Source organism: Nyctereutes procyonoides, unplaced genomic scaffold (genome assembly GCF_905146905.1).
Source record: "Nyctereutes procyonoides isolate TBG_1078 unplaced genomic scaffold, NYPRO_anot_genome, whole genome shotgun sequence".
Classification (NCBI taxonomy): Eukaryota; Metazoa; Chordata; class Mammalia; order Carnivora; family Canidae; genus Nyctereutes; species Nyctereutes procyonoides.
The window spans coordinates 69,891,472-70,031,272 of record NW_026575049.1 but is presented as its reverse complement, the minus strand read 5'-3'; the positions used below and the strand labels follow the sequence as shown (position 1 = coordinate 70,031,272).

At 57.1% G+C, this 139,801-nt stretch overlaps 2 protein-coding genes and 1 long non-coding RNA gene across 3 annotated transcripts; 1 reads left to right on the top strand and 2 right to left on the bottom strand.

Annotated features, from left to right (window-relative positions):
• Positions 1-20,232: 20,232 nt before the first annotated feature.
• Positions 20,233-22,229, bottom strand: LOC129511505 (uncharacterized). Its single transcript, XR_008664842.1, has 2 exons — positions 21,419-22,229; positions 20,233-20,980 (listed from the first exon to the last, which is right to left on the bottom strand). It is a non-coding gene; the product is annotated as an uncharacterized LOC129511505 (long non-coding RNA).
• A 1,346-nt stretch (positions 22,230-23,575) lies between these two features.
• TGFA (transforming growth factor alpha) lies at positions 23,576-105,598 on the top strand. The gene is made up of 6 exons (XM_055328272.1): positions 23,576-23,826; positions 49,480-49,533; positions 89,369-89,489; positions 99,731-99,880; positions 101,568-101,677; positions 102,823-105,598. The coding sequence occupies exons 1-6, from the start codon at positions 23,787-23,789 to the stop codon at positions 102,828-102,830; spliced, it is 483 nt and encodes a 160-aa protein (XP_055184247.1). The 5' UTR covers positions 23,576-23,786; the 3' UTR covers positions 102,831-105,598.
• On the bottom strand, positions 104,168-108,633 carry LOC129512206 (basic salivary proline-rich protein 1-like). Its single transcript, XM_055329459.1, has 3 exons — positions 108,525-108,633; positions 108,137-108,333; positions 104,168-104,833 (listed from the first exon to the last, which is right to left on the bottom strand). The coding sequence occupies exons 1-3, from the start codon at positions 108,631-108,633 to the stop codon at positions 104,168-104,170; spliced, it is 972 nt and encodes a 323-aa protein (XP_055185434.1).
• Between the last annotated feature and the right edge of the window lie 31,168 nt (positions 108,634-139,801).

The following is a 139,801-nucleotide window of genomic DNA, read 5'->3' as shown; positions in this document are numbered from 1 at the left end:
AGTTGAAGTAGATGCTGTAAGCAGCACAATGCGGGCAGGTCGGCCGAGGCCTCATCAGGATACAAGTTCTCGGTGGCCCCTGATGTCCTGTCGCGGCATCTCCGAGAATCAGCTCCCAAACTGGAAAGTGACTTCATGGTTCAAAAGTAGCGATCATTTTGCTTCTCTCTCTTAGCACCTGGTGGTCAAACTGACACTTTGGTGCAGAACTAATTCCGCTGGAGAGCCCAGCATCCATCCCTTCTGCTGTGGGTCGAAGGTGCGCCTTGCCGATGTCTCTTACCCCCTTCGAGCTAGTAGCAAACAGTCGACAACAACCTAGGGAGCTTCTACAGAAGACTGGGCTTATCTATTAATTCGTGTATGACCTTCCCTAAAATGTGGCATGGGGTGCAGTCACAACAGTTTTAGTGACCTCCAGGGGGACAGTAACTGCCCTCAGCGAGCCCGTGGGGCCCATAGGAAGCCGCGCCGCGTCACGTGGACTCTGCGTGGTGAAGGCTGGATTATTTTTACAGCTACTGGACAAGGACAGCCACCACTCCGAGCAAGCACGTGGGGCTTGTGAGGGTTTGCTATTAGCTGCTTAAGAAATACCTACACTTGGGTGATGGCAAGGGTGTCACAAGGGTGTCATGGGCTTGCTTAAAATAGCTTGTTATTTCCCACAGGAATCTTGAGTTTAGCAGCATTTATAACCTCCAGAGGCCCTACTAGTTACTCCCTCATCACCCAGCCCTGCGTGCACCCACCACGTCCAAATGCGTAGAAGGTGTAAGAAGGTGTGCAGAGAACGAGTTGGGCATTTTGGTTTTAGGCATTTGCTCTTAAATGCTGTGCGGAATCCAAACGGTGGAAGTTGGGAAGGCTAAAGGGGGTTGTGCGGGTACATGCTGTCTTGGGGCCATTCAGAGACGGATATGACCACGGATATCTTGTTTGGGTTCCACCAACCCCACAAGTGGAGCACATGCATAATATCAGAGGAGACTGCAATGAAATCTCCAGATGGCCATGCGTAGGGTTGACAAATTAGCTTGTTTAAAACATCAGGACACGAGGACTGCAACCAGCAGAAGTGAAATAAAATATTCTTAAAAAGGTGCTAAAGGTCATATTCAGAGACTATTTATAACGGGAAGCTCTCACAGAGCAGACAAATTCAATCCATGGTCTACGAGCAACAAAACCCACGGGCTATGCGTGTCAGGAATTACGGCTGAAGTGACAGGACATGAAGGAGAAACAGGAACCGCCAGTGAGGGCACCTGGGGGGCTCAGCCGCGTAGGCTTCCGACTCTTCGTTTCAGCTCAGGGCATAATCTCGGGCACGTGAGATCTGCCCACATCAGGCTCGTGCTCAGAGGAGAGTCTGCTTGGGATTCTCTCCCTCTCTCTCTCTCTCTAAAAAAAAAAAAAAAAAGGAACTGCCAATGACTATATTAAGAAATGATCAACCTCACTAATATCTGAAGAAATGCAAAGTAAGGGACGTCTGGGTGGGTCAGCGGTTGAGCACCTGCTTTCGGCCCGGGGCCTCATCCTGGAGTCCCGGGGTTGGGTCCCGCATCAGGCTCCCTGCATGGAGCCTACTTGTCCCTCTGCCTCTGTCTCTGCCTCTCTCTGTGTCTCTCATGAATAAATAAAAATAAATAAAATCTTTTTTAAAAAAAGAAATGCAAAGTCAAATTGGCAAAGGTAAAGAAATAATGAAAAAGTTGCTTACAGAGTGCTCATGACAACATGGAAGGTGATTATTCATAATTTTCAGGTGGAAACGTAACCTCCATGGTGGCCAAACTGTCATTTGGGTCGCCCTTAATTAGAAGCCACGGGCCTACTCAGGAAACCCGAGTGTTGCCCTTGGTACCCAGGCCAGGCTTCCAAAGCCGGAGACAGCGAGGCTGAGACTGGACACCCGCCCACAGCATACCCACTGTGACCACCGCAGGCTGCTGAGGTCCCCTGACCTTGACCTTGACCATCGTGTTTTTTCTTAAAAGGGAAATAGTCTGAGAAAGGCACAGAAACGATTTTAAAATAGACTGATAACGTGTTTGTCCCAGTCTGTTGATTTGATGACCCCAGGTCCTATGCAAGGGGCTGGGGCATCTATGGGCGAGTTCCCGAATGCTCTGATCTTGAGGCCATTTTTCAACATTTCAACCACTCGGACTTAGTTCACCACTACCACATTAGTTAAAAACTGGATACTGATGTTTTTCTAGATCACATTTCGACGCGCAGCAGAGCACTAGAGCAATTCCTGCGGAGGTTGAGGTTAACACAGTTGTGGTCTGAAGCATGGGTGGGTCGCCAGATGGATGCAATCTATTATTTACGGCTGTGTGATTGAGACGAAACCACCTAATCCTAAAAGCTTTAATTACAGAAATGATAATTTGCCTTTTCCTGCTGGTTTTCAGTACGGGTAGGACACAATCTCAGCTAATAAGCAGGCCTCTGGCTTCATGCGGGCTTAAAATGCGTGCTCCTGCCCGACTGCTATCTCCAGCTGCTTACTTGACATCTTTGCTTAGCTACCTCCTCTTAGACTCAGCTTGTCCAAAACTGACATTCTCCCCACAAAACAATCATGCTCTAGTTCCTAAGCAACTAGAACAACGCCTGGTACATGGTTGTCGTTGTGTTCCCCGTGTCAGTGAAATGGCTTTTCCAAACTCCCAGTGGCCCGCGCCAAAAATCTCTCTCTCTCACGTACCCGTCAGTTAATCTCGTTCCAATCCACCAGCAGTGTTTTTCCACCATCCGAGCACTCCCCCCGACTCCACAGGAATCACCGTGTTCCGAGTCACCTCTTTCCTCCACCTGCAGCATTGCGGGAGCCTTGTGCCCGACCCTACTGTGTGTACTCCTGCACCCTCGTCCTGTGCTCGACGTCACGGCCAAGGTGGTCCTTGTCAAACATAACTCAGGCCACGTCACGCCTCTGCCTAACGCCGCTAGTGGCTCCCATCGACTCGAACAATGAGCAAAGTCCTTCAAATGGCCCACGGGGCCCTGCACAGCCTGCCCGGTTTCCAATTCTGTCTCCACTACTCCCCCTGCCTCCCTTGCCCTCCTGTTATTCCCCCTCAAGGCCACATTCTCCTGCATCAGGGCCTTTGCACTGACTTTCCCTCACCCCAGATCACTCTATCCCAAATGTCTGCAATGCTCACTCCCTCCCCTCCTTTAGACCTTTGCTCAAATGTCATCTCTTAGTGAAATCTTCCCTGAATACCCCTTTAAAAAGAGCTACTTGCCCACCTTGTTCCCTCTCCCTCTCCCGTTTTATTTTACTCCATAGTACTTATCACCATCACACAGTTTATCTTTTATTAGTTTATCATCTATTTACTAGAATGTGAGCCACACGAGGGCAAGAGCTTTTTGGAGGTTATTTTCCACCACCGTAGCGTGAGCGCCTAGAATGGTGCCTGGTGTATAAGCGCTCGGTGTTGATGAATAAATGAATGAATGCACTTTGATAGCCTCTCAACTGTATTTACATCAAACAGTGTGAAGGCTCTGGGTGCTATTAGCATGTTTTCTAGTAAAGAACACAGCCACATTTTGCTGTGGGAGTCAAAAATGGCCAAACATCTTTATGTTTTTACCTCTAAACATCAAGATGTCCCCAGTGCAAAGGCTGAGTCCTTATGGATGTGATTACTGTCGTTCTACTTAAGGACATAACCTCAAAACTGCTGTGGGTGTTTTTCCAGAAGTATTGGTCACCAACAACTTGAAAGGCATATGACTCAATGTTCTACTATTGCTTCCACTGCAGCCCTGGGGGGATAGCTGGTTGAAACTGTCTCTTTGTTTGCCACAGTCCTGTGGGACCACAAATGCACGTCCTGCTGACCATAAGGGCCAGGTGATCAATGGGTGTGTCCCCATGGCAGCGACCACAAAAGCCAGGGCATGTGCCCAAACCTTTTCCAGGAAGACACCGATGACCTGGAGCAGGCCAGCAGGAGAAGGTAGAGATGGTCCCTGCCAGCCTCCTCGGCCTCCCCCATCTCCAGGAGGGCCACAGGCAGCCCCTAGATGTGTGATACATGGAAGCCTGGCCCTGGGCAGCAGCTTTTGAAGTGGGCACATAGGTTTTATTCAGGGGGCGACTGGGAGATGGGTGCCTCTGTCTGCTTCCCCTTTGCTGAGCCCTGGGGCGTAGCCATAGCAGGTCCTCATGAGTCCCTTAGGACTCTCTCTCTTTTTTTGCAATAGTCTTGTGGGTCTCGTGGATGCTTTTAGGGATAGGTGTCTGGGCCCATCCCTTGGGTGGAGGTCGTAAGAGTTGTGGTACTGGATGCTGAGTCCAAACCCCTTGCTCATCATGGAGAATCTGGGAGTTGTGCGTTCCCTCCCAACTGTATGGAACTGTGCCTAGAGTGAAGGTTATGACGGGAGGGTTCCAGCCTTGTCTGCCCATTGTGATGTGGGTGTTTTCTCACTTTCCCAACGTGTAGGAATCATGCAGCTAGTTTCTAGATTTCTCTCAGAGGAAATTGAGGGAATTGATCCATGTGTAGCTAGAGATGTGGGGTGTCCGTGGGAGGAGGTGAGTTCAGGAGCCTCTTAGGTTGCCATCTTGAACTGGAACCTCCAGGAAAAAACCTTCTTGACATGTGTCTCGGCAATGGTTTTTTGCATATGACACCAAAATCATAGGCAACAAAAGCAAAATAAAGAGTTGGGACAATACAGAAAAAAAAAATCTGTGCAGCAAAGGAAATCACAGCAAAATGATAAGGCACCTAAAGAAAATATTTGCAACTACATATCTGAGAAGAGGTTAACATCCAAAATATGTAACAAACTCCTAAACTCAATAGCAAAAAAGAACAAATAATCAGATTTAAAAATGGGCAATGGATCTGAATAGACATTTCTCCAAGGAAGACATACAAATGGCCAACGGGCATATAAAAAGGTGCTCAGCATCACTAATCATCAGAGGAACACAAATCAAAACCATAATGACACATCACCTCATTCCTGCCAGGATGCCTCTTATTAATTAAAAAAAAAGAAAATCAGTGTGTGTGACAATGTGGAGAAAGGGGAACAAGGGTACACGGAGGTGGAAATGTAAATTGGAATACAGCATAGAGGTCCCCAAAGAATTAAAAATAGAGCTGCCGTGTGATCCAGCAATCTCACTTCTGGGATATTCATCCCCAGGAATAGAAACTGGGATCTTGAAGAGATATCCGCACTCCTGTGCTCGCTGCAGCAGCACCCACAATAGCTAAGGTGTGGAAACAACCTGAAGTCTAGTGACAGATAAATAGGAAAGAAAACCTGGTCTACACATATGGCTATTGACCTGAGGTTTGTGCCCACCCCACCATAGATTCCTAGGTTGAGATCCTAACCCCCAAGACGATAGCGTTAGGACTGGAGTCTTCCAGCGGTGGTGAGGGCATGAAGGTGGAGCTCTCCTACGAGGGATTAGTGCGCTCTGCAAGAGGCCTGAGAGAGCCCACCTCTCCCTCCCACCGCGTGAGGACACGGTGAAAACACACCAACTATGAACCAGGAAATGGATCGGACACGGGATCTGTCAGTACCTTGGTCACGGACTTCCCAGCCTCCACAATGTGGAACTTATTTATGAGCTATCCCGTCTCTTCCATTATAGCAGCCTAAGCAGACGGAGCCACAGGCAATGGAGTACATTCAGCCTTAAAAACGAAGAAAATTCTGCCTTCTGTGACAACATGGATGGACCTGGAGGCGCTAAGTGCAGTAAGCCAAACACAGAGACGTATCCTGTATGACTTCACTCGTATACGAGGCAAAGTCACTGAAGCAGGGAGTAGAGTGGTGATTTCCAGAGCTGGGGAGGGGGGATGCAATGGGGAGGGGATCGCCCAAGAGCACAAAGCTTCAGTTCATAAGAGCAATAAGGTTAATAAGAGATTTACTACACAGCATTGTACCTATGATAACAATACTGCATTTTGGGACACCTGGGCGGCTCAGTGGATGGGCGTCTGCCTTCGGCCCAGGGCGTGACCCTGGAGACCCGGGATCGAGTCCCATGTCGGGTTCCCTGCATGGAGCCTGCTTCTCCCTCTGTGTGTGTCTCTGCCTCTCTGTGTGTCTCTCATGAATAAATAAATAAAATCTTAAAAAAATACTGCATTTTATACTTAAAATTTGCCAAGAAAGTAGATCTTATGTTAAGTGGTCCTACTACACATGCACACTTTTATATAATAATATAAATACTAAATACTAATACTAATAATAATAACAGACATGGAAGAAAACTTTGGGAGGTGATGGATATGTCTATGGCTCTGATGATGGTGATGGTTTCACTTATGCCCCAAGTTGTATACTTTGAATATGCACAACTTTTTACATGTCAATCATAACTCAATAAAATTCAAAAAAACACAATGTAGTGACATACAACAATAATTATTTTACTATATCCTTTTGTTCCTGTGGGTCAGGAATGCAGGCAGGACTTAGCTCTATGCTCCTGGGGTCTCATGCAGTCGTAGTTGGATGATGGCTGGAGCTCGGACGCCGGGGAACTGGAGCCTCTGGGGCCTTTTCTCTCTTTTTATGAGAGATACTGCCCTGTAACTGATATAATCATGAATAGCCCTCCACTTTCACCCTAAATAGGATAAATTAAATTATCACCCTAGGAAATACCACGTCTTCTTGCATTTTATTGAAGTGCTAACCTTCCTGAATTTTGCTTCTAGTTCTACCATAGGTTGTTCCCAAGAATCTTCAGAATTCTATTGATCCGTAGGATTGTTTACATATGCCCCATTTTCAGGTGTAAACAGTAGGATTTGGGGTTTTTTCCCCTTCATCTTGAACGAAGATGGTCTTTCCAGATAGATGTTGGTCATCAGGGAGCAAAAGTGTGTTGCCCTCGGCCACATTCTCAGTCCACCGTGTGATGAGCGTCTCCTCTTCAGCCCTGGAGTACAAGCTGGCACGCAGAGCGTCCAGATCAAATTTCAGTTTCTGGCAGGCACGCACCTGCCGTGCTCCATTCTCCTGAGGCAGCACGTTCCCGCATCTAATTCTCCAGTCCTCTCACCCGAGGAGTCACCTGCTAACCCACAGTGGATAGTGTATACTGCCATTAGTGAGCCTCCTGCCCCCACCCCTGCCTGTTGTGCTTAACTTGTGAATAAATAGTGCACCTCCCAGGATATAATACAAAATTGCTGGTTCTCCTTCCTCCCATCCCTCCCCCATGTGTCCACACACTTCCTGACCAGTTATTTCCTGGGAGGAGCTGCCTCCAAATAGATGCCGCATCAGCATCCTCAAAGAGCAGCACTTCCATGGCATGAATATCCGCCTCGTGTTCTAGTAGGTACAGACCTTGAATCTCCGGGTCTCTGACAAAATGTAGGGCAACTGGCTTCCTCTTGACCTCTATTGTGTGAGATTTTACCTGCATTGCTTTGCGCCAATCCCACGTGTCCCACTTCAGAATTCATGGAAATGCTTTCTAAATTTACTTAAACCATTGATTGGGTTGAAGTTTCTAGTATTTTTTGAGTTCTTGTCTTCCTCTTCATTTTCATAAATATCATTAAAAAAAAGTTGGGCTGGCTAAATAGCATTTAAAGCTAGAAGTCACTTCTCGGTGGCTACCTATTTTTATATGTGTGTCATTAGGGAGAGAGGCAAGTTGCCAGAAATCTGTGAAATAGGACTGTTTGGTTTGGGTTGGGCAAGGATGGCGTAAGGAAACAGAGTCCAGGCCACAGAGAGGGCTATTGTCTCATCACGTATCATGAGCTATTTCTACAGGACCTGATTTTGTCCACACACCTCAGATGTCACTCGCTGATTTCATCACGAAAAGACCCCCCCTTCCTACCTCCCCTCCCTCAGGAGACACTTTTCTAACCACCGAACCACCACTTTTCCCACCAGTTGAAACCCCAGAGAGTGGAGGCCTCCCTGCAGCACGTTCTCCGCGAGGTGAGAGCTGCAGTGCCCGCTGCTTGCTTCCCAAGCCTGCTTCCTGGGTTTATTCTTTTGCAAGCATTTGACCAGGTGGTTAAAGTTGGGAAAACACAAGAGAAAAGGGTGGTCTGGGGGGACCCTCAGAGGTAGAGGGTGAGCTTCATCAACATATCTAATGAAGAGGGGCTGGGGCTCACCCTTAGCAAAAGGGTCTCTATTCTTCTTACCTTTAAAAAAATCCCAAACACCAAAACACCTTTTTTTTTTTTTTTCAAAATTTGTGATTTTAGACTTGCAGGGCTGAGGTAGACTTCTCAAAAACATGTTGAGTGGCGGTAGTTTTATGATTTTGCTTTGGTAAAAGCTTCCAACAAGGGAGTTTGTGTTATCGGAAGATCAAGGAATTTTTCAAAGATTCACTCATTTACCCGTGCAGTGAACGTTGGTTGAGAATCGGCCACATTGTAGGCTGTGCTAGGTATGCAAGCTTCCAACAGCGGAAGGTGGATGTAAAACTGACAATTTTGGAAGTCCTTGTGTAATTGTAATTGTGGTGTGAGTATAATGGTCATGAATTTAGCTAAAAGACCCCTCTACTTCTCCTACGTCAAATTAAATATTGCTTAAGAATCCACGTGCCCAGGTTGTTGAGGTTCACCCTGGTGGTTCCTGCTACCCTGGAGCTGATGCCATCCAGGAAAACAGGGTAGGGCCCATAGCTCAGGCCGGATGGCTCCCACTTTGGCGGCCCCGTATCCTGACCCGCGTGCCCCTGCAGTGGCAGTCCATTCTTCTGGACGTTCCATTCTCTCCTGACCATGAAAGGCCACCGAAGAGCCCACGTTGGGAGACGGAGCGCCTTCAGCCCCAATCCCTCATGGTTCCAAAGTCCACTTTGGCTTCTCCTCACATCCAGGAGGGCGAAGGCCTCCACATCCTTCTGGGGATCCTTCTACTTAACACCCTGGGACATACTTGGGAGCCCAAGACACCTAGTGAGGGGTGGGGAAGCATGGAAGGGCGTCGGTATCTGCAGTTCGGGGTCAGATAAAACACCCTGAGATGGGAACAAAGGAAATGCTAGGAGCGCCCTTGAGAAGCCGGCAGGGTACTAGCAGAGTTCACGGGTGGCCTTGACCGTGTCTGAGCAATCAGGAGCCTGCCTGGAGGACATTTAGGCTGAGCCAGGAAAGGGAGTAGGAGTTAACTAGGAAAGTTTTAGACTCAGTAGCATGGAAGGGCGCGGGGGCGGGGGGTGGGTTGGGGGGAGAGTCTGTGTGTTCTGAGAATGTTGTTGCGGGTGAGACGTCTATTAATGAATTGGAGGGATGAACTTTTGATTAGGATCAAGGCTTGGCGAGTTGGGCCACTTCAACTAAATCTCGTGTTGAGATATTTCTTACCTTCCTGGAACTTTTGGAGACATTCCCAAGGAAACAGGTGTTGGCTCTTGCTTCCTAGCTGAGTTGTGTAAGCGGCAAGGCACCCAGAGAGGTCTCCCAAATTTTAGGTTGTTCAGAATGATCTACAGGTAAATCATTAAACGTGTTCCAGGCTCTCCTTTGTTCTGCCTTCAATTTCTTTCAGATCATTCACCACCATCATACGTGTGAGAACGTGTCTGCGGGTGAGATTCCTGTGTGCGAAGAGCCGCGCAGGTGGAGCCCCTCCCAGAGGAAGGCATGCTCGTCATTCCTCGCGCCCTGAGTCACTTGCTGCTCCAGCTAGCTGCTCGTGGCTGTCATGTTCTAAGGTTGTTGTTTTTTTTTTTTTTAATTGTTCCTTTCCCTCTCTCGTTTTTAAAATAAGTTTTTAGGAATAAAAAATGGGCAAAGCCAGCTTTCTTTTCAGAATCAAAATGCCAAACAAATGGAAAAATTATGGTATTTAACCTTTCCCAGTTTGAGCCCCCACAAATAATGCAGCCAAGTCTTACATTTTCTATTTTTTTTTCTCCTAGTTTCACATTTTCATCAGCCCTTTTACATACGATCCATCTTCTCTAATTTGGTTCCAAGTTTCAACTTCATTGCCAATTTTGCCAATCCCGCTGTTATTTGGAAAGAAAAAGCTTTCTCTGTTACCCAGAAAACTATAGAAAGGACAAAGTGGAATATGAGAGTCAGTGTGACTCATGGGGGCCACTTAGTCCTCATGTGAATCCGGTTGCTAACATTTCTATTATTTTGTGACAATGATGCCCAACTGTCATTTCTGTGAAAAACGGGGGGAATTCCTTTCTTTTTCATGCAGGTATTACATAAAACAGCAGTCTCATCAGCTGAGCTGGCAGGGAAAATCCAAAGAGGCCAAGAAAGTTCTGAGATCTGAATAATTAAGGTCACAAGAGGACCATGTCTTTAATTCCTCTTTGCCGAGGGTCCTGGTGGTGGTCACGCCCTCGCCTGGAGGGAGGGACGGCCTTGTAAGAGAGAAGCAGTGACTTTCATTTAGCTTGTGGAGGGTATGGGAGGAGGGCAAATGTGTACCGAGCCCACTCTGGGCCACGCCCTGGACTTGGAACTCAGGGGCCAAGATTCCGATGCTCGCCTCGTCACCTCCTGGCTGCGTGACCCCCGACAAACCCCCCAGTCCCCCGGGGTCTCAGTACGTACGTCTATGAGACAGGGCTACACCCGCAGCTCACCACACAAGGTGGAGGTAAGGATCAAGTGAGATAATTATTCGGAGGCTCTGTGTAAGCAGTAGCACGAGCGCGAGATGTTGGTTATCTTACTCGGTGTGATCCAACAGTGATACCGCAGAACCTGTCCCTCCTAGGAGGTCCCGTCCGGGGGAATTCCAAGGTCTCGCCCAACTGGAGAAGCAGGTCACTTGGCAGATTCCTGTCTGGCATCAGGAAGCCCGTGCTAGCCAGCCGGCCAGATCGTCGTGATACCGAAGTCAAGGATCGGGCAAGAGCTACCGGAGGCAGACACACTTGTTCTTCGATCCAGGATGCGGTCTCAAGACGCAGGTGAAGGCTGGGTCACCGGCAGGAACCCGGTTATGCTGAGCTCTTTCCTACTGTATTTGTGAACGTGTATTAAAATTAAATTAAATCTATTAAAAACCAGAGATCCAGCCACATGAGAGTAAGAAGTAGAACGGCAGCACAGAGTACCCTTTAGGCCAGGAGAGCGGTCACAGGACTCCTGTTACCGTCGTTAATGGAGAAGGACATGCGCGCTCCCAGGGGAAAAAATGAAGTGAATCCCGTGTGCACAAAGGCCAACTAAATGTAGATTAAAACCAGTAAATAAAATGTTGACATACTGTCCTAAGACCAAGGGCAGCATCCAAGACCTCACCTGTCGGAACTACGAATGCAGTCACCGGAAAGCTCCCCGCGTCCCGTTGCCGGTGGCCGGCGGGAGGCGGCGGGACAAGGCTGAGTGAGGGCAAAGGGCGAGAGCAGAGGCCGGTGCCTTGGGGCGCGGGCGGCCAGAGGGGCAGGGCAGAGGCAGGGCCGGGAGGACCCATAGAAGGTTCTGGAGCTGGTCTACAGCCAGAGAAACGGCCGTGGTGACGTGACGCGCGGACCTCCAAACCACCTGTTACTGACCGTGGCCTTCCGGTTATTTCTCAGAGGAGTCACTTCTGTTCTAGAAATAGCTCATCTCCCCGTCGTAGGGAGAAATGCTCCGTCTCCACTGGATCGCTGAGAAGTTCGTGACGTGTGGCGGAATGGCTCAGTGCGATCTCAGCTACGTCTCAAAACCCACTGGCTTGCTTTCCTTCTCCGCTCCCGCGGGGGCCGCTGACAGCTTGGCGGCCCCGGAGCAGTGGGCACCGGCCCTGCTGGGGGTCGGAGGGCCCAGGCTCCAGAGAGCATCCCTGCAGGAGCTGATTGAGGAATTCTCCGGATCTGGCGCGTGACAAGCACGTGTCACTTGAGATATGATGTCAGTGGCAGGCAGGGGACGATTACACGGGTATGAGCTAGCCTCACCTTTCTCACCTTTCCCTCCGCACCTACCGCTCGTTGGCACACCGCGGACGAGGTGGTGGGGTCACCTGCCATCACGGTGGCCCTTCTCGGTCTCACACGTCCAGAGGGCCCGTCAGACTCTGAGGGCAGGACGGGTGTGCGGTGCAGAAGCCCCTCCGGTGGGGCTCTCTGTCCCCCTTTGTTGCTGATACTGCGGTGGCTTCTCGAGAACAAGCCAGCGTCAGGCCGGACACCTCGGTCCCCCGAAGCGGGGCTTCGCCAGGGCAAGGCGTGCCGGGTGCCGCGCCACCATCCCGAGCCAGGCGTCAGGCTCTGAGTACCCCTCGTCTGGCTCCGGCTGCATCAAGGGCTCTGCGCCGAGGGGCAGGGGAACCCCGGGGTACGGTGAGAGAGTCAACACGTGGGAAGGCTCGGGAAGCTTTGGCTCGGTAGTGCCAGGACTGGGATCCGAACCCAGAAACTACACAAGCCCGCGCCGCTCGAGCCGTGTGACCGCGGCCTTCGGGGCCCAGGCCCCACGGTCTCGCAGCCTTTAGATGCAGAAGCACCTTGGCCTTTACGGTTTAAAGAGTCCGTTGCCCGAGAAGCCGTCCACCCTTCCGCAGGCCTCCCTGAGAGACGGGGACTTGGACGAGGAGCTGAAGGGAAGAGGAGTGTTCCAGTGTGCGGGACGAGGGGCGGAAGGGAAGGAGGCCGGCCGCGGCCCTGAGTCTGTGGGTGCTCCCAGCCTATGCTGGGCTTGTTGCAAAAGGTCAAAGGTCACTTGTTCCAGCTGACCAAGGCACTGGGAATGCCCCATTTCCTGGGAAATGAATGGACGATTGAGGCGCCTACTCGGTCACTGCCACTTCTTAGCTTTTAAGCCCCATAAATCGAAAATAAATAAATAAATAAACAAACAAGGAAGCTCTTTACGACTCCCCTCAGCCATCCAGCGTGATTGATTTTTATTCAGGGAAGATGCCAAAAAGTCCCCGATTCACTACAATTTGCTTTTTTTTGTAAGAAGCTGAGAAGTGGGAAAACTCAAATGTTTTTGCTGTCCTTCATCTGAACGCTCCTAATCCAAAGTAAACAGGGGACCTCTGTCCTTTGTGTCGGACGGTGGCAGACACAGGGCCCTTGTTCGCGGAGCGCGGACGGGCCCATCACAGGCCCGGCGCACACTGGGGCCCTGTGTCCCCGGAGCCATGGGGCCCGATTCCTGCCACCGCGGCTGCGGCGCCCGCAGTTGGTGTTCACTCTTCAGCCGCTGCCACCCCGCGATCGTCTCCACCGTGACAAGAAAGGAGAGACCCCCTGGCTTTCCCCGCCACCCCAAACCCCCCAAACCGCCTTCACTGCCTTCCTCTCTGAAAGAAACCAGGGCTGCGACCCCACGGCCTGGTCTGCTTCTCCTCGTGCGGATCCCGCCGTGTTCGGGGCCGGCCGGCACGTGGCTCCTGCGCACCGGCTAGGGATGGGTTGTGAAGAATCCCCCCGGACGTGGCAACTGGATGAAAGACTCCAGTGTGAGACGTGGTGCAGTGAACGTCGATGAATGCTCGTTCCAGCTGCTGCTAACCCGGGGTCCTTGCGTAGCCTCAGGAAGCCTGTCCACTCGAGGAACACGCACAACTCGGTCTGTGAACGTAGGCAGACGTAGGTGTGGACATAGTGCAGCAGAGCTGTGCGGGAGCGCGGGGAAGACGCCTCACAGTTTACAGCAGAGTCTCTGCAAAACGTACATGTGACCCCAGAACCGATGATTTCTACCGACTTGGCTGGGGAAATACCGAATAGGGGAACCCGCTTCCCACGCAACTGGTGGGAGTGTTCAGTTGTTGAACTTTTCTATAGGGCAGTTGGGGTCCTATCTCGTGTGTGCGTGGTGGTGGGGGGGAGGGTTAAAATACACGTAAGAACCTACAACGAAGCTAAAATAATGCAAAGCAGTTGGGGGACAGAGAGAGACAGATTAGTGACAGAGAGTATAAAGCCTGGGGCGGGCAGGGGGGGCCCAAGAATAGAGCAGATCTGTGGTGCGGTGAAGGGGTTAGTGCAAACCCGCAGAAACAATGGGGAAGGGGTGCAGGCGGCGGGGGGGGGGGGGCTCAGCGGTTGAGCATCTGCCTTTGGCCCAGACCATGACCCCGGGGTCTTGGGATCGAATCCCGCGTCGGGCTCCCTGCAGGGAGCCTGCTTCTCCCTCTGCCTGCGTCTCTGCCTCTGTGTCTCTCATGAATAAATAAATAAATAAAATCTTCAGAAAGAAAAAAAGAAAGAATGTGGAAAGTTAATGAGTACCAAAAACCTTAAAGTCCTCCACCACCAAACCGAATTGTACCAAGAACATTCATTTGCATCGTTGGTTGCTTCCTGCCTGCTAACAGGAATGCTTCTAAAGCTGCAAATTAAGGATTTTATCGGTGCCCATTTGACACAGGTATTCCTTATGCTAGTGAAGTAGCCTATTTCTAGTTAACTAAGAAATTTTCCCATAACTATAGAGATAACTATATTTTATCTTTGATTTTAAAATGTGAAAAAGATGTCTAATTACACATGGGATGTGTGTTAACTAGACACCTTGTGGTGATCATTTTGCACCATATACAAATATTGAATCATTACGTCATGTAGCTAAAATTAACGTGTTCTATGTCCATTATATCTCAATTTAAAAGGTAATTATTTACATTGACAAAATATTGCCTTTATTACCAGAATAAATTCTGCTTGGTCACAGGAAATTGTGTATTTTGGTTTGTTCGTTCGTTTCTTTGCTAAGTAAGCTCCATGCTCCAAAACAGGGCTCGAACTCACAACCCCGAGATCAAGACCTGAGCTGAGATCGAGAGTCGGCTGCTTCCTCCGCTGACCCACCCAGGTGCTCGGGTCATAGTAATTGGTTTAAATAATGTTGTGAATCTGACGTGCTAGCATTTTATCTACCTTTTTTCATCTGTGCTCTCAAGTCAGATGGGTCTGTAGTTTGGTTTTTTGCCCTCTTTTTGTTTATTTTTACTACTTTTGTTAGTCTGAGATACCAGGGTTACTTTAATTTGAAATACTGAACCGGGTCGGGTGCCCGAGTGGCGCAGGCCGTTATAGCACCCCCTTCTTAGTGGGGCTCAAGTGCCGATCCCAGGGTCTTGAGATCCAGCCACAGGTCGGCTGGGTCAGCCAGAGACTGTCTCTCCCTCGCCCTCGGCCCCTCCCCCTTCTTCCTCTCTAAAATAAATAAATCAATCTTACAAAAAAATAGAAAGAAAGACTGAATTGGGACGCTTTCTACCCACTTTTATGTTCTGGGCCGTTTTAAACAGCAAGGACATTAAATTCCGCAAGGACTAAGAGAAATACGCTTTATGACTGTGGAACAGGCACCTTTCATGGAGTAATTATCTGACAATTTTTCCTTTTCTCCTCTGATTATTAGTCTTTTCCAGTTTCTACTTCTTAAGCCAATTTGGCATTTACATCTGTGTAGAAAAGTGAATCATGTCAGTGAGATTTTTCAAATTCATTGAGTCACACATACTATATTCTCATAAATAAGCAATCTCTTCTGCGTATGTTCTATCCTCCTTCTCATCCGCAACACCGAACGTTTTTCCTCTTCACTCTTCACGACTGGTCTTGCCATGCTTTTACTATTCTTCCCAAAAATGCTCTTGCATTTATTCTCTGGTATTCGCTTTTCCTAATTCATTAATTTGCGCCTTAATTGTGACCCTGTATTTCTGCCTTCCTTAGACTTCCCTTTTTTTAAAAAATCTCTCTTTCAGTTAAATTGTTATTTCATTTAGTTTATTATTTCTTAATAATAATAAAATAAAATTTGTGGCTACAGATTTTTCTTTGCATAGCTTTGGCTGAATCCCAACTGTTTTCGTCACTTACTTTGTAGCACGATTTTAATTCTCTCTTCGATCCTACAGTAACTTAGGAAAAAAAATTTTTCATTTCCAAGTGACTGTATGTAAGTTGCCCTTTTGTTATTAAGTTCTAACCTAATTGTATTACAGTTACTGACTGTAGCCTAAACAGTTTTTTCTTCTTGGAATTTATCAAGGTCTCATTGGAGGGTCGGCATACAACGGATCCTTAAATGTCTTCTAAGGATACTGGAAAGGAATGTATTCGTGTTTGCAGAACAGGACACCTTGATCTGTATGTATTAGATTAACTGTATTAGATAAACTATTCGAATTCATCCTGACTTCACCTAACGTTTACTGTTTTCGGGTACCACAGGCAGAAAGAAACGTTCAGGCTTCATAAAACGCCGCTGCGTAACAAGCCAGCCCAAAATTCATGGTTTAAAACAGTGACATTTTATTCTTTGTCAGGATTCTGTGAGTTGCCTCGTTCCGCTGTCACAGCGAATGCGGCTGGCGGACCAGACGGCGCTGGGCCAAGGAACGGCGGCTTGGTCCTGCTGCGTGGGGCCTCCCGTCCTCCGGTAACGCGTTGCGCTGCCTCTCCCACGAGGGCAGAAGCGTTCCAGGAGAGCGAGCTCCAACGCACGGGAGCGTTTCTAAGCCTCTGCCGATACCACCCTGTTGACTAAAGTCCCACTGAACTGAGCAACCACGTGGCCCAGGGTGGGAGGCGACGGTGCGGAGCCACGGGTAACCGGAAATACGCTTCCACGGGAGCCACTAAGGGGACCTCGGCCACACAAATGGGTCATAATTTGTCCTGTAGTTCTCCTATACCTCTAACAGTTTTTGCCAAAATAATCCTGTGTATATACTCCTTTTTTTTTTTTTTTTTGGTGCAGACTTCCATTTTCTCGTAATGATATAATCTCATCGGATTTCTTTTACTTTGCATTGGCAGGCCGTTGTGTGTGCGTGTGTGTGCGCTTAAGACTTTTATTTATTTATTCCTGAGAGACCCCGAGAGAGAGGCAGAGACCGGGCAGCGGGAGAAGCAGGGCCCAGACACCTCCAAGCTCACTCGCCCGTCGCCGGCGTCCGGACTTCACGTTTCTGGCTAACCCGGTCGCCCGCTGCCCGTCTCCTCCCTTTTCCCCTCTAACATGTAGACGTGACACGTTCTGCCCTTGTCCTACCACCACTTACCTTTAAGATCACTGCGAGCGAGCGGCGGCCGAGGAGAACCGCCGGTAGCTCCTCAGTGGAAACGGGCCCAGTGGGGGCCGCCGGGGAGCTGCGGCCCCGCTGTCCTCCCGGCTCCACAGGAACCTGGGCCTCGAGGTGAGGGCGAGGCCGGGCCCCCGCGCGGGTCTCCCCTCAGGCGTCGTCTCCGGGCGCCCGGCCGCGGGGGGGGGGGGGGGGGGGGGGGGCGGGTTGGGGGCGCCTCAGGCCCAGGCCGTGACCCCGGGTGACCCCGGGTCGCGGGATCGAGGCCGGCGTCGGGCTCCCGCGTGGGCCCGCTGCTCCCTCGGCCCGGGTCTCTCTCTCTCTCTCTCTCTCTCTCTCTCTCTCTCTGACCCTCGTGAATAAATCAAACTTTAAAAAAAAAAAATCTCGGCGGGCGCGGGTCGCGGTCTGGGCGCCGCCGGGCTCCCCTCGGGGTCCCCCGGTGCAGGACGGGTGTCCCGGCACCTCGGCCCTGACGGCGCGGCTCCCGGGGAAGAAGGGCGCGGCCCGGCGTCTTCCCGGGGAGCAGTTCCTCCCCCAGAGGCCTGACCGGGGACCCCCCCCCCCGACATTGCTCTTACCGGGCGGGGGCAGGAGAGCCGGGCAGGCCACGCCACCGGGGCACGGCGGGGGCACGGCGGGGGGCACCGCGGAGGTCACGGCAGAAGTCACACGGAGGTCACCGCGGAGGTCACCACAGAGGCCACGGCAGAGGTCACGGCGGAGGTCACGGCAGCCACGTGTCCCGGTGTCCAGAGGTCAGTGGGCTTCTGCGGGCCCGCGGGGCGGTCGATGCTCCTTGCAGGCGCAGCCCCTGCGGCCGCGGGGGGGTGGGGGGGTCGGGGGGAGGCCTTCAGGGGCCACGGCCCTGGGAGGACAACCGCCTGCCCGCGAGCCTCCCCCCTACCCCATCCCCTCCCCCTTGCGGTTCCCCCTCCCCCTCCCCTCCCCTTCCGCCCTGCCCCGCGGTCCCCCTCCCCACCCCCATCCCCTCCCCCTTGCGGTTCCCCCTCCCCCTCCCCCATCCCCTCCCCCCACCCGCGGTCCCCCTCCCCCCTCCCCGTCCCCTTCCCCCGTCCCCCTCCCCCCTTCCTCCCCACTCCCTGCCCTCCCCCTTCCCTCCCCCCCCCCCCCCCCCGCCAGCCCTGCCCGCAGCCCCCGCCCCTCGGGGCGCCCCGGGGAGCCCTGCCGGCAGCTGCGTCCTTCCGGCTCCCAGGTCTCATCCCCGCAAGTCCGTGTGTCCTTCCCTCGAGCTCGAGGCGAATTCCCGGTTCTTCCGTCCGACTGGGCGCCCCGGGGGAGGCGTGACCCGGTCCCGGATGGGCCTGCGCGCTCCCGAGGTGCAGGGAGAGGCCGCGACGCGGGCGGAGGGAGCCGCGGGCTCCCGGGGCCGCCGCGGGCTCGACCTGGGACCCGGGGTCACGGCCTGGCCCCTCCCCCGGGCGAGCGGTGGGTGCGTGTGTGCATCGGGGTGCGGCGCCCGGAGCCCCCGCGGGTGGGGACCGCGGACGAGGACGAGGCCCCGATATCCTGTTGGTTAGAGGCAAGCGCTAGACTGACGGCGGAGGCCGCAGACGCCTCCGGGCATTGCCTTGTGCTCCTGGACCCCCTGACACAGCAGACCTCCCCCTGCAAGCACAGTTCTCCAGACTTGGTCACCACGGGCCGGTGCCCCCGACCGCTGCTGCCACCCCGGGAGGTCCCAAGCGCCGAAGCCAGCTCGGGCCTTGCTCCGGGCATTGCTCCGGGCAGCGTGTCTGCAGGAATCGCCCCCAAGGGCGCTGTGGCCCCGCAGCCGAGCTTCCGCCCTCTGAACGTCCAGGCCCAAGCAGCGCCGAGGGTCCTCAAGAGGCTGGACGGAGGGCTGCCTCCCACCCGGCCACTGCCCTGCGGGGCATTCACCCCAAAGACACAGATGCAATGAAACGCGGGGGACACCCGCCCCCGGTGTTGGCAGCGGCAGTGTCCTCGGGAGCCACACTGCGGAGGAGCCTGGGTGTCCTGGGAGGGTGAGCGGATGCAGAAGCTGTGGTCTGTACACACAGTGCAACATGAGGGGGCCTCAGAAAGGACGAACACCCGCCAGGTGCTGCGCCGTGGGCGGAACTGGAGGTCAATGAGTGACCTAAGTCAGGTAGAGAAGGACAATCATCCTAGGGTCTCACTCATGGTGGAATATAGGAAATAGTGAAAGGGACCATACGGTAAGGAGGGGAACTGAGTGGGAAAAATTAGAGAGGAAGGCAAATCTTGAGAGACTCTGGACTCTGGGAAACAAAGGGTTGCAGAAGGGGAGGCGGGCGGGAGGATGGGGTGACGGGGTGACTGGGTGATGGGCGCAGAGGAGGGCACGTGATGGGGTGAGCACTGGTGTTATACTATATGTTGGCAAATTGAATGCCCATAATTTTTTTGTAAAGGAATCAAATGCTAAAAAAAAAAAAAAAAAAAAGGAACGTCCAGGCCATTTACTCACCAGCACGTTGGGTAACTGCCGAGCTCCACAGTAAGCTCAGCTGGCTTGAATCATTCAGGAAAGACTCCAAGGCTTGCGGCCCCAGTCACTTCCCAGATGAGTCAGGAAAGAGGGAGAGGCTCATTACAGGCAAGAGGGGGGACTCCTTAAACACAGGCTCCGTAACACGTATGTAGACGGAAAGAAAGGGAAAACGGGCAGTGGGATGTTACCAGCCTGAGAACACGACCAGCTCTCCTGTTCGCACAGGGAGGAGAGGCTGACGTTGGCTTGGCACAGGAGGCGCCGGGCTCGAGCTCGCGGCCCAGGCGTACTCCTAGAGCGAAGGCCACGTGTTCCTCGGGTACCACAGGCACCTTCAGGGCCCGGCGAGACAGCTGCCACGCCGCGAGGCGCAGAGCGCTAGGACTCCACTCAGCTCAGCCGGAGTCGTAGTCCACGCTGCTGACACACGGAAACATCACGCCGTCCTTGGCGGAAAAGGATTTCTTGACTTTAAATGGCATCCTGAAATCCCCTCCCCCATCATTCCTTTTACGGGCTGAGAAACTAAATTCATCGTTCCTGAGGAAGCTGTGAAACGACCCCATAGGAAGGCACGCTCGCACTCACACATACGCACACGCTCACAGCAGGCGCGAGCAAAGGCACGATAAGGAAATGATAAAATAAGGGTAATGCCAGCAAATTGAGAGAGGGGAACGGTATTTCCACTGAGAGAGATTTTCTTTAAACAACAGCTGTAACTTTTTAAAAAAAAGATTTTATTTATTCATTACAGACACAGAGAGAGGCAGAGACACAGGCCAAGGGAGAAGCAGGCTCCCTGCGGGGAGCCCGACGCGGGACTCGATCCCGGGACCCCGGGGTCACGGCCTGAGCCAAAGGCCGACTCTCAACCGCTGAGCCACCCGGGCGCCCCGATGACTATAACTTTCGATAAGGGCTACTGCGCTAAGCATGCAGGTGAATGCTTGCACCTAGTCCCCACATCAACCCAATGAGTCCAATATCATCCTTCTTAAAAGTGTGGAAACTGAGGCAGCTTAGCAAAGAAGCCAGCACATCGGCCTTGGAACCAGCTCCTCGTGCTTTCTAGGTCAGGCTCTGCCACTTGCCGGCCTTGCAACTCCAGGTTGCTAAACGCTCTCGGTCTAATTTTCAAATAAAAGTAAGATAAGGACGATGGACTCCATCTTGTTGTTGAGGATTGTTGTTGTGAGGATTGAATGAGATCTAGAAGATGCCCAAGGCAGGGTGTTCGCATGTCAGGATATCAGGATTCCTCCTAGCTCTATAAATAAATGTTCAAAAATTATCTCAGTTCAGTTCACCAAAAAAGTCATAGATGTTTTGTAAGAAAATGCTGATGATCTGTTCGACATGAGTGAGCTGGAAGGTTCATAAAACCGTGGACGCGGACTGGCTCTTGAACACGTTGGCGGAGAATTAAGGATTTCAAAGCCCTGGATGTACTTTGATTGGAGTACTCTGTAGTTTACAAGATACCAAATTATCTCTTGATTAAAAAGATTTTATAGTCCCGAAGGGGACAAGCTCATGGGTTTGATTGTGCTGCTACTTCCCCCCACCCACGACGTTGCGCGCGGGCAGCGGCCAGAGAAGGCGAGGCTGCTGAGCCTTCCTCTTGCCGGGCTGGGCAGCAAGCTGGCAGCCAGAGTGGACTTGAGCGCGTCCCGGCAGGGAGCAGGCCTCGCTGGGTGGCCCGGAGAACAGGACAAGGGCAGTGAGGACTGATGTCCCCCCTCCTGGAACCGGGCCGGCTAGCCTGGGAAGGAGGCAGAAGAGCCCCCCAACAGGGCAGCAGCAGCCAGGAGGTGGGCGCTGCAGGCGTTGGGGGGCGGGGGGTGCTCCCTGGGCCGGCGGTGTGGACGCTGGAAAAGACGTGCCGCAGGACTCCCCACACACCTCTCGCTGCAGACCATCAAGGGCGGGAGGGACAGCAAGGTGTCCTCTGACGGAGACCTGGAAAGCAGTCGTTTCCGAAGGCCTCTTCCGGCACCGCTGTTCCGGCCCAAATGTTGAGGCCGATGGCCCGATGTGTCCTTTTTGAAACGAGGCCCCTCTGCTCCTATGAAACAAACTTAACAAGACTCAACCGTGAGAGTCTGAGTTTTAGGCCAGGAAAACAGCAAGGGATTCCCTCAGCCCCCAAAGAAAGTGGGTCCACCCTAAGCAGCCAGGCTGGAGGCGGCGAGAGAGGAGAGGTGGTCCCTCAGCTTGGGGCATCCGAGAAGATGGGTCACTTCCTGGGGGCATAGTGTCCCCTATGGCCCGTCCTCAGGGAACCTAGGGCTAGTCCCCAAGAAACCGATGGGTCTTCCATTCTCTACCCAGACTGCGTCCACTTGCCCAGATTTCAAGCCACAAATCCCCAAAGGGCCACCCAGGCGGCTGCCACCCCAGCAGCCCCCGTCTGGGCCCCCTTGCTGCGCTGCCCTGTTCTCCACCGGCGGGCTGGGCTGGGTGCACTGGGGCAGCAGTCATGATGTGGGACCAGGGACCCCTGAGGGACCCCTCCTCAGGACGGAGCCCAGGCCCTATAGGCGACAGCCGGCTGCCCTTAACACTGTGCTGTGGCCGCGCGTCCCTGAGGTCACGACTTCCCCACGGGGATGGGGGGAGCTGGGAGACCTGCTGGCACAAATTCTCTGCTGGGCTCTGGGGAGCCCCGCCTCCCTCCCGCCTAGTGTGAGCAGGCTACGGCCAAGCTCGTGGGTCCCGCCGTGGGTCCTGCTCCCCACCCCTGCCCACAGCACCCCTGCCCGCAGACCCCCTGCACCGTCCCCGCCCGCAGCGCCCCTGCCCGCAAAGCGCCCCGCAGCGCCCCTGTCCGCAGACCCCCCCCCGCAGCTCCCCACCCGCAGCGCCCCTGCCCAGAGAGCCCCTGCCCACAGACCCCTCGCAGCGCCCACCCGAGCACCCCCACCCGCAGCACCCCTGCCCGCAGAGCCCCCTGCAACGCCCCCTGCAGCGCCCCTGCCCGCAAAGTGCCCCGCAGCGCCCCTGTCCGCAGACCCCCCGCAGCTCCCCACCCGCAGCGCCCCTGCCCAGAGAGCCCCTGCCCACAGACCCCTCGCAGCGCCCGCCCGAGCGCCCCCACCCGCAGCACCCCTGCCCGCAGAGCCCCCTGCAACGCCCCCTGCAGCGCCCCTGCCCGCAAAGCGCCCCGCAGCGCCCCTGTCCGCAGACCCCCCCCGCAGCTCCCCACCCGCAGCACCCCTGCCCGCAGAGCCCCCTGCAACGCCCCCTGCAGCGCCCCTGCCCGCAAAGCGCCCCGCAGCGCCCCTGTCCGCAGACCCCCCCCCGCAGCTCCCCACCCGCAGCGCCCCTGCCCAGAGAGCCCCTGCCCAGAGACCTCTCGCAGCGCCCCCCAAGCGCCCCCGCCCGCAGCACCCCTGCCCGCAGACCCCCGCAGCGCCCCCTGCAGCGCCCCTGCCCAGAGCCCCTGCCCACAGACCTCTCGCAGCGCCCCCCTAAGCGCCCCCGCCCGCAGCACCCCTGCCCACAGAACCCCCGCAGCTCCCCACCTGCAGCGCCCCTGCCCAGAGAGCCCCTGCCCACAGACCTCTCGCAGCGCCCCAAGCGCCCCCGCCCACAGCACCCCTGCCCGCAGCGCCCCCTGCAACGCCCCCTGCAGCGCCCCTGCCCGCAGCGCCCCCGCCCCCCCAGCGCCCCGCCGGCAGCACCCCTGCCCGCAGAGCCCCCAGCAGCGCCCCCGCCCGCAGAGCCCCTGCCCACAGACCCCTCGCAGAGCCCCCCGCGCCCCCGCAGTGCCCCCAGGCCCTGCCGCAGAGCCCCGCAGCCCCCGCCCCCAGCACCCCTGCCCGCAGACCCCCTCCCCGCAGCGCCCCCCGCACCGCGCGGCGGCTCCGAGGCGGGGTCTGAGGTCGACGCTTCCTGCTCCCGCCGCGGGGCTCCCACGTCCCGCTCGCCCCGCCCCGCCCCGCCCCGCCCGGCGCGCCCCCGCCCCCGCCCCGCCCCGCCCCGCCCCCGCCCCGGGCCCGTGGGGGCGCCCAGGCGGGCGGGAGGGGGTCCGCGCGGCCGGGTCGCGGGGGGCGGGGAGCCGACGGCAACCGCCGCCCCATTTCCGCCCGGCCGGCCGCGCGGCAGGGCAGGGGAGCGGCGCGGAGAGCGCCCGGTCCTGCCTCCGCCCGCCCGCGCCGGGGGCCGGCCTTGCCTCGCCGGCGCCTTTTTCCCCGCAGCGCGGCGCCGCTCCGCCACTCGGGCCGGCACCGCAGGTGGGGCGGGAGGCCGGGCGCTGCAGCCGCGGAAGATGGTGCCCTCGGCCGGACGGCTCGCCCTGCTCGCGCTGGGTACGTAGCTGCCCGCCCGCCCGCCCGCACCTGCCGCCCCCCGCCCCCCCCTCCGCCCGGCCGGGTCGCGGGGGCCCGAGGGCCGGGCTGGGCCGCGCGGAGCAGGGAGGCGGCGGGGAGGCGGCGGGGCCCGGGCCGGTGCACCCGCCTGAACTTTAATCCGCGGCGGGGCGGGCACCGAGCCCTCGCCGCCCCGCCGCCCCGCCGCCCCCGCCGCCCTGGCCCGCGCCCCCGGCCGCGCACCTGGCCGCCCCCGCACCTGCCCCCCGCGCGCACCTGCCCCCCCCGCGCACCTGCCCCCCCCGCACCTGGCCGCCCCCCGACCGCGCACCTGGCCGCCCCCCCCCCGGCCCGCTCACCGCCTACCCCCCCACGCACCTGCCCCCCCGCACCTGGCCGCCCCCGACCGCGCACCTGGCCGCCCCCCCCCGGCCCGCTCACCGCCTACCCCCCCACGCACCTGTCCCCCCCGCGCACCTGGCCGCCCCCCCGCGCACCTGGCCGCCCCCGCGGGTCCCCCGCTGCCCACGGCGGGTGCAGCGAGCGCCGGCGCCCTCCGCCCCTGAGTCCGGGGCCCCGGGACTCCCCTCGCCGCGGGCCGGCGTCCGGGGCTGCGCGGGCGGGGAAGGGCGAACTTCCCGGAGCCGCGGCGGAGCGGTGCGGCCGCCCTCGGAGCTCGCCCTCGGCGGCAGCGAGGGCCCGGGGCAGGCGGGACGCCGGACGCTCCGCTGCGCCCCCCGTGGGGCCGGGGCGGGGCGGGGCCGGGGCCGGGGCCGGGGTCGTGGGCGCGGCTTGGGCGCCGGGGCTCGCTCGGCGCAGGTGCCCGGGACTCAGCCCCGCAGAGCCAGTTGCCAGACCCGCGTCCGCGGGAGCCTGAGCGGCCGCGCCCCCCGCGCCCCCGCGCCCACCCGTGCGACCCCGGTGCCCCCCGCGCCCCCGGTGCCCCCCGCCCCCCAGCGCGCAGACAGAGCCGCGGCCTCCCGGTGACGCGGGCCGCAGCCGGGGCGGGGGCGGCGGGGATCCCGGCCTGGGAAGCCGCCGAGCACCGAGCACCGAGCACCGGGTGGGGAGCCGGGAGCCGGGAGCCGGGAGCCGGGAGCCGGGATCCGGGCGCCGCCGCCCGCGCCGACACTCGCCGACAGGTGGCAGGATCGGGGCGCCCCCAGCCTCCCTTCCCCGAAGCCCTTCTAAGTTTCTGTTCCGAGGGAGGCTCGGATCCGAGACCCTGGGAAGGCGGCAGGACCCCGCCGCCCACCTGAGGCCCCGCGCCGCCCTCCTACCCGCGCCTCCCGGCCAGCCCAGCCCACGACCAGGGCAGCTGTGCCCCGGGCCAAGCGCGCACCCGCCTGAGGTCCTCGCCGACGGGTGCCGGAGGCCTTACCATGCCCATTTCACAGACGGGAAAGTGAAGCACAGAGGCCCGCAGTAGGAAGTACCGGCCGGGGTTATTGGAGTGTGGGAGACTGGACGGTTTGAAATGTCAGCTGACTGCGGTCGGTGGAGCCCCCCTCTCTCAGCTTTGGCACTTTTCTTCTTCTTTTTTTTTTAAAGATTTTATTTATTCATGAAACCCAGAGAAAGAGAGAGAGAGACAGAGGCAGAGACCCAGGCAGAGGGAGAAGCAGGCTCCATGCAGGGAGCCCGTTGCAGGACTCCATCCCAGGTCTCCAGGATCAGGCCCTGGGCCAAAGGTGGTGCCAAACGGCGGAGCCACCCAGGGATCCCCGGAAGGAGAGGTTGCATGCAGTTGTATACCCCAGAACTTGCTGTTGACTTGGGTCTTCCATGGACTCCTAGGATCTCAAGGTGGCCTGAGGCTATTCAGTGAAAATTAGAAGCAGGAAATGATGAAGCTGTGCAGATTGGAGGGCACCTTTGAAAGCTGCCCCGCCTCCCCCATCCTACTACCTGCACTCATCATGTTATTTTGCCTTTTTGCCCAAGAGCTGAACCTGACCCTTGTTTCCTCCATTGAGAAACAAATGTGTAACGTAAGCCTAAAAAGATTGGCCAATATGTAAAAGCTGGTTCGCACGACTCCAAAAGATGAGCAGTTGGGGCGGGGGGAGTGGGGGGGAAAGCAGAGGAAAAGAAGGCAGGAGTGCCGGTATTTTATTTTATATTTCTTTTTTTTTTTTAAAGCCATCCGTTCCGATGGTTGACTCCAGCTCCTGCCCCCACCTCGCTTTCTGCTAGATTACTAAGTAGCGCTCAGCGACGCCACATGCATCCTTAATTTGCACATTTCCTCCAGGGCCGCTTTCCTCTCTGATTTTTCTCAAATTAGTTGAAGGCAGTTACGGGCAAATCAGCAAATCTGGAAAACTGAGATCGCTCCCCTCCTTCCTAACCCCCGGAGGGACAGTCTGAGAGGGCCCCGGTTGTCTGGAGTCGCAGCCGATGCTCCGGATTACGGATTCCGTGGAGTGTGAGCCTTGACTGATGTTTTGGCGGAGAGCGAGCGGAGACGGTGCCTTAAATGGCAGCGCGGGAAACGTCATCCGGGTCCCTGTGGCGCTGCCCTCCTTGGCAGGTTTCCGTCCTTGGCCGGGCACACCTCTCGGGGGCTTGGCCGCTCCTGCCGCACGTCCTCCTCCGTGAGCGGCGAGCAGCGTGTGTGATCCGGGGCAGGTGACTCCGCTTTTCTGTGCTTTGTGTGTCTCCTCTGTGACCCGGTGCCGCTCACAGGCAGGGCGGTTGAATATATTCCGTGAGCATAGAACGGTGTGTGTCTTGTCATAAGAGCTGCAGTCACCTCAATGCCGTCATCATCATCATCATCATCGTTGTCACGACTTTGAGCCCCACAGAATTCCAGATGTCCTAGCAGGTTGTGTCCGTTCTGTAGCTGGGACAGGTTGTTTTATCTCCGCCCTTCCTAAGCCGGGAATTATCAGCTAACCTAAAAACCTACTTAATGATTTTACGGAGTCTCGTTTGCCAGGAGCGAATGAGATTCAAGCAAAGTTTGGAATTGTTTTCTTGGGCATCACGGGTTCTTTAATTTTTGATGCAAAACATTTGTATTTCCTCCTTAACGTTCGATGGTCAGTTTATTGAAGTCACACTATGCTCCAGTTTTCTTAGTGGGAACAAAAAAAACTGCATCCAGGGACGCCTGGGTGGCTCAGCGGTTTGGCGCCTGCCTTTGGCCCAGGGCGCGATCCTGGAGACCCGGGATCGAATCCCACGTCGGGCTCCCGGTGCGTGGAGCCTGCTTCTCCCTCTGCCTGTGTCTCTGCCTCTCTCTCTGTGTGTGACTATCATAAATAAATAAAAATTTAAAAAAAATTAAAAAAAAAAAAACCTGCACCCACCTCACAGGTTGTAATGAGCATCAGATAAGGTGGTGAATACAGAAGCTGTTTCTAAACTATACAGAGAGAGAACTACACACAGGATGAAATAGGTTTTGTAACCCAGAAGTAAACATGGTTACGTTCCTGGCAGCTCCCAGAAGTGGGGCTGGGTGTAGCCCACGGAAGGGTCCTATTAGGACCCTGAGTGTCGTGAGGATGGTAGAGATGAAGCAGGTGGGCGGCCCTGTGCGTTGGGGACTGAGGGCCGAGTAGGGGGCATGAACCAAGATGGTCATCTTCGCCCGTACGTGGAAGTGACGTGTTGCAGAGCCAACGGGGGAGGTGGGGTCTGCCCAGGACACGTGTTGTCCTCGGTGGGCAGCCGCAAGTGGGGAGAGTTAGAACGTGGGCCGTAGGTGCATCTGGAAGCCTCCGAGGCTGAGTCTCCCGTATTTGCTTTTCCAAAACTTGGTTTCCTAGGATAAAGAGATCTTTCTGTAAATATTCAGTGTCCCCTGCAAAGGGGACCTTTCTTGCAGGAGCAAGTGATGCTTTGTTACTATGGTAACGTAGGAAAACGAGCTGACTTTTCCATTAGGCCTATCTCTGAGGGCCTTTTGAAAGTGTGTTTGAACAAAGTCCTACTCTGTAGGCTGAAAGGGATGGGCGGCGGGACGTGGAGGTTGGGTCAGCCGACACGGGGCGAGACCCACGCGCCGGAGTGGGCACCCTGTGCTCGGCTTCACCCGGGAAAGCTCTGAGGACCTTGCAGAGCAGCGCCCTGAGTCCCGGCCACCTGCGGGCTCGGTGCACCAGGCTGTCCAGCGGGAGGGGGGAGGGTTTGCACGCGTGCCACGCGTCCAGGTGGGGCTCGTGCTGCCGGCGGGCAGGAGAGACGGACGCTTGGAGAACCGCGGTAGCCGTGAGGCCATCTCCTGGCTTAGCCAGCCGCCTTTTATCCAGAGTCCGGGGGCCCGAGCGACAGCCGTGGTTGAGGAGCCATTGCCGAAGCCCGTCTTGCCGGGCGGAGCAGGGCTGGGACTCTCGACCAGGTCTCTCAATTGTCGGGAGCGTTCTGGGCCTTTGCCCCCGCAACTGTGCTAGTCCTTGGTTAGTAGACGGAAGCTGACTGACCCGAAGCGTGTCGCACTTTCTTTTTTTGGGAGGTTGCCCAAAATTGACCATTGTCTTGCTACCGTTTCAAATACTTTCAATCCCTTCATTTTAAAGTATGAACTTAATTCTGTGCTAAAGGCTCACGTGCTTACGGTTGCGTCTAGGGGTGCCTGTGGCTCAGTGGGGTCGGCGTCAGACTCTTGATTTTTGGTTTCGGTCCTGATCTTGGGGTCCTGAGATGAGGCCCTGCGACGGGCTCCATGCTCGGCACAGAGTCTGCTTGAGATTCTCTCTCTCTCCCTCTCCCTCTGCCTCTGCCCCTCCTCCTGCTGCTGCTTGTTCTCTCTCGCTAAATAAATAAATAAATTCTAAAAATTGCATCTAGATAGAGAATTTGAGTACTCTCATGGTGACTTCTGGTTTTGTTTTGCTTTTTCCCCCCTTGTGAAATGTCAAGTATAAAAATCTTCCATAGAATCAGGAAAACCTAAAATCTAGGCCAGCAGAAGCATCTCTGAGGAGCTCTCCAAGTACAAGGCACAGTCCTTCAGACCAGCTCTAAAATCTGGGTAGTGTTGGGGCACCTGGGTGGCTCAGCTGGTTAAAAGCAAAGGGTCCTGGGGTCGAGCCCCACATCCAGGCAGGCCCCACCTCCCGCTCGGTGCTCAGTGCGGAGTCTGAGTGAGATCTCTTCCCTCTGCAACCCCCCCCACCCGCCGCCCCCGCCACCCTCCACCGCTCACAAGCTTGTGTGCACGTGCATGCTCTCACTCGTAAATTAAAAAAAAAATTTTTTTTTGAAATACAAATCTGGGTTGTCTTTTGAAACATCATGAATTGGTTGTATTAAATATGACTTAGAAAAAGTTGGGAGTTTGTTGAAATGGAATTTTATGTATTTGCTAGTGCAATATTGTAAGGTCTTGAGAGAGGTTGTGGGAGGACCTGTTTTACTGCACTCTAGCATGTTCTTCCTTAAACCTTTGGCAATCGTTTGATTCCCCTCCCCCCGCCCCGCACCCAATTCTCATATGTTTAAATTTGAGGTTGTTAGCCATGGAATTGATTTGATTTTTGCTTTCTTTTATTTTGTTTCGTTTAATTTTCTATGCTCATTAGCGTTTCACATCACTCTTTTTCCCCCCTTAAATCAGAGGAAACACCGTTCCACATGGAGTCTCTCCCCTAGTCGAGTGAATTCTATGCACAGCACTTTTGCTTTTCATGCTTTCTTGTCCCCTTTCTTACACTGAAGAGCTCTCACTTTCCCCCACCTTGTTGTTTGCGTTTCTCAAGTACTTGCGGAGAGATGGTTAGGGCTTCCTCAAGAAAGGATGGACACACAACCCCCTTGTGTAACCGGCTTGTATGACTTTTTTTTTTAATTTTTATTTATTTATGATAGTCACACAGAGAGAGAGAGAGAGAGAGGCAGAGACATAGGCAGAGGGAGAAGCAGGCTCCATGCACCGGGAGCCCGATGTGGGATTCGATCCCGGGTCTCCAGGATCGCGCCCTGGGCCAAAGGCAGGCGCTAAACCGCGGCACCACCCAGGGATCCCCGGCTTGTATGACTTACGGAACACCAGCCTGCCAATGCCTTGCCTTTCCTGGTTTTAATCTTTGAATATGTTGACTTTCCTGGCTGGGAACCCTAGCAGCAGAGTTCTGGTCCCTCCGTGTCCTGCCGCGGACCAATCCTGGCCGGTGCTTGTCCTCTTTGGTGGCGTGCGGGTGCTTTGGAGGCGGAGATCCGAGGTCTCCATCTCTGCCCTTAGCCCACGGAGCTAAGCTAACCCCGTTGGGGTGCCCAGTACTGGATTCTCCAGGGGATAGACTCAGTCGGCAAATACTTGGCCACAGAGTTAACATCCATACTGAGAAACTCTTCGTTGTAATAATCAAACGGGGTCACATATGAAGTCTAGCAACACAGATGCAGTTAGTCTTCAGAATCCCCGTGTTACGGTTATTTTTTAAAAATAGATTAGGATTTAGTGTCTTTAATGATCGCAGAATCATTCTTTCCCTCTAGATCATTTAGAAGATTCTGGAAAACATGAGAGAAACAGTGTTTCCGTGACCTGTAGTCCCACCCCCCCGCAGCAATAACCACGTTTTGTTCTATATGGCTGAGCGTATAGGGAGATACTGTTTGAAAGCGTCTGTGTTTCTGATGGACTTGTGCTGTTTTAACTTCTTGTTTTTGCAACTTAACAACCCTTATGATAAACATTTTTTTTAATGTCATTAAACACTCATTCTTAGCGTCATTACATCATTCTTAGTGGCCCGGAAGTAATCTGTTCACTATATTTACTATAATTTAACCCGTTCTGAAACCCTTTTGGCCCTATAGATTTTCCCCATTTTTCACTGTTATGAAGAATCCACGCGCTGTTGTTGGGAACGTAAGTCGATGCGACTTTTCGGGAAGGCAGTGTGGCAGTGGCCGTCACTCTTTTTTTTTTTAATTTTTTTAAAATTTTTATTTATTTATGATAGTCACAGAGGAAGAGAGAGAGAGAGGCGCAGAGACATAGGCAGAGGGAGAAGCAGGCTCCATGCACCGGGAGCCTGACGTGGGATTCGATCCTGGGTCTCTAGGATCACGCCCTGGGCCAAAGGCAGGCGCCAAACCGCTGTGCCACCCAGGGATCCCAGTGGCCGTCACTCTTAAGGGGGCATAACTCGGGTCATTAGTTCTACCTTTTGATACGATCCTACGTAAATACTTGCCTAAATGTGCAAAGACAAAATGTAAAGGATGGCGACTGTTGATTCAGTTTATAATAGTAGCAAGTTGCCGGTACCTACTGCTGTAATTATTTAAGGAGACTCCTAAGTCATGTGACGTACAATGATTTACCATGTATCTATTTAAAAGAATAAAGGTTCATGACATCTTACGTTGAGAAAGGCATAGAACCCTATGCATGATGCCCTGCCTTGGTTTGAATTGGTTAGATTTTTTGTAACAAGCTGATATTAAATCCATAATGCCTAAAAAAAAAATCCATAATGCCTGAGGTCCCAGAAGGTAAAGGATACAACAGATGTTTTTGTACGTAAGTGTTTGGCCCATCTTTATTTAGGATAAATTCCTAGCAATTGGCCTTTTCTCCCACAAGCAGAGTATAAATGCCATTTTCTTGAATCTTCCCTAACACAAGAAGTTAGTTTTAACACTTGCCAAGTTGATTGGAAAAAAAAAAAAAAAAAGACCTCTGCCCAATCTTCATAGTATTTGTTAGTGTGACTCAGTTTATTCGTTGGCCATGTCCTCTTGTTCACACCTTAACCTTTTCAGTGTTTTTTCTTATGGATTGATTATCCTTTTCTTAGAGCTTTATAACACTTTATATAAAAAGGATCTTGATACTTTGCAATATCCTTTTTATTGTATGTCTTTTACTGATTATGGTGTTTTTGATTTTTATCAAAAGGTTATTTTTATGTAGCAGGAACTAGAAAAATAAGCCTTCCCCATAAGGTTTCTACTTTCACTTACACATTTAGGAAAACCTCCCTGGCCTAAGATACAGCAAATATTTGCTTATTTTTCTCTCCTAAGTCTCTCTTATATTATGTTGACCTATTGTACCCAGAATTTATTCTCATGTATGGTGTAAGGTACAACTTAACATCTCATTAAAAAAAAAAATAGCCAAACACTTACTAGTCCCAATTGCTATTTATGGAATAATCTATCTTGTCTACTGTGGTTTGAAATTCCATTTATATCACGTGCTAAATTCTTAGAAGTACTTGAATCTGTAGAATTTTATTTTGGTTCTGCTATTTTGCATTTTTGCACTTACTGTGAACTTGTTCATTCATGTGTTCTGCAAACATGTATTGAGCACTTGTTGTTTGCCGAAGGCGCTCCTAGAGGCTAGGGAATCCGCTTAGAATAAGACCCAGAGCTTGTGTTTTAGTGAGTTGGACACTTCCCACTGCTCTCTATTGTAACTGGCTGTTGCTAGTATTTAAAGCTTAAAAAATATATTTATTTATTTATTTATTTATTTATTTATTTATATTTATATAGTAATGGGTTTTGTTGATTCTAGTAGTCCTTCAATTTATTCCCTTAGGTTTGCAGGCACATGATCATATAATCTGGAATAGTGACATCTTTGCCTCCTTCCTTTTAATATTTTTATCTTTTATTACTTAGCGCGCCGACTGGAACTTCAAGAACATTTTTTTAAAAGTCAGTAGATGTGCTTGTGTTTTTTCTTGACTCACTGCTAGGTTTGCATCATTTAACAGTTAAGTATGAGGATGACTTTGTTGTGAGAACGTCTCTATACGTGCATATATATGGAAATGTGTGTGTGTCTGCTTACGAACCCACTGTATCGCATTAGTAAAATGTACTTCTCTTCACAACTTAATAAAATATTTGGCATTTTGCTTTGTTTTTTAAACAAGAGATAATATGAGCTGTGGGTTTTGGGTTTTCTTCAGATGTTTTGAGGACTTTTATTGATTCGCTTATGTTAGAGGCATCCTTGAATTCCCAGGATGCACCCTCCGTGGTATTATTCTCTGGGCTTACCTCTAGATTTGATCTGTTCTGAAGTATTTGGGGACCTTGGTTTTCTTTTTTCTTTTCTTTTTTTTTTTAAGGTTTTGATAGCAACAATGTATCAGCTTTATAAAATACATTTTTTAAAGATTTTATTTCTTTATTTGACAGAGAGGGAGGGAGAGAGAGAGCTAGAGCTGGGGGAGAGGCGGAGGAAGAAGCAGGCTCCCTGCGGGGAGCCCGACGCGGGACTCGATCCCGGGACCCTGGGGTCACGCCCTGAGCCGAAGGCGGATGCTCAACCGCTGAGCCTCCCCCCCGGGCGTCCCTATAAAATACACTTTAAAACCTTCCATCTGTGTTATGCTCTCGAATAGGTGAAATATCATGGATGTAAGTGGCTTTGTGAAGGCTTGAAAGAAATTGCTAGCGGTCAGTTTAAGTTCTCCTCCCTGTGAGTCATTGGTAATTCTCTTCCTCACAATCTCTTCAATTCGGATTCCTAAATTTTGGGCATAGATTTTATAAATAATCTCCTTTTAACTTGAAGTCTTCTTGTGCATCTGTGGCCCATGTGACTTTACCAAACAGCAAAATTAAATAAAAGCACCTAGGCCCCCCAAATAAAATACATTTTCAAGTTTGTATTTCTGGATATAACACTTTAGGGGGGAGGGAACCTTTCTTTTTAATCTTAAACCAAATTCACGTGAGGGCTTCATTTTAATAGTGTGCCCAGGAGCCCGGGGAAGGAACCCGTTCATCTGCCTAACCGCAGGCAGTGCCATTTCTGAGTCGGACGCTGCGCGGCCTTGTACTTCGTAGCAAAGGCCGCTGACTCCTTTCTGTTGGTTCCTTCAGCTTGAAAAAGTTTCAAAACCTCCAGGTTCGCTGGTGTGTCCATTAGATGCTACTCGGGCGTTTGAAACAAGACAACCAGTGCTCCTGTGGGAGATTTTTGCTGCTGTTGGCTCATTTCCTCTGGGGTTATTTTTTAAGATCGGAACGTCTAGGTGAAAACTGGATTCTTACAAAGACACCATATCTCCATCTTGGGTTCTTTTAGGGCCTTTGATCCAAGTTTGAATGAGGTCAGTAAACAATTCTCCTGGGCACTTAAAGGACAGACGCACCTCTCCTCCTTCGTCATCTCCTGCCAGGTCAGAGGCATTCTCCGGGTAATTACTGCACTTCCGAGAGGCGCAGGAGATTAACTGGCTAAATGGTGCACGAAATGTGGTGACACAAAAGCGGCTGAAGCTGATAAATGGGAGGTTTGCAATTACACACTCTGCTCCCTCCCCCTGCCAGGCACTGGGAACCAACCCGGCAGAAACACACCCAACGTACGTCTCTTGGTAGAAAGAAAAAGCCTAAGACCTGTAAATTTTACCAGGGCCGTGGCTCCGAGGCGCGGGCGTATAAGCCAGGGTCCAGCCTGTTCACCCTCCAAGTCCCTGAGCTCAGGTGGCAACTCCGGGCTGGAGCACTTCTCACCTGGAACAGTTTCTGGATTATTATTTTTGCACTGGGGGAGCATGTCATCAGGCCGGTTTGCATGCTGTTCACGCTCCCTGCCAGCAAATTTGAACAATGACAGATGTTTTTTGCACATAGCAGACCTTGAGTGTTATAATTAGTGTTTCAGGGGATGACTCATAGGCCCCTGAACCGGAATGAAAGCAAGCTTGGGGCCTGAGCATTATTTAGGGAGGTGAGGTAAACTCCTAGGCCACACAGATGGGAACTCCTCCTGGATCTAGACTCTCTCTGAGCCCCATCAGCCACTCCCCAGCCATGCAGAGAACACCCCAAAACACACACACTTCTGGGGCAGGCCACTTACCGTTCAGAGAACCTGCACCCGCTCTGGCCAGCACCTCCCTACCTGGGCCTTCGTGAAGTCTCACGTGCTCCTCTTCCAAAGCGATATCAAAATCAGAATCTACAAAGAGAAGAATCAAGAAGCGCCCCCAAATCGGACTCCCCAGAGACCTCCTCTTACTAGGTTCAACTAGCGACTATCCTATCAGATCTCTTTCTCTCCATGGGTAGAGATTTTCATATACTCACCTTTTCCTTTTTTTTTTTTTTTAAGATTTTATTTATTTATTCACGAGAGACACAGAGAGAGAGAGGTAGAGACACAGACAGAGGGAGAAGCAGGCTCCTTGAAGGGAGCCCAATGTGGGACTCGATCCCGGGACCCCGGGGTCACGCCCTGGGCTGAAGGCAGGTGCTAAACCGCTGAGCCACCCAGGAATCCCCTCACCTTTTCCTTTAAAGAAAAAAAAAGGCATTTGGTATTTTTTCAATTTGCTTTTTATTTACAGTACGTAGGGAAAATCTTTCTGTGGCAAAAATACAAATATATCTATCGACCTCTCCTTTTTTTGATGACTGCACACATTCCGTTGTTGAACTCTGCCGTTGTGTATTTACCCGTCCCTTGTGGATAGAGATGTGGATTATCTCAAACTCAAATCCTCAAACCCCAAGTGAAAACTCTTACAGCTACATCATTACCAGTATCTTTTATGGCCAGATCCCTAGAAATGGACTAGGAGGTCAAAAGGGACACGCTTTTTTCAACCCATTTAATACGTTCTGACCATCTGCCCTCCAGAAAAGCTGTACAGATTCATACTTTCGCCTCCTGTTGCGGATGCCTATTTGTTGGCAAACGAGCCCTATGATTAATATCATAATTTTCTAGATTCTGCTCGTTGCGTTGGCAAAATGGTATCTCATCGTTTTAATTTGTATTTGTTAAAAACCAGCGTTTGGTACATTGGCTGCTTTTTCATGTTTGAGCATTTGAATTCATTTTCTTGTGAATCAGACTAGGTTTAGGGCATGTCATTTTCTTACTGATTTGTGAACAGTTTTAAGAAGATATATTGAAAACGTTCCCTTCATTCTGCTGGTCACACTTGGATGTGTTGTGCTTGGGTTGACAGAAAACGACTTTATTCTTGTCTTCCAAGGCCTTAGAATCTGTTCGTTCCTTTATTACCCCTACTTGGGGGCAGGAAGGGATTTGCCGTCCCTCTTTGAAATCTCATTCCCCCTTCTACCTTTTTTTTTTTTAATTCATGATAGACATAGAGAGAGGGGCAGAGACACAGGCAGAGGGAGAAGCAGGCTCCATGCGGGGGGCCCGACACTGGACTCGATCCCGGGACCCTGGGTTCACGTCCTGGGCTGAAGGCGGCGCTCAACCGCTGAGCCCCCCGGGGATCCCCATACCTGTGCTTTAGACCTAATTTGCTTCTCTAAGTTTTAGATCAATGATTTTAGATCATTCTTCTCTTTCTAGAGCATTCATTCGGTGACATCCGTTTGTCTCTAAGCACCATTCTGGCCGCGTCCCACAAATGAGCTGCATTTCCATTTTTACTCGGTCCGCAGCATTATGCTCCTGGGGTGTCCCCCTGAGCCCCGCATTCTGAAGTGTCCCGTTTCATTGCCGGCACTGGGGGATTTTCCGACTGTTTGTGTGGACGGGCTTGCGGCACCTGCGTCCCGGCGGCGAGCGGAGCTGCGGACTGTCCGGCCGCCCCGATGGCTGGCGCCCGTCCTGAGAGGTGGGCGCGGGGCCCGGCGCTGAATGCCGCCCGTGTGTGGCTGTCGGCGCCCTCGGGCTGGCCCAAGGATGGTGCCCGTCCTCTCTGATGCCCGCCGGTGGCTCGGTCCCCTCCGACGGCGGGTGCCGAGTGTGATGGGAGCGGTGGCTGCACCTGTGCCCGGCGCCGTGCCCTCCTTAGTGAGCGGGACGCTGTCTCCAGGTCGCCGGGGCCCGTGGGTCGTCCCTGGTGGAGCCTCAGGCCGCCGGGCGCCCAGCGCACAACCTCCCGTTTGGCCCACGAGTGACCAGTCGGTGCGTCGTGCCCCTTCCCTCCGCACCCGCCGTCACTCCAGGTTCCCAGGCTCGCGCCGTGTGCACCTCGAGATGGTGGATCTTGCACACGGGCCACCGCTTCAAGGTCTTGTTTGGAATCCTCCTTGGGGCGTGAGGTTTTCGGCAGCAGGACCCCCAGCGACCCCTCAGCTGGGGCTTAGGCTTCGGGGCCGGGCGGCCGCTGCGGCGTGGGCTCGCTCGCCTTCCTCCCTGCCATGGCAAACCAGGCGGCCCCGCCTCTGTGGACCTCAGCCACGGGAGCAGGAGGCGCGTGGAGCTCCCAGCCGTGGGCCCTGCGGCTGCGGTCGCTGCTGCCCAAATCGGGACCCGGCTGCCCCAGACCCTGGTCACCGGGCCTGTGCTGCGGAGCCCGGCGCTGGCAAGCACAGTGGGAGCCACCAGCTCCAAATGGGGGGGGGTCTTCAGTTGTCTGGGGGGACCTGGGCTCCACGTGAGTCATGCACAGAGCAGACCGTCATGAGGCGCCTGTGGGCTTGGTACCCCCGAGCCTCACCCCCGGGCGTGGGATCCCAGCCTGTCGCAAGGCTGGCAGGTCTGCGGCTGGACGGGAGGCACGCGGTGGGCGCCATGTGCTGGGCAGCGCGCTGTCGGGGTGCGATGCCAGGCCGCCGGGGAGCGGAGGCTACCACCACACGGCCCTGGCCATGCTTTCCGGGTCTCACGTGGGGCATGAGCCCCCCAAGCCCACGCACCCCCCGGGACATAAGGCGCTTATCCCCTCCACAAGGGGAGCTGAGGCTCCTCAACGGGGCAGGCCGAGGATTTGCACCCGGGGCCCTCGCTGCCCTGGCCGTCCTGCTGCTCTGTGGCGCTCGCGGAGGGCTGTGGGTGCAGGAAGCACCGTTCTGTGGCCGACGTGAGGCCAAATGATTGCACAGCCTCTCCCTGAAGGTTTGCGTTCAGCACAGGGGCAGTGATGGTCCTGCCGCCGTCCCCCCAGCCAGCTCGGCAGGTCGTCCCCGAGGCCTGGGTCGGGCAGGCTGCTCAGCCTCCTCGCCTGCCCAGGCGACACAGCCCGGGCATTAGCAGGAGACGGCAGAGCCTTTGCCACTTCTTGGTTGACACGTTTGGCTGGTCGCCGCCCTGCAGGTGGAAGCCGCGTTGGCACGGTTGCTAGCAGCTGCCACGTTACGGCTCTTCCCCTCGACGTTCCCGGGGACGCCCGCCCCCCTTGTGTGCAGGGACCTCACCCAGGGGGGCATTCGTCTGTGGCCCTTGTGACCCGGAGAGGATCGTGGGGCATCCGGGTCCTCAGGTGTGAGCGGGGCCGTGCGTGACACGTCACCAGCGCCCATTAAAGGCGGGTGTTTTTCCCCGTGAGGCAACGTAAAGGGCCCGTGCCCTGCGTCGGGCCCCCAGGTGCCCTGCGTGGAGTCCGCGGCGGCCGCTTCACTTTCACGGGCGACCTGCCCCAGGGCCTCTTCTTGCTGACCCAGAGACATGCAAACTAGCTTCCAGCGTCTGTTTGGCAGCGAGCCTTTACGGGGGCGCGTGCTCCCCCGAGCGGTGGTGGGGAGGCCCCGCCAAGCTCACTCCCCCAAAGTACACGCCGTGCCTCAGTCCCCAGCGGCCCTGCCCCGGAGCCGCGTCAGAGCATCGGTGCCTTACCTGTTTATTCTGTGCATCCGTGACCAGGGTGCGTCCCCTCGGTACCGGAAACGCCCAAGGGATTATTTTTCGGGGTCTAGGAATGCTCAAAAACGTTTCCATACATTGGGGCGCCTACGTCCATCGAGCGTCCGACTCTTGATTTCGTGATCTCAGGGTCGTGCGATCGAGCCCTGGGTCGGGCTCCCGGCTGGGCGTGCAGCCTGCTTAGGATTCGCTCTCTGTCTCTCTCTTTCTCTCAAGAGAAAAAAATTAAGTTTCCGTATAAATCAGCGGTGATTGCCCGTTGGCGTTGATGGAGACTTTCGCAATGACAGGCCCCTTTCTGAGAAAAAAAAAAAAAAAACCCCGAGATTTTTTAAAATCACCGTTTCATTTAAAGGACCTTGCTTGACGACCCTTCCCTGGACCTCTCTCCAGCTCGAGTCCTCGGCCCCGCCGCCCCCGGGGAGAGTAAGGGGAGGAAAGGCCGAGACTTCGGGTGGCCAGGACACCGGCCGCTCCGGCGCCGGACCCCCAGACAGCACCTCCTCATAGCAGCCCTGTTGCCCCGAGAGCAGGGGGCCTGCGGGCCTTCCGCGGAGCGTGTTGGGCCACGCGGGGCTGCCTGGATCTGTGCTGCTGTCGCCCCGTCCCCACACCCGCTACCTGATCACTCTTCCTGCGAGCGGTGCTCTTTCGGGGTGACGTTCAGCAGCAGAACAAGAAGAAAGGCCCCGTGGGTCCAAGTGCCCCCCGCCCGTTGGCTTGCACCCCAGCCCAAGGCCAAGGCAATAAGGGGGGGACATAGCTGAGATGACCCTGGGATCATCCAGCAGTGACGACAGCCACACCCGACCCTTAGATGGGCCTCCCCTAGTCAGGGGACGGGCTGGCCTGGGGGGGGCGTCTGCAGGCTGAGGATGGAGCCGCTGTGTCTGTGTTCACGGCCGGCGGGCCTGGGGGATGGGGGTGACGGGGTCTGACCTGGGGCATTCCTCACTGGGTAGGCAGGCGCCCAGGGAGGGGACCCGGGAGCAAGGAAGTAGGGCCTGGGCCCTGGGGCATCCCTGCTCGGCAGGACCCGCTTGGGGGCCAGGACGTCACCCCCTGTTCCACCTTCTAGATAAAGTTGTTGACTTTTGCATAAAAGTGCGTGTTGGTTCCCAGTGAGGTCATCGCCCCGTGTCTCCAGCCGCATGTCCCCCGGGGTCAGGGGGTGGCCAAGGGCTGGGCCAAGGTTGCTGCCGAGGCGGAACGTTGAGGGCAGAGACCCAGAGCCCAGAGTAGGCCCGTGGTCTGTCCATTTGCAGCCTGCGTGCTGTGGCGACAGGTGGCTGCAGCCGTCGTGAGCCCGGGAGGCCCCAGTCCAGCCCGCGGGCCGCGTGGGAGGCGCGTGGTAAGCAGGGTGCACCCAGCAAGCTCCCAGGAGGCCGTGAGCCCGTGTCGTCATCCAGGTGCCAGCGCCTCGCAGCTCCTCCTGGACGTGGAACGTGGGTCCTGGCTCCGAGCCTGCAGCTACCTGGACAGGGTTCCGAGGCCCCGGCCAGGGCTGCCCCGGGGCACACACATCACCCGGCGTGGAGACCTCCAGGGGAGCCCGGGGACGCTGCACAGACTGGAAGGGAGCCGTCAGTGAGAGCCCCTCGGGGAAGTGAGAACATCGGGATCAAGAGACCATGGACTCGTGTGGCTTCGACGCCGTGGGTGTTGAGCCTGCCGGCGGGTCTCTCCACCCTGTGCCCTCAGGCAGTTGGTTGTCTTCATGTTTGCTTTTTAGTTTTTCGAGAGGGACGGGGGTCCTCCCTCTGAGGTGGACGGGCAAGGTTTGGGAAGACGTTGACGTTTGAACCAGGCCTTGAAGGTCGCCCTTGGCCTAGGAGGGTGGAGAGGACGCAGGGGCGGGTGTGGACAGCGGGAGAAGGCCAGGGAGTCTTCTTTCCACCCTGTCGTATGGAACCGACCGCATCTCGCGTCCCCACCCCTCTCACCCCTCTCACCCCTCACCTGGACTTCTCGGTGGCCTCATCCCTGCTCTTCCAATTTCCGGTCTTGCCCCCACAAGGCTTCTTCCCGGTGTCCCAGGCGATGCTCCTGACACCTACATCCAGTACCCGTCATCCCTCCACTCAAACGTGTCCAGCGTGGAACCCAGATGCCTGGCTGTCCCCTGGCCTCTCCCCAGCCTTATGTCCCACCACCGTCCTGTTCCACCTTCTTGCTCTTCCTTGAACACGTGGAGTTCACTTCTAGCTCAGCACCTTGGCCTTTGCTGTTCCCTCGGCTTTGGATGCTCTTCCCCCCGACATTTGCAGGACTGGTTCCCTCATTCGTTCAAGTCGCCATTAGATGTCACCGGTTGCGACCCTGCGACTCTATCTCCCCGTCCTCCTCTCCCTCTCATCATCATCCCATGTTGAAGGAAATGCTCCGGTGTCTGGACTATTTCTTGGAGAGCTCCCGCCACAGAAACGTTCTACAGGCGTCTTCTTATTCCAGAATGAAAGAACCTAGATTTTACAGAGTCCGCATTAGCCACTCCTGCTCAGCTAGGACCCCAAGTGTTGGCCTCTGTGGGTCGCACTCCCTGACCACCTCCGGATGGTCCGACGGGTTGAGCTCGGAAAGGAACCGAATTCGTTCAACAGGTGCTGTCGAGAGGTCGCCCCATGTCGGGCGCTGCTCTCGGCGCCCGGGGTTCAGCCAGCTGAGAAAGTCCATCTCCCCCGACTCGTCACTTGTTACCATGGAGACAGGAGATAAGCCCACGTATGACCGTGTTGGAGACAGAGGGGAAGCCGCTTGCTTCAGCACCTTGCTGGGAGGTCTTCCCGGAAGGATGATGTTGGGCAATTCAAAGCCCCCCCCCCCGTGCTCTCTCGTTCTTTCTCTGCCTGAATTACTGTTTGCAAGGACAGGAGGAGGGCCGTGGAGGCGGTCTCCGTGACGGCGGCTTCACTGGGGTCCGATCAAGGCCGAGCCTGGCACCCACCGGGGAGCCCACGCTCAGATGTAGCCAGAGAGCCAAGAAACTGGGTGAAACCACCGTCTAGCAGGTCTTGTTTTCTGCTGCCTCAGCCTCGGAGCTGACAGCCGGTGGACAGCTTTGAAGATTGTGTTCACGGCCCATCCTCAGCTGAGACCGCGTGTCCATGACGTGCTACCTGTCGTACGTTAGGAGTTGCCGGAGCAAGACCAGTGGCCCCGGAACCGCGATACCGGGTTTCCTTGGTTTTCACAAGGCCTCAGGTCCCCGCCACAGCCTTCCCAGGAGGACATTTTCCCTGAACTTAGGGAAGCCCCAGGACGGGACACGTTGGAACGTAGAGTAAATAATCCAGCTTCATAGTGTTAGAATCGTCACCGGCTGTTTTTCTAATGGACTTTTGTTTCTTTATTTTTTAGTAGTTTCAGGTTTAATAGAAAAATTGAGTGTAAAGTACAGAGAATTCCCATAACTTCCCCTACTATCACCCTCTCGCTTGAGACGGTACATGTGCTACAATCGACGAGCCAATGTCAGCACATTGTTATTAGTGAAAGTTAATGTTTTTCTAACCAAACAAACAAGCAAGCAGCAGAATTGGGCCTATAAGTACAGGGAACAAATGGGCGGTTTCCAGGGGGGTGGGTGTGGGCAAAAGGGGCACGGAGGGGTGTCCAGACTCCCAGGCACAGAGTGACTGTGGTCACAGGGCGCCAGGCACAGCAGACGGAGGAGACCCGTGGGATCTGCTGTGTCTCATGGGGATGGCGGAGGCGTGCTGGCGGCGAGCACAGCACGACCTCTAGGAGCGGTCACATCACTGTGCGTGCACCTGAAACTCATGTGACGCTGTGGGCCAGCCGTGCTCAAGAAATAATAATAATAGTCCGGAGAAGAGCATTAAGAAGTACCGATCGGCCCCACGGACTCAACCACGGGGTCATTTGGAGTCATGACTGACGGCCGACAGTCACGGCTGAAGGGCGGACCATCCTGTTCTGCGGTGTGGGCAGTACTCGCGGGAAGAGTTCGGGTCTGAGCCTACAAGAGAAACATTCAGAAGGAGAAACCCCAAACTGCTGAGAAAAGTGGTATCGCGCCCCAAAACCACACACACACACAAAAATGTTCATACTTTTTAACGTTGAATTTAACCTGAAATCCGCAGTCTGCATGCATTCTCTGTGTCGTCCGTTCTGGGACGTGTGGCGGACGAGCCCCCGGCCGTCGTGAGTCCCACGGGGTCGCTGCTCTGGCCGAGGCCCCGTCTTCCCCTGTTGATCTCCATGCCCCTCCTCCTGCACCGCTGGCACCCACGCGTCTTCTCAGTCTCCGTATGTTTCCTTTTCCGGGATGTCCTAGAGTCGGACTCGCAGTTTAGAGCCCCTTTGGATTGGCTTATTTCACGTAATATGATGCGTCCAGTTCTCCAGTGTCTGGATGCACCACGGTCTGTCCTTCTCCCCGAGGGGCCTCCTGGCTCCTTACAAGTGTCGGCGGTCAGGCCGCTGCATGCGTGTGCACAGGTTTCCCTGTGGACCCGAGTTCTCGGTCACTTGGGTCAATACCAAGAAGCTCTGCTGCTGGACCACATGGTCCCACGAGGTTGCACTTTGCCGCGAACCACTCAGCTGTCCCCCGAGCAGCTGTACCGTCTCACCTGCGGGTTTGCTTCTCACATCACCTTCATTTATTGAGTCTGGTTGTTTCCTAGGCAATGCCTCGGGGCACGCCGAGTGTCCGCCGACACCCTCTTTTCACTGCGCTCCCCTCCGGCCCGACGCACAGGGCGGCCCCCACGTAGCTCTCTGGGCACCCTCCTGCTCTTGCCTCAGCTGACCTGTCCCTGTGCAAAGTGTCCTCTTTCCGCTGCTCCCTCTTCTTCCCTTTTCCTTCTCATCCCGACCCTCCCGACCCTCTTGAGCCTCTGCGGAACCCCGAGACCGTGAACCACCGGGATCAGGGGCTGCTTGTGCTCCGCCCATCTCATGACTAGGGGTGGGCTTCCTGCCGTGCAGCCCGGGCACTTCGGGTTCCCACGGGGAGACCGACAGTCGTAAGGATGGAGGGAATCCCTGGGGGGAGCATCCGTTAAAGGAGAGCGAGCCGATGAGCAGGACACGGCTGGAGGCCGTTCACGGGCTCCCACGAGGGCCGCCACCCTGGGTCTGGGCTGAGGCTGCACGCCCTGCGCTTGGAGGGCCGCCCGGCAGGTGCAGAGCCTCCCACCCGCGTGCGCTATGGACCCCGCACGGCGCGGATCCCGTGTGTGGCGGCCCTGCTCTCCCTGCCCCGGTAGCAGCAGTGCCCCAGTCGTGGTGGCGGCGGGATCCACCCCCACAGGTGTCCAGAGCCGCGGGGCGCTGCCAGTGGGGGGGCTGCTCGGGCTGTCCTGGCAGGCCGCCTAGCGCCTCCTCCCCGCGTCCGGGGCCCCGGAGAAGCACTGTGCTGCGGATTGAGAAATGAGGGGTCACAAGAACTGCAGGGTGTTTTCCCCTCAGCTCTTCCAGACTGCAGTTCCCAGAACGCGTTTCCTCTGTTTGCTCTGCTTCCCTCTCGGGCCTCGCGTGCTGCAGCGAGTCCTCCCAACGGCGTTGCCCCAGAGCCCCAGGCTCCGTCCGCCCCCCGTTCCCGGGCCGGAGTCCCCCCATGTCCCGTTGCTCCTGGTCGTGGCCCGGGCGCCATGGTGCGATCTGCAGGTGGCTCTGGGGGTGTCCCAGGAGCGGCAGCGGGGAGGCCGGAGCTGTCACCACGGGCTGCTCCGTGCAGGAATCAAGGATGGCTTATTTTGTCACCTCCTCCCAGCACAGCGCCTGCTCCTGCGCCAGTTGCTGGGGTGGCTGTGCTGGGGCCTGAGGGGCCCAGAGCTCGGCCTGGCTCGACGGGGGCTACGGGGCCGACTGCGCTGTTCCGAGGTCCGGGCAGGGCCTGGCGGGGGACGGAGACGCGGCACGGGGACGGACCTCGTGGACGGGGCAGGGCCCTCGCGTCCTGGTGGACGCTTCCAGAGCTGCCATTCCATTTCTGAGATTCCTGGCCGCTGGGTGCCAACTCCCCGGGCCCACCTGGTCCTTGCAGGTGCAGCCAGCACCCCTGCCGCTCTGGCCTGGCCTGGGCTCCAGCCCGTGCCCGCTCCCGCTTTGCCCTGGGACAGTCCCGCGTAGCCTTGCTGTCCGGGGCTCGGGGTTCCCGCGCCCCGCCTGCCACCGCTTCCTGGCACCTCACCGCTCGGCCCTGGCCCAGCCGTGGCTGACTGAGCAGCCTCGACCCTCCAGCCGGCAGGGAGGGCAAAGGGTGGACCTGCGTGGGGGGCACACGGGGCTGGTCCTGCCCGACGTGATGCGGGGCGCATCCTCAAGAGCCCATTTTTTGGATAAAGACATTTTGCCCTGAAAGCTCCTTGTTTTGGAGGTCGGGTTCTCTTAGAGCAGGTCAGCGCGGCACATTGAGGAGGCGTGACGAGGCCTGAGCTGGGGCATCGGCAGGGGGCGGGTGGGCGGGGGCACTGGGCTCGGATGCGGGGTGGGGGGTGGATGATGCTGTGGGTCCCCAGCCCCCCCGGAAGCCAACAGGAGCAGCAGCTCAGGGATGAGGCGACCTTGCGTTTGAACACGGGGCTTGGGGTTGGGGTCGGGTGCAGGGCAGCGTCCGTGGGAACCTGCGATCGTGGGGCCCATCCCACCCCCTTTGCTCTTGTGTGGGACGGTCTGTTTCTCCATATGCGACATTTCCCCTCGTGGAGCCTTGCAGAGGCCACGTGAGCAGCCGTTGTCCCTATGTAGGACTGAGGATGCCAAGGGCTGGGCAAGGCTGGCGACGGGACGCGGCCAGGGCCTGGCAGCAAAGGCGGCAGTAGTGGGGGGCTTAGTGGGGGGCTGAGTGGGGGGCAGGCGCCCTCCTGCTCTGACCTAACGACTGCGTCAGGAAGGAAAATGGCCCAGGGTCACGCGCGAGCCACCCATCTGGTCATCTCGTCTCCGGGACCCCAAAGGTCCCCCCTCAGTACTTCGGCTATTCCCCATCTGCAGATGCGTAGACAGGGGTGCGGGGAACCCCTAGGAGCACCCGGGCAGCACCGGCTTCCGTGATGTCGTCGTCACGAGGTGCAGCCTTAGGCACGTCCCGTGGCCTCGGCACTGACGCCCCCAGGTCGTCAGGAGGGCAGCCGGGCGCCAGGCCCGCTGACCCGAGCGCATCCCTCGTGGGTCGTGAGCAGGTGCAGGCGGTGCTGAGACGGAGCTGGGGCGAGCTCGTGGAGGACCAGATGAGGGCCTCGCTCCGCGCTGACGTTTGCCGTGAACGTCCTGAAGGACGGTGACGGAGAAGCAAGCTCGCTCGCCGGGTTTGCTCCGTGGGATCCTTGCCCAAGGCAGGGCCCCACCTGCAAGGAGTGCGTGTGCGGTCGTGTGTCCGCCCGCGGCCCCGGCCCCGGCCCTGGACCCTCCCCGGTGCCCGGAGTTCAAGGCCGGCAGGCGTCCGGGCCCAGCTCGGGCATCCACAGACGCAGAGCCCGCGAGGCGGGGCGGGGAAGTGAGCACCAGGGCTCACCCCCCACAGTGACCCCGCGGCTCGGGCTCCCGGCCTCTGTCCCCCGTGTCACGGCGTGTGCCTGTCCCCTCGCGGGAGAGCACACGGGGGGCTGGTGTGCGTCCCCCGTGCTTCACGGAGGAGTGCGAGCCAAGTCGGGCCCCGTGGGCTGAGCCTGCAACACCCGTCCCCCGTGAGCTGGGTGACCTGGGGCACATGCTTCGTCCCCTGCGCCCCGACTTCCTCCAAAATGGGAGCACGGTGGTACCGTCTTCCTGGACTTGCTTTGACCGCGGAGACTCCGCGGGGCACGTGGTCAGTGCCGGAGCTCACACTGCGGCTCGCGGGGACACACGGGCGGGAATCCTGGGACGGAGCCACGTGGGGACAGGGCGGGAGGCCCCTGAGGCACAGGAGACATGTCCCACATCGCAGCTGCGTCTGGGCAAAGGGGTCAGGACCTCACGGGCCCGGGTCTGTAACCGGAAGCCGCCCCTTCCCCACGCACAGTTGGCTTGTTTGCATCGCGACGCGCCACCTGCCGCACGACAGACCTTTCAAATGACTTCCCTGGGGGACACTCTGCTCGGGGGGCGGGTCCCACCTGCCCTGTAAAAGCAGTGACCAGATGCTGGGACGGCGAAAGAAAGGGCGCTCTGTGCCGCAGGCCTGTCTCCCGGGGTGATTCATTCCCACGTCACGTATTTTCTGCGCTCTCCCTGCTGTCCCCAGAGCGTCCCTATCCCGTCCGGCCAGTTCTTCCACAAATCCCTGTGCCGCCGGGCCCGACACCCTCCGAGGTGTCACTGAGGCCTCTGGGCGCCGGGCAAGCGTGAGCCGTGGGCCCCTCCGTGGAGAGGAGCCGTGGGCCGACCTCCGTGCGCCGCGCCAGCCGGGACGTGGGTGGGCAGTTTTGTGGGGACAAGCTCGCTGCCCCCCCCCGTCCCTCCAGCGCCTCCTGGTCCCAACCGCGCTGTGTCCTCTTTCTCTTTCTTCTACTCGGTTCTTACCCTGAAACCAGCGTCGCCACATGAGCCAAAACCTCTTAGGTTTAAGAATCCTGAGGTCAGGCCCCGTCCCAGAGTCCGCTGCACCATTGAAATCGCGCCGCGCTTGCGGGTAAAGCTTGATGTGGGATGAAATTCCTGTCCCCGAGGCCCGGGTGTCGCGTGGCCCCTTCAGGCCCTGCTGTGCCCACACGGTCGCCCCTGCGAGTCCTCAGTAGACCTCAGCCCTGCTGCGGGACCCTCGCTCTCGGTACCCACGGCCTTCTGCGCTGCTGCTGCGCCCCTCATGACCGTCCAGCCCTGGGTACCAGGCCACGGGGGGGGCGGTCCTGGCTGCACCCCCAGCACCCACCCTCCCCCTCTGCACCCCTCTTCCGCCTGCATTGGCTCCTGACCCGCAGGACCCGGGCATCCTCCTCCAGAAGGACCCTCCTTCTGTCCCCCGACACCAGCCTCACCCTCACCCTTTGGCTCGGGCGCCCTGGCTCATGGGATCTTAATATGGAGGAGACGTGCAGCTCTAGACTTCTGGGGGGAACAGCGGACCCCAAGTTGGACTGGGCTGGAGCCTGGGTCGGAGCCTGCCAGACGCCAGGGCGGGGTTCCCGGGGGCCTGAGGTGCTTCTCCCCGACTGGGCGCCAGAGCAGGTGTCACGAGGGTGTCCCGATCCCGCGTGCAGGTGTGGGGCTGCCCCGGGGGCCCAGGGCACGAAGGGCCCAGCACCTCACGACAGCCCGGCCCGTCAGTGCACAGGCTGCGCAGTGGCTCCGGTCTGTGAACCCACAGGACACATGGATGAGCCTCTTTTTTGACTTTCTGTTGGAAACTTTAAGTTCGGAAACAGCTGAGCCCTAAGCACCGCAGTCCTTGCCCCGAGGGCCGGCCTGGGCGTCCACGCTTCTTCGGGTGGGGATCAGCTTTCATGGGTCATTTTTTTTCCCCACTTCACTGCTTCCCCTTTTCTCTTTCCTGAAGTCCGTGATTCAGGGATCCCCCTATTTGCAGCTACTTAGGCAGGAATGATGTAAAGGCAGCCGCCGGGGGGCCTGTGGCAGGCGAGGGGACCCGTGGCCGGGCGGCGGCCTCCATCCGAGCCCTGTGTGGCCGTGAAGCCGCCGTGGTGGCGCCGGTGCCCTCCCCACTCAGGTGCCCCCAAAGGATGCCGTGTGCTTCGGTCGGGCCGCAGGGCCTGCCGGGACACGCGTTCCTGGACGGCCTCCACCCGGCTGCCCGCTTGCCGTGGGGGGATCGGAGGCAGCAGACGCTTCCAGAACAGAGGCATGGACTTGGCTGGGGCCTGCGGGGTCTGCCGTTCGTGCGCCCTGGGGCTGTGGCCGGGACCCGGCGGGTGGCAGGTAGGGCGAGTGCGGTGCTGACTCGGCGCCAGCCGGGGCCTGGGCGGACCTGGACTCGTGCTGACTCCAGGGCCTGGGACAGCCTCACCCCTGCAGGCCTCGCTGCCTCCTGTGAAACCACGTGTTTGCAGGGGGACGGGGGGCGGGTGGCAGGGAGGCCGGGAGACGCGGCATCGAGGGTGACGGTGGGACCAACTGAGGCATGAGCCCGCGGGCCGGGCCTGGAGAGCAGAGGCCTCCCCCTCATCAACACCAGCTGTGGCCGAACCCCCTGGGGGGGCAGCGCGGGGCGGCTGCTGCTGCCCGTGGGATTCCGCGGGTGTGCAAGGGAACCTCCCTGCGGCTCCGATCATGGGGAGAGACCCAGTGGCCCTCTCTGTGGAACGACAGGTGTCACACACTCCGACTGGTTCCCACCGTGCCCCGGGGCTGGCCACGCCGTGGGGAGGATCCACCCGCGTCCCGAGGGTGGGCTGTGATGCTCTGCGGTTGCAGCCTTGGAAATCTTCACGTCTTACCTTTGAATTTGTATTTTGTGCGTGAAATCCTGGGAGACCACGAAGTGTGTCCCTGGGACCTGGAGCCTGGGCTCCCGCGAGCCCCCTGACCGCCACCGCCCTGCCTCCCCGAGGGCTCGCGCCCCCACCGCCGCCCCGGGAGGGCCCAGACCCGAGGTGTGGTGTGAGGGGCTTGCACCCCAGGGCGCCCGCAGTACGGCGCGGCGGCAGGTGCCGTCATCCCCCGCTGGCAGCTCCGTGGCAAGGCCAGTGGGTGACCAGGCAGGGACGAGGCCCCCTCCGGGTCCCCCAGCGTCCTGGCAGGGAGGCTGTGATGCCCTTGCGGTCGCTGTCTGCGGGTCGGGGTCCCCGGGGAGGAGCAGTACTAGAGTGCCCTGCCCCGCGGGTCACAGCGCGTCGCCCGCACGTGCACGCGTGTCCCTGGCCCGTGGGTCCCCCAGGAATCCACGTGCCTCGAGAGAGGCGGTGTAAAGCCCGAAACGGCCATGGCCACGGCCAGCGACACCAATGCACTTAACGCCCCCGAATTGGACACTTAAAATGGTCACAAAGTAAATCTTATGTTTCGAGACAACTTAGAAAGTTACACGGGAGCAAAGAAACAAACCAGAACGCAGGGGACGCGGGACCGGGCAGAGGGAGGCCAGAAGGACGGAATCGCTGGCACTGAGCTGCCCCAGCGGCGGTCCTTGCCCTGGGCCCCCGGTTCCCGGCCAGCCCGGCCGTCGCCCCTCCGGCGCCGCCCCCCAGCCCTGAAGGCTCTGCCAGCGGATGCTCACCTGTCCTCTTCTCCCCGCACAGGTGTCCTGCTGGCCGCGGGCCAGGCCCTGGAGAACAGCACGTCCGCCCTGAGCGGTGAGTCCTGCCTGGGGGTGCGCGACGAGCGGGGGGAGTGGGCAGGCCGGTTCGTGGGGCCTCCCTCTGAGCGTCCCCAGGGGCCCCGGCCTGGGCTCCGCAGGCTGTGCCCCAGGGTCCTGGGTGCAGGGGCAGGGGACTCCCCCCGTGCGGGCAGGGGCGCCATGGAGCTGGGGCCCCGCTGTCCGGCGCCGGCCGTGCCCCTAGAGGGGAGCCGGGGTTCCCGAGCCGCGGTCTGCTCCTGCCCGCTGGTCTCTGTTCGCGGCTCTAGGGGTCACCTCGTGACATTTCGAGGGACCTTGCCCTGGCTTCAGAGACCTGGGCCCACGTCCTGGGTGGCGTGGGAAGAGTGGGAGGCCTCGCTCCCAGGCTCAGAGCGTCCACCGCTGCGCGTGCCTGGCGTTGCGCGGCGCCCGGTGCGCTCGTAGTTTTGTGGGGCCGCCGCGGGGGGAAGCGACGTGACTGCTGCTCTCTGAGCCGCGGCTTTGAGTTGTACGTTTCTCCACGTTGCCGCAAAGCCTTGAGATGCATCTTTTTAAAACGTCACACTCGGGCGCCCGGATGGCGCCGTCGGGGAAGCCACCAGCTCTCGGTCGGGCTCAGGCCGCGGTTGGGGTAGTGGGGCTGCGCCCCGCGTCGGGCTCCTCGCCCAGCGCCTGAGGTCCCCCCGCCCCTCCCGCCAGGCTTGTATGTGCGGGCTTGCTCCCCCCGCCCCGTAACTAATAAGTGGATCTTTCCAAAAACATCGGGATCCACAAAAGCAGACTGTGTGGTTTAGTTCGTCGCTCCCTGCTGGGCCTCACATGGCGTCCAGTTAAATCACGGTGCCCCCTCGCCCCCCGCACGCCCAGGGCCTTTCCCTTCGGTCGGGGGCTTTCCTCGGGGTGCTCCCTGGGACACGAATAAATATCCTTGTGACCCCCGTGGCGAGTCGCCAGCTAGCCCTCAACGTGCAGGGAGCCAAGTTCCTCGCCGGCAGTGCTGAGTCCCAGGCCCCCACTGGATGCCCCCCCCATAGTCACCCGAGGGAAGTGTGCGGCGGGGAGGGGCGGTTCCTGTGCGTTCACGGTCCTCCAACCGGCCACACGGGGCCCCTGTACCCTGCTCGTCTCTTCCACTCCTTGTCCCTCCAAACGCGGGGAGACGACGCTGCCTCTGCAGCCCCTGTACCCTCCCCTCGGAGCTGTCACCCTTGAGGCACTCGAACCCCGAAGGTGTCCAAGCCACTTGGGGGCCCGTGATGGCACGGGAGAGGATGCCTGGCTCCCCCGTGTTCCGCTCGACCAGGGTGGGCGGGCGGGCGTGTCCCAGAGCGGTGCCCCCGAGGCCCGGGGTCGACCAGAGTGTCCACCTTTCCTCCCCAGTCGGTGAGGGCTCAGCTGTGCATCTGTGGGGGGTGCGGTGGGGGCCCCCCCGCTGCCTCCGGGCATCCCGGCTCACGTCCTCGGCCCCATGGTCCTCGCTGTAGGAGCTGGGAGGCCAAGAGCCAGCTCCTGTCCTGAGTCACCTGCGGGTGGTGAGTCGCAGTGATGGCAGACGCTGATGCACCCCAGCGCCGCTGCCTGCTGCCTCCTGCCCCTCTGCAGCCCCTCACGCCGGCGGCGGAGCCCTGGGGCCACCCCAGAGCCTGTCCTCTCAGGCGCGGCTCTTGCCCAGGCCCTGGGGGGCCTCCCGGTCTTTCAGGGACAAGCGTGGGAAGACCTGCCGTGCTCATCCCGGAGCGCCTGTCCTTGCTGCGCTGCTCACCAGCCTCTGTTCCTGTTTCTGAATTTGCTTCTGCGCGAACGTCTCTGTCCCAACGAGTCCCCGATGTTCACTCTTCCTCTTCACGGCGTGTCGCCAGAGAGCCAGTCACGCCCTGTGGGGTTGCACAGCCCCCGTGACGGGCGGAGGGCGCCGTGTGCCGGCTGAGAGCAGGGGCAGTGCCACAGCCCCGAGCACCGGGCGGGCACCGGGCGGCCGCCGGGAGAGCCCCGCGTTGACAGGGGCCTGTGGAGGGGGGACGTGGGCTGCTTGCCCGGCCCCCGCGGGCCCCTCAGCTGTGGGCTTCGGGCCCGGGCAGGTGGATGGAGCAGCTCTCGCGGTTTGTACTCCCGCTCCACCTGCCCCGCGGGACCCAGGACCCAGGCCGGAGTCCGGAGAGGGCTGGGCGAGGGGACAAGTCCAGACGGCGGCGGTGGTGTCACGACCCCCTCTCTGAGGGCTGGGGCTTTGCAACCGCATCAGCTTGTTTGCTTAACTTCCTCTTCCTTGAGGGCGGCCGAACTTCTCTCGGAGACGCCCCAGCCCCGGGAGGCCTCGACCACCCCTGCGCACCCCCACTCTGACCAGATGCAGCCGAAATCCTGTCGCGGGTGCAGCGCAAACGGGGGGGGGGGGACCACCCCACCAGCCACACCCTCCACCCCCGGCGTTGGCGTGTGTGTCGCACTCTTGGCCTCGTCAACAAGCAACGCCGTTTGCGACCGAGCTCGGTGGGAATCTGCGTACGTGCAAGAGAAGTAAGCGTGAAATGAACCCGCACACGCCCGTCGCCCAGCTTCAGCCACGAGCACCGGCTGCCGTTTTTCTTTCCTCGGTTCTCACACCGTTTGGATTTTCTCCCTTGGCGGGGACATGTGAGAGTGGAGCCTGTGTCACTTGTGAATGTTACTGAGAGCCCAGACGAGGACTTGGGAAACAAAGCCAGGTCGCATCACACCCACGAAAGCAAGAGGAGCCCTCTCTTGTCAGATCCTTAAATCTGGAGGGTAGAGGACGCTGCGTTCGGTTCTGGGTTGTACTTCGCTTGATCTGCTTTTCCTTCAATGTCTTCATATCGTGCTCTTTACTTACATTCCCTTCTGGGTGAACACTGCTCGTCGAGTGTGCTCCTTAGTGTCCTGGGAGACTGACTGGCACCTCTGTGTCCCTCCTCCTGACCCCTTTGTGCTCTGGATGTCGGCAGGCACCTTCCTTTTTTTTTTTAATTTTTATTTATTTATGATAGTCACACAGAGAGAGAGAGAGGCAGAGACATAGGCAGAGGGAGAAGCAGGCTCCATGCACCGGGAGCCCGACATGGGATTCGATCCCGGGTCTCCAGGATCGCGCCCTGGGCCAAAGTCAGGCGCTAAACCGCTGCGCCACCCAGGGATCCCCCGGCAGGCACCTTCCTAAGTCTCAGAGCTGTCCACTTAGCTGCAAAGACGGGCTGTTGTAGGACAGACGCTGCAAAGCTCCATCCATGACGTGACCGTGCAAGTCTCTTCGCTCTTAACGGACGACAGGCCTCGGAAACAGTAACGGACATAAAAAGGTTTTCATACACTCTCGAATGCTCACACCGGAGGCCTAATCAGGATTCCGCTCTCACGTTTCGATGGAGCAGCACGGAGAGAGTTGCAGACCCTGAGCGCCAGTCGAGCGTGGCGCATGAACCCCCGGGAACGTGTGGCTTTCTTGTGCTTTCGGGGGCGGGAGGAAGTTCCACGATCTTATCACTTGAAAGTTGCCCTTGGCCTTTCTTGTTGAGGTTTCATTGGTTTCTCCCAATCTTCCTCTCGGATTCCTAAATGTGAGGCGTAAACTACGCCGGACGCATAGGAAGCTGCATTAGTGTGGTCAGGAAGTGCTTTTCAGACATCTCCTGTGGGGGGGACGCTGGGGAGATACACGCCTTGGGCTGGCGGTCAGGAGTCGGGGCGTTGGGCCCAGCCGGTCTGTGTTGCTGAGCCCCCCTGGGCAAGTTGTCCGTCTGTCTCCCGTTTGGATCGGGGTTTCCTCACCTGTTGGACTTGAATCGGGAATAAAGAGCCTGAGAGATGTTTCACGTGACCACTCTGATAAATTGGTAGACATTGCTCGGAAGGCTCTGCTGGGAAGGGTTGGAAGGCTGCCTTCAGGCTCTCCGGAGATACGGCCACGATCCATGCCTGGCACCCGCCATGGACCCACGGCAGGGAGGCAAGAGTGCGACGGCCTTGTATTTCATCCTCTTGGAATCACATGTCCTTTTGCATTTAGGTTCTCAAATTCTAGCTGCTGGGGCCAACGGAGCAGTCCTCCCCGACCCTCATCCTATCGTGTCCCCACCACACGATAGCACGGGAACTCGTAATCCAGCCTCATAATGACCGAAGGCCACCTCAGCTGACCGCTTAGTGGGGGATTTAGGAAACGAATGCTCACTTGACGGGATGAGCACTGGGTGTTATTCTGTATGTTGGTAAATTGAACACCAATAAAAATTAATTTATTAAAAAAATAAAACAGAAAAAAAAAACAAACGAATGCTATGGGAGTGAAGTCAGTAGTCTGGGGTTAAGGCGAAATTTTTATCTGGTTGGTTGTTAATTTGTAAAGCATGCGGAGAAACCTAGCTGGAGGCGGAAAGAGGGTGGCATCACCTGCAGCTTAGAACACCTGTCACACCCTCCCAAGAAAGGAGTTATGACCTATCTTCAAAAGGAACCTTTTAATGCCCCTTAAAAGGGGCAGAACACAGCCGGTGAAGTTGCTGGGTGGCTCCTTGCTTAACCCTCTGAAATACTGCGCATTTCCCAGGCCGCCCGTCTGGTTCTCATGTTTTCGTGAGACTCGCTGTAATGGCCGAGGGGTGTGGCGAGGCCCTTCTCAGACACCTGGCAGCAGGCTCCGAGCTTCCCCCTGCCGTCCGCCTGGCCCGACGTGTGTGCCTCGCGGAACGTCCGAACCTCTGAACGTCCCCTTGCCGTCCCCCGTGTCTAACACCACCCAGCTGGGATGGGGGAGTGTTTGAAGGCTTCCTTAGGGTAGAGTCTCGGAGCTTTTTCAGAGGTGGTGGTGAAAGGACATGGAAGGATCTTATTATGCGGTGGTGGTTTATCATGGGGAAGGTCTCCGGGACCGCCGGCTTGGGGAGGCGGTGGTCAGACTCGGGTGAGGACGTTGGGCTTAACTCTGCAGAGCGGGCGAGCTCCGGCTGGGGGTGCACGGAGGGAGGGAAATCAGATGACAGGAAAAAGCCTCTGAAGGCGTTGCCTGTTTGGGAAACAGGTAGAACACGGGCCGGCCGGCAACCAGGAGATCTGTTTATTGCTCATCTCGCCTAACAAAAGCTTTTCAGAACTGCACACTGCTTCCCCGTTCCATTGTCTGGAGTTTTCCCACGTGGAACTGAAGTCATTCTAAAATTAGAAGGCTCACGTGTTCTACCCAGGTACACAGTTCACTGTTCCAGATATGTGTCTGCAGCGCAGGAGGTGCGGCCTGCCTTGGAAGGGGAAGCGCCTACACCTGCGTGTGCTGGGACTTGCTCGTTTCAGAGAAGGTCTGGAGGATCGTGGGGCCTCCGCAGGGAGCGAGGGACTCTTTGCGTGCCTCTCTAGGGTCTATCTCTGTCGTGCGGTTGCTCATTTCACCTTCTACGTTTTGCAAAGGAAACTATGCTGGATGAGAGGGAGGGTGGCTCAGGGTAGCAGACAGGCCTTAGGATGTGAAATCCATGATTACAGTTCTGACTCCCCAGCTGTGTGGCCTTAGTAGAGCTCCTCAAAACCCAGAACCTCAGTTCCCCATCAATAAAATCGAAGAGCGGCATTAGGCGGTGTCCTTTCAAACCAGAAGTCACAAAATCACTCTCGTGGGTCACGGCCAACATTTATATAAAAAAAAAATGAGATTGGAGGATCCCTGGGTGGCGCAGCGTTTTAGCGCCTGCCTTTGGCTCAGGGCGCGATCCTGGAGACCCGGGATCGAATCCCACGTCGGGCTCCCGGTGCATGGAGCCTGCTTCTCCCTCTGCCTGTGTCTCTGCCTCTCTCTCTCTCTCTGTGACTATCATAAATAAATAAAAATAAAAAAAATGAGATTGGAGAGCTACGAATAGAGAATGTCAAGTACATCGTATGAAGGAAGGACAAGGAATGTCTCATGATATTCTTGTTTTAGTTATGGATGGACTCCTTCTGACGGGCATTCCTCATCATTTACCCGTACAAGCCGACCCTGTATTGCACCCTCCGTGATGTCCAGGCCTGATTTCTTTAGTGTGAGAACTTGGACACTGAAAGTGCCATAAATCCCTCTAGACCAGCACAGTCTCCCCTCCACATACACCTAATTTCTTTATGCTTGTCGTGCTCACCTCTTATTTAAAGCAGTTATTTCCATCTACTCGCCTCTAGCAGGTCTTTCCAAAACACTCAACTTGTAATAGAAACAACAGCTGAGGCACAGGTATTTCATTCGTTTTATGTAATACGTAATTAAGTTACATAAGTACAATGAGTACAACCAAAGTAAACAGGTTTAGGAACAAAACGTAAACGTCCTCTTGATAAATAGCTTAACTGGTAAAAACAGAAATGGACTGGTAAACCAGACTGGCCAACGAGCTAAAATGTTGCATGCGGCGAGCGCTGGTCTTGATATTTCCAGGAAAGTACGGGATTGCATAAATCAAGAGCTTGGTTCAGGTTGAGCCCAGCTAAGAGACCATCTGCCATCGTTGGAAAGAGCAAGGCAAGTGATAAACTTGTGGATTTTTTTAAAAAATCAAGGCCAATAGAAGCTTACTGTTCTCCCACTTTTTTAGTTTCGGGCATTTATTTAGCACACGTTTATTAAATACCACCTCTTCCCAGGGACCCCAGGGTTAGACATGAGAATTAAAGAAGCCCGGGCGTCAGAGGGCATAGGGTCAGACAGATAATGCGGATGACTTTTGTATCTCAAGATAAAGCATAAACATGGACAAAGCCTTGATCTATCAAGGTGGATTTCTCCGAGGAAAACACCTGCTTTGACCGTATTCTGACTTCCAGCCTGTATTTCTCATTCTTTGTCAAGTCGTGTCTTACTCTTTCTTTTGTTCCCGCATCTACTGTGACCCTGAAGACCATAGTCAGAAAACGTGAACGTCTCTCTGAAGGGTCCTGCTGTGAAGGGCTGCAGAGGAGCCTGCAGGGGGCCTTCAGCCACATCGGTGTAGAAGTCTGTCTCCTCGAAAGGAAAAAAAAAAAAAAAGAGGCTCTGGGTCGACAGTGAGGAAACAGAAAGGAACAGGCAACGATTCCTCTACGGTCGCGGACAGAGCAGGATCAAGGGCGCTGTACGGGGCGGGCCCTGCAAGACGGGGTCTGCGTGTGCTCACTTCCCCGCCGAGGTCCTTATTCAAGAGGATGCTTCTCTTGTAGAAATCCGAAATGCGGGGATCCCTGGGTGGCGCAGCAGTTTGGCGCCTGCCTTTGGCCCAGGGCGTGATCCTGGAGACCCAGGATCGAATCCCACGTCGGGCTCCCTGTGCATGGAGCCTGCTTCTCCCTCTGCCTGTGTCTCTGCCCCTCTCTCTCTCACTGTGTGCCTATCATAAATAAATTAAAAAATTAAAAAAAAAAGAAATCTGAAATGCCTTGAGCAAAAAAAAAATACACCCACAGGGTGTAGACAGAGCCAAGAGTCGCTCGTGTAGTATCTCCAGCCTGGAAAGAGGAGTTCATTCTTGAAGGACACAACGCTGAACTTGTATCAGGCTCATTGTTTAGACTCAGCAAAGCCCCAACGGTTAAAAACAAAGAGCAGAGCAAAAAATAAAAATAAAAAAATAAACACAAAGAGCAGAAAACTTTCGGATGAGATCTACGTTTCTGAAAAAGGAACGGCTCAGCAGGCCGATGAATAAGATCTGGGCAGTCTGGCTATGGAAACAACAAGATGCCAGGTGACGCCTCAGACTTACGACGTGTTAAAAGTGCAATAAAAGCTACATATTGATTTGCGGGGGAAACAGTGCGTCTTGCTCGGTTGGGCCGCGGGTGCTGGGCTGCTTTTCCGCGTGATCGGTCCTGCTTCTGACTGTGCCAGGCACCGCATGTCGCAAGAACAGAATCCGGCGACACACCAGCGTAGGTAAAAGGGGATTGATTTTTGAGGAATCCGCCGTTTGCCCAGTGCCTCCCGCGAAGATAATTCTATTCCAACTCATTCCATCTCTGGTCTCTGTGCCTCCTCGCTTGGGGTCTCCAGAGAGAATCCTATGCCTACTGGGTTGTCTCCCTTGATGAGGCACCCGCCAGCTGCTGCGGCGGGTTGGCAGGGGAGTGAGCTCTGGGTAATGGAAATGTAGGTGATTGTAATCCCCTTTGTACTTTCCCATTTTTTTTACCACGTCAGCAACGAGCATATTCTAACGCGACAATCAGGAAGAAAGGGATGGGGCCCTATTTTTAAAAGAGAAGAAGAGGCAGTAGCTGCTGTGTGCCTGCGAGTCTGGCGGCCAGGGTGGGTCATGCCAGGCCCTCCCGCACCATCCTGTGACTGCGGCTGTCCCTACGGCTCAGGTGCGGTTTCTGGGGACCTGCCCTCCCCCGGGGCCCGCAACTTGAGGCCCACCCTGCTCCCCTGCACGGACGGCAGGCCCTCCAGGGACCTTTCTGTGGAGAGATCAGCCCCGATCCAACAGTAACCCGTCCACCTCCCAGTTCTGGGGACGCTTCTCTAGGCTCTTGTCCCATAGCCCCTTTGGCCCCTGGATCTTGATCGACTTTGCAAAAACTCCAAGTGCCTGACACTTCTGGGTTTCAGAAGAGAAGTTGGGCCTCTCCGGGCCATGGGGTCAGTCCCTAGAATGTGAGTATTTGCAACTCCATAGGCGAAGTTCAGATTGCGCCTCTGCCAGCTACCAGCTGTGAGACCTCGAGTAAACGACCTGACCTCTCTGTACCTCGGCTTCCCTGCCTGTAACAGGAATCTAGTAGCACCTGCTCCTGGGGCTCCCCTGAGGAGGGAGAGCTGCTGCACCGGGCACTCGGAGCTGTGCACGTATACAGTGGGTGCCCCAAACGCGAACGGCCGCCACTGCCTTGCTCCTTCTGTTATTGCCGACACGTGTATCGTGAAGGGAGGCCTGCATCTTCATGCTGCTTTTATCACCTCAGTTCCGTCCCAAGGCGGCGTCGGGGGGTGGGGGAGCCGTGCTGATGGTTGCTGAAACTCAGGTTCCCAGCCAGCCTGGCCCCAAAACCCGCACCTCTGTCCTCAGCCACACTGTGCCACAGCCCAGGGGCAAGGAACCAATTGCGCACGACTTTGCAGGCCCAGGTGCCTTCTCCTGAGGGCAGGGACGCCCCTTCCCTGGGACTCTTGCTCCTCCTCAGCCGGACGGTGCTGGTCCTGGGAGTCTATGACATGCTCGTGGTGCAGGCAGAATGGGAGAGGGGGTCAAAAGGTACAAATCTCCAGTCCTAAATAGGTCCCAGGGATGTAACGTGCAGCAGGGGGAGCGCGGTCGATAACGTCGCATTTCACGTTGTGTGGCCGTGTGGTGACGGGGCACTGGGCTCACCACGGTGCGCGGTTCAGGGTTTACATTCAGTCCTAAAGGAAGCCTCTTACAGGTTTCTCTGAAATGACCATTAGTAGGCTAATGAACTGCAGCTTTGCAGGAGGTCGAGGTGACAAGGTCCGTCCGTCCGTGTGGATGAAAGCAGGGCCCCCAGGCTGTGTGCAGTGCTCCCCACCCACCAGCTGCCGGTGGCGTGCATCCAGTCGGGGTGGCTCCTAGGTTAGAAATTCCCACGTTATTCTCAGGGCTTAAGCGGTCCTTGATTTCAGCTTCTCATTAGCAGGGAATTGTGCCTTTTTCATCTGTCTCAGTGCAGCTTGATGGAAAAGTGCTTAAAAATACAGAGGAGGTGAATCCGATGGCACGCCGGGGTCCGGGCCTTACCTGCCCCTTGGGGATGTGAGCTCGGGCGAGTTCCTTCACCACTCTGTGGCTCAGTTTCCCCCCGTAAGTAGAGTCAACAACCTGGCCCGCCTCGCAGCGTCCTTATGAGGACTCAGCAAGGCGGCATACGGGACGGCATGCCAGGGTGTCCGTCACATAAACCTTTCGGTTTAGATTTGCAAAGCTAGACAAGCAGCAGCAGCCACGGAGGAGGTGGTATGTGACGTACCAGGAGGGCCTGAGCCGGCTGGCGGCACACACACGGTCAGGGTCTGAGGGCCGCAGCGGCAAGGGCTCGGGGCCGTGGCCTGGTCACACTCGGCAGGTCGGGTAGCCCACTCAGCCACGGGGAGGTGGTGTCACGGAACCTGCCGCTGCAGCAGATGCCAAAGTGCTCAGTGTCGCTTTTGGAATTACAGTACCCAGCGCAGAGGAAGCAGTGTGGCCCCGGGGACGGGCAGCTGGGAGCGGGGACATCCAGGGGGAACGGAGGGACCCTGGAGGACAGCCACCCGCGGAAAGGCTGGGGGCCAGCCAAGGCTCCAGACGACAGGAAAGGAAGGTCGAGAAGGTCCTGGCTTCCTGGGCCAGGCGCCCGGCACGTGTCCCGGGCCCAGCAGTGAGCACCGTGTGGTCGCTCGCCCGAGGAACCCACAGTCTCCCGCTTGCCACGCCGAAGCCCCCGGACGCCATATGAACCGGCCGCTCGCACCTCGTGGGCGGGGTTCGGGGAGCAGCCGATGCCCACGTGTGGGGACTGTTTAGAGTGGCTTCTCTGAGAACCGTGCGCTCCTAATTCCCCTTTTACTTGTAATGATCTGAGAATCCCAGTGGGAGCACAGGTTAGAGACGCCAAAAGGCAGGGAAATAATTAGACGGTTACGCTGAGGGTACAGCTAATTGAGGAGCCGGAGCTGCTGGGATTCAGTGGCTCTTAGGATTAACATCCCGGTGACAACATGGAAGAAAATCGTATCTTCTCAAAAAAAAAAAAAAAAAGGAAAAATAGTTCTTCGGTCCCCCTGAGAAAGGGGATATGATACTGAAGGGATCTTTGGCCCAATTTGAGCTGAGTCGGTCTTTCTTTCGGTATTTTCACATTAAGAGTGTTTACTAGCCTCACGGTCCAAAGGGAGGGCGTGGTGCAGAGGGCTGTGCGGGCGTCGAGCCAGACGCGGGGCCCGAGTGCGGGGCGACTTGAAATGGGCGAGTGCCCCCCGCGGTGAGTGGAGCAGCGGCGGGAGGGCCGGGCGGGCTGCAGGGCGAGCCTTCAGTCTGCGCTCCCGGCCCAGAGGTCCCCTGCGTCGGGCCTCAGCTCAGCGGCGGCAGGAGGCCAGGGGGTGCGTGTTTGGAGGATCCGGGATCTCTCACCTGTGGACCACGGGAAGGAGTACGGTCTCCAGACCATTCTTCAACAAGTTAAGTTTAGCATCTGTCGAGGATTCTGAAGCAGTGACATGTTTAGGCCCCGATCACCCGCGTGCGCCTCGAGCCACGTCGGCTTCTCTAAAAGGGTGATGGGCGCTCGCGGTCAGGAGAGAGCAGAGGAGGCCCCAGACACCTGTGTTCGCCGAGCTTGAAGGAAGGGGCTCAGCTGAGGGGTCCCGCTCCCCGCTGCTCACCCTGCAAGTTAAACGTCTCCCTCGGTGAAGCGTGTCGGTGCCACAGAGCTGTCCGAGCAGTCGCCCTTGTAGAAAGTCTCCGGAGGTGGCTTCTGCCGTTAATTCTGCAGATTGACTTACGCTGTTACCCTTAGCTTAAGTCGTATAACTAGACAACCAGGATGGTATCCGGGGAATGGGCTTTGCCAGTGACAGGATTTGTAGATGTCGCTGTATTTTTATTGGTGTCCAAAGGCTTAGACAGTTTTTAAAAATCTGGCACAAGGAGGATACTGGGTTCATGTTTTGTTCTTAGGTGATTGAGGGCCCAGTGCTCAGTGTATTTTCCCCGAAGAAAGTTCGACTTTGTTCTTTTAAGTAAGCTCCACCCTCCACGTGAGGCTTGACCATGAGACCCCGGGACCAAGAGCTGCTGCGTGCGCCACTGACCGGGCCCCGGGAGAGGATGTGTCCAGCAGCCCCTGGCAGCCGTCGGAGCGGCACCGTTCAGGACTGCACCCACAAGTGGCCCTGGAGCTCTTGCCAGTGGCTCGTCCCAATTGAGCTGTGCCAAGAATATGTCCTACACACCAGGCTTGGCAGACTGCTCACCCATTCTTCTTTTTAAGAACTCCCTATCAATGTTTGTATTGGTGGTGTATTGAGATGACACTGTCTTGACTATGTCGGGTTAGATATTCAAATCAATCTCACTTCCCACCACCAAAGGTGGCTTCTAGAAAAGTAGAATCACCGATAATGGTGCACATTTATTTTTACCGGACAGCACAGCTCTAGAACCTTGCGGCACCTTGGTTCCCTCTCGCCCCGCTTCCCTCCGTCCTGGGCCTTTCCCTGAATGGCAGCCCCTTGGGCCCTGTCTCTGCGTCACCCCAATTTTCTGCTGTAGCCCAGCTGTCTAATGCTTTCTTGTAAAAGCGTACCTGTGAAAATGCCCTGCTTGGGCAGCGTTGACCTGTCCTTGAAGATCTAGGTCATACCGTGGCTCAGTTGGCGCAGCATTGGACTCTTGGCTTTGGCTCAGGTCATGATCTCAGGGTCATGAGATAAAGGCCCACGCTCAGGCTCAGCACTCAGCAGGGAGTCTGTTTGAGATTCCCTCCCTCCCTCCACACATGCTTGCTCACTTTCTCCCCCTCCTTTCTCCCTCTCTCTCTAAAAATAAATTAATTTAAAAACACACACACACACACAGAGAAAGTTAACACAGCATTGGGCTTACTTCTACAAGTAGAGGCCATAGGCTGGTAGCATAAAAATCACAGAGATGCTTATAAAAATTAATACCCCCAGGGGCACCTGGGTGGCTCAGTGGTTGAGCACCTGCCTTTGGCTCAGGTCGTGATCCCGAGGTCCTGGGATCAAATCCCACATTGGGCTTCTCACAGGGAGCCTGCTTCTCCCTCTGCCTGTGTCTCGGCCTCTCTCTGTGTGTCTCTCATGAATAAATAAATTTCAAAAAATTTAATATCCCCAGACTTCACTCCAGACTGACAGTTTCAGTCAGGAAATGTTAAGTTGTGCTGCAGTGACAAATCTCACTGCCTTAAGAGCAAAAGTCTAATTCTTATTCATAGTCCACCGTGGGCCCTGGGTCACTCTCCAGGGAAACTGACGGCTCAGATCAGCCCTTCGTATCAGTGAGGGAGGTGTAAGGTCTAGTGCCAGCTGTTGACACGCTTACCCAGATATGTGTCACTCTTCAGTGTTGATATCTCATTGTCTGAAGCACTTACTGGCCGTCCCAAACTTCCAGGCGGTGAGGAAGACCAAGACTTCTGTGTGCCTAGAGGAGTAGAGGTAGGTGTACATTGCTACACAAGCTTAATGTGAATCTCAAAGGTAAGGTCCAGGAATCTCCATTTCTAGCTCCCTTGGTGATCTCTGTTGACACTATAATTTAAGGACCATTGAGAAGAACAAGAGTTCTCAGCCTTAGCTGCTCATTAGAATTACCCGGCGAATTTCAAAAACAATGACGCCCTGGACCTACCCCCCAGAGATCCTCATTCACAGGCCCTGGGGGAGAGTCCAAGCATCGGGATTTTCTCAGTCTTCCTAGGGGACTCTAGTATGTGTCCAGGGTAGAAAGCCACAGGCGTAAGAAAAAGAACAAGGGCCTTGGAATCCTGACTGTGATCCTGACTGAGCCTCAGCTTGCGTATCTGCCGATAGTAGTGAAGATCAAACAAGTGTGAAATCTTTGGCAGCTACAGTAGTGAATAAATATTGTCTATTAGTGTACACTGCAGGTGTGGACGTTTATATAAACAGGGGTTATGCACTTGCCATACACTCCCTGCCCCGCCCCCAACAAAGCCAGCAGAAGGAGGAAAGTGTCCTCCACACCTCTGCATCTGCCTCCTCTCACAGTCAGTAAGCAGCCGGGCCCTTCTCCCTCCCTCCTGCAGATCTTAGTGACAAAGGGGAGAAAAGCAGGGGGAAAAAATCTCCTTCCCCGCATCTGCATTACTCTCCCTGGCCTGTGACAAGCCCTTAGTCCCTAGGCGAAGGCTGAGGCTTTTGTTCCACCAGAGCCTTTCCCAAGCCCCTTCCCTTTACTCTCCCTTCGCTCTGAGACTCATAATCCACTACAGCCCTATTTCCAACCTCGTCCTTTTGCTCCTTCCCACTGACACTCCAGTCCTGTGCCAGGGCAGACAGTGAGCACCCCGGCCCTGGGGGAGGCCCCTTCCTGCTCTCCGATGGGTTGAGCAGCAGATGAAACCCATATCCTCAGAAAGTGGGTCTCTAGCGCCTTGTCTTGTGGCAGTGCCATTGGGGCTGGAAGATTCGAGAACACTCAGTTTGAGAGGTAAGGTATGCAGTAGGTCAGACCAGCTTTTGTGAGTTGGTCTAGCATTCTCACCCACTCTTTGTAGTATCTTGTTTCCTACAGTTTAATATTTCCTATTAGCTTAGATCCTGAAATCCACCCAACTGGTTTACAAGCAACTTCTTGAAACGCTGCTGTTCTGGTCACCTGGAGATTGCCTCAGAAGTCGGTTTCCTTTAGTTATCAAAGCACCACGTTGCCTTTTTTTTCCACTGACACAGCTAAGAGTTAATGCCGAAATAAGCTGTTTTTAATTATTTTTCCTCTCATGTACAGCAGTTTTCAAGGCAGAACAATGCAAGAGTCCCTCGCAGGAAATAAATGCAATACCGCTTATAAAAATACAGATTTGTGCATTTGATATGAATCGTGGGCTTATGCAAGGATCGAAAGAAGCCCTCGGCCTACTCAGCTATGATGCAGGTCCTCTGAAAGGTTCTTACTGGTGTGACTCATTCCACCGAGGTCCTCGGCAGCGGAGCCTGGCCGTCCAGCATCGGGTTGTAGGCCCCCCCAGGCTGTCGAGAAGCTGCAGGCCGCTTCCTACCTCCGCCAGCCTGAGCCTCCTCCCCGCCGTGGGCTCTTCGTCAGCGGGGCCGGGATGCCACGTGCCCCAGGGAAAGATGCTCGAGGAGCACCTCGGTGCCCGGGACCCCTGGGGCCCCACGGAGGAGGGGTGGTCGCTGTGGCTTTCATGGGTTGGTGTGCGATGCTGGGTCTAGAAGCAATTCTGAACACTGGCTGGACCCCCCCGGAGGTGCTCCGCAGCTTACCGTGCGCCTCTGTGTCCGGGGCGGCCCGGCGGCACCTGCGGGCACCAGGTTAGAGCAGGGGCGGCAGCAGTGTCCTTGCCTCTGGGGGCTCCCCTCCCTCCGCCCCAGCTCGCCGACCGCCTTTCCCCTCCTGTCTCCAGACTTCTGCACTCGCTGCTCCTTCAGCCCGGTGCTCTGCGCCCAGGCCCCCTCCCAGACCCCCTGGGTCCTTCAGAGCTCACACCTATCTGCTTCCCCTCCGCAGAGAGGTCCTGCTGGGGTGACCTCCTGCAGCGGCCCTGGGTCACGCCTGGGCCCGAGGCCTCCCAGGTGCTCATGCTGTCGTGATGTCATTTCTTCTCTTATCATCTGCGGCCTCCCCCAGGAGACCTAAGTTCCTTGAAGGCGTGATGGTGTGTGGTTCACGCGTGTGTCCCCACTGTCCAGCATGGGCTCAGCATGCAGGAGGCACGTAGGAGTGTGTGAATACCAAGCGCGACCCAGTACTTTGCATCATCGAGTTTTTATGACATTCACTATTGATACACGAGGAACAGCGGCCCGCAGGGTTTCGGTGACTTGCCCAAGGTCAGAATTAGTAAAGAGCTGAGATGTGACTTCCGACCGCCTGCCTACAAAAGTGTGTGCCAGAGTCCGGTCTGAGGTTACGGTTCAGTCTTAAATTTTTGCCTTATTCTGTACCTTTTGTAGATTTATTAGTAGAAAGTATTTGGTTTATTCTTGTGACTCAAAACTTTTTTGTCTAGGGCTTATGAAAACAGATCATCTCCCACAGTTTTATACAAAAGAATTTGGTAGCAACAAGGAAATACTCTGATAGAAGCATATTTTGGAGAGAGTTGTGGATGTGCGCTGGAGCATGGAGATTTCCGATGATCCTAATTTGAGAATAAGGCAAGTCTTAAAGTCTAGTTTTTGGGAAACAGTAAAAATAATTATGGCAGCACATGGAAAGCAGGGCCAAGCTCCAGACAACACCGATGACACTCTGGTAGCAACACTTCCCGCAGCGGAGCGTCAGAGGTGGACACGTGTGGGTGTGGAAGCCGCTCGGCAGTGTTGCTCAGATCTGTGCAGCAGCCAGACTTTTAGACTAGAGGACGGACAAAGGGTGCTCAGTAAACTTGGTTGGAAAGGAAATACATGGCTGCTTTCACAAACTGTATAATTATATACCCAGGAAACACAAACTACCAGAATGCCTATTAGAAATGTTAAGAGTATTTAGTAGGGTGCGAGTAAGAAAATAAATAATCAGTGGTTTTCCTGTAAACCATCAATAACCAATTAAAAATATAGCGGGGGGGAGGATCACCTTCAAAATAGCTGTGAAATATAGGGATAGTGGATGGCTGTGTCAGTTAAGTGCCCAACTCTTGATTTAGGCTCAGGTCGTGATCTCCGGGTCCTGGGACTGAGCCCCGTGTCGGGCTCAACGTTCAGCCGGGAGTCAGCTTGAGATTCTGTCTCTCTCCCTCTCTCTGACCCTCCCCCACTCAAGCTCGCACACTCTCTCTCTTTTTCTCTAAAATAAATCTTTTTTAAAAAGAGTTGTGAAATATGGTTTATGTAGGAATACACTTCAAAAGATGTTGAGGATCTATTTGAAGATTGCCGTAAAACTTTCCTTTTGAGATAATTTGTTTGACTAAATAAAGAGACTTGTGCCTCGATAGGGAAGTGTAATGTTATAAAATTGTCAGTTCTTCCCATTATTACTTTGGAAACTTAAGCGAGTGCTAGTCTTTCAGAATAGGTAAGAGGGAATTTGACTAAAAGTTTTTAAAGCTTACCTTAATAAGGCACAAGAAAATATTGCTTTGAAAGGTAGAAGGATTTGTACTATCAAATATTAATGAATAAAACTGCCCTAATTAAAATTTAGTGACACCAGCACAAAAACAGATCGATTCAAGCTAGTACAGGAAGCCCCTGAAGAGAGCCAGTTGCACAAATGAGGTCTGATGTGGTATAAAGCAGCATTTCACATCCCTCGGGAAAAGAAGGGACGAGGTCACACGTAAGTCTGGGGTCAGAGGCTAAACACTGAAAAAGAAATAAAGTTAAATGGGAAAACCTAATATTCTAAAATAAGTTCTAGTCTATTGGAATATCGCTTAATGGAAGTGTGAAATTTCTCGTAAGAAAATAAGAGTCAATAAATAAATAAGAAATAATAGTCAATAGGTGACTATTCCTATAACTTATTTTTTTTAAAAGAGAACTAATCAGAACATTGAAAACTGAAACCATAAAGGAAAATAGGTAGATAGAAATTACAATTTTGTGACCATCACTCAGGAAAAAAAAAACAAAACACCCATAGAGAAAATCCGTAGGCAATATTTGCCAATATTTAAATCCCTAAAGAGGATTTAATCCTATCTTTCATAACAAAGTACCTTTAACAAACCAGTAAGAGAACAAGCAAATTACTTGAATAGTTAAGTCGGGAAATAACAACTGTGACCGGGATCCCTGGGTGGTGCAGCGGTTTAGCGCCTGCCTTTGGCCCAGGGCGCGATCCTGGAGACCCAGGATCGAATCCCACGTCAGGCTCCCGGTGCATGGAGCCTGCTTCTCCCTCTGCCTGTGTCTCTGCCCCTCTCTCTCATTCTGTGTGACTATCATAAATAAAAATAAAAAATAAAAATAAAAATTGTAAAAAAAAAAAAAAAAACAACTGTGACCAACAGATGCGGAAAAAGACGCATAGCCTCACTGGTCATCAGAGAAATGCAAATTAATGTGAGATGTCGTTTTCATTGATCAAATTGGGGAAAATAAGGATAAATGTTGGTGAACAAAGTGGGTGAGGTTGGAGATTGGTGTGGTTGGTGAGTTGTCACAGCTTGTATGAGGGCTGTCTGGCAACACTCACCATGAGGCCTTATTTTTTTTTTTTTTACCATGAGGCCTTAAAATGCCCTGCTCACCCACTGACCCAGAAAGAATTTACCCTACGGTAATAATGGGGAGATTTGGGCAGTGTCTTGGCTACAGTGACGCTGATTGCAGCAAGACACTGAGCAGGAAAACTCCAGGCACTGAGACGGTGGGAGGTGCCGGGGAGGGTGGGGAATCGCTTGGGGGAGGGGACGGGCAGGACCCGTGTCCACGTTGCTGGGCCTCACCGAACACTCAATGCCCGGGGCACTAGCCGAGGGTCAGACGAGGCCTGTGTGTGAATAAACAAGGGGCAGCGATGCACCTGACTATTGTTTGGGTTGGGTTTTGTTTTTCCCATTTTGAGGGATGTTTTTCAACCTTGAATCTTTCCAGTGACTATGAATCTGGGGCCGGATTTACAGCTTTACTTATTCAGCATCTGCTTTGGTTTGGCCAGTGCCGGTGGACGTGGTGGTTTGCTTCCATCGCTAACCCGTCGGGTTATAACCATACGAACAGAACGGCGCTTTCTTCTTCCTACTGCTCTACTTAGTTCTGCGTTTCAGAAGGGCCGTCGGGTGCGCAGATACTCTTCGAAGGACGGCAGGTGACTGGACGTGCACAGTGTTCTGTCCTTTGGGTGGGGTGGGATGAAGGACAGTCCCCCAAAGATGTCCACGCCCTGAGCCCCAGAATTTGTGACAAATGGGACTTTGTAGTCGGATTAGGCTGAGGGCTCTGGGTGGAGAGATCACCCCAGATGGTCCACGTCAGGCTACCGCAGCTGAAGGCCCACAGGGGAGAGAAGCAGGAAGGTCTGAAGAGTGACACCTTAATGACACCTCGATTTTGGCCCATCCAGGCTCCCGACATCCCGAACCGTAGCATGACACAGTCGTGTGACGTCGCTAAGTTTGTGATGATTTGTTACAGCCGCAAACAGAAACTAATACATTTGGAAAAGACGGAAAAATCCAATCTCTGTACCTGAGCCGGAGCTATACCTCGGCTGGTCCCGGGTGTGACGTTCAGAGACCTGGATTTGGGTCCCAAGCTCTCTTGTTGTCATTGTCTTCATCCCTACGGGTCACTTCTTGCCCCAAGTTCTGTTCCTCCTTAAGGATCTGTTCACCACCATTAGCTACGTGGCTGTTGCGACGCCGATAAGTCCGGGTGGGGCTGGCGAGCAGATTTCAGTTTGTTTTTTTGGGAAGCGGGCCACACTGCTGTTAGCACTTCCCTTCCTGGGGTGTGCGCTGGGCGTGTGGCACGTTCTCATACAGGGGACCGCAGAATGTCGCACCGAGCGCAGTGGAGGTGAGAAGAGACGCACGCGGAGGCGAGCAGCCGTTAGGACTATGACAAGAGGGCGGCGAGGGAACCCGACCCCAGGCGCACGACCTCCTGCGATGGCCCGAGATCCTCCTGTGGGGTCTTCTGGAAGATCCGTCCTGCTCAGACACGTCCTCTGATTGAATGCAAAGTTGTGCGCACAGAGAATGAGAAGCGCGAGGCCACAGCAGCGCGGCTGGGCCCTGCCTTGGGACCGGACAGGTGTCCACTGCTTGGCCTGAAGGCCCACGGAGGCACCCGGTCGGTGGGGCCGGAGGAGCCGGCAGCGTCAGCACAGCGTGGGGGCGGCCTGCTCTCCTGGGCAGCTTCTCGGGTTTTCTCCGGAACGTTCCTTCCCCGTGCGCACGGGAACCAGGACCAATACCCATCACGGCTCGGGCTGGAGCACGTGAAAGGTAAAGAGGCGCGTGCGGCCCTCCGAGTGCCGCCGGTGCCCACAAGGGATCAGGACCACGTTTCAAAATAAGAATGAATCGGTCCCGTCACCTCGGGGAACAGAGGAGCGGCGAACTCGGCGTCCACGCCCCAAGCGAAGTGTGTGCATCGGGAGCGGCGTGGAAGGCAGCCCTGGGTTTCGGAGCACACGTGGAGCAAGGTCGGTGAGTGAGAACCGCGCGGAGGTCGCTGGTCGCAACTCGTCATCCCGACGTGAGGAGAGGTTGTGAAATGGAACCCGGGGTCTGAAGTCAAACACGGGAATACGGAAAACCCCTACTTTACACGGACGCCCTTTAATAGTCTAAAAGGACGTCAGGGAACATTGAGGTGAGCAAAGCTGCCCCGCTCAGTGGAAAGGGGGGGTCCCAGACTTGGCTAACCCGGCGGGCTGGGGTCGCTGCGTGGCTCTCGTACCAACCACCAGTGTCACCTTGGGCAAGTCACTTAACCTCTGGAGTCTGTCTCCTTGTCTGATAAACGGGAGACGTAATACCCGCTTGTATGGACGCCGTCACCCTGACAAACGGGCGATGGGCAACACACACAGCTGCTCGTCCTGTCGGCGCCCGGCCGCTGGGGCGCACTCGCCAGCTCAGATGATGCCGAGGCCGTGCCAGGGGACCAGGATCCAGGACCAAGTCCCGCTCCAGAACCCCTTCCCGAGGGCCCACCTTGGCCAGGTGCGGAGGAGCAGGTGCACGCTGGGCGCCTGTCGAGGTTCACGGCGGGCCAAGGACGGGCCGAGGAAGGCTCAGCCGGCGTGAGACGGGCTCCGTTGCTCCTCTTCCCCTTCCCAGTCCCTTATTGTGCCGGGGCCATGGTTCGTCTACACTCTTCCTTCCTTCCCTCCGGTCCTTAATATCTTTGGTTTTGTGTCCTACGGGGCGTCTTCTCTCCTGTAGTGAGTTTTCCTGTACAGGTGACATAACCCGCTGAGTTAATAGTTGGTGACAAAAGTCATAGAGGTGCCTGTCTCACCTGAAACTCACTGGAGACGTACCTTTGTGCAGCTCGTTTCCGGACTTCATGACCTGTTACCCACGCTGAGCAGCCGGGCCGCCCGCGAGTTCCCGGGGGACGGAGGTGGGGACGCAGCAGGGTCATGGTCTTCGTCTCAGGGCAAGGAAGCTGTAGGGGAGCCTTTCCTTGGGGGGTCAGAGCAGAGCAAAGAAGGCTGCTCACGCCTCGGAGTAGAGCCCTTGTGAGAAGAGAGGGTGCACGGGACCCTGTTAGGCCGCTGCCTCCGGAAGGGGGGCCCTGGCTGGCTGGGCACAGGGGACGCAGACCCTTGACAGCGTTCGCGCGTGTTCCTCTTGAATTTCTATGAAGGTAAAGAGAACTAGTGTCTTTAAAAGCCACGTAGACCGATTCGTAGAACGGGGACACTCATGCAAGCCCAGGTGGGCCTCGGCGGAAGCCTCTGGAGTGGAGCAGGTGCGCCCAGCTGGGACGTCCTGAGCGGTGCGGGTCCCCTGCGCGCCCCGGCCAGCCTGCTGACACCTGTCACCTCTGCAATGCAGGTCGGGCCGGGCGGCTGCCTCCCAAGACCATGCCTGACGCCAGGGACCCCAGACCGTGTCCTCAGCCGCGCTCTTGGGGGGCTTCCCAGCTCAGTGGCGGGGCCCGGGGAGCTAGGAGCACCCTCTCCGGGGCGGCACGTGGGGTGGGGGGGCCCGCGCTGCTCCCGAGCATGGGGTGCACGCACGGAGCCTTGTTGCAAAGCAGGCGGTCGTGTTGCATGCGCCAGCGGACGTGACCAGCGACACCGGGGCCGAGCGCACTGGCTGTTTTCCTGGGTGACCGTAGGGAGCGGCTCGGTGGGGAGGGAGGCGCGGGCTGGTGCGGACACGCAGGCCAGGAGCACCCGGGCACCCCTGGGCTCGGACGCCCGCCCACCCGCCCGCCTGTGGCCACAGGCCGCGCTCTCCTCACTCCCTTCTGAGCTGAGGGCAAATAGGGCAGGAAGTCAGAGGGAGCCCAGCTCACAGCCCCTGGGCTATTTACCCAGCGTGATGCTGAAAGACACTTGTGTTTTTTGGAAGTTCCGTCCCCTGGCAGGGAAATAAAACCTCCTTTTTAGGCGAGGAAGATTGATGTCCAACGACATCAAAGGAACATGTGAGTAAAAGGAAGCTCTGTGCGCCGCGAGGGAGCACAAGGACTTGCACTGTGCTTGTGCCCCCGCAGAGCAGGCGCCTTATCAGGCCCGAACAGCGCGACGCGAAAATAAACCTGTTGTAACGGGGCGAAAGCTCAGCCGCTCCCGCCGGCCGGGCGTGAGGCGTCGGGTTAGTGGCCACGGACGGGAGGAGGACACGCGAGGGGAGGCGCCGGCTTTCAGCTCCGCGGAAGAGTAGGGTCCGTCCTGGCGCGACCGGCCTGGAGCGCGTCCTCCATCCGCGGCAGCTGCAGGGGCCGGGCTCGTGCGTCCAGGGTCTTCCCGGTGCATCTGCTTAGTTGTTCGCGGACCTTTCTGTGGACTCTCGGAGTCCGGGGGGGGAGTTTCTTAATTTTTTCCTCCTAATGTATTTACACGCGTGCTAGACCAGCGGTCCTCAAATTCCGCTCCCTAACAGGATCACCCGGGGAGCCGCACAAAATCCCATTGTCCCAGCTGCAGCCCGGAATAGTTAAACCATGACTTCTGGGGGTGCATCTAAACGCGGGTATTTTTCCAAGGTGGCTCCCGGGTGCAGCCAGGAGTGAGACGCTCGGTCCCAGAGCAGCGCTTCTCAGCTTGACGGGTTGTGGGGCGGCTGCGGGGAGACGGGGTCGGGTCAGAACGCAGGTCCTCGCTCTGCGGTTCTGGGGTGGGGCCTGGCACTCTGCATCTCCCACCAGCCCCCGGGCAGTGCCCACACTATAGAACCTGCAGGGACGCCTGAGCGTAGGCCTTCGGCCCAGGGCATGACCCCGGGGTCCCGGGATCGAGTCCCACATCGGGCTCCCTGCATGGAGCCTGCTTCTCCCTCTGCCTGGGTCCCTGCCTCTCTCTCTGGGTCTCTCATGGATAAATAAATAAAATCTTTAAAAAAACAAAGAACGTGCAGCTAGACAGCAGATCGTAGACACCGTGATTATGAGATGCTGCGCGGGTTCCCACTTGTCCCTTGACTGCTGCTGCCGCTTGGTAAACAAGCAGCAAAGCCACCCAAGTTCTTTCTCTTCCTTTTCCTGCAAGGTTGGTTTTTCTGTTTTAGGTTTGATTATGTGCCAGCCCCAAAGGAAAAGCCCCCGTTCCCCAGACACTGCCCGACGGTTTTCTTGTCCCAGAGAACGCACGCCGCCCCTGAGCTGGCCACGGGGTCCCTGGCCGCGGAGTGGGTGGCCGGGTGCTGCGGTCGGCAGGGTGGCACCCTGTGACGTCTGCCCCGGAGGCTCGCCCAGCTGTGGGAACGCTCCCCGGGCCGCCCGGGAGGCCTGGTCTCGTGCTTCGTCGGGTGGGGAGGGCAGATCTTAGTAAACACCGCGTGGGAAGAGGAATGGCACGGCCGAGAATGAGGCTAAGGAAGGGGTGTGTGAAACGCCAGGTTGCGCGAGGCCAGGGTGCCCGGGAGCAGCATTCCACCGCCCACCTCCCCGCCAGCTGGTGGGAGAAGGCCTCACCTGCCGACGGAGGGACGTGGGCGCCCGGCTGCGGCCCGTGCGAGCCTCCCGCGGGTGAAGGGGCGCGCTCTGGGGGCGCCTGCTTCAGGCCTGGGACCCCTAAGCCACTTTGCCCGGATCCAGTGACCGCCTGTGCCCTGAGGGGCCGACCGTGTGGGTCTCAGCGAGGCAGCCCTGTGAAACCTGGCCCGCGTCGCCCCCCGCCAGTGTCACCTTGAGTCAGGCGGCTGCCACGCACCCGGAGCCTCACCGCCTGCACACCTGCAACTGTGCACCTGCCCCACATTGGGGCACCAACCCCCCGGATCTGCTGCACTGTGCAAGACCCCCATTCGAGCTCACCTCCTCCTATGAGCCTTCTCAGCTCAAACCTCCTGCAGACGATCACCCCGTATTCTTGACTCCGTCCCACGTACGCGCATCGCAATGACAGACAGCGCACTTTAACTCCTCTGAGGCTCCGTCCTCCCTGGAGGCTTCTCTCACCCACCGTCACACTTCTGGTAGAATCATAATTTTAATAGGAAGGGGACCTTGCCTATATAGGAAAACCCGTTTTTCCGAGGAGTAAGCTGAGACTCAGGAAAGGGAATGATTTCCCAAAGTCGCCAGGAGTGGACGTCCCGGCCCCCCCAGGACGCAGGCCGCCAACGCGGAGGGTCTTGCGTTGCCTCCAGTGCAGCGTCCAGGCGGACTGTTGCAGCGGCCCGACCGGCCAGGCCCGACCCTGTGAGGGGCAGGTAACCCTGAGCTGGGGGTAGTGCAAGCAGATACAAACCCCGCAAGGTGCTTGCGTGAGGAGCTCCGTGGAACTTCAGTGCCGGATGCACAAAGGAGACTCGAATAAACGGAAAAACACAGCGCTTGTGACTAGGAAATCTTCCTATTTACGTGACCCGTTATCCCTAAGCTCATTTAAAATGTCAGTCTCCAAAAGATGAGGCTACAGGGGACGGACCTTGTAAATGACGCGAAGATCATCAGGACAAAGTAAACCTGAGAACATCCGTCCTTAAAACATGAGAGATGGTGGCAAAGGAGAATGAGGGATTTGTACGGCCAGTGAACCGTGTTACAAGGTCACGATAAATAACTCGGTTTGGTGCTGATGCGGAAATACCCAGAATCTCAGTGGAACTAAATAGACCACATAAGGAGTGTTTAATGTGTGATAGAGGGAACATTTCAGACCGATGGGGAAGCCATGAACCGGATAATAAGGGGCAATAGGAAAATTGGTTGGCTATTCAGAAAATAATAAAGTATACACTGTACACTAAAATTGCAGATGGTTTAGGATTAAATGTGAACCTGGGCGCCTGGGTGGCTCAGTTGGTTAAGGGTCTGCCTTCGGCTCAGGTCACGATCCCGGGGTCCTGGGGTGGAGCCCCGCGTCGGGTTCTCTGCTCAGTGGGGAGCCTGCTTATGCTTGCTCTGCCTCTCTCTATCAAGTAAATAAATAAAATCTTTATAAAAAAATGTAAACTAGGGATCCCTGGGTTGCTCAGCAGTTTAGCGCTTGCCTTTGGCCCAGGGCACAATCCTGGAGTCCCGGGATCGAGTCCCGCGTTGGGCTCCCGGCATGGAGCCTGCTTCTCCATCCTCGTGTGTCTCTGCCCCATTCTCTCTCTCTCTCTCTCTCTCTCTCTCTCTCTCTGTCTATCATAAATAAATAAATAAATCTTAAAAAAATGTAAACCATTAAATAGTAGAAGAAAAAGTAGGTAAATATATAATCTTAAGGGAAGACCTCTAGACATAATGCAAGGTGACTTCTGCATAAACAAAATGAAGACCCAACCACAAATTATTTGCAATATCTGTGTAACAGGATACCGACTTCTAGTTATTTTAAAGACCTCTTACAAACAAACAGGAAAGGACGTATCAGTAGGAAAATGAGCAAAAGATATAAACAGCTAATTAACTGGAGTTGAAATACAAATGCTAATGGTAATCATCTGAAAAAACAGTGGGCATCACAGGAAATCAAGAAAGTGCACTATGAGACTCCCATCCACCTGCATGGACTTGGCCAAGAGCAAAGCGGGAGATGGTATCTCGTGTTGGGAAGGATGCAGAGGGCCCTTCACCTCCCCCTTAGGGGCGTGTAAATTGGGGCGAACCTCCTGGAACGCAGCTTGACATTCTTAGAAATAAGCATTCCTTTTGTCGCACTAATTCAGCTCCCAGGAAAGTCATCACAGACGTGCACGAACGAAAAGCTGTACGTGGAAGGATATCCGGTTCTGCGTTATTCACAAAACTGAGACGTTGGGAAGCTGTCACGGGGTCCGCCGAGACTGAGGCAGCCGTATCAGCGGGAAACTTCAGCCGTTGAAGGTTTCTTGGCCTTGTAACGCTGAGGTGGGGAAGCGTTCACGGCCGTGTCACTCGATTTCCTCCTGGGGACAAAGTGGGGACACAGAATAAGAAAAAGACGAAGGTTATCGCTCAGTAGTGATTATCTGTGTGAGACGGGCTCGCAGCGACTTACACTTTAATCTTTATCGTTTTTTATCTTTCTTTGTGCTTTGCGGTTAGCTCAAGTCTTCTGCCTCGAACACAGGTTGCTTTTGCAATTTCAGAAGTTCCTAAAACGGGGGCGGGGGCGAGGGTGGGGAGGTGGAGCTGCAGTAAGAATCTGGGTGAGATTTACTCAGAGGTTTTTGAGAGACCACTTAGGGGCCTGTGATTGGGGTCTGGTGCCACCCGGAGGAGTGCACCCTGGAGGCACCCAAACAAAGATCAAAGGAGGCGCAGTACCCCGCCCTTGTTCCCTGGGTCCTTCCCGCAGGAACTGGTGTGGAATAGATGTGAATGTTGGATTGTTTCACCACCCAGGTCTACAGAGCACATTTTTGCTATGTTGTCTGGAGGCAGAACGTAGACCTTCCCCATTTTTACGAAGAGTCTCACAGGCGGGCACATGCGGGAGAGACCCCCTTCGGTGAGGAGAGGAAGCAGTGACTTACTAACCTGGCAGGTAGGGAAAATATATTCAGGACACGGGAATTAAGAGACTTGCTCTGTGAGCCTTTGCCTTTCAAATGCCATCGCCTTGATAACGTGGGAAAGTAGAAGATCCGAAGAGTCTTCAATTCCAGGAGGGGACAGCGTGGTTGCGAGCTGTGATTTCCTACTGAAGGGTGTGGTGTTTGCCCTGCTGCAGCTAATTAGCAAGTATCTGGTTTTTCTTGACCATCCATCCAACGTATGATGCAGAAGAGCCAACACAGCGACCGGAGTGGTCCTGCCGCCTATATAAAGATGACAGGTAACTATGACCGTGGCCTATAAAGATTCCATCAGGAGATGGACTATATCACGTAAAGACAGGAAAATAAATACATGTTCGGCCAAAGAGCCGCCCTACCTGCACCGTATGTCCCTAAACAGAAATTCGGAGGAGGCGATAAAGACACAAATAAAACCGTAAGAGCAGATGCTATGGAGGGGGTAGCAGGTGTCGTTTGAAAATTAAATAAGACTCAGCCCTTTGAATTGGTTCTCAGCTCTCAGATACAATATTGACTCTATTTTTAAATTTCACAAAATGTTCAAGGAGGCCATGAAGTCATGTTTATCAGCTCGGGGAGAGCCTGAGTTAAGAAAGAGCAGTAATGATGTGGAACATAGCATGACTGTAAACAGTACTTAAGACCTCAGGTAACTATAGCCCCGGAGCTCACGTTGGAGGCGGCCGGTAGATTAAACTTGAAATTTTACCTTAAAAAAAAAAAAAACTTGAAATTTTACTTCCCCTGTGTCTTGTGGGCTTGTCGGGAAAATGTTTTTGAAAATGGGAATAAATAGATGACTCCAGTGAGTTGGGTGGGTGATTCCAATGCTGCGGGCGTCAGAGACTCGGCGGAAATGAATGGTATTGGAATCCGTCACTGGACGATTGTGCCTCGTTCTGGAGCACACCAACTGGGGCTCTTTGGTCGCCGCAATCAATTCTAACTTGAGCAAAAACGACCTCGTGGGAAGGCTGTTGGAAGCCCACAAAATTGGCAGAAAAGCTGGAGAATCGTTATTGGAAATGAAGAGAGACCAAGGATGCCCCAGGGAGCCAGGAATTGGGCACCACACACTCCATCCCCAAACAAGCATGAGGCTCAGCAAGCCGCAGTCGGGTGTGTGAACGCCACCTGCACTATCCCTCTGTCTTCTCAAGATTCAAATTCTAGAGAAGAGGGCACATAAGAGAGGTTAGGGCATGTGACTGTAGCCTTAAAGCAGTGCCAACCCATGATGGGAGAGGTAATTCCCCAAAAGAAAATCTGTGCTCTTGGGAAGTAGAAAAATGTTTGCCAGGCAGCCCCAAATTGTTGAGCGCACACTCAACAGGGACCTGAACGTTTGATTGAAACGTAAAATGAAGGAGCATCAAACCTAATATCATCATGGATCAATTCCGGAGATGATTTACCCGCGTAATTAATACTGGCCGGATGCTGATTACAAAGTAGTCATAAGGATAGAATGCGACTTGACGGCAAACTCCAGATTGGTACGTTTTCTGGAAATTTCAGTGCGCCACAAATGGAACACCTGAAAAAAATTCCTTACATACCCGTTGGTGGTGGTGTTTGCCCGAAAGATAGGGAAGACAACAGGGTCACCTGCTGCTTTGAATGCAACTTGACCAGAAGGAACATCAGGTTGATCTGTGTGTCCTTTTAAAGTCTATAACCATGAAAGAAGGAAGCACTGGGCATAGTTCAACCTCGGTAAAGCAGAGTCTACAAAAATTCAGAGAAAGACCAGATGGGATCGCATGATTAGACTTCTAAAAAGGAACATGGCCTGGGGAGCTTGGAAGCCTTGTAATGGTTCCACTTTGATGGCCAGAGGATGCAGAGAAAGACGAGGCGTCCACGTTTAAAGACCCAAGAGCATCTGGGTTCTCCGACGCCGTCTCCCGTTACCACCTAATAAGTTGCGCAGAGACGATCAAAAGAAAGAGGTGTCCCAAGAGGTATGACAAAGAACGGTTACTGAATGACACTTTGTTGGGTGAACAAGGATGTTGGTGCTTCCTGGGTGGCAGGTGTGACTGTGGGTGCTGGCAGGTGTTCGTGAGAACGTCCGGAAAACTGAAGGACGGAGAACCTGAGGGTTGCCCACGTGGCTGTTGGCCACACACAGGTAAAGGGCATTTTAAAACCATATTTGGGAAAAGACAGGTGAAAAGGGAAGGGGTAGGTCCATCCTTTGGGGCAGGTCAAATACGGTTAGAGCAGAATCAGGAAAAGGCTCCTCCTAACTATGATTCTGTCTTCATATCTTCTGTCAAGGAGAAGGGTCCTTGACAGATGAAGAGAGGATGAAACCAAAGTAAATAAGAGGCAGAAGGTGAGCAAGGATCTTCGTAAAAGACCACCTCATGCTATAAATGGGTTTGTTTTCAAGGGTACAATGAATAACACCTCAGGATACCGAGGAAAGTCGTAGCAAAGATCATTCCACCCCTGTTGGTGATTTTTTAAGAAATAGTAGCAAATATGAAAACGGCTCGGAAGGTGGAGAAAGGCAAATATGTTTCTGACATGAAGTGGAAACACCTGAAGAGTCTGTAGACTATAGAGGATAAAACCTGATGATTCTTAAAAATAAAAAAATAAAAAAAATAAAATAAAATAAAAACCTGATGATTCTCTAAAGGAAACCGTAGACCAAGCTGTCGCAGCAGAGAGTGGATACTCGGCCCCGAACGAACCCACCGAAAAGGAGTTAGAGCGGCCTTTTTTTCTTTTCTTTTCTTTTTCTTTTCTTTTTTTTTTTTTTTTTTCAGCATTATAGGACTGATTAAGGAAATCCTGCTGCCAGGGTCATGCTATCGAGAAGATACAGTCTGATTTCAGCAAAGCACATGACAAAAATAAGTATTCAGTAAGACAAGCTGGAGAAATGGGAGTGGGAAGGGTGGCTGGTCAGCAAAGTAGAGCAACGACAGGGACCTCCGGAAATGACCGCACCCCCAGGCATAGCCTGCCCGGGTTCACCGGGGAGCCTTCCGGAAGGTTAGGAAGTTTTCAGCCAGAACATCCCAGAAGGTGTCCACTGCTGTACTCGCAGTGACCTGGGGAGCCTGCGGTGTTCCTGCGGGATTTATCTCCCGCTCCTGGTGAGAATTCCAAGAACAAATTGAAGAAATTGCTGGAAGGCAGAGACGATGGGCAGCCCGCAGTGATCGCTGGAGCGTCCGATGATGGAACAAAAGCTCAAAGAGGAAAAAGCCCTTTGCTAGAACGTTGGATCAAAGCCAGTCAACCAGGTTAAATTGAACAGTGACGAGCTTAACGCTATTTGGGTTAAGAATGATTTAATTAGGGGGAGAAGGGGAGAGATTTAATTAGGAAGGATAGGAGGCCACGTTTGACAGCAGATTGTGTGGAGAAAAGCAAGAGGCCTTAGGTGACCACAAGTTTATATAACCCAGGAGCATTCCAGGACCGCTGGCAAAATCGATGGAGAATTAAGTTAAATTAGTGTGGAAATCAGATCGTAGCAGGTGGTATTTCTGCTGTGTCCTGTTCCCGTGGCCTCCAGCTTCAGAGCCTGGGCTCTGAGGTCACGCTGCCTGCTTTTAGGTTTCCTCTCCGCCTGTTCTAGCTCCGTGCCTTTGGGTGAGGCCCTAAACTTCTCCAAACCCACATTCGCCATCTGCAAAATGGGTATAATAATAGAACTGTGATGTCACAGGGGTTTTCTAAGAATTAATCTAGATGGTCCGTGTAGGAGTCTTAGCACAGAGGCCACCCCTGACGCCTTTGGTAAATGCTTCTGTTAGTGGTGTTGTTGTTGGGGCTCCGACCGGGGCTCCCCCACCACCTGGAAGCTTGAGGAAGCCGGATCGTGGCCCATTCACCCAACTCGGGGCGAGAGGCCTCTGTTCCCCGCCACGGGACCTCCTGTGGCAGCGGCAGCTTCCCCGGGTGGGCGCGGAGAGGCAGGGGCCGTGCAAGCACGTGCAAAGCGGAGGCCGCGGGGCCTCTTCTGGCCTAGCCTCCCAGGTGCAGCCCCCCAACGGGGTGGGAGGGACATCACGGGCCGCAGATCCGGGACGTGGGGACCCCCCTGGAGACTGGCCGTCACGGGCCATCGCCACACGGACGCACGTTCGGTAGCCGACGGCAGGTGGACGGAAGGCGCTTGCTCTGCGTGGGCCCGAGGCTGGGGCTCGAGGCAGCAGGCAGAGCTACCTGCAGGGCTTCACGGGTTTTACTTTTGATGGAAAAGAAGGTCTTTGTTCTGCAACCAGTGTGGCTTGGAGAAGGTACCAAGAGAGCAAATGACCTTGGTGTTTCTGGAATCCCCCAGTGTTCCGCCTTTTAAGAACAAAGGTCCAACACGGTTGGTTTATACTCAGCCTGTGGGGCTTAAACCAAGAATTCCCAACTTTATAGGAGGCAGAGCCTTTAGATCCGAGAAGGGGCAGGAACACTGGCACGGAGTTTTCCTCCCTGGGACCCGGGCAGACCTGGAGGACAGGGAGGGGACACAGCCCCAGGGACGTAGGCCGGTGGGGCTGGGGCACCAGGGTACTCCGGGAGCGCCAGCAGCCCTGGGCTGCAGTGCCCGCGGGGAGAAGGGACAAGGCGCCCATTTTTGAAGTAGCCTCCAGGAGAAACTTCCGAGTGTTTGGTGGGGGTGGGAGCTAGCGGCGTGCGGGTCGCCCGGTGTGCACGTCGTGTAGGACGCGCCGGCTTCCGGGATGACGCTCTCCCTCCTCTCTTCTCCCTCTGCCCCGGGACGTGCTGCCGGAGTGATCGCTGGGATCTGAAGCTAGGGGCGCTCTGCAGAACTCCTGCCACTTACCGTGCAGGTGGGCCCCGTTCTGCCCCGGGAGGCGGGGGGATTGTCAGGAGCACAGTCCTGCGGTGGAGGGAGGGCCCGGCATGCGGGGAGGGGAGGCTATGTGGCGGGGGGCGCAGGGGGCTCCATGGGCTCGGACCGAGGCCTCAAGTCGGGGCCACCCCGCGGAGGAGTGCAGTCCGCCGTCGCCTGCAAGAGGGCACGGGTGCCTGGCCAACAGGGGACCACAACGGTAGAAGTCCTCCTCGCCCGAGAGGAAATGCTCTGCTGTGCTTGCTCCGTCTTCAGGTTCGTCAGGTATTTGAAGCCAGTACATTTAAACTTTCCCTTTTCTGTCTTTATTTGGGCCTAAAACACTGAGCAGGACCGCACAGCCTTTGGTGCAACCTGCCTTCGCTCCCCCGTCACACTCCACAACGTAGATTCGTGTCTGTAGAGACGGCGGAGAAAGAACCCACTGGCCACGTGAAAAGATGCATTCTATGAGAAGAGCAATCTGGTTTTTTTTTTTTTATTTCATTTAGGTATTTATTTGAGAGAGAGCATGCACCAGCATGGTAAATATCTCCCAGAACTCGGAGAACAAAAAATAAATAAATAAATAAATAAATAAATAAATAAATAAATTTAAAAAAAAAACAGAATAAATGAGAAAAAAAGAAATCTGGAAAATAGAACGAGATGATCCAATATACAGAACAACGATTCCAGAAGAAGAAAACAAACCAGGGTTGACAACATCATCGAAGGGATCATTAAAGAGAACTTTCCCAAGCCGAAAGCAACTTGCTGATAATGTTAAAACTTATTAACATTCAGTGCAATTTGACAATTTTCTTTCTTTTTTTTTTTCCTTCAATTTTCGTTCTTTAAAAAAAAGAAATGGTAGGAGGCCCGCGGGGTCTGCACAGAGGGACTCGAGTTGCCGTTCGCCTGCAGAGCCATCAGCCTGGGTGAGAGCACAGAACGGTGTTTTTAGAATATTTCATTGGTAGACAAACGCCTCACGTGCCGCCCTTCCTGGAAAAAAAAAAAAGAATCTTTATAAAAATCCTCTTTGGCTAAGTAAAACCCCAAAGCCAGGAAGACAGAAGAACAAGTGATAATGTGCGTCCAAGTGACCTGTCAGTCTGGTTACACTAAATACAAAGGAAAGTACAAGTTACATATAAAAATAATGTGGGAAGGACATGAAATCAAGTTATAATAATGACTAGAGAGATGCCCGGGTGGCTCAGCGGTTGAGCATCTGCCTTTGGCTCAGGTCGTGATCCTAAGATATTGGGATCGAGTCCCGCGTCGGGCTCCCTGCATGGAGCCTGCTTCTCCCTCTGCCTGTGTCTCTGCCTCTCTCTCTCTCTCTCTCTCTCTCTCTCTCTCTCTCTCTCTCATAGGTAAATAAATAAAATCTTTTAAAAAATAAATAAATAAATAATGGCTAGAAACCGGGGACGGGAGGAAAGAGGCAGGAAGAGTGCCCTACCTGGCTGGGCTAATGAAACATCGGATGTCTTCCTTAATCAGTAAATAAGTTAATTTTTTTTAACGTAAATCTTTACGTTAAAATCACGTTAAGTAGTTTTTTTTTTTACTTCTAAATTGGTTTCTTAATCAATAGATTGAGAAGAGAATACGTATTCTCAATCACTACAAGAGGACAGAGGTCAAAGAAATATCGTCCCATATGCAAAGGAAAATTAACTGGAAATGCTAAGCACTTGCAGGGACAGCGGTTATTCCTCAGCGATGAGCCAGCAAGTAATCTCTGTAGGTTTTTGGTGTTTTCTAGAACGTCTGCAGTGAACTTGTAGGACTTCTTAAATAACAAGCCATGGAACTCCTTGTGAGGTTGTTGTAAAAGTTGTTTTACGTAGAATACGGCTCCAGGACACACAGGGTGGGTACGAGGGCCCCGATGAGACGCGCCCGGGCGGCCCCGTGTCTTCCCGGCCGCGGGGGTTTGCGATCCTGCGGGACGCGGGTCGGAGAAGGAGCAGGGCCCTCGCCTTCCATCTCTTGGACTGAAGTCGTCGTCGTCGTCAGGAGCTGTCGGGCCTCGGTGTGCTTGTTGGGAGTGGTCTGACGCCCCAGGGTCACCTCGGCCCCGGCAGCGGGGTCCAGCCTCGTATCCGAGGGTCAGACCTTGACCCGGGGAGGCCGGCTTTGCTCCGCCCGCGCCGTGCTCGCTTACACAGGCCGACCCCACAACCACTCAGAGCAGGGCCGGGTCACCCCGGCCCCCACGAGACTGTGCCCACCCTGTAGAGGTTTGTGCGGGTTGAGCTGGAGAACGGACGGGACCTACTTTCAGCCCAAGAGCAGAGGTTTCGGAGGGGAGGCCTCCGATCGGGGCCAGGCCGGCTTCAGGTTCTGAGCGAAAGACGTGTTGGCATCGGCGAGCGGTTCCCGGAAGGGACACGGGAGAAAGGGAGGGAAGGATGTGACTTGTTATGGGGTCTCGTCCTCGTCGGACACCCCCAGACACGGGTCGACCGCAGGCTCGGCCTGAGAGTGGGACGCCTCTCGGAGAGGTGGCCCCGGTGCCCGCTGGTGCCTGCTTGCCTCCAAGTCTGTGCGGGTGTCCCCGGCCTCGCCCCGGCCACGTGCACCCGGGGGAGCTCCCGTCCTCCTGCCCTGGGAGCAGCTCCCCTATTCCGCCACCGGCTAGGGACGGAAGGACAGATCCCAGAGGTTTTTATGGACCGACCTGGGAGGAGCACACGGCGCTTCTGCTCACATCCGTCGGCCCCAGTCTGGTCATGGGGCCGCCCCCGCCTACCAGAGAGGCTGGGACGGGTAATCTCCGTGCCCGGCAGGGAAAGGGACACGGGTTTAGGGAAACCCAGGGGGGTCCCTGCTCCAGGTCCCGTCCTCCTCCTCATTCCCTGCCTCCGGTTTCGTTGCTGTTGGCTTTCAACCGAAACAAACAAAAAAGATGCGAGTGTATGAGCCGCAAACGGAGCGGCTCACGTGGGCCACGTTCTTTGTGGGGTTTGTTGTTCATGGTAAGAACATTTATTTCGGTGCCTAGAGGCCAAGCCTGAGCTCCCACTTCACTAAACACCCTTCATCTGAGCATCCTCCATCTTCCCTAGACGCTTCTTTTGTGTGTCCCTCCACCTTATCCCCCTTTATTTTTATTTTATTTTATTTTATTTTTATTTATTTATTTATTTATTTATTTATTTATTTATTTATTTATTTATTTTTCTTATCCCCCTTTAATGATGAGACAGGAGTCAGGAACGTGATCTCTCTTATGCAGATTCAAACCGAGATCCTTAAGGATAATTCCCTATAAAACTACAGTCCTGTGAGCAAAACCATAAAAAATAAAAGTCGTTTAGCTTCTAATTATCTTTATAGTGTCGTATGTAGGGCTGTTTTTGTGTGTGTGGGGGGGGGATTTTTTAGATATTTTATTTGTTTATTCATGAGAGACACACTGGTTGGTCATGGGACAAACCACGTCCACACGTCCACGTCTGTGTTTTTAGGGCTATGGAGCCCTAAATTCACCTCTGGGTGCCTCAATCTCACTTAAAACGAAGAGCATCTTCCATCCATCCAGACCGCGTCTGCCGACTGTAGATGAAAAAGGCATCTGTCTAAAGCTCCGTGGGAATAGAATGTTCTAGAAAAACAGTCACCCGGGTAGCGATTACATGTACTCAGGGTGGAAGGCTTGACGGGATTATGGTTCAAAGACTCGACAGCAGGAAGCGTTTTTTCCTAGGGGTGGGCTGAGGCTTTCCTGCCAACCCCCTTACCTAGCAATCCCGACGTTAATAAAGAGGAGAACAGAGGGCCAGGCAGCCCTGGGCTCCAACGGGGCTGCTCCTTTAACAAAGCCCGACAGAATTCCCCGTCCAGCGGGACCCCGCGCCCGTTCCCGGGGCCGTTCCTGGGGCCGTTCCCATTCTGCTTCAAGGCTGGCTGACCGGCCGGACGCTGACGCTGACTGCGTAGACGCGGCTCGCAGCGCGGTTCCAGATGCTGTTGGCCCCCAGGAGGATGTAATTAGAATAAGGGGCTTTCTGGGTGGAAGACGTGAAAGAAAGAAATGCTCTGTCTCTTTGAAATCAAGTCGTTAAATAATAAGAGACGGGGGCGGGCGGGGGGGGGGGGGTTCGCCTTTCGGTCTTCAAAGCGAAATCGTGACCTGCAATTTTCTTAATGGGTTCTGTGCTTCCGACTGCTGGGCCGAGGTGAGGCGGGGAGAGGACAAGCCGGAGGCCGAAGGAGGGGCAGCCCGGGGAGCCAGCGGGGGGCAGGGGGGCGGGGGGCGTACCCCCTTGCGTCCCGTCTTTTACTCGGGATGGACCCGGGACGCCGACTGGGGACTCCTGGGGCGCCTCGCCCCCCTGCCCCTCCCCACGCGCTCTGGGGACGGGGCCGTGTGGCTGTGGAGCGAGGGCGAGCTGGACGCCGGCCGTGGCACAGGTGTGGACGTGGTTGGGCGAGACGCCCCGGTGCCCAGTGTGGGCCTGTGGCTCCAGGACCGGGATCAGACTGGGTTCCTGAAGCCTCGGTGCCAAGTAAAGCCTTGTTGCCATGGGACTGGATGCGCTTCTGCTTCTAGAACAGTCCTAGGATTTCGCGTTTCCTGCTCATCCCTGATTTGTCTGTTCTTCAAATGGAAGAGGTGTCCTCCCGACGCAAGATGCCCTTAAGGGTTTCTTGACCCCCGACTTCCCCATGTGCTCTGTGTCGTCCGTCCCCCCCCCCCCCCCGAGCGACCGTGTGCTGTTAGAGCCAGAGCTTTAGCGACAGCCGGCCTGGCTCTGGCTTCTCCACGTAGCACACGGGGCTAGTACCTTTGCGAGGATTACCTGGAGTTCTCTGGATGCCGCGCCGGGCAGTGGTGTAGACAGCCGTAGACAACTCACTAACGGTCGCCGGGGTTGACGCCGTCACCGTCATTAGGCCCCGCAGAGTCCGACCTCAGAAGATCCCACCGGGCTGCGAACACTAAGCCCAGGCCCTTCGGGGCGTGAACCCAGCAAAGGATTTCTGTGCTCGCGTCCGTCCTCCGCTCCCGTGTGCAGATAATACGTTCCACGCGTGGAGTCCCCACTGTCCCCGAAGCAGTCCTGCCTCCGGGTGCCCCTCCTGGAAGCGCCCCCTCCGCTGCCCGGAGCTGCCTAGGCTGCCCCGCCCCCAGGTCCTTCCTTTCCGCGGCCCCACGGCCCCGTGAGTCAGAGGTGCCGTCCGTGCGTCCTGGGCTTCCCAGGCAGCTGCCTTGAGCAGGTTACCCACACCGAGCGGGGACTTGGCGCTCACCCCGCGGCCCGGCTGGAGATGTAACAGGAGGACGCCGTGGCGAGCCCCGGGGGCGGAGGGTCCAAACCGGGGGGCAGGCGCCCGGGTTAGGCTTAGACGGCGTCGGAAGGTCGGTGAAGCGTCCATAACCTGCGTTCGGGGGAAGCCGCACCTTCGGTACAGGCGTTGCCGTCAGGAGGTTGAGGAGCGTGGGTGGGGCGACGGCGGCAGAAGTGGCCCGGCCTCCCCTGCGCCCAGCACAGCCCCCGTGGGGGCCCAGCGCCTCGGGGAGGGCTGCCTTTCGTCGCTTCCCGAAAGCGAATGTCCCGTCCCCTGAGCTGTTTGCAGGCTGCTCCCTGCGCTGTCTTTAAAGCATCCCCTGCTCTCGGTTTTAACGAACGGGCCCGATGATCGCGTGGGACAGGCAAGTGCCCTGGGATGGGAGCTTGCCCTCCCCTGTAAGGCGGCCCGGACGCCTCCTCCGCACGCTGGGGCTCCCGCTGACCCCGTCCAAGCCGCCCCCTGCTCGGCCCAGGCCCGCAGCCGCAGGAAACCCGGCCCCTTCCCGGGGGCCCTCCTCTCCGCAGAGAAGGCCAGCAGCGTCCCCACCGCACTCCTGCCATCTCCCGGATGCTCACGTGCCCTCGAGGCCCAGGGACATGTCTCTACCCCGTCCAGCAGGGCAGCTGCTGGCCCGAGGCGAGCCCCCCGGCCCAGAACGGAGCCGGCCGGGGCGAGAGGCCCTGGGTCCGCGGCATCTGTGTGCACCCCCCTCCCCGCTCACCTGCCGCGGCTGCTCGCCCACTCCCGGCCTCACTCAGGGAACCCACGGCCCTTCCTCCAGGACGTTCCAGGAGCCCTACTGGGTTTTGCCTCAGTGTCTGAGGAGAGAACGTGTGGTCGCAGGTCAGGGACCTCGGCTAGAAGTTCCTACTAAAGAGCCCGGGTCCGCAGTAAACTGTGGCGAGGTCAGCCCCCGTCCTGGAGGGAGGGATGGGGTGGCTGTGGAGGGAGCTTTGCCGTGGGGACGTGTCCGCGACCCCGGGCACCGGGACACAGAGCGGGGAGCCGCCCTGAGCAACCCAGAGAGCCCGGTGAGGGCCCTCCGACGGCCCGGTGCCCACCCCGCTGCCTGGGAACCGCAGGACGGCTGGCCTGGCCCTGCCAAGCCGGGGAGCCCCTCCCTGCCCCGTCGGGTCCCTGCGCCTCGTGCCCGGGTTGCAGCTGCAGACGCCCTTCACTGTGAAGCGGGCCCCAGGCCCATGGCCGGGTGCGGGGTCCCCGGGCTCAGCTCTGCAGCCCCCCAAGAGGCATCTGCAGCGATGTGCATGGGCCGCGCCCTTGGCAACTCCAGCTGGGGTCGCGGGGGGTCGGCACAGGGTTGGTTCCGAAAGCTTTGGCTGGGACCAGCCCCAGGCCTGGAGGAGAGCAAGCCCGCCGCGCCCCCACCTGGGCTTCGGGCCCCCCCCCGCGCGCCCAGTGCCCATCAGGGCCCTGCATGGGGCACACACACGGCACACATGGGCCTTCGGGGTGGCCGGGCCTCCCCCTGTGGACCCTGGGGTGCAGCGCAGCAACCGGAGGAAGCGGCGCTCGCACCTCGCGCAGGCTCTGACGGGTCAGCAAAGGTCTCTAGCGCCGTCGTGGCTCCGTCATCCAGAGAAACGGTGTGAAGATGAACAGGTTTCAGGGCCGCCGCGGCTGAGGGGCACCCAGGGCCCGTCCTCCGGGTCCCTGACCCCGCGCTGCAGAGCCTGTGTGCGTGGGCTGCAGGCAGGCCTTGCTCGTCGCCCGGCTCCAGGCCTCAGGGCCACGCAGGGCTTGCACGGGGCTTGTGGGGCTTGCATCCTGCTCTGTCTCCAGGAGGTGGGACATGTGGAGCCCTGGGGGGAGGGCAGAGCCGAAGCCAAGCCTGCTGTGTGCACTCCGCTTCCCAGGCTGGGGCGGGGCTGGGCTCTGGGTGCCCTGGGGCCACCGCACCTGCGTGACCTCTCCTGCCCCTGCCCACCCCCCTCCCCCCCCAATGCCGTCGGCCTGGTGGCTCCTTCTCTGTTGCTGGGCCTGCATCTGTCCCCCTCCGCCCCCCTTCCCTTTCCTTCTCCGTCTCACTCACCTGTGCCCCTCCCTTTATGACCCCATGTTGGTAGAGACCCTCTGGTCGTCTTGGAGCCGTGGCCAAGCTTCCATAGGGCCGGGCTACCGGGGAACGCAGGGTGGGGCCTTGTCCTTGCCCGAGGGCCCTGGAGAGGTCCGTGTTCCCGAGGGCAGATCCAGACTCGTCCTCATGGGTGGCCGCGGACCTGACCCCGGGCCACGAAGGGCGGAGGCGCAGGGCAGGCCTTCCTGCCACCAGGTCGTGAGCACCTGGGTCGTGAGCACCTGGGTCGTGACCCGCTGCCACAAGGGTTCCCCTTGCTCTTCTGAGAGGCCTTTGTCTCTGAACAATGTTCCGCGTGTGACACAAGCCGGGCCTCCCGTCCCTGCGCAGCACGGTCCCTGGCGCACCTGCGAACCTACCGTGATCCCACCTCAACAAACCTGATTCACAGGAGATCACCTGGAGGCACTGGGGGGCTCAGCGGTTGAGCATCTGCCTTCTGCTCGGGTCGTGATCCCGGGTCCTGGGATCGAGTCCTGCATCAGGCCCTCTGCTCCTCCCTTTGCCTCCGCCTGCTGCTCCCCCTGCTTATCCTCTTTATCTTTCTCTCTCAAATAAACAAAATCTTAAAAAGAAAAATCCCCTGGAGAGCCTGTCACAGGTCCTTGGGCGCCTCCCCAAGACCCTGATTCAGTAGGTCCAGGAGCAGGGTGTGACCTTGGCTCTCCAAGGGGCTCCAGGGCATGACCTTGGCTCTCCAAGGGGCTCCAGGGCATGACCTTGGCTCTCCAAGGGGCTCCAGGGCATGACCTTGGCTCTCCAAGGGGCTCCAGGGCGTGACCTTGGCTCTCCAAGGCTCCAGGGGCTCCCAGGGGGGCCGCCCTCCCCACGCCGGCCTCCCGCGTGTGTCTGTGCTGCTCCCCCTGGGCTCCTGGGCTCCAGGCCCCTCCCGGCCCCGGCGCCTCCTCGCCTGCCGCAGGCTTGTCCGTACCTGAGCTGTGGCCTACATCAGCCGCGGGCTCGTCCTCTACAAACCACGTTGGAACCGTACCTATTTCACTTAGGGTAACGCACCCCGAGGCCCTTGCGCGCCATCCCGTTGCCGCTCGGCCTCACCTCGGGGGTCGGGCGCCGCCCCGTGACTGCCTTCTGGCTTCTTGCCTCTGAAACGCGGTTCTGGGAAGTCTCTCTTGAAACGAAGGTCGAAGGTCGCTGTCGCTTTGCAAAAGTTAAGGTGCGGTCGCGCAGGGGCAGGCCCTACACGCTGGGTCCCTCGGAGAGTCCGTTCAGTGTTCCACATGGTAGGGGCACGGTGCACGGTGCGGGGAGGCACGAGGGGCCGGCGCCTGCGGTCCCGGCCCCGGAGACGGAGAGCGCCGAGGACCCCGTGCGGGGGAGCGGGTGGCGGGGGCCGCGGGTCTGAGCCACATGTCCTTCTCTCCGCAGCACGCCCGCCCGTGGCCGCCGCGGTGGTGTCCCACTTCAACGACTGCCCGGACTCCCACAGCCAGTTCTGCTTCCATGGAACCTGCAGGTTTCTGGTGCAGGAGGACAAGCCCGCGTGCGTGTAAGTGTCCCCTGCTGTCCTGAGGTCCCGGGGCCGGGGGCGTCCCTGCAGCCCGTGGGAGGAATGGGGACAGCCCCACCACGTGCCTGAGCCCCCGGAGCTGGGGGGGACGGTCCGCACAGCAGGCTGAGCGACACCTGCTTCAAAGCCCGGGGTTGAAGCTCTAGATTCCAGTGGCGGGACCCCGGGGTCTCCAGGGAGCGGGGGCGGGTGGGAGCCTGGGGATCTGCATCTGTAACAAGCACCCGGGGTCACGCCTGGGTTCGGCCGACTCTGAAAATCCCCGGGTCCAGGCGTAATTCCCTCGTTGGGGCTTCCGGAGGGCGGGGCGCCGGGTGGGGGCCCGGGGCCATCCTGGGAGGACGGGCTCTTGAGGGAAGCTCCCCTGAGCAGCCGGTGGGGTTTGCCCGGCGGGGAGGACGGGGAGGGGCCCAGGCCTGGGCGTCGGGGGACCTGCGGTGGCTCCAGCGGGGAGACGACACCGGAGACAAGTCGGAGGTCGGGGCCTGTGTTCTCTAGGCGGGGGGTCCACGCTGGTCTGGGGAAGGGGTGTTTAAGAAGCGCCGTCTGTCCGTCTGCCCATGTAGAACCCCCGGGGGGCGGCAGTCCTCAGCTGCGGGGCTCCGGGCCCTCCGGGGCGTCCAGGGACGGCAGCCCGGCCCCCACCCGCACGGCGCTGGTGCCCCCACCTCACAGTTGCCGCCATCACGAGCCTCCAGGTGGCCCCTGGGGGTGGGAGGGAACAAAACCCGCCCTCTGCCCGCCCCCATGGGAAGCCAGGAAGCCACCCATCGTGCGGTCGCCGCCCTTTCCTTTCCGTGGGTCACAACTGATAGAAAGGCAGCCGTTGCCCGTGGTCCAGTGTCACAGAACCAGTGAGGGACACTACAACGTCAGCAGGAGCTAGGATCTGGGCCCTGCGCTTCCGCGGACCCCGGTCCAGGCCCGCTCTGCAGGCTCGGCCACGCGTCCCCGTCAGGACCCCACGAGTCGGGCACACAGAGGTCGCGCCCGGGTGGCGGAGCAGGAGCTCCCAGCCACGGTGCCGCGGGTGTGCGTCCGCCCACCCCATGCTGTGCTTCTGTCCTCCGGAGGCGCAGCTATATGGACGCGGGCAGGGCCTGGAGCCTCACCCGGGGGGTGACCCAGCCCCGGCCACAGAGCGGGAGTCCCCCGTCCCCAGCCCGTGAATACAAAGCACGACGACGATTACTCAGGGTTACCATGTCTAATAAATTATACGCAAGGGCCCCCGGGGGCTGACGGGACCGCGTTGTCAGCAGCGCAGTGTGTGCGGGACACTCGAGCCCACAAAGGCCGCGGGGCACCAGGAAGCCCCGGTGCGGCCGGGACCCTCGGCGGGGACCCTCGGCGGGGACCATGGGCCCTCCGGCAGCACCCAGCGCACCCAGCTGCGCGGCGGAGGCTCCTCTTTGGAGAAAGACGGCGAGTCCCTGCCGAGTTGGGACCAAGTTTCAGCGCAGTTCCTCCCCGGGCCTTCCGCACCGGCCGGGGCTGCCGCAAGTGCTTCGAGAGCCGCCCGCCGGGAGCAGCACCGTCCGCGGCGGCAGAGCCCAGGGCAGCGGGCGGTCGCCTCTGAAGGCGGGGGCCCCGGGGGTTTTGTCCTCTTGGTTCTGGGAGCCTGGGGAGCTCACCGTCCACCACGTCTACGCAGCACTGCGTGTTCACAGTCAGGACGCCTGAGCCCCCGCCGCCCCCACCCCCGTTCACGCTGTAAATGTTACTAATCACGAGCTTTCTGGAAAAGCCGTAGCCGCGTGCAGGGCCTGGCTCCCCGCGCCCACATGCAGGGCCGCATGGAGTCCTCACGCCCCCCTTCTCGACTGGGAGTCCTTGTGCTTGCTGCATAGACGACCGCCTGGGCGGCCCCGCGGAAGCCGTCGGCCCAGGGCCCCCAAGCTGCCAAATGGCTGAGCTGAGGGTTCAGTCCACTCGATTCCAGCCCCCAAACCCGTGTTCTCAGCTCCTGCCCCACGAGGATCTCTGTTCGGCCCTAAAAAGCTCACCTGTTTAAACAGAGACGGCAGGTCCCCAATGGAGTCACCTGTGCTAAGCCCCCGCCGCCGTCCCCCAGGAGCGAGCTCAGCCGGTCGCCCAGGACGCCCCTGGGCAGCTCCCGTGACAGCACGTGCCTGAGGGGCCCCGTGTGCCCCAGAGAGACGAGGCCGCCCATGCAGGTGCCTCCCCCCGCTTCTACCTGCCGGGCGCCGCGGCCCCGGTCACACGTCGCTGCAGGACGCCGACGGGATCTCGACATTCGCTCAGCTCAGTCTTGCTCTTGAACGTCTCGAATCACTAGGCTCTTCTGTTTCCAAGAGAGGCATTGGCGTCTGCCCACCGCGCACACAGGGACGTCGGGGTCGCCCCCAGCCCTCCGCCCGGACCACCCAGCAAGCGCGGGATCTCCAGAAACAGCCGGGCCGTCCCTGTGGTTTGGAAAGGCCGACCACCTGTCGGGAGGCACAGCCCTGCGAGCACTGAGCGCCGCCTGACCTCAGTTTCCCCAGCAGACCTTGGCAGCCCAGGGGGTGGTAATCGGGCCACAGGTGTCTTCTACGTGGCAGCAGGGGACGATCTGCGTCATCCTTGAGGAGTTGCAGGAAGTTACCGGCATTTCAGAGGTCGTTTCTTTTTTTTTCTTTTTTAAGATTTTATTTATTTATTCATGAGAGAAGAGAGAGAGAGACAGAGACAGAGACAGAGAGACAGAGATACAAGCAGAGGGAGAAGCAGGCTCCATGCAGGGAGCCCGACGTGGGACTTGATCCCGGGACCCCAGGATCACTCCCTGGGCTGAAGGTGGCGCTAAACTGCTGAGCCACCCGGGGATCCCCAGAGGTCTAGTTTCACTGACCCGCCACCCTGTCCCCATCCCATTCCCATCCCATCCTGTCTCTGTCCCCATCCCATCACGTCCCTGAACCTGTCCCAGTCCCCGTCCCCATCCCATCCCCATCCCATCCCATCCCATACCCGTCCCCATCCCATCCCCATCCCATACCCGTCCCCATCCCATACCTGTCCCCATCCCGTCCCCATCCCATACTGGTCCCCATCCCCATCCCATACCCGTCCCCATCCCATCCCTGTCCCCATCCCATACCCATCCCCATCCCACACCCATCCCCATCCCATCCCTGTCCCCATCCCATACCCATACCCATCCCTATCCATCCCACCCTCCCATCCTATCCCCATCCCACACCCGTCCCCATCCCTATCCCAGTCCCATACCCGTCCCATCCTATCCAGTCCATACCCGTCCCATCCCTATCCCAGTCCCATACCCATCCGCATCCCATCCCCGTTCCCATCCCATCCCCGTCCCCATCCCATCCCTGTCCCTGTGCCATCGCCGCCCCATCCCCATCCCCGTCCCGTCCCATCCCAGCTCGCCCTCTCACCCCCACGGCTCCCCACTGCCCCGTGCTGATGCGGGTGTGGGCCCTGACCCACTCTGCTCACCATGTGAGCTTGGACATCTGGTGGGGACGGGACCATGCCACGGACCCTTGTGTCTGCGGTTCCTAGAAGACTGGGATAACTAATCCCCCCCAGAGCGGGAACTCCCAGTCTGGGCTGAGAGCGGAACATTCTGTCCCCACTCGCATGAACGGCCCCTTGGGTTGCTGACACTCACTCCGGCCAATAAAACCAGCCTTCCTGGGGATCCCTGGGTGGCGCAGCAGTTTGGCGCCTGCCTTTGGCCCAGGGCGCGATCCTGGAGACCCGGGATCTAGTCCCACGTCGGGCTCCCGGTGCATGGAGCCTGCTTCCCCCTCCTCCTGTGTCTCTGTCCCTCTCTCTCTCTATCTATCATAAATGAATAAATAAATCTTTAAAAAAACAAAACAAAACAAAACAAAAAAACCAGCTTTCCTTCAAGGCCAGCCAGCTGTGTCACGGCCTTATAAAGGCCCGTAGTGACCCGAGATCATAATCGAAGACGCGGGGGCTCCTTCTAAGCTACTGTCGTGCCTCAGCCTTGTTTTCTATGAGAAGGACGGTCTTCAGGATTCCGGAGAACCTGGAATGACGTCTCACCCCGAAGTGTGAGCTGAAGTCAGAGCACAGCCCGTCAGACGTCAGACGCAGCCGTCGGTAGTGAGCGAAGTCCTTGGGCCCCACGTTTCAGCTGAACCGCGGGCGGTGCTTGCGGCTTCCTTCAGTAGGTCCCCACGGGGGCAGCAGGAGCACGCGGGAACGGATTTCCAAGGACAGCAAAGCCCCAGGAGTGCGGGGTCGGTACTTGCACGGCCTTTCCCCCGGGGCACACTCAGCCCGGGGGCCGCTGCCTGCGGGGCCTTGGAACAAGGGAGAACCGTCGGAGAAAGACGCCCAGGTGACCTGTCCCGAGGGTTCCCGGGGCTCAGCCCATGGCAGCCGCTCCGAGGCTTCCCTCCAGCGACGTGCTCTGCGGTGCCCGAACCCCGACTTCACGTTCCCGCAGCAAACACGGGTTGCTGAACCAAAGGAAGCCTGTCCCATGGGCCAGGCCGGGCACGTTGTCGGGGGCTCCGCACAGAGGCCAGCGTCATGCGGGGACGTGCCCTCCGCCCTGGCCGGCTGCGACGTGACCAAGGAGGGGAGTGCAAGGTGGAGGTGCGGGCAGGTGGGGCCCGGGCCACGTGGCGCAGATCTACGTCCAGCGGGCGGCAGGCGGTGCAGGGGCCACGCAGTCGATGTTGGGGCGCCGGGCGGCTCTGTTGGCAGGGCCTGCGACTCTTGATCTCGGGGTCTTGAGTTCAAGCTCCACATTGGGTGTAAAAAATACGGGAAGAAGTCACGAGGTCGTGCCATCCGTAGGCCTGGCGAAGGGGCGCGTCCTCACTCCCACGCTGCCCCCAGCAGGAGCGCACCCCAGGGCCCCGCAGGCACCAGGCGATGAACGGGCCTCGAGCCCATGTGGCTCCACGGTCTGTTCCATGAGGCGTCCCGTTGCGGGGCCCTGTCCCGAGCACATCGTCTGCAGCACAAACAGAGGCGCGTACAGTGGGGTGACGGCCGGTCGGGCTCCGTGATGCCAGAGCTGGATATGGCCTGAGCCGGAAGGGTTTGGGACACACATTGATGTGCGACATTTGAAACGACCTCCCGGTCCTCTAACGACGTGGTGACGGGGCGAGGAGATGGAAATGACATGGCGAGACAAGACTGCAAAAAAAAAAAAGGAAACGACGATATTAAAAACTACATAGAAATAGCTCAAAAAGGAACATGTCAGTTTGCCACTAGGGGACGTGGGGTCAACGAGTGTGGGCTTTTTTTTTTTTCCTGCTTTATTGTAATATATGCACTTCCAAGTTTGCGTAGAAACGTTCCTTTTCCAGTTGGAGAAAATTTATAAGAAAAAAAAGAAAATGTTTGGGAGCATCATCATATTCCTTGGAAATTGGAAAAGAGCCCTGTGACCGGGGGAAAGAGAGCACGTCCGCAGACGGCAAGGCTTGCACGCGGGCCCGCGGCCAGGGAGACAGAAAAGGCGCCTCGAGGATCATTTCTCTCTTCTTGTTCACGCGGGGAGGCCTCCAGCCACAGTTTGCTCCTAGGAGAAGCACCAAAGCCATCTTGACGGGGGAACAAAAATGAAAAGGCCTCGGGGCCCCCTGGCCAGAGCCACTGCCTTCCTCTGCGGCGCCGGCACCCGCGGCCCGGCCAGCCTCCCGCGGGTTCTGACGCCGCGGCCCGGACCTGGGGGTGGTGTCGGGCTCCCGAGGCGAAGGCAGCGGGCAGCCAACCTGGATGTCGCTAAGAGGCCCTCATGGTGGGTGGCTCCCGGCTCCCGCCTCCGCCTCCTCACCGTTACCTCTGGCCTTTTCTCCAAGCCACCCGGTCTCCGGCCTGGGTGGAGGGACCCGAGGACCGCGGCCGGCAGCTGCCGCAGTTGGCCGCTCGGGGCGAGGACCCGCTCTTCCCCGAGCGCGCCCAGGCCGGGACCCGCAGGGTCATGGTCGGGCACAGCCACGTCCCCCGGGCCTCACGGGGTAGTGCTCGCCACGCGCACGCTGGGCTCCCTGAGCCCCTGAGGCTGAGACGTGCGTGATCATGGCTGTGCCCGTGCGGGACGGAGACGTGCCGGTGGACACAACGGCTTCCAACGAGGGCCCGGCACACAAACGGGGGGGGGGGGGCTCCCCTGGGAGGAAGACGGGGGGGGGGGAGCCGGCAGCAGGTGAGCCAGCCGGGGTTGTGTCTCCCACGCGTGGGGATGGATGGCGCAGCGGGGGAGCCGGGGCGACTGGCGGCGCCGCAGCGAGGGGACTGAGCAGTCCGCCGTTCCCTCTGCACTGAGGCTCGGAGCTTGGCGCGAAAGCAGTGCCCCAGGTTGCCCTCCGCGCCATGAAGACCGTGGCAGGACCCCAGAGAGGTCGCCTCCCTGGGGGATCATTAGGTCTTTTTTTTTTATTTTTTTTAATTTTTATTTATTTATGATAGTCACAGAGAGAGAGAGAGAGGCAGAGACACAGGCAGAGGGAGAAGCAGGCTCCATGCACCGGGAGCCCGACGTGGGATTCGATCCCGGGTCTCCAGGATCGCGCCCTGGGCCAAAGGCAGGCGCCAAACCGCTGCGCCACCCAGGGATCCCTGGATCATTAGGTCTTAACCCTGGCAGCCCCCCACCCCCTCGTCCCTAAGCAGCCCCGGCCTCACCTGCATGTGTGACTGTTGGGAGTAAGAGACGCGGCTTCCCGGAGGAGCGGGGCGCGGGGCGTGGGGCAGGATGGCCGCCTTGTGCGCATCGGCCGGAGGCCACCGTCGTTTCCCGGGATCCTCGGAGCCCCGCGCGGATGGTCCGCGCGGCAGGTGTGCAGAGGCCCCGGCGGGAGGTGTCAGCGGTCGTGTCTGCAGAGCCTGCAGGCCAGAGGAGGGGCGCCCGGACCCGCTGCACAGCCTGGGGAGCTGCGTGGACCCCCTGGGGATGTGCCATGGCCCGGCGCAGGCTCCCGTGAGGGCCCTGAGCCCCCTGAGACCCCAAAAGTGCTGGCAGCCTGTGCTCCCTGGCAGCCTCCTGTGCTGCCCCAGCCTGCAGGCCTGCGAGCACCTGCGGGAGCCTAGAGGCAGGGGCCAGGCCGCGGAGAACGGCGGCCCGAGGGCCAGGATCCTGGGGCACCCGGGGCAGGCAGGGCCCCATTGAGGTGCAGCCTGACGGCAGCGGGGACAGGGCGGCGGAGGGCAGTCGTCCCGGTGGCCGTGTGTCCATCCGTGGGTCCGTCCATGTGTCTGTGCGCATGCACTGAGCACCACTTGATGCTGGCGGGTGGCAGGTGGGCTGGGCACAGGTGACGGGGACACCGCGAGGAGGGGGCAGGTGTGGGGGGGCAGGCACCCAACAGGGGTCAGGCCTTGGCGAGAACTTGGCCGGTGGGGCCCGGGTGGCTCAGAGGATGAGCGGCCGCCGCGGGTTTGGTCTCCGGGGCTGACCCCACGGGGCTGCGGGCCTGGGCGGGGCTGGGGGGCTGTGGGGCTCAGGGGCTGCGGGGTGGGTCCTGCTGAGGCCTTTGCCTCCGCCCCCCCACCCCCACCCCCCACCCCCCACCCGCGCAGGCGCTCTCTCGCCCTCCTGGCCTCCTCCTGAAATAAGTTGCTCTTTCAAAAGCAGGTAGGGGTTAATCCACGGTCTCCTGGTTCCACCGTTGCAGTGTTGGGGGGCACAGCCTGGAATGCGCAGGAACCCAGGTGGGGTGGGATCCTGTCCCCCGAGCCACCTGTCCCCCAGCCACCTGTCCCCCAGCCACCTGTCCCGAGCCACCTGTCCCCCAGCCACCTGTCCCCAGCCACATGTCCCCCCAGCCACCTGTCCCGAGCCACCTGTCCCCCAGCCACCTGTCCCCAGCCACATGTCCCCAGCCACCTGTCCCCCCGCCACCTGTCCCCGAGCCACCTGTCCCCCAGCCACCTGTCCCCAGCCACATGTCCCCCCAGCCACCTGTCCGGAGCCACCTGTCCCCCAGCCACCTGTCCCCAGCCACATGTCCCCAGCCACCTGTCCCCCGCCACCTGTCCCCGAGCCACCTGTCCCCCAGCCACCTGTCCCCAGCCACATGTCCCTGAGCCACCTGTCCCCGAGCCACCTGTCCCCAGCCACATGTCCCTCCAGCCACCTGTCCCGAGCCACCTGTCCCCCAGCCACTTGTCCCCAGCCACCTGTCCCCCCGCCACCTGTCCCCCCCAGCCACCTGTCCCGAGCCACCTGTCCCCCAGCCACTTGTCCCCGAGCCACCTGTCCCCCAGCCACTTGTCCCCAGCCACCTGTCCCCGATCCACCTGTCCCCCAGCCACCTGTCCCCAGCCACCTGTCCCCGAGCCACCTGTCCCCCAGCCACCTGTCCCCAGCCACATGTCCCCCCAGCCACCTGTCCCGAGCCACCTGTCCCCCAGCCACCTGTCCCCGAGCCACCTGTCCCCGATCCACCTGTCCCCCAGCCACCTGTTCCCTGAGCCACCTGTCCCCCGAGCCGAACAGGCGCCTCGACCACCATGCGTGGATGGGGGGGAGCATGTGCGCCAGGCCAGGACCCCTAACAGAAGGACAAGGGCCCGACTGCAACCCGCAGACCCCGGCCAGGAGGGCAGGTGCCAGGGCCGTGGGGTAACGTGCCCAAGAGCAGCGTCTGCCGTCCCTGGAGGCCTCGGGCAGCGCGTCCCGTGCACCTCGGTGATGGCGCGCCCTGCTGCTCTGGCCTGAGCATCGCCGCATCAACACGGAGCGAAGCCTGTGCCGCTGAGACGACACCGTGTTGGGGCCCCCTCCCGGGCTTAGGGGACCACAAAGCCCTGCACGATGAGCCGGGCCCTGCAGCCCTTTTGTCTCCCTCATTCTTCGAGGTGAAGGTCACAGACCAGCGTCCAGAGGGGCCTCCCGGGAAGAAAAAGGGAGAAGGTGGCTGCCGTGGCCACGCTGGGGGAAACACAGAGGTCGGCCTCCGTGTGCGACGTGGGGCACAAGTCCCTGTGGGAAGGAGGCCCCCCGAGGCCGCAGTGACCCCACGTTCTGTACAGTAGTCAAGTCAGCAGGACGGAGGGACCCGTGCGGGGGCCGCGAGCAAGTATCTTCTGTTGAAAAGAATCGGGGCTGGGGGGGGGGGAACCACCTGCATCAGGAAACGACCATCCCCTCCTCGGCCAACCCGGTCCCAGGGACTCACCCCGGCGGCCCCAGGGATGGGGGTCCAGGAGGCAGCGGGAGCGAGAGCTGCACGCAGGGAGCAGCCTGGGCCTCCACGCACACGCACACGCACACGGGAGAGCGAAGGAGCCTGTGATACCCGTGATCGTGATGCCGTGCCCTCTGCGGGGCCGTGCCCTCCATGTGGGGCCGTGCTCTCTATGGGGGGGTCATGCCCTCTATGTGGGGCTGTGCCCTCTGCGGGGCCGTGCCCTCCATGTGGGGCCGTGCTCTCTTTGGGACCGTGCCCTCTATGGGGGGCTGTGCTCTCTTTGGGGCTGTGCGCTCTATGGGGGGCCGTGCTCTCTTTGGGGCTGTGTGCTCTATGGGGGGCCGTGCTCTCTTTGGGGCCGTGCCCTCTATGGGGGGCCGTGCTCTCTATGGGGCCGTGCCCTCCATGTGGAGCCGTGCTCTCTTTGGGGCTGTGCGCTCTATGGGGGGCCGTGCTCTCTTTGGGGCCGTGCCCTCTATGGGGGGCTGTGCTCTCTTTGGGGCCGTGCCCTCTATGGGGGGCTGTGCTCTATATGGGGCCGTGCCCTCCATGTGGGGCCGTGCTCTCTTTGGGGCTGTGCCCTCTATGGGGGGCCGTGCTCTCTTTGGGGCCGTGCCCTCTATGGGGGGCTGTGCTCTCTACGGGGCCGTGCCCTCTCCGGGGGCGTCTTGCCCGCAGCTCCAGCCCCGTCCTGCCCCCACGGATCCTCCAGGGGGAGCAGGCCGGGCGTCGCTGGAACGGGCTGGCTTCTCAGGCCCTGCCTTCGCAGAGGTGGCCCAGCCCCGCTGCAGCACGAGCCCTGCTTGCCCCCCGCCTCCGTACATGCTCAGGGCTAACGGAATTCGATGAAGACGGTGGCACAGCAAAGCGCAGCCCGTGCGTGTCTCCTGCTGGGTTAGCGTGTTTTCCACTCGTCATCAAACTCCAAATACGTGCACTTAGTTCAGAAACAGCCCGGATTCCTGTGGGCTGCCAGAGCGCCCTGGGGACCTAACTCACTGGCCACCCTGTCGCCGGCGTCTGACACAGTGACGACGGAGCGCCTTTTCCTTTCTTCCCCAGCTGCCACTCCGGGTACGTCGGGGCGCGCTGTGAGCACGCCGACCTCCTGGCCGTGGTGGCCGCCAGCCAGAAGAAGCAGGCCATCACCGCCCTGGTGGTGGTCTCCATCGTGGCCCTGGCCGTCCTCATCATCGCGTGTGTGCTGATACAGTAAGTAGGTGCTGCCCCCGATGGCGGGCCCCGCGGGCATCTGCGGGCACCCAGCTCACGGCCGCCTGCCCGAGTGGAGGAAGGGCCCATCCCGGGAGGGTCCCCACTGCGGTCGCCGGACGCCGGTGCACAGCAGGTGCATGCAGTGTCCCCAGGGCTGGGCTTGCAGGCCTCACGGTGACGTGCTGGGGGACTGGGAGGGCTCCAGCCTCCTCCGCGCCAGGGCTCTCTGCGGGTCCCACGGCCGCGGCGAAGGTCGGGATTGCCGTGTGGACAGGTCCCCGATGGCCCTTCCCTCTGTGCTCGCCTCCCCGCCGCCCCTCACCCTGCATCCCCGGGGCCTCCTGCGCCTCCACCAAGGGAGGCCCCTGCCCTGCGCCCTGGCCCGGCTCTCTGCAGAGGGGGACACCCCATGCTGTGGTGGCAGCGTGGGCCGCGGGCCTCCCCGGAAGTGCCCACACACGCCCGTCACGGAGCAGGCCCTGGGCGTCATCGGCTCGGGTGCCGCACCTCCGTAGCACCGGGGCCGGGGAGGGGCTGCGTGGTGACGAAGGGGCAGACGGAGGCCCCGAGGGGCCGGGACAGACGGTCGTGAGGCCCTGGCCTACGTTAGTTAGTGGCTGTTGGGGCGACACATGCGCCTCTGGGGCCACAGTGAGCGAGTGCTGTTGACGGAGGCCTCGGCCCAGGCGGGCCTCGGGGGCAGGGGTGAGGCTGCCCTCCCCGCCCCTTGCCCTTCGCTGTGTGTCCTGCCTGCGTGCTGGGAAGGGCAGCGGTCGGGCCTGCGCCCCACGAGGGTGCCCCCCAGGGCCGCCCACCTGCGCCCGCCGTCGCTCCCAGGCACCTGCCTGGCCCGGAGTCCCAGAGCCTCGGGGACAAGCTGGGGGCCCCTGGGAGCTTGTCCCGGGGGATCTAGAAGCAGGTTTTCCCAGGGTCTCTGCGGACGGGAACGAGGCGGGAAGGCAGGGCGGCCTCTCTCCCAGGGAGGCAGCGGGTCCTCGTCCCTCTGCCCCTCCCCGGTCCACCCTTGCTCGAGGCCGAGGCCGGGAGCCCCCACCCCACCCGGCTGCCGGGGCTGCAGCCTGCGGCCTCCTGACTCATGGTTGGTCGCGACCAGCTTGTGTGGAGGCCTCGCCTCACCGCCTGGGTGACCCTTGCTAGGACGTGGCTGGACCCAGCCCCCCGCCAGCTGCCCGCGGAAGGGATCCCTGGACCCCCCGGGCCTCGGCCTCGCGACTCAGGAGGGCGCCGTGCCACACAGACGGCGCTGGCCGCCCAGGACGGAGGGTCTCAGGCTCTCGCTCCGCTGCCCCGAGATGCAGGGCCCGGGACCATGAGACGCCAGCGGGCCCCGGGAGGGCAGCCCAGCGACGGACCCACTTCCTCGCTGGCTCCTGGGCCCCGTCCAGCAGGAAGCCCTGCCCGGTTCCCGCGAGGTGGGCGGAGCCCGGGGCCCGCGGGGACAGCTCCAGGGGTCTCCACGTCAGCTGCGTCCCACGCGGCGCTTGCTTCTCTGCCCGCCAGCCCGCGTGCTGCTCCGCCGCGGCACGAACGGCCTGCACCCAGCTGGAAGGCTGCACGCTGGGCTGCTCGCCTGCCCGGAGCCCCCGCGGGAAGGCCGGGCACACGCCACGGTGCCCCCGTGCCCGAGCCCCGCGCAGCCGCGTCCTCTGCCCTCTGCCCACAGCTGCTGCCAGGTCCGGAAGCACTGTGAGTGGTGCCAGGCCCTCCTGTGCCGGCACGAGAAGCCCAGCGCCCTGCTGAAGGGAAGGGCCGCCTGCTGCCACTCGGAGACAGGTAAGGGGGGTAAGGGGCCGCGCCAGGGGCACAGTGGGCGCAGGAGCAGAGGTCGGTCCTCGGCCTCCACCACCGGGGCCACAGCTCCTGACACTGTGCCCCTGGAGCCACGGGCCGGGCCGGCGGGGGCAGGGGGGGGCACGGCCATGCTGGGGGCCTGGTGCCCTGGAGGACGGTGGCCAGCCGTCCTCTCCCCCTCCCTCCCCTCACCTCCCCAGGGCAGGGGCCGGGCAGGGGCGGCTTGTTCAATCTCCAGGAGCCTCTTGAGGATGCTAATGGGTTACCCCTTATGGCCTTGGGAGGGTTTGTGAATGACACAGGTAAACTGAGTCAGCCAAAGGTGTGCTTGGGTCTGACCGTGAGCCACAGGGGCCTCTGCGGGCCCCACTCCCCGTCTCCCCCACGGCCTCGGAGGACCATCCATAGAGCTGGCGAGGCTTCGTATTGTCGTCAGGCACCAGGAGGAACGTTGCTTGAGCCTTTTAAGAGGACTTGCAGATGCTGCGCCATCTGTGTGCACCTCGGGGCAGACATAACGGGAGGAAGTTTCCGGGCCCGGGGAGTCAGCAGTGGGGCATCTGCCTTCAGCTCAGGGCATGACCCCGGGGTCCCGGGATCGAGTCCCGCATCGGGCTCCCTGCATGGAGCCTGCTTCTCCCTCTGCCTGGGTCTCTGCCTCTCTCTGTCTCAGGAATAAATGGATAAAATCCCCCCAAAAAATGGGTTCTTACCAATGCTCCTCTCTGCCCACGTCTGGGAGGACATGGGCCCTGAGCCTCGGAAGGGTCTGGCCTCCCAGAGACGCCCCGGCCGAAGCTCCCCGGGACGCCCTCCTCCCCACTCGGGAGGGACAGGGAGGGACCAGGGCAGGGAGACGTTGGGGAGCTCGCCTCCAGAGCCCCCCGTTGGGAGACACTAGGGGGCCCGAGGAGAAGCCGCCCTCCCCCACGGGCTGGCCACCGTCCTCCAGGGCACCGGGCCCCCAGCGCGGCCGTGCCCCCCGCCCCCCTGCCCCTGCTGGCCCGGCCCGTGGCTCCAGGGGCACAGTGTCAGGAGCCACGGCCCCGGTGGTGGAGGCCGAGGACCGAGGTGAGGCCCGAGAGCCTGTGAACCGCCCAGGACTCACCGTGTGTCCTTCCTTGCAGCCGTCTGAGGAGCCGGGGCGTCTGGCCGGGTCACCGTGGCAGCCGAGGGGAGCGGCTTCTCCGGGACCAGCCGACAGACCTCACCACCCTGCCAGCCCCCCCGCGCAGCCTGTCTTCCGCGGGCCCCCGCTACTGTCGGGAGCTCTGAGCTTGGGGGCGTCGGGTGGGACCCAGACGAGACATCGGGGGGCCACGGCGATAGGACGGGTCCCAGCACAACCGGACGGGTGACCCGGCTGCGCCGTGTGCCCGGGCTGCAGGTGTCCTGCGGGTCACGGAGGCCTCCCCGTCCCTCGGCGGCGTGTTCCCGCCAGCCCCGGAGGGTGCCGGCCGGCCCCGAGGGCTTCCCCGCACCTGCCTCCGGGAGGAGAAGACGGGAAGGGGGCTGCTTGTCCCGTGACGACGGCAGGTGCAAGAGGAGCCCCCGCACCCCGGCGCCGAGGCCCCCCAGGCTGCCGCAGCCTGGAGACGACCCCTGGACCGTGGGGTCGGCGCGGGTCTCCCAAGTCGGCGTAAAGAGCCCCAACCCTTCTAGAAGCCCGCGTGCGCACCGCGGTGGCGCCCGTAGAGTTGGGGGCCGCTCGGGGCAGCTGAGGCTCCGGGACGGGCCCCGGGCGCGTGGTGGCGAGCGCAGGCCGGGCCGGGTGCACAGCGGGTCAGTGCCCCCAGGCAGCCCCACGGCTCACCGGTCCCCGCAGCCCAGCCAGGAGGCACCGGGAGAGCCCGGGGACGCGGTCGTACCATGAAGGGGGCCGTCCTCCCCCGCGTCGTGCCCCGTCGACCTGTCGTTTTATTTTTAAAAGGAAAAATTTAACTTTTCTATTTATTTTCCAGCATTAGGAGCAACATCCCCTCGGTTTGTTTGGGTTTTTTTGTTTTTGGTTTTTGTTTTGCCCTTTCCATTCAGGATGCTGGTTTTATTAACAAAAACTCTAACAAGTCACCTCCCCAAGGGGCGGGTCTCACTCCCCCCGCCCCAGAAGGCAAAACTGTCCTGGGGGCGTCGTGACCCGCGGGCCTGCCTGGGAAGCCCACCGGTTCCCTGCAGCCGAGCAGCGGGATTTTCACTGAAATCGGTCATTTTCACTGAAATCGGCAAACAGCGGCAGTGAGGCAACGCGGGAGGCCCTTGTGCGGCGGGACTCGACTCCCTGGTGTCTGGAGCGGATGGTCTCCGTGTACAGGCGCGCCTGGCTCCCCACATCCTGAAAGGGACCTTTAAAATGTCAGGTTGGCTTAAATCTTCCATCGGGCGACCGTCCTCCGCGGACTCTCGTCCCCGGTCGGTCCGTTCCGCTGGACCATCCCCAGGTCCTCCAGCCGAGGCGGGAGCGCCGGAGCTGCCCTAGGGCAGCAAGCGGCCGCCGGCGACCTTGGCGGGGATGGGTGGGGGCTGCGGCCGCTGTGTGGACCCCCCCACGGCCCCCCCACAGCCCCCCATGGCCCCCAGCCCTGTCCTCGGCCGATCGAGTCCGACGGGAGAGCCCCGGACCCGACTCTCCTCAGTCTTTCCCAGAGCAGTTGAGGCCGCGGGGCTCTGCTGACCCACTTGGCCGGACCCCGACTCAGGCTTGGGGCGTCCAGTCCTCGCAGAGGCTGGGGAGGGGAGGACGGGAGCCTCTGGCTTCCCCGCGGGCCGTCGCCTTGAGTGGCTGCGCCTCGGTCCTGGGGCTGTGCCGTGGGCCAGGCCGTGGGCAGGGGGGGGCCCGCCGTGGCTCCCGGGGCGCTGCCCTGAGACCGGCAGGTGCAGGACGGTCCGCAGCAGAGGCCGGGTGAGGGCGGGCGGGGCTGAGCGCCCCAGAAGCCCTGTGCACCCCGGAAAGTGCAGGAGTCCGTGCCCTGCGGGGAGCCGGTGCTCCGGCGGCAGCTGGATGGGTGCCCCCTTCCGGGGGGCGTCTTGGGACTGCGCCAACGGCTCCTGCATCTGCACCACCTGAAGCCCGGGGTTCTGATCAGGGCTCCCTTCCGGGGTGACCCAGCCACGGGGCGGGAGCGGGGCTGCTCCCTGCATCTATCTCGGGAAGAGAAAAGGGGAGAGGGTGCTTGGGACTCTCCCGTGGGGCCTGGCCTGGCCCCGCAGGACCCGCGGGCCTCCGGGTGAAGGGCACACGGCCGCCAGCCCTGGCCCCCGCAGGAGGGAGGGATCGAGAGGCGCCGGGAGCCGGGCAGGTGCGGTCCCTGGGGACCAGTGCCCTCCGGGGCGGGGGAGCGCTGGCATCTCCCGGGGCTCCCGGCCGGGTTGTCTCCAGAACCTGGGCCACCAGCCACCCCCCCCACAGCCCCGGGCAGTTCTGGCAGAAACGGACCGACAAGCTCCCCGCACAGCTCCCCACCCCCCTGCCCTGTGGCTCGGGCCGGGTCCTGAGCCCCTGCACCCGCTCAGCGGGGGACACGCAGGCCGCGGCGGGTGCCCCGGGCACGGGCGGACACAGACCTTTGGCCTTAACGCGGGGCCCAAGAGCCGCCCCAGCCGCGGTCCGCGGGGCTTCCCGAGGGATCTCGTGGGGGACACACGCGGTCGGAGAAGCAGCGCCTCCCCCCACAGCGACCTCCCGAAGCATTCGGCTTTTCAGTACCTTTATCATAACAAACCTGATGCTTTTTTTTTTTTTAGAACGTGTTACTCTGACTTCTGTATATGTTGCACTGAGAAGGTTAATATTTAATGTTTTAATTTATTTTGTGTGATAAGTTAATTTTGATTTCTGTAATGCGTTAATGTGATCAGCAGTTCTTTTCCTTAATATCTGAATTACACCTATTTAAAGACTGGTGAGCAGTACAAAACGCCGTGTGTTTCTCAGTCCTGCGCGTTGTGCTCCGGTTGTCCTGCGCCTTGTTGGGAAGGGTGAAGCCATGAACCCCGCCCCCCCCCCCCAAATCAAGGCTGGAGCTTTTCTCCCTGAGGTTGGCATGCCGCTGCAAAGCAAATTACAGCTTTTCTCCACAAATGTGGATGATGAGAAAAAATTAGATGCTCTTTTGCAAAGTGCGGGAATCCTAGAATTAATGAGGGAGGCTCCCCGTCTGAAGAGACCGAGTCCTGCGAGGTCCCGGCTGTGCAGGTCCTTGTCCACACGTCTGACACTAAGTCGGCCGATGCAGAGGGAAATACAAGCACACAGTCCCTGCCCCCAGAGGAACCACCGCCTGGCTGAGACGCTGACGCAGAAGGTGGTCCTGGATCAGGTGCAGACCACACGCAAAAGGGCCTCAAGTTGTAAGGCAGAGAGCAGCGGGGCTCCAGGCGACCCCAGGCAGCCCCAGGCGACCCCAGGCAGCCCCAGGCAGCCCCAGGCAACCCCAGGCCCCAGACAACCCCAGGCAGCCCCAGGCAACCCCAGGCCCCAGACAACCCCAGGCAGCCCCAGGCAACCCCAGGCCCCAGACAACCCCAGGCAGCCCCAGGCAACCCCAGGCCCCAGACAACCCCAGGCAGCCCCAGGCAACCCCAGGCAGCCCCAGGCCCCAGGCGACCCCAGGCGACCCCAGGCAGCCCCAGGCCCTAAGTGATCGCAGGTGACCCTAGGCCTCAGGCGACCCCAGGTGATCCCCAGGCCCCAGGAGACCGCAGGTGACCCCAGGCCTGCTGCAGCCACACGGCCCTGGGGGGCCTGTCAGGAAGGCACATTTTCAGCCCCACCCCAGACCTACTTTTAAACTGCAGAGGCCCTGGAGCCCCTTCTAGGTGCTTCTGATGGGTGCTCAGGTTTGAGAACCCCGGTGCTGCAGGGCTCGGCGGCAGGCAGGCGAGTGTGGGGCCTCGTCCTTAGGAGAAGCTTCCCCGAGGCCTGGCGGAGGAGGGAACCCCGGCGTGTGTCCCAACACAGGCCGCGGGGGTTCGGGGCTCAGAACTCACAGCCTTGACCTCAGGCCTGCATTTGCTTGGAGTTTCTCTGCCTGGGGCCACTGATGGGGGAGCAGGCCTGCCTGCCCCCAGGGCCCCTTCCCTCGCCGCAGGGCCGTCCTACGGCTGCCCACCCGGGTCCCCCAGGCCCGCTGCCCCCACACCTGCACCCCGCACCTGCGACCCCTGCGTGCACCCCACACCTGCACCCCGCAGGGGCTTGTGCGGCAGCGGCCGGGAGCGGGTGGCAGTGGAGGGGCACGGGACCTTGTCCCAAGGGATGCTCGGCTTCATGAGGGAGGGCAAGCCTGGAGCACCTGCTGTCCACCCCTCCCCCGGAGGTGAAGCGAGGCAGCCCCTGTCCCCAGCGTGCCAGCCTGGTGGCTGCCCCTCAGCAGAGCCCTCAGCCCCTCCTGGGACCCGAAGGGCGGCCGCGCCTGCACCTGGTGCTCCCTCTGCCCCTGGGCCCTGTTCTGTCCCGGGGACCGGGGGCCGCTCCGCCTCCTCTCTACCCCGTGGGAGCCTCTCCCAGTGCCGCTCCTCCCGCCTCCCTGATCCCAAGCCGAGGCGGTCCCGGGGTTCATGGGGCCCTGGGCTGTCGGGATCCCGGTCCCGGTGGGGCCCTGGGCTGTCCCCTCCTGCAGTGAAGCAAAGCAGTCGTCCCCCTTCATCCCGGGGACCAGCCATTCCCTGCGAGGACCGGGGTCCCCACTGTCGGCCTAGTCTTGGTGGCCGTTGGCCCAGCCCGCCGTCGCCCCCCTCAGCGCGGCCCTGCCTCCTGCCTGCCCGGCAGCCCCGGAGCTCCGGTCCGCGCCCCCTCCCCGCCTTCTGGAAGCCCCCTCCCCCTCTGCTCTCTGGGGACTTGCTGAGGTCTCTGTGCAGCCGAGCGGGATGTGCTCGCCACCTGGGCCTGGCGGTGCCGTCGCCACTGAGCTAGTGACCCCCCATCAGCCCAGCTGCGGACCTGCCGGGTGCACATGTTTACAGTCCCCCCGATTCTCATCCAGGCCCTGCTGCCGTCCACACCCCACACCCCGCAAGCAGGTGGCCCAGGAGAGGCTTGGTGTCTGCAGCCCAGGCGCCTGGTACCCCCCCAGAGCCGCCCCTCCCCATCCGGGCTCAGGGATCCCCCGTGTCCAGAGGCTGGTGCCCTGGGGAGGCTCGGAGGCGGGGCCTCCTTCGGGGTGGGGTTCCCTAGGGCAGAGAAGGGGCAGGAACCTCGGGGGAACGGGCCCGTGGGGAGCACCCTGTGACCAGCACTGAGGTCGTGCACGAGTGGGCGATGGCTCTTCGGGAGGCAGATTTTATAACCGGGGGTAAAACCGCGGCAACGTTTATGCCCAAAGCGAGCAGGAGAGAGAAAAAGCAGACACGCCCGTGTCCCTTTACTCCAGCGGGAGCTTCGGCCGCGGCGCAGCGCCCTGCGTGTTCCCGAAGGGGATCCTAGGTCTGCAGGGAAGCCCGCACCGGAGTGCGGGGGTCGGCGGAGGGAGCCTGCACCAGGGCGTGGGGTTCCCCACAGACACGGGCTCCCACGGACATGGGCTCACCTCTCCCAACTGTCCTACCGGCCCTGGGCCCCCAAGAATGCCCAGCCACAGGCACAGCAGTTGGCGCCTTGGGAGCAGAGCCACCAGGGGGACCGAGGGGGACCGAGGGGGGTGCTGGTGGGACCGAGGGGACAGAGGGGGGACAGCAAAGGCCGAGGGGGGCCACAGCACAGGGCAGCCTGCTGAGGACCTGCTGGCTCCCCGGGCTCGTCCATGCGGCTCAGGGGCCAGCTTCTCCCTTCCTTCTGAGAGAAGCGGGACGCGTGGACTTTCCGCGGAGGGTCCCCTGCGTGACCGCGGCGCACGTGTGAGCAGGTCAGGCCCTCTGGCCGCCTGGCTGTGGGAGCACGGCCGTTCCTTGCAGAACACGGGGCTGGCGCCTCTGTCTGCGGAGCCGTCCGGGAGCCTCCCCATGGCCGCGCACACCCCTGTGGGTCAGGCGCCCCCAGGGTGGGGACCTCTGTCCCGCGTGCAGCCCGGAGCCCGAGGGCAGACGGCCACACGTCGGGTGTAACCGGAACACCAGCTCCGTTGGCAGAGCGCGTGGTCGCCTGGGGCCGAGGAGCCGCGGCCTGGGGCCAGTGGGCCCTGCAGGTGACCGGATGGCGGCACTCGACGTGGGCCGCACAGTCGGGCCCCACAGGTCCGTGGGCCGTCGTGACCCCCTGCTTCCTGGTCTGGCGGAGAAGTGGGGCTTCCAGGCTAATATGCACCCCACGTCCCAAGCTGCGGCCGACGGAGACCGTGCCCAGCCCGGGTGCGTGCGACAAGGACACCTGCCCCCCTTCCCCCCGCGCTCATCAGGCCACAACTGGGAGGGCTCGCTCTAGGTGTGCACGGCGGCCCTTCGGCACACGTAGGTGCTGCGAGATGCTGACCACGGTGACGTCAGCTCCCGCCTCCTGCCTCGAGCGGCCACCTCCGTGGGGTGTAAGAACGGGTCCCGGCCGTGGGCAGCCTGCAGGGGGGCCATACAGCGGCGTTGAGGGCGGTCGCCGCGGCCCCACTGCGGCTCCTGCGACCCCCGCCAGCTCAGCTCCTCTAAGTTTCACGCAGAGGTGACACCGGGTCGTGTTTGTCCTTCTCCGGCTGGCGCCTGGCAGAGAGCCTCAGAGGCCCGGCCCGTTGCCTCAAGGGTCTCGGGGAAACCTGCTTGATAAGAAGGCACCCGGCTCGAATTCGGACCCAGGAACGAGTTTTCTGGTCGGGGGAGCGATGGTCTCAAGCTCGCTCTAATTGGAGGAGGAGGAAACCACATTCCGTAAACGAGCCCTTGTAGTGAAAGTTGAGAAAATGAGCTGTCACTCCGTGGTCTTCCTTAATTAACACTGGTGGTGTAGACAAGGACCAGCAAGAGTTTTTAGGACCCGGTTCCGCAGACTCAGCCGCCGAGGCACCAGAACTACGAGCACTCCCGCGACGCTCGCCCCAGTTACTTTTTAACGTACAAAGCGCCGTGTCTCTGTTTAGGACTTCCGCTGCTGCAGACGGTGTCCTCCGTTCTGGAAACGAAGTATCACCACCAGGTTTAAGATTCGCCACTAAAGGGATCCCTGGGTGGCGCAGCGGTTTGGCGCCTGCCTTTGGCCCAGGGCGCGATCCTGGAGACCCGGGATTGAATCGCACATCGGGCTCCCAGGGCATGGAGCCTGCTTCTCCCTCTGCCTGTGTCTCTGCCTCTCTCTCTCTCTCTCTCTCTCTGTGACTATCATAAAAAAATAAAAATTAAAAAAAATAAAATAAAATGGTTCTTCTCCAAAAAATAATTATTAAAAAAAAAAAAAGATTCGCCACTAAATTCCGCCATCACGTCATCAAAAGGAAAATAAGAGCTGTATTTGAATTCTTGGTACTGAGGGAAATAACACTGGAATCCACGTTCTGCAGAAAGGGGCTAAGGGACCATGGGAAGATGAAAATGTATGATTTTAAAGTTTTCTTCTATTCCCTGCATACAACTCAACACCCAAAACACAAATAAACCAATTAAAAAATGGGCAGAGGGCAGCCCCGGTGGCTCAGCGGTTTGGCACCACCTTCGGCCCAGGGCGTGATCCTGGAGATCCGGGATCGAGTCCCGCGTCGGGCTCCCTGCGTGGAGCCTGCGTCTCCCTTTCTCTCTCTCTGTGTCTCTCATGAATAAATAAATAAAATCCTTAAAATAAATAAATAAAAATAAAAAATGGGCAGAAGACATGAACAGACGTTTCCCCAAAGAAGACCTACGCACGGCCCACAGGCGCATGGGAGATGCTCCACATCACTCGGCATCAGGGACGTGCGACTCCAAACCACAATGCGACACCACCTCTCACCTGTCAGATGAGCTAGAGTCAAAAACTCAAGAAACAACAGTGTGGGCGAGGATGTGGAGAAAAAGGAACCTTTGTTCGCTGTTGCTGGGAGCGCAAACTGTGGAAAATGGCACAGGGGTTCCTCAAGAAGTTAAGAATGGAATCGTCACAGGAGCCAGTAATTCTACTACTGGGTATTTACCCCAAGAATACAAAAATGCTGACTTGAAAAGATGTGTGTCCCCCCGTGTTCACCGCAGCCTGATTTACGGTGCCCAAATTATGGAAGTAACCCAAGTGTGCATCCTTAATCGGTGAATGGATGAAGAAGAGGCGGTGTGCGGATGCAACGGAAGAGTACGCAGCCATAAAAAGGAACAAAATCTTGCCACTTGGAACCACACGGGTGGAACTAGAGGGTATTACGCTAAGCAAAATAAGTCAGAGAAAGCAGATAACCTATGATGTCACTCATACGTGGAATTTGAGAAACAAAACAAAGGAATAAAGAAAAAGAGACAAACCAAAAAACAGACTCTCGACCATAGAGGACAGACTGAAGGTCGCCAGAGGGGAGGTGGGTGAAGGGGGTGAAGGAGGTGTCAGGATGAGCACGGAGTAACGTACGGAGGCGTTGAATCCCTATACCGTACACCTGGAATTAATGCAACACTGTATGTTAACCAAACTGGAACTAAAAAAAACAAAGATCTTTTAGAAAGTGTTTTTTTAAAAAGTCTATTGGGCGCCTGGGGGGCTCAGTGGTTGAGCATCTGCCTTCAGCCCAGGGCGTGACCCCCAGGTCCCAGGATCGAGTCCCACGTCGGGCTCCCTGCATGGAGCCTGCTTCTCCCTCGGCCTGTGTCTCTACCTCTCTCTGTGTGTGTCTCCCATGAATAAATAAAATCTTTTTTTTAAAATTTTTAAAGTCTTTTTTAAATTACTATTTAATAAAATTAATGTTTCGCATGTCTAAAATTTTTTTTCTACTATTCAACTCCATATTTAAGACATAGCTGCCAAAACCATGTACATTTATGTCATATGAGACGCTTCTCTTCATAGTTCAATTTAAAGTTTGAAAATGAAGGCAGAATGGGGCTCCTGGGGGGCTCGGTTGGATTCAGCTCAGGTCATGATCTCAGGGTCCTGAGACAGAGCCCCGGGCTGGCCTCCAGGCTCAGCACGGAGTCTGCTTGAGATTCGCCCGTTCTCCCTCTCCCTCCCTCTCTCTCTCTCTTTCTCTAAAATAAATAAATACGATCTTTAAAATATATATATTTATTATTTTTTAAAATATATTTTTATATATATTTTATTTATATATTATATAAATTATATATATATTTTTAAGGCAGATTCTTTTCTTGTACCAGGCTTGTGTCATTCAAATGTTTCTCCCCTCATTCCTCTAGGCATTTTTTACCCCTTTTTCCTGTGCCCGTGTAGAAATATACAAGCGTTTACACACATGCGGAGATCTTTTCCACAAATAATGGACTGCACTATAAATTTAACTATTCGATTTGCTGTTTTCACATAACAATTCACCATGAACATCCCTCAATTCAACAGACTTCCCTTTAAATCATTCCTCCTAAAGGTCATACAACAGGCTTTGCATGGATCTACTACACTAGTTAGCCATCTGGCTACTGGTAGACCTTCCATTTGTTCTCAGCTCTTTGCTTCCAAAAACAATGTTATACGTAAATTCTACATAAATCTCTACACACTGGTACCCTCATTCCCCTAGGATGGAGTCACATACAGAAATCACTGAGTCAAAAGGAATGTATGTGTCCGACCAGAGGGGTATTTGGCCATCAATAATGGAAACCGGCGGGATCCCTGGGGGGCTCAGCGGTTTGGCACCACCTTCGGCCCAAGGCGTGATCCTGGAGACCCGGATCGAGTCCCACGTCGGGCTCCCTGCATGGAGCCTGCTTCTCCCTCTGCCTGTGTCTCTGCCTCTCTCTGTGTCTCTCATGAATAAATAAATTAAATCTTAAAAAATGGGGGGGGGGGCAGCCCGGGTGGCTCCGCGGTTTAGCGACACCTTCGGCCCAGGGTGCAATCCTGGGGTCCGGGGATGGAGTCCTGCATGGGGCTCCCTGCAGGGAGCCTCCTTCTCCCTCTGCCTGTGTCTCTGCCTCTCTCTGTGTCTCTCATGAATAAATAAATTAAATCTTAAAATTAAAAAAAAAAAAAAGCAGGCAGTGTCCCCGGCCACAGGCAGGGTCGGGCCGCGTCAAGGGCCATTCGAAGCAAGCTTAGTAATCGATGGGGAGAAGGACTGTGACCTCAAAAATCTGTCAATATATTAAAAACTCCTACTACCCATTATAAGTGTGAAATAAAATGGGAAACTGTAAGGGGGTGTTTAGTGCACTGTGCTCGGAACATCAGAAACACGGGGACTTGGGTCACCTCCTGGAACCGGCTGGGCCTCCTGCGCCCGAGGTCTGGCCTGGGCGTCCTCCCGCCACCGCCGGCCGTCAGAGCCTTCCAAGCCGGGACCCGCTTCTGCCACTTTGTCACCTGTGCTGTCGAGGTCGTAAAGTCGTTCTGCAACTTCCTTTACCGTGAATTCTTTTTACCACGGCTTCCTCTGGCTGTGGCCGCCCTCCGTCACCACCAGGTGTCTGCTCGGCTCACCTTGCCGCCGAGCATGCTCCAGCTGCACGTGTCCCTGGCCAGCTGCGTGTGATCACCGGCAGCGCCGGCTCCTTGTTCGCCTGCCACGTCTAGCTCAAGTTTCACGTGTCGCAGTGTCACGCCTCGCACCTTCCGTCTCTGCCTGCTGGTTCCTTGTACGGTCGTCACAGGGTGACCAGGCGACAGCACGGCCACACAGTGAGTGGCCTGAGCAAGGGCTGTGCCATGGATGTGGCCGCCGACCGCCAAGCACCACCTAGACCCGGGCCGCACCCCACCGCCTGTGGATCCGGGTGCCCGCAGGTGTGCCCACGCAGGCCCGGGCCTCAGCCAGCCGCGTCACAGCCCACGGACAGCACCTCGGCGCCAGACTGGTGCACGCCGAGTGCCCGGAGAGGCGGTTTTCAAGGTTTTGTCGTTTGGCCGCCAACGTCAGAATGTACCTCAGCATGACGGCCTCAGGCAGAAGGGACCCTCGGGGTCCCGGGGCGGGCGTGTCCCGTGGGCACCCAAGTCTTGGTTTCAGCTCAGGTCGTGATCGTGGGGCTGTGGGACGGGGCGCCCCGGGCTTGCACCAGGTGGGGCTGCGCTTGAGGCTCCCCCTCTCCCCCGGCCCCTCCCTTCCCGTCCTCTCTCTCAAACAAATAAATAAAATCTTTAAAAAAGGAGAGAAGGGCTCCTTAAAGATCCCAGAACGTGATCCCACACTTTCCCCAGCACGTGTGTCATGGATGACGTCTCCTCCTTCAGCCTGAATGTGCTCGCGGAGCCGCTGGAGGCCCCGGCGGCACTGGGGTCCGCGTCAGGGGGACCCCGGGCAGGAAAGCCCAGAAGCGTCCTGGGCGGCCTCCGTCGGGACAGTCACTGAGCCCGTCCCACGGAAAATCAGGAGACGTGGTGACCGCAGGCCTCACCCCTGGCCGGCGCCACCGCCCGTCAGCTGCAGCCCCTGCCTCTGCCGTGAGCCTCGGCTTCTCTCTTCTTCCAGTTTCTGGAGCAAATTGAGTTTGCTTTCCTGGGTTTGCAGGCTGCGGTGACCGCAGGGCCTTAGCAGCTCTTCCTCTGGTCTCTCCTCTGCTGTTCCTACGATCAGCCTCCTCACTGCCGCTCACTGTGTACTTTTTGGGCAAAGTTTCCAGCCGAGAACAAGCCGCCTTCCAAGTGTCGCACTCAGGAAACGGGCGCCGTCGAAATCAATTACATGCAATTTTTTTTTTTTTTGGCTAGCTTCTCGTGTATGGTAAACGGGTCCCAGCTTAACTTCTGCAAACCCTCACCCTGCCAGCGCACTGGGTTTCCTGTCTTGCTCAGGAAAGTCTTCCTTTTCTCCTTTAAACTTAAAACCTTTAAGTTCATTATGAAACAGTGATAAATAAAGCGATGCAAGCAACGAACGGCCCACATTGTCTTTACAGCTAATCCCCGAGAAGCTGTTTCCCGGGCGGGGACCCGGGTGACGAAGCCCGACCCCGTGGCGGCGGCGACTCCGGGCCAGTTGCCTAACTTCCCCTCGGTCTCGGTTTCCTCATTATGCAAATGAGGGTACTGGCCCCGGAAGCCTGCACCCCTCACTCCCCTTCACCTACTTTTGCACAGACTTCCGGGAATAAAATAAATGAGTAGGACAGCCCCGGTGGCGCAGCGGTTTAGTGCCACCTGCAGCCCAGGGCGTGATCCTGGAGACCCGGGATCGAGTCCCACGTCAGGCTCCCTGCGTGGAGCCTGCTTCTCTCTCTGCCTGTGTCTCTGCCTCTCTCTCTGTGTCTCTATGAATAAATAAATAAAGTTTAAAAAAAATAAAATAAAATAAATAAGTGGCAGAGGCGAAAGATGCCAACGCAGGGCGCACGGTCCCTGGTGGCGCCCGATGGTGGGTGCACTACAGCGGGGAGGGTGGCGCGGGGCACTCCTGAACCCCCACAGCATCCTATGCCAACCATACCTCACTAGCAGTTTTTTTTGACTTAAAAACTTTTCATTGGGCAGCCCGGGTGGCTCAGGGATCTAACGCCACCTTTAACCCAGGGCCTGATCCTGGAGACCCGGGATCCAGTCCCACGTCCGGCTCCCTGCATGGAGCCTGCTTCTCCCTCTGCCTGTGTCTCTGCCTCTCTGTGTGTGTGTGTGTGTGTGACTATCATAAATAAATAAAAATTTAAAAAAATTAAAATTAAAAAAAACGCTCCGGAAAATAAATAAATAAATAAATAATAAATCGCTCCTAACGATGTTTTTAAGATGTATTGATTTGGGAGAGAGACGCAAGGGAGTGCACAGGGGCGGGGAGTGGAAGGAGGCCCAAGGAGGACAAGCCCCCCCTCCCCCCTGCGCCCTGCAGGGCCCAGGGCTGCATCCCAGGACCCCGGAGTCATGCCCTGAACCCAACTCAAGAGTCTGGTGCTTTACCTGCCGAGCCCCCAGGCGCCTCGGCCTACGCAGCCCTCCTCCTGTTGGCTCCTCCCATCGTGTTGGTTCAGTTCCGCGGCTGGTTTCCCGACTCTCTTTTTTCAATCTGATTTTTATCAAAGCACAAGTGACCCACAGGGTCGTACGGGTTTCGAGGGAGCCGCATGACTGGACAGTTCTGTGTGCTCCCTCCGGCTCTCCGCAGCAGGTGCCGTCACCGGGCGCCACCGACACGGCGGGCCACACTGCTGACTGTGGGCGATCGTAATCTGTAGCGTGGGGATGATGTCTAGGATATTTTGTGAGACAGAAACCACCGAATTTCAAAATCCTACGTAAACGGGTCCATTGTAGTGATCTGTGTTCACGTACACGCAGGGCCACCAGGATAAACGCCGGAAAACCAAAGACACTACAGAGCGGTGATTCTCGAAGTGACATCCCTGCACCAGCAACATCAGCCTCATTAGGGAATGGGTTAGAGACGCAGATGCCCGGGCCACGCGCTGACCCAGAGTCCGCAGGCCGCCCCGCTCACTGGCATTTGAGAACCGCTCTGGGGGCGAGCGCTGACCCGGAGGCCGAGAAGGAAGAGGCCCGGCTCTCGGGGAACTTCCCTTGTTGGCTCATCTCCAGGCCGTTGGACCGCGTCACGTCAGCGGGGAGCGCTGCTCAGCGTCACAGCACGTGGCAGGGGCTGCGCTGCCTTAGCCTTGAGTCAACGCCACGGCCCCGAGGAGTATCTGATGGGCACAGACTCAGGGTCGAGAGGCCGGTGACACGGGGACGCAGGCATAGCACGCGCGACTCCGACGAGGCAAGGCCAGTCCACACAGAGGCCTGAGCCGAGGCTAGGGAGCCATGTGGCCACCTCCGCCAACAAGGGCCACCAGGTTGCCCAGTCCCTGTGGGTCACAGGGAAGAGGAGGCACAGGGAGGCTCACTGCGGTCAGAGCGGCAGCGCCGTGACGGGCTCTCGGCCATCGATCAACTCGTTCCACTGCTCAGTGGTGGCATCACCGGCCCAGGGTGCCCATCGGGGCCCGGCCACTGGGGCCCGTGAGCCGTGGAGAAGCCCAACGATGGGGAAGCATGGATGGTCCCCCTCAGATAACCCCTGGTCCCCCACCCGGTCCCCCCTGCCCCCCACCTCCGGCCACAGAGCAGGCTCCTCTGCTTGCTCGCGGTGCTTGTGGCTGTCGCGGCCCCAGGACACGTGGAGACAAGACCAGGAATGGGCTGCTCATTGTGGGACCCAGAGCTCTGACCTGGAGGCCCGGGGCCGGAGCAGCTCGTGGTGGTGTCTTGACCAAGAAGTCTTTTCTGGAAGCACCTCGCAGGGCAGGTGGCCGCCAGGGGGTGGGGGGCTGGGGGCGGCTGCTGGGGACATGCCCCAGGGGCTCCGGTCACCTGCGGGGACCCCCTCAGCCGCAGCTACACCGGCCGCCGACGGTTTCCCTCTGCTCCCCTCTCCCGGCACCTGTGGCCTGACAAGGCAGCCAAGCTCAGGACGCGGGGCGGGGACCACCCGGGCCACCGTGGAACCCCAGCCCGCACCTCTGCCGCCCGCCACGGCCTCCCAGGCCCTCAGCGCTGAAGATCGGGCACGCGGAGCCCCGAGACGTGCTGTCAGCCTCCTGGGTGCCGGCCACCCTGGCCCACCTCGGGGTGCCCCGCGCCAGGCACACGGGCGCTAGCGTCCCTCTAGTGCAGGCATTTGTCATCTCCTCCTTAACCTCTTTAGATCAGGAAATAAGTAGAAATGCAAGTTCTGGTTCGTGCTCCCCGTGGGTCGCCGCCGGCGCCTCGCAGTCACTGCGAAGCACGTGATGGGCACCCCACTCACTGCAGGTGCTCAGCGGCCGCGAGGCCCTTCCCGGGAGGGGACGCTGGGCTGTCCCCTGTCCCCGCCGCACCGTGGACCCCGCGGGTGCAGCTCTGCAGGCAGGGCCGGGGGGTGGGCCTGGGACTCCGGAGTCTGGCTGCTGAGAGGCCGGGCCGACGGCAGGGGCGAGTGCTCAGCAAGGCCACGGCTGCTCACCGGTGCCCTGGCAGCTGGGGCCGGAGAACAAGGGGAGGCCGAGGGGGGTGCCCAGGTCCCCGGGGCAGCTGCTTCACCCCGCGCACCGAGCCCCCAGCCGCCAGCAATGCGCACAGCCCAGCCCGGCGACGCCCCTCCCCTCAGCAGTTGAGCACCTGCCTTCGGCCCAGGGTGTGACCCCAGGGTCCCGGGATCGAGTCCCCCATTGGGCTCCACACAGGGAGCCTGCTTCTCCCTCTGCCTGTGTCTCTGCCTCTCTCTCCGTGTCTCTCATGAATAAATAGATAAAATCTTAAAAAAAGAAAGCCTTTGAGGGCAGAGGGAAGAAGCATACCCGTACTTTATACCATATGTTGACATAAATCTCAGACAAACACTTAGATGTATAAAATGAATTTATGAAATAGAAAGTAAATATACTTTATCTTGGTGAAAGGCAAAGCTTGATTAACATGATACTAAAAGCAAAAGCCGTAAAAGAAAAAAAGACTGATAAACATGAGTAACATCTAAAATATTTAAACACGCCTGGGTGGCTCAGCGGGTTAAGTGTCTGACTCCAGATTTCAGCTCAGGTCATGGTCTCAGAGTCACCGAACCAAGCCCACACCAGGTTCCAGGTTCTCTTCCTCTCCTTCTCCCTCCCCCTCTGTCCCTCCCCCACTCATGCTGTCTCTCTCTCTGTCTCTGTCTCTCTATCTCTGTCTCTGTGTCTCTGTCTCTCTCAGTCTCTGTCTGTCTCTGTCTCTCTGTCTCTGTCTCTGTCTCTCTGTCTCTGTCTCTCTGTCTCTCTCTCTGTCTCTCTGTCTCTCTCTCTGTCTCTCTGTCTCTCTGTCTCTGTCTCTTTGTCTCTATCTCTGTCTCTCTGTCTCTGTCTCTCGCTCTCTCCCTCAAATAAATAAATAAGTAAATAAAATATTTAAGACCTTTAAAAATCTCTTCATGGGAAAAAAAGCAACCCTTAACTAAAATAAAGTCATATAACAAACTGGAGAAAACGTTCCCAACACATCCGGCGGTCCAGCCACAGAATGTTTATCCCGATCAATAAGGGAAAGGAGAAGGGGAGCTAAAATTCAGCAAAAGAAAACATGCCCACGGGCCACGGAGACGCAGCCCCCCGGGGAGCCCGGGACTTGCTATTTAACGCATCCTGAACAAAGCCCGTTACTTCTGGGGCCAGATTCTGGGGTCCAGGACAGAGCTTACCACCCCGCTGGGCTGAACTCGAGCATCGACCTCTGCTGGGCCTCAGGTCCACCAGACCAGGCTGACTTACCGAGCGCCTCTACCTTTAGAAGTTCACTCTCCGTCTATACCACTTGCCTCTTTCTTTTCAACGTCATTACACAGAGGACATGGAAAACTGACCTGTCACCAGTATCTGATTTGGAGTGATACTGGCTTCACTGCAGCAATGTCAGGGAGGATGTGGAGAAGGGGAGCCTCTTACACTGTTGGTGGGAACATAAGCTGGCAAAAAGGAGAAATGTCACCATTTACATCAATGTGGATGGAACGGAAGGGTATTGTGCGGAGTGAAATAAGTCGATCAAAGAAAGATAATTATATGGTCTCACTCCTACGTGGAATGTAAGAAACAGCCCAGGATCATAGGGGAAGGGAGGGAAAACTGAATGGGAAGAAATCAGAGAGGGGGACAAACCACGAGCGACTCAGCCTAGGAAGCCCGCTGAGGGCCGCTGCAGGGGGTGGGGGGCCGGGCGACGGGCATTAGGAGGGCAGGTGGTGCGACGAGCACCGGCCTACGTGCCGCTGAGGAACTGCTGACCTCTGCATCCGAAACTAATGCCGCCCTGTGCGTCGGCTAATTTATTTAAACAGTAAAAAAAGAAGCGTCCCTTCCCTCCCTGCGAGACGCAGCGCTCTCTCTCCCGCATCATCCATCATCGTCTCGACATCTCTGCTCTCTGCTCGCCGGCAGCCTCCCGAGGGCGCCCAGACAGCCCTGGCCCGACCCACGGCCACCGGCCTCCTGCGCCCGCAGCCTCCCCTCACCGTGGCCGGCGTCCCCGTGGCTGCCTCGCCCGAGCGCGCTGAAGGGAACAGCTGACGCCCGTGCGGAGGGTCTGTCGGTAAGACGTGGGGCTTGAAATGCTTCATCAACTCTAAATCTCCTGCCTGGGCAGCGTCAGCCCGCGGATTCATTTTTGACCCCTTAGCAACCACCCGAATCTGTGGCAACAGCTCCAAGACAGAAGCTTCCAGCCATCGGGCACCGGGGCTTCCTCTGGCTTTGCCTGCAGCCTCCGCGCTCCGCAGCTCCAGAGCTGAGCCCCTTTCTCCGAGGCAAGAACCTGAAGGAACTTTCTCAGGAAATTATCAAGAATTCGGGCCTCCCGGGGGCTCAGCGGTGGAGGGGCTGCCTTGGGCCCAGGCCGTGACCCCGGGGTCCCGGGATCGAGTCCCGGGTCGGGTCCCTGCAGGGAGCCTGCTGCTCCCTCTGCCTGGGTCTCTGCCTCTCTCACTCTCTGTTTCTCATGAATAAATAAATAAATATTTTTTTAAAAAAAATTCGCAAGAATTCAGTCAAGCTCCACGGGGAACAAGCAGCGTGAGAGCAGGCATCTCTGGGCGCGGGCCGGCAGGGGCTCAGCTGCAGGGCAGCCCTACTTCTACGTCTTTGCCCCCACACCCTGGAATCCCCCCGGGCCCGAGAGACACGGTGAATGTCCAAGACGGAGCATGAACCGGTCCTTATCCCCACACACTCCTCTCACAGCGTAGCACGACGCTGACACTCCTCAGTCAAGCACTGGCGTCCGTACTCCCTCCCCTCGACCCTGGGCAGACCTTGAACTCCTTGGGCATAGGATGGGCTACATCGATGCCCCGGAAGTCTCGAGGCTAGGACGTAACAGCCGCTGTGCTGCCCGGGAGCCGCCCTACCGGAGAGACCAGCTGCAGAGAGGCTGGAGGAGCTCAGATGCTCCAACCTCCCCAGGAGCTCCACCAGGCCTGCGAGCCGGCGGCCGACTCATGTCTCAACCGGTTCTCGCCCCAGCCCCCAGGTGCCCCGGAGGGGAGTCTGCCCCGAGGTGCCCTGGCTCCCGACCCGCAGGACCTGTGTTCATAACAGATGCAGTTTATACACGAAGTTTTGGAGCGGTTCGTTAGGCAGCCAAAGCCATAGGAGCCCAACTGTGTCTTAAGCTGTAAAGCAGAGCCCACTGCTACGGGGCAACTGCAAATACGCGGTTGACTCACTGTGTGTTGGTTTGCTCAGTCCTCCCCTCGGAGTTATGGGATTCTCGTAAGACGCCGCGCTCACTGGCGAAGCCCTGGCTCCCAACCCGGGTCGGGTCACGGTCCATCTGCTCTTCAGCTGAAACAGCTGTGGGGCCTCCTAATCATCACGTGGCCCTAAGCTCTCAGATCGCACTGGAGGCGCCTAACCTGCCAGAGATGCTGGAAGAAGGCAACCCTTTTACCGAGGGACTTCTTCATAAAAGTTGTGTTCCTAGATAATAAATGGATGCATGCATTCCACATTGTCCCCTTAATCAATCAACTATGGCCCAGGATTGGATGCTGCGCACGAGGTATCATTCCAGACCTTTGTACGAGTCTTAATGTTTTCGGCTGTAAGAAATAGAAAACCTTACTAAAATTACTTTAGATAATAGGGAAATTTGGCTTCTACGACAAGAGGTCCAGAACAGGACAGCTCCAGGATTGGCTCATCAGGGCACATCGATGTCATCAAAGACCCAGGTTGCTTCCACCTCTCTGCTCTCCCGTCCTTGGTGGGTCCTACACACTCTAAGTCCCCTCGTGGTCCCAACAGAGCTGCACGGTTCCAGGCAGCAACACGCAGGGACCCACGGGCATACACGACGACGACCAAAAGGAGAGAAAAGGGACTATTTGGTATCAATTTCTTGACTTTAGCCACTTATGGTTTACCCCGTGGAGCTAGACGTGGGGCCGCTCTGAAGACATGGAAGGTCGACAGCAGAAGTAGGGCATAGGCATCAACCAATAGTGTCTGCTCCTAACTCTAAATCGGGTTAGAGAAGATAACAAATGAGACAACTAGACCCCAGTTACTCTCTCTCTCTCAGTACTTGAGGTTTCTCTCTTGCCGCTTCCTCCTTCCTCTGAAGATCCCGTAAGGAAGAGAGTCTGTTCCCAGTTCTTGCTACAGTGTCCTCAGCTCCTTGGAGAAAATTCATGACTCAAAGAGCTAAAAATCTGAGCCTTATGTTATCTGCAGATCGCCTGCTTAGGACACTTGAGCGCCTTCTGTTCAGGGTGAAGTGAGAGGTAAAGTGGGGTTCCTACCTCGACTGACGCTCCTCGTGGGAGGAGCTGGTTTGCAGACAAAAGCTCCCAGGTGATGACAAAGTCCAGCCGCTCACTTGTTTGCAGAAACCGGGCCTGGTCTGGAGCGTGGTCCGACCCGCACCGTCACCACCGTCCGGCAGCGCGGGAGCTGCACACGAGCGTGGAGCAACCGAAAGACACGGCGAGGCGAGGCGCGTAACCTCGTCGTTGCAGGTGCAGTCAACTGACTTCACCTGTAGACGAGTGAGTTCCACAGGTTTCCCAGGCCGAGGAGCCCCGGCCTGCAGAGATCTCCTCATATAACAGAGACACAGTATCTCTCCCTAACCGCCTCTCACTCGCTCGCTTGCCTTCACCGAAGACGGCAAACTAGAGCCTAGTCCCTGCTCAGCCGGGGACCGTGTGGATGAGCGTCGTTCTCCGCGACACCGGACCCCCTTCTCTTCGGCCTGGAGTCGACGATGAACCACACGCCTGCCTGCCTTCACGCCCTCGCCCAACAGGTACTTCCTGAGCACCAACACTTACCACACACTGAGGATTCTTAAATACCATGAGAATAAGGACCCCCAAGGAGCTCACGGACTAGGGGGAGAGACAGACAAATGAACCCAACGGAGGAGATGCTGGAGAAGAGCGAGTTTTGGGAGGAGTCTCCTTCATTCTGTTCTGGAAAGTTGACATTTGAGGTGGCTTACGGACATCCTGGTGAAGATGTGTCGTTTGTGTTTGTATATTTGGGGGGTTTTCTTGTTTTGTTATTGCTATTGTTTAAGATTTTATTTATTTATTCCTGAGAGACACACAGAGAGAGGCAGAGACCCAGGCAGAGGGAGAAGCAGGCTCCATGCAGGGAGCCTGATGTAGGACTCGATCCCAGGACCCCGGGGTCACGCCCTGGGCCGGAGGCGGGCGCTAAACCGCTGAGCCCCCCCAAGGGATCCCTGTGTTTGCGTATTTGAACCTGGAGTTCGACGAAGAAGTCAGAACCGAAGATATTAACTGGGGAATCCTCCGCGTGCTGGTGACACTGGGGACGGTGCAGATGAGAGCAAGGAGACTGGGGAGGGCCGCCAGGAGGGTGAACAGCAAACCAGAGGCGGGCACTTGGCGGGACCTAAAAGGAGCGCCTGTCTCCAGCAGGAGGAGGAGGAGGGAGCTCCAGCTGTTGGACGCTGGTACAGTCCAGGAAGAGGACAAGAGAGAGCTTGTGGCCTTGACGGCACGGAGGTGACCGGTGACCGGAGCTCTTGGGCAGAGGGGGGCCACGCGGGGCGGGCTGAGAGCCGGGGTCCACGGTCAGGGCAGGGGTGCAGACGGCGCTCCAGGGGCTCCACTGCCGGCAGCCGAGCCGGGAAGGCAGGGGCATGCAAGGTCAAGGTGAATGTATTTTGTTCCGTTTTAAGGCGGGAGACATGACGTCACCCTTACGTTGGGGAAACAGACCCATGGCGAGAGGATCGCGGGGAGAGGGAGGGGAGCTATGCACAGGAGGGGAGTCCTGGGGGGATCCCGGCTCAACGCCGACTCCCGGCCGAGAGGAAGCGGGGGGCTGAGTGCGTGCCCGGGGCTGCGGGAGCAGGCGGGAAGCCCCCCAAGTCTCTGAACTTGGGGCAGGTCCCGCAGCTGTGGCGGGCGGTGGGGGAGGGCAGCCTGGAGTTCTAAGGACGGAGCAGAGTCTAAAATAGGCACCTGCTGAACAGGGAGGCAGCCTCACCAGGAAGCGTGGGGTGGCCAGGCGGGCCGAGGGCTCATCTAAGGTAAGGGGTCATGACATTTAAATGGAAAAACCCCCCCTGCGCCTTGTGTGATTTCCCCAGCCTTGTTCAGCCGCCACAACGTGAATAGCTGGGTTGAACCACAGCGGTGACTGTGCCAGGAGAATCCAACAGGGAACAGGGGGAGTGGCTGTGATAAAACACTGATTCTGGAGCCCACGACAAAGGAAATGAGGCCGAAGGGAGAGACGGATAATTGACAGAGCCGTAGGGGCAACGGATGAGTGGTCCCCAGGGATCCAGGGAATTCCGCAGCGTGGGGGCCCCGGAGCTGGAAGAGAACAGAGCATTCTCGGAGGAGGGAATCCTTGCCACCAAACTGCAGAGCCAGGGGCAGCTGCTGGCAACAGCGTGATCCAGGCCGGGACCAAGAGACTGGAGGGCTGAGCTGGGTGGCGGAAAGAGGATTCTGGAGGTTAGGTCAAGGACCAAAGGAGCCAGGGTACTGCTGGATCACACAAACAGACGCATCACTTGGTTTCACCCCCACAACAACTCTTGAATTGTCCCACTTGACAGATGAGGGAACAGCCCCAGAGATACCCGGCAACCTGTCCGGTGGAACATGACTAACAACTTCCAGAGAACCCGGGCCCCCCTGACCTCTAGTTCAGGGCCAGCCCAGCTTCCTGTGTCACGCAGATCCAAGCCTCAGGAGAGCCAGCTCCCTAATTTTCACTTTGGATGAAAATCCAGCTTTAAAGGTTTGGCAGGTATCCCTTTTCCTGACTCCCAGGCATCTGGCAGCGGTCGGTGTGTGTTTCCAGAGATCCTTTTCTGCCTGGAGGATGAAAAGGGGAATATAGTTCTGTTTGACTAAGAAACATGTCACCCCAAGGACTCTACACATCTTTTAAACTTCCAAATAACAGAGATCTGTGCAAGCGGGAGAGACAGGAAAGTACTGAGTTGGATGAAAACATGAATTTTATTGCAAAGAGGCCTTTTAGGATATTAAGACCTATTAACATAATCCTAGGTGGAGGGAAAAAGGATTTTCCAAGGCTCTCCCACATTGAGTGGCGCTCTGTATTTCAGAGGCCCCAGGGGCCCATGTGTCTCATAAGTCAGAAGCTTTGCCCCGGAGTCCTGTGTGGGCAGAGGTGGGCACTGAGAAATCAGCTCTTGTGCCTTGAAAGCCGCATTCAACGTCAGCACGAGTCGGCTACGGCAAAGCCTCCAACGTACGACTCTGCAGAAAAAGAAGATGTCTCCACAGCCCTCATCACTATCAGAAATGACCTTCTTGGGGACCCCTGGGCGGCTCAGCAGTTTAGCGCCTGCCTTTGGCTCAGGGTGTGACCCCGGGGGTCCTGGGATCGAGTCCCACGTCGGGCTCCCTGCATGGAGCCTGCTTGTCCCTCTGCCTGTATCTCTGCCTCTCTCTCCCTTTGTGTCTCTCATGAATAAATAAATAAAATCTTAAAAAAAAAAAAAAAGAGATGACCTTGTTAACTGCTTACACGCATAGGCCATGGGGTCAAGGCCATTGGTCACTGCTGGATCCCCGGCTCCTACAACAGTATCTGGCACATAGCAGGAGAGCAGTAAGTATTCTTTGAGTGGATATACTACAGTCTCCAACTCTGACCTATTATGTTGGCCACCAGCAAGACAAAGGGTCACGGGGTCGGGAAACCCAGGTAGCCAGCCTCAGTCACCTTCCCAGTGGTCAAAGATTATTGCCATGTGGTCATCGGGGAGGTCAAAGGCATCTATCCTATTTATATTTCTTCCCAGTATTGTTGACATTCATTTGCTTGTTTTCATTTTTTCTTAAATTTTATTTATTTAGGGATCCCTGGGTGGCGCAGCGGTTTGGCGCCTGCCTTTGGCCCAGGGCGCGATCCTGGAGACCCGGGATCGAATCCCACGTCGGGCTCCCGGTGCATGGAGCCTGCTTCTCCCTCTGCCTGTGTCTCTGCCTCTCTCCCTCTCTCTGTGACTATCATAAATAAATAAAAATTTAAAAAAAAAAAAAAATTAAAAAAAAAAATTTTATTTATTTATTCATGAGAGACACAGAGAGAGAGAGAGAGAGAGGCAGAAACACAGGCAGAGGGAGAAGCAGGCTCCATGCAGGGAGCCGACACGGGACTCGATCACACCCTGGGGTGAAGGCGGCGCTAAACCACTGAGCCACCCGGGCTGCCCCATTTGTTTGTTTTCAATTATTTTTTAAAGTAGGCTCCATGCCCAGTGTGGAGCCCAACACGGGCTTAAACTCACGACCCTGAGATCAAGACCTGAGCTGAGGTCAAGAATCAGACACGTAACCCAGCTGAGCCACCCGGGTGACGCTATCTGTTTGTTTTTAATAATGAGTATTAGAATGAACTTCTTTGCCAAATGGCCACGTCGTTGACTCCACCAAGTATCTTCACCACCGAAATCTTCCATAAGTAGTAAGTGTTCCTATTGGCTGCCATTTACTGGTTGTATCGCCTTGTGCCACACATATGCTATCTCAATGAATTCTTAAAAGAAACTTTTAGATCTGGATTTATTTAGGTGGTATTACTGTCCCTCTCTTACTGATGAAGAAACTGGGGCCTCCAGAAGGTAAGAAAACTGGCGTCAGGCATACGGCTCTTAAGCAAGGGGCACAGACGTGAATCAAGTGAAGTCAAAGCCTATGCTCTTTTTTTTTTAAGATTTTATTTATTTATTCATGACAGACACAGAGAGAGAGGCAGAGACACAGGCAGAGGGAGAAGCAGGCTCCATGCGGGGAGCCCGATGGGGGACTCGATCCCAGGACCCCGGGGTCACGCCCCAGGCAGAAGGCAGGCGCCCAACCACTGAGCCCCCTGGGCATCCCTCAAAGCCTGGGCTCTTAAACCAGCAGACTATCCTGCCTCTCACAAGGTAACAAAATCAGTGAATTGCCTTTTTTCTTCCCCCCTCTTATATCAAAATTCTATCAGACCCGGATTGTTCGGTTATTTGCTAGTAAACAGCACAAGCGCCTTTCTGCGTCGACTGGGCCACAAAGATCATGTCTTCCCGGGTGTGTCCCAGTCAGACCAGAGCTGAAGCAGAGACCAGCCACGGGCATCCTTGCCTGCCCTCGAGCAGCACAGCTGGAAGCAGCGTGGACGAGGAGATTGTGTTTTCTCTCGGCGTGTGGTCTTCTCGGTGGGCCTGCTTCCCGCTCCCTGTCTCGGGAGGAGATGGGCACAGGTGAGTCAGCTTACAGGAATGTTCCGGCGCTCCAGCGAGGCGCCATTTCCAAGGCCCCAGAAACACTGATCTTCATCATCTTTTTTTTTTAAGATTTTATTTATTTATCCATGAGAGAGAGAGAGAGAGAGAGAGGCAGAGACACAGGAGGAGGGAGAAGCAGGCCCCATGCAGGGAGCCTGACGCAGGACTCGATCCTGAGACCCCAGGATGGCGCCCTGGGCCAAAGGCAGGCGCTAAACCGCTGAGCCACCCAGGGATCCCCTGATCTTCATCAACTTAATGAAACCCTCATCAGGTCATGTGCCCATTCCCCCACCTAGGAAAGACCGAGGCCCACCCCGAATTCCTCTTGATGATATTTTAAATAACAAAGTTCCTGTCACCAATGGCTGCTGGCGTTCTCCAAGGAAGCAGCTGTCCTCTCAGGGTGAAAAAGAAAATCTGTTCTCTCCTGTCAGATCTGTGGTTTCCTATAGTAGGTTGGCAGGGGCCATTGCCTCATTCTTCATCCCGCTCTTCCTGGAGCGCTCAAGACCCTACCAGGTACACCGCGCGTTAACTCCCACCACAACGCCCTCTCCGTCCCTCTGGAGGGCAAGGAACCCTGGAACGCCATCGGAAAGGGCTCCGAGTCCAGGCCCCCGGGAGGTCTCCCAGTGTCCATTTTGTAGAAAAGATTTTGCAAATCCTACCCTCTTGGAAGACCCACCCCACCCCATTTTTTAGTGGCCACCTCAGAGAAAGCCACGCAGTAGCCCTCAGTTTTCCACCAGGGCTGACGGCCCAAAATCGGGCTCTCATCTGCTCCGCTGGCAGCGCACGCCAAGCTGGGTGCCAAGAAAGTGGTACTTTAGCCGAGGGGGTTCAAGCGGAAAGGAAAAGACACAAAACTGCAGCTGTGCTGAGTCATGACATCAGGGCCTGGAAAGTGAAAAAGGTATGGGATGGAGCAAGGGGAAGGGTGTTTGCCTGGAAACCAGCTCACACGGTCCAAATTAAACAGGCTGTTTTTTCAAGTCCACTTTCCATCGCTGGCCCTTCTCCTTTACTAATTCTTACCTCTCCTGAGATCCCTGTCCCTCAACCCAATGTCTCACCCCCAGCAGGGTCTAGGGGGTTCTTCTGATCCTCCAGGGCCTGAAATGCCCCCGTAAACTGGTATCACCCGTCTCATTCTAAGAATGCCAAGAGCAGGTCAAGGCCCATATTTTCTCTAATTTCTCTCCATCGTCACTCGGTCATCCGTTGGAACACTTGAACCTCTCTTCAGCCCGAGGGACGACAGCTCTTTCATCCTGACCATTCTCAGGCTGTTTCATGTATGTATCTTATCTTCCTGGGAAAACTGTAAGCCCTCTGGCGTCTAGGACTGGGCCATGTAGTCCTTTTATATGTGACACCGTGTAGCCTTACGGTTCCGAATACAGCAGGAAGTGCTTGAGCTTATGAAGCTGCATTGAGCTAAATAGAATTAAAGAGGGGCACACAGCCAGACATGAAGCCACCGGGCACTCATCAGGAGGAGGTGAGGAGCCTCCGGTTTCAGGTGAATAAATCCTAGGATGGACTCAAGGTAAGTGCCAGGACCACGCGAGCCAGGACGGTTACCGCAGGCAGGTAAGCTAAGCGAGCGTTCCAAGGCTACACTGCGTGGCTGCACGTGCAATGGACAAAAGGGGGAAGAGCCTCACTTCATTTGGACCAGACTCAACACCAAACCGTAGGCCCAGTCGAGCCATGCTGCCAAAATGGCAAAGCCCCTAGAGCAGGTGCCGTGGTCGTTATTCATTTCTGCACTATTTTGCATCTCCCTGATTATCCAGTTCTCAAGGAACATTTAACCTCAACCACTGCCTGTGTTGAAACAAAAAGTAATTCATTAACGGGTCTAGCTGGACAAAGTAAGTCAGAGACAGCCGTGGGGATTTAACTGACAGCTCTGGAATTGCAGATCTACTCCAAGGACCGGAACCCTGCCTCTTGCCTCTCACTGACACATGTGAGCCCTGAGGGAACCTTCATTCTTGACCTCCCTTACAGATCCTAGCAAGAAGGAATTTTCTGGCTACTTTATGAATGGGAAAAATCAGCAACCTGGGAAAAGACGGAGCTCGCTGGAGTGTCCAGTGAGAGGTTAATGGCAGAGCTGGGGACGGGCCTCCCGGAGCCCCTGCTCCACCGCTGGAGGAGTCTGAGCCCAGGAGTCTGAGGCCCAGGAGCACCTGTGACCTCCTCAAGGTCGCACAGCCTGATAACAATGTTCTTGGCTTCCGTCTCTTAATTTCCAGCCCCAGGTTTCCCCAGCATGCCAGGAGGAAAATAATGCAAAGAATAAAAAAAGGGAGGTAAAACTCTGGTTAAAATAGAAATGGCAAGATAAGATTTCATTCCATGTGGAATCTAAAAGACAAAACAAATGAACAAAAAAAAAATCAGACACCCGTTTTTTTAGAGAGATTTGGACGAGCGAGGGTGGGATGAGGGTCAGAGGGGGAGAGAGAATCCCAGGCAGGCTCCACGCCGCAGCTCAGAGCCCAACACGGAGCTCGACCCCACACCCCTGAGACTGTGCCCTGAGCCGAATCAAGAGTCAGATGCTTAACCGGCCGAGCCACCCAGGGGCCTCCCCGAACAGAGAGCAAACAGATGGCTGCCGGGGTGGGGTGGGGTGGGGGTGAAATAAAGGGGAGTGAGAGGCACAAACTTCCAGCCAAAAAATAAGTAAGTCACAGAGATGAAAAGAAAAGCACAGGAAACACAGTCAATAATACTGTAATGACGTCGTGGGGTGACACATGGTGACCACGCTCACCACGGGGAGCCCTGAGGAACTGTGTTGTGCGGCTGGAACTGGTATCACCCCGTCTGTCATTACCCTGCAGTGATTCAAGAAGGAAAAAAGAAAAACCGATGGGCGAGAAGGACAACGTGCTCGGAGAGCTCACTGAGAGCTCAAAAGGAAAGTCCTGCAGAACCCCTGGGACTGGCCGAGAAGCTCACAGTTGCCAGAAAAATAAGGAGCCCAGGCCCGTGTGTTGGTTTCCCGGGCGGCTGCAGCCGACAGCGCGGACCAGGCGGCTTGCCTCAGCCTTGTGTACCCCGCGTGGGCAGGCTCCGTCCGGGCCGTGAAACCTCGGTCACTTGTCCACCGGAGACCAGTAGCCCTCCGGCCCACGTGTGGCAGAAGCAGCACCCAATACCGGTCGCCAAGCAAAGCGCAAAGCCGCCCACGCCGGTCACACCCACACTCCCCTCGGGTCGCTCTCCTTGACGAGCCAGGGGGCCGGCGGTCCCAGGACGCAGGCCCACATTAGTGAGGGTGACCTCCTCCCACCCCGAGCTGGGCGGCCCCTTTGCTTCTCGTTGATGAGTCAGCACCGGCCGGTCCCCGGGGCCGCCTACGGGCCTGGCGCAGAGCTCGGCGTGTCCCGGGGCTCCCACGGGGTCCTGGCCCAGCCCCCCAGATGTGTTCTGCTCTGCCTGTGTTGACAGTGGACTTCTCCTCTCACTGTGCAACTACACGTGACTCCTCAGGAAGACCGGTTACCGGGTGTGTGCCACACGGGACCGGGACAACCACGAAACCCAGAGTCCACGGTGGAAACAAACCGCACAGACGGGAAGTGGCGAGTGGCGTCCTGTCACCTGTGAGCCGACAACACAACACAGAGTGAGCGAACTGCCCATCCTGACTGCTTTGTCCCACACGGGTCCCCATCCTCAGCGGGAAGGACAGGTGTCCCCGGGGCCTTCTTTCCCCCCGCGGCGGGTTCCCGGTGGCCGCTCCGCAGGCTGCCTGGGAAAGGGGGGGAAAGGAACAGCCTAGTTCTCGAGAGTGGGTTTCTTCTGCTGGAACATCAACGGTCGTCATCAGCACCCACACTAGCACAGCGAGCGGGGTCTGGGGCGCTGGGGCGCGGGCGGTTGAGCATCTGACTCTTGATTTCAGCTCAGGCCATGATTGCTTTTCAGGCCTCATGCACAGCAAGGAGTCTGCTTGTCCCTCTCCCTGGATGCCTCCCCCATTCTCTCTCTCTCTCCCTCTCTCTCTCTAATAAACTTTAAAATGAATAATAAAGGGGATCCTGGGTGGCTCAGTGGTTTGGCGTCTGCCTTCAGCCCAGGGTGTGATCCGGGAGTCCCGGGTTCGAGTCCCACGTCAGGCTCCCTGCATGGAGCCTGCTTCTCCCTCCTCCTGTGTCTCTGCCTCTGTGTGTGTGTGTGTGTGTGTGTGTGTGTGTCTATAATAAGTAAAAAGGGTCAGTTTTCCCCCATATTATCATATTAAAAGTTGGCACCCAAGTAAGGAGAATCAAAAGAGCTGTGAATGCAGTGAGACATCCCCATGACACTCGTGGCTTTCGTGGCCACAGAATGTTAATTATTCTGCAAAAAAAAAAAAAAAAAAAAAGCACAAGGCAGAGAAGCACTTATTCGTGGCTCCATACGGTCGGCTTTTCTCTTCACTAGGGAAAGGCTGATGTGATCATCCCGTCGGGGAGGGGGTCCGGCCCGTACGCACGGCCTCAGGGACAGAGCAGGGCAGCACGAAGCAACCGCCTAGACAGCGCCCCGGGAAAGAGGGGGTGCAGCAGAGCCTCGAGGCAGCTCCAGAGGCGGGTGACACGGGAATCCCTGCGCTGCGAGAGGCCGGGCAGGTGCCAGGGATTCTGTACCAGGAGTCCCTCGGCGGTGCCTGATGCCAGCCCAACGGCACGCACGCCCGTGGGGGGCAGCCCAGCCCTTGCCACCTCCTGGAAATGACCGTCCTTCACGTCCTTCACGGGCCGCAGCCCAGGTGGGGAAGGCGCCAGCGGAGGCCCCAAGCTGACCGAAGCCAGAGGGCTGCCTGGGCTCTCCCGGGTGGGCTCCCCGAGGAGGAGGACCGAAGCCAGCATCTGGGGAGACACATGAGGGAAAGCACCTGCGGGGAGGGGGGGGGGTCTGTGTGACGGGGAGTCACGTTTAAAGAGTCGGTGGGAACCTTCTATGTAATGGCTTATTAATCATGGAAAACTCGTGGGACCCCGGTTCTCCCTCCCCCACCCCCCACCCCCCCACCCCCGTCTGTTAATGTGCGTTTCCGTCCAGTTTCGAAAGCCGAGGGCGTCATCCTGTGACGAGCACTTGCAGGAGCGTAGAGGTCGACCTCTCGGGTCGCTCGGAGTCACCTGACAGGTATCAGCAGCAAAGAAGGGTGACTCTGCGCACCCTCCTTTAGGCAAGTACATGGAGTAGGAGCGGGTGTGATTCATGCTTCCTCACGCCCTGGTGGGTAGGACTCGGCCCCTGACGGCTCCAGAGCCACTGCCAGACCTTGTGGCGGGTTGGATGAGCCTGCTCACCCCCTCCGCCCGTGAGGGCCGCTGGGACTTACTGTAAAGGGTGCAGCTCAGGAGGGGAACACCTCATCCAATCTGGGGAATTCAACAATGAGGCATCAAAGCCAGAGTTGACTGCACACTTCCCCCGCCTTGCCCAGACGGAAGCCCTTTCCCGAAGCATCTCATAGGCTTAAAACATAGGTCCCGGAAGTCTCGCCACGCGGACGGGCCTCATACGTCATCTACTTGCTTCACAGGCAAGGACATAAATGCTGAGGATTGAGGGGTCTAACTGAAGTCACAGAGCTGACGCCGGTCGGGCTGGGGCCCAGGCCTCCCTTCAACAGCACTCGGCAATATAACAGAAGCAGGAATCGGCCAGCGATTTCTAAAAAGGACCAGAAAATATTTTAAGCTTTGCAGCTATTATGACTACTCAGCTCTGCCTTTATAGCTCGAAAGGAGTCATAGACAATGTGTGAACACGCGCATATGGCTCCAATAAAACTTTATAATAACAGGAGGCCGACAGGATTGGGCCCACTATCTTCAGTCTGCGGACAAGAGTATTGGTCATTCGCTGATCCCGTACAATGTTCCGGGTCCCGGGCCGAGCACTCTGCGGGCATTCTCTCAATTAATTCTCAACAGTCCTACGAGAGGAGCGTGATTGCCACAGTCCCACAGATATGAAGAGCGAGGCTCAGATCGACAGGTAACTGGCCCAAAGCCTGGAAATGGTAACTGGCAGAGCCGAAAGTCTATCCTAGGGCTTGACCTCCAGAGTCTTAACTAATCATCCATAGACCATGGTACCTCCCATATGCACTAAAACCTTTGGTTTCAGAGGTTGAATGAAACTACTTTGAAGACTGCTCCTGTCCAGACACACTGATGGACTAGCCATTCCAGTTTGCCAGGGATGCCGGGGCTTCTCAGGACTTTTTATGGTAAGACCGGGATGCTCTCAAGCAAACCAGCACTGCTGGCCACCCTACAATCAGGCATTTGGATGGTGCGTTTGTGGCCCGTTCAACTGAACAAAGTAAAGTAGACATTTGTGGCTACCGAAGGCAGGGTTTGAACCAAGACCCCTTGCCTTGAGTAGAGCGGGATGCCAGAGAACAAGTCACATGACAGGCCAAGAGAAGAGGGTTCCTGGGAAGAGGAGGGTAACAGGATGGGTAATTTCTCTCCAGAAGCCAAGAGGAAGTCACATTTGTGCTTCCTGGTTGGCCTCAACCATTCTTTCTGTTTCTCCTTTCTTAGGCTTACTCGGCCCTCCTGGGTCCTCCGGGGACTCCTGCTGGGGGTCTACACAGTCCTACTTGCACATTAATCAAATAAAGAAGGAGAAATCGCTGGAGAATGGGTCCTGGTGGAGGGTCAGTTGGAGCCTTGTGTATCTGAGACACACTTGGGTCCCTTGCCTACTTTTTAAGATGTCCCAACGCACTGAGATTGCTTCCGAAGAGAATCTTTCCCTCTCCCTTCCCCAATTCCCCCTTTCCTGTGCTCCCATATCATCACTCTGCACATCACTCCCATAAAATATGTTGTTCTCCTGGGTGTATGATTATCAGTTGGGCTTGTGCCTCCCTGAGTAGACTTTGGGCTCAGTGTTGATCACTGCTGTTCAGTTCCATATCCTGGGTGCCTAGAAAATATGTCAAAGACAGGGGCGCCTGGGTGGCTCAGTTGGTTAAGTGTCTGCCTTCAGCTCAGGTCGTGATCCCAGGGTCCTGGGATGGAGCTCTGTGTCGATCTCCCTGCTCAGAAGAGAGCCTGCCTCTCTCTCTCTGCTGCTCCCCGCCCCCACTCCCGCTCCCACTCCTGCTCATGCTTGCTCTCTCTCTTTCTCAAATAAATAAATACATAAATAATCTTTTAAAAATATGTCAAAAAAGGGCAGCTCGAGTGGCTTAGAGGTTTGGCGCTGCCTTCGGCCCAGGGCATGATCGTGGAGACCCGGGATCAAGTCCCACATCGGGCTCCCTGCATGGAGCCTGCTTCTCCCTCTGCCTGGGTCTCTGCTTCTCTCTGTGTGTGTCTCTCATGAATAAATAGATAAAATCTGGGCAGCCCGGGTGGCTCAGTGGTTTAGCGCCACCTGAAGCCCGGGGTGTGATCCTGGAGACCCAGGATCGAGTCCCGCATCGGGCTTCGTGCATGGAGCCTGCTTCTCCCTTTGCCTCTCTCTCTGTGAATAAAAATAAATAGATAGATAGATAGATAGATAGATAGATAGATAGATAGATAGATAAAATCTTTAAATAAAATAAAATAATAAAAAATACATCAAAAAGAAGTTCTCAATAAGTGTCCATTGAAAAGGAAACGTGTTACCCCAAGAGAAGAATGGAAAGAACATTCTCATTAGACTTTTAGGACACCATGAGAGCTCCACATAGGTTTTGCTTTGTTTTCAATAAATGAATACAAATATGATCACCAAGTAGGATGCTGAGCACACAGTGGGTACACTTTTGAGCTTCTCTCAAGAGATTGGTCCGGTACATTTTAGTCTTTCCAAACTCTGAAGACCATTCCTTAGGACAAAGGGTAAGAAAGAAATAAAGAGTATCCATACTGAAAGGAAAAAGTAGAACTATCTCTATTCACAGATGATATGACCTTGTATATAAAAAAATCCTCGGGATTTTATCCTCGGGATAAAATATTTTTTAAAAAATCCTAAGAAATCCACTAAAAATGACCATTAGAACCAATAAGCTAGGTCAGCAAGATTGCAGGATACAAGATCAAATACAAAAAATCAATTGTATTTCTAAGCACTTGCCATGAATAATCAGAAAATCAAATTAAGAAGACAAATCAGGGACAGAGCGGCCACGGGACTGCAGAGCAACATGCCTGTTTTATTGTGACGACTGCGACACATAGCTCACCCCTGACTCTCCATCTGTGAGAAAGACACACGGCAGTGGAAGGAAACACAACGAGAATGTGAAAGGCTACTATCAGAAATGGATGGAAGAGCGGGCTCAGAGCCCGACCATTCTTTGCTCCTCCTTCTGCAGGGACAAAGATCCCACCTCCTCTAGCCTCCCAGGTCCTCCTCACCCTGGTATGATGCCTGCAGCCCATCTGGGGCCCTCCCATGATGCCAGGGAAGGGCCTTCCTCCTCCAGGGATGATGCCAGTGGGACCTGCTCCTGGAATGAGGCCACCTATGGGAGGAGGCCTCATGCCAATGATGCCTGGGCCCCCAGTGATGAGACCTCCCACCTGTCCCATGATGGTGCAGATAAGAGAGAGGGAACGTCTTCATATCCATTTTATATTACTTGTTCTATGTCACCAGGAGACCATGGTGCTGTGACTCTGTTTTCTTTTCTTTTTTTTTTTTTTAATATATGATAGTCACAGAGAGAGAGAGAGGCAGAGACACAGGCACAGGGAGAGGCAGGCTCCATGCAGGGAGCCCGACGTGGGACTCGATCCCAGGTCTCCAGGATCACGCTTTGAGCCGAAGGCAGCACCAAACTGCTGAGCCACCCGGGGATCCCCCTTTTTATTTTTTATTTATTTATTTTATTTTTATTTTATTTTATTTCTATTTTTTTATTATTCTTTTTTTACCCTTTTTTAATTGTAGTAGCCATCCTGGTGGTTATTGTGTGGTACCTCATCGTGATTTTTTTTTTAATTTTTTTTTATTTATTTATGATAGTCACACACACACACGGAGAGAGAGAGAGATAGATAGAGAGAGAGAGAGAGAGGCAGAAACACAGGCAGAGGGAGAAGCAGGCTCCATGCACCTGGAGCCTGACGTGGGATTCGATCCGGGGTCTCCAGGATCGCACCCTGGGCCAAAGGCAGGCGCTAAACCGCTGCGCCACCCAGGGATCCCCCTCATCGTGATTTTGATTTGTGTGTGTGTGTGTGTGTGTGTGATCAACTGATTTTCAGCAAAGCTGCCCAAAGCATTCGATGGGGAAGAAAACTGTTTTCAACAAATGATGCCCGATAGCCACATGCAAAAGAATGGAGTGGGAACCTTATCCCACACCATATGCAAAAACTGACTGGTCATTAAGAAAATGCAAATCAAAATCACGATGAGGGGGATCCCTGGGTGGCGCAGCGGTTTAGCGCCTGCCTTTGGCCCAGGGTGCGATCCTGGAGACCCCGGATCGAATCCCACGTCAGGCTCCAGGTGCATGGAGCCTGCTTCTCCCCTGCCTGTGTTTCTGCCTCTCTCTCTCTCTCTCTCTCTCTCTCTCTATCTCTCTCTCTCTCCGTGTGTGTGTGTGACTATCATAAATAAATAAAAAAAAATTAAAAAAAAAATCACGATGAGGTACCACACAATAACCACCAGGATGGCTACTACAATTAAAAAAGGGTAAAAAAAAGAATAATAAAAAAATAGAAATAAAATAAAATAAAAATAAAATAAATAAATAAAAAATAAAAAGGGGGATCCCCGGGTGGCTCAGCAGTTTGGTGCTGCCTTCGGCTCAAAGCGTGATCCTGGAGACCTGGGATCGAGTCCCACGTCGGGCTCCCTGCATGGAGCCTGCCTCTCCCTGTGCCTGTGTCTCTGCCTCTCTCTCTCTCTCTCTGTGTCTATAATAAATAAATAAATCTTTTTTATAAATAAATAAATATTAAGAAAAATAAGTTTTTGTGAGGATGTGGAGAAGTCGGAACTCTGTTGCGTTGCCAGTGGAGGTGTGAAGCGAGCGAGCCGCTGCGGGAACCGGCGCGGTCGTCCCTCAGAGACGTCAACATGGGATCACCGAGTGGCCCACAGCTCCAGGCCGGGGTACACACTCAAGACACCCGAAGGCACTTGTCCACGCAGAAACCTTTACACGGCTGTTTCGAGCGGCCTGTTCACAGTCACCACAAGGCAGCAACAGCCCAAACGTCCACAAGCTGATGCACGTATGAACCAAGAGCAGCATAACCATGCAACGGAGCATTATTCAACTGCAAAAAGGAATGGAATATTGACACACGCCACCACACGGAGGAACCTTGAAGACGGCCGGCCAAGGGAGGGAGCCAATCGGAGAAGACCACGTGTTATGCGATCCCATGACCCCATTCGTATGGAAGTCCAGAATGAGGAAATCTGTAGGAGCAGAAAGAACGCGGTCGCTTAGGCCTGAGGTGGGACGGGAGGTTGGGGAGGGAGGGGTGCTGCAGGGCACAGGGTTTCCTTTTGAAGTGATCAGTGTTCTAAAATGGACCTTGGTGATGGCTGCACACCTCCGCGCGGAACACTGAAGACCAGTGAATTGTACGCTTTAAATGGGTGAATTGTGTGGTACGTGAATCACATCTCAATCAAGCCGTTTTTAAGAAAATGGAAGTCTATTCCCGCCCCACACGTCCAGACACCCGCACAAAGCCATGCTGTCTCCAGATCAATGCCTGCAACTTTTGAAAAGTGGGTCAGCCCATTCCCTGACTTTAGGAAACTGATCCTTCCTTGAGACTTCTGGGCCCTTTTTGACAGTTTGAGATAATTGGCCATTTACGCACCAGGGCAAACCAGCGCCTGGATAATGACTAAAGCCACAGTCCTGGATCACAGGGGTTTGGAGTTTGGAAAAACACATCAACCAACCCAGCAGCCAGGTTTCCATGAAAGGAGGCCTCAGCTCCTGATAACTCTCAAGTGCGCTCCTAGCTCCCTCCACCCTTCTCTAGCTACTCCTTTCCCATTTTGGCAAGTTTCCCCCTCCCGCCTCCCACCCCAACAAACTCTTGACTGAGGGAAAGCAAGAACATTCCTGCCATCCCCTTTCCAACCGAACTCAACCGCCTCCAGGCCCCAGCTCACAGGCTCACACGTAAAGGCCAACCGAACTCTCTGATCTGAGTTAAAAGCTTTGTGTTGTGTGTGCTAACAAGCCGGGGTTTTTTGCCTTTTCCTCTAGCTTGGATTACCTAGGTTCCAAGTGGGCCAACCCTGGGAGAAAGCCTCCCAATCAATGCCTTCGGTTGAGGCCTAAATGTCCATGCCTCTGGAGTAATCGGGAGGAATAGGAAGCCGACCAGAGGAAAAACATGTTGCAACACAATTATTGCATTATTTCTCTATAACCGAGGTCTCCAGGTGGGGGGGGGGGGGGAGGATGAAAGGTTTTCATACTTAATGAATAAATGCCTTGTAGCCCTCTTGGCTTTTCTTTAAAGAACTCTGAACCCATCGCAAATGCTCTCTCAGTCCTCCGTCTCGCCACCCCCTCAGCAAGGAGGGAGCTGGAGAAAGGAAACCCATTTCACAGATCCGGAAACGAAGGCAGCAAGAAACCTGCTAACTCTGCCGATCCCCAAACAGGTTCTCAGGCTACAGCCTTCACCCTCAAGTTTATTTTTCACGTTTCTTCGAATGTTCCTCCTAGATGCCCACCACTCGCTTTTCCAGGTTGTGCCCACTTCCCCCGTGATGTCACTACCAAAGCCCACGCCACGCGGATCCTCGCTTTTCTGGAACACACCGAATCCCAAGGCTAGTTATAGTATGTCGTATTCTCTAGTCTTTTTCCTGAGGACGGAGCGCCCCCAGCAGAGGGGTGCCCTGCCACAGATGACATTTGGGGGTGTTTTTGTTTGTTTCTTCATCTGCTTTTTCGTAATGAGTGAATTCCCTGCTTCTTCAAAGCACTGGCCATGACAGGAGGTAAAATAGCCTAGAATATTTTTTTTTAGAATATTTTTATATAAAAGAAACAAACACATAAGATTTTTAAGACGTAACAAAGGAAGGACATCTGTTGAGCTAAAACAAACTGAACTAAAACCCAATTCAATGGAAATGGAAAAGAAGGACACTTGGGTGGCTCAGTGGTTGAGTCTGCCTTCGGCCCAGGGCGTGATCCCAGGGTCCTGGGATCGAGTCCCACGTCAAGCTCCCTGCATGGAGCCTGCTTCTCCCTCTGCCTGTGTCGCTGCCTCTCTCTATGTCTATCATGAATAAATAAATAAATAAAAATATTTAAAAAAATAAATAAATAAAAATAAAAATGATTACGGGAGGAACCGATGGCAGAAATCCTCAAACCTCACCTCAGTCTGGGCCTCAGAATTGCTGGGCGCCCTGGGCCACTCCCAGGTGCTGGAATTTGTCGAGACAAGGCTGTGGCTCCTGTGTGTTGCGAGGGCTCCCCGGGGGTTCTGACGTCCACCAGGCTGACCCCCACCCTAAGGAGGAAGACTAACGTATCTAACCACGCGAGGCCATGCCCGGCCGGCTTCCAGGTCCAGAGTGTGCTCTCAGAATCCGCCTTAACACAGTAGGAGTGAAAACCAGACACACAAACTCCACTTGGGGCGACACGAAGAGCCAACTGCAGCCCACGTGCTAACAGAGCACCTGGGAGAAGAGACCCGTTGGGGCGTCTGGGGGCCCAGGGCGTGACCCGGGTCCCGGGATCGAATCCTCGTCGGGTCCCCGCAGGGAGCCTGCTTCTCCCTCTGCCTGGGTCTCTGCCTCTCTCTCTGGGTCTCTCGTGAATAAATAAATGAAATCTTAAAAAAAAAAAAAAAGAAGAGAATTGGCAAGAGAGGAGAAACGTAATTACCTGAAGAAAGACTACCAAAGAG

What these genes read in the sequence shown, in the direction of transcription:
- LOC129512206 (XM_055329459.1), bottom strand. Translation starts at nt 108,633, where the DNA reads ATGGGGAGGCTCCCGGACGGCTCCGCAGACAGAGGCGCCAGCCCCGTG. An exon ending in AGGGCCTGACCTGCTCACAC is followed by an intron (nt 108,334 to 108,524) that starts GTGCGCCGCGGT and finishes CGGTCCCACCAG; the next exon opens with CACCCCCCTCGGTCCCCCTC. An exon ending in CCGCCGACCCCCGCACTCCG is followed by an intron (nt 104,834 to 108,136) that starts GTGCGGGCTTCC and finishes TTCCCGAGATAG; the next exon opens with ATGCAGGGAGCAGCCCCGCT.
- TGFA (XM_055328272.1), top strand. Translation starts at nt 23,787, where the DNA reads ATGGTGCCCTCGGCCGGACGGCTCGCCCTGCTCGCGCTGG. An exon ending in CAGCACGTCCGCCCTGAGCG is followed by an intron (nt 49,534 to 89,368) that starts GTGAGTCCTGCC and finishes TTCTCTCCGCAG; the next exon opens with CACGCCCGCCCGTGGCCGCC. An exon ending in GAGGACAAGCCCGCGTGCGT is followed by an intron (nt 89,490 to 99,730) that starts GTAAGTGTCCCC and finishes TTTCTTCCCCAG; the next exon opens with CTGCCACTCCGGGTACGTCG.